At 44.7% G+C, this 144,179-nt stretch overlaps 1 protein-coding gene and 1 long non-coding RNA gene across 2 annotated transcripts; one reads left to right on the top strand and one right to left on the bottom strand.

The window, feature by feature from the left end:
• Positions 1 to 38,028: 38,028 nt before the first annotated feature.
• Rnf152 (ring finger protein 152) lies at positions 38,029 to 105,332 on the top strand. The gene is made up of 2 exons (XM_059280914.1): positions 38,029 to 38,142; positions 104,131 to 105,332. The coding sequence occupies exon 2, from the start codon at positions 104,271 to 104,273 to the stop codon at positions 104,880 to 104,882; it is 612 nt and encodes a 203-aa protein (XP_059136897.1). The 5' UTR covers positions 38,029 to 38,142; positions 104,131 to 104,270; the 3' UTR covers positions 104,883 to 105,332.
• A 21,364-nt stretch (positions 105,333 to 126,696) lies between these two features.
• Positions 126,697 to 132,110, bottom strand: LOC131925088 (uncharacterized). The gene is made up of 2 exons (XR_009383149.1): positions 130,604 to 132,110; positions 126,697 to 127,652 (listed from the first exon to the last, which is right to left on the bottom strand). It is a non-coding gene; the product is annotated as an uncharacterized LOC131925088 (long non-coding RNA).
• Positions 132,111 to 144,179: the final 12,069 nt, after the last annotated feature.

Genomic DNA, 144,179 nt, shown 5'->3' with positions numbered 1-144,179 from the left:
CACGCACACGCGTGTACACACACTGTGCTTTGGTTCCCCTGACCTCCACACTCTCTGCCTTCTCATTCGACTTCAGCTCTCCCATTGGCTATGCACTGGCTATGTCAACGCCTCTTTGTAGCCTCTTGGAAATCCCACTTCTTTGCCCCCAAACTCTCATTGTGGAGAACAGGAAATTAAATTCTCCGTGTCTTTGTGGAGCATGATGGGAAACACACTCTTCTGTTTCAGGTCCCCTCTTCTGAGCCCCACTCTCTATACCTTTGAGTGAGTGAAAAGAAACTCTGAGCCCCCTGGGTCTCCGGAACTGTAGTTTTAGTACTGCGAACAAAATCTTAAATTCACTAAAGAACTAGAGTCTGAGGGAAAGCTTTATGACTTAGTTCTCAACAAGGAACTTAGGCCTTTTTACCTCTTTACAGTTTCATCGTGAGTGCTGTAAGCAAAGTTAGTATGTTATGCTTTAATCGGCCCATGGAAGCCCCCAAGGGAGTGGCTGGCAAGGGAAGATGTGTGGTCTGTGCTTGTTGTACAAATGGATGACTAACTGGACTTGGAGATAGGGGTGGTGGTGACAGGGTGATGGTTATTGATGGCTTTTAGTGGCGCTCTTACCCTGTGAGATAAAGTCATGAAACATGACAGAATCCACTAACAAGGGTTTTATTAAGACAAGGAGAAAGGGGTAGATGTGCTCAGGCCTGCGGGAGGACACTTGTGAGAAGGGGCCGGGGGAACATGGGGCCTGTCTTTTTAAGGGCCAGCTCATGCCTGAGCACACAGGTCCATGTGGCTACTCCATGCATGCACATAGATCACGTGGTCATGCAGCACAATTACGTGACCATGGGTTACACAGGCCCTATGACCCGGAAATGACTAGGCGGAAATAACTAAGTGTCCCACTGGGCATGCATGATCATGGGGGCGTGGTTGGAATTCCTATCAGTTATTCCATCCAGATTGCTGCCTGACATAGGAGACAATTCTGCCATGCATGACTATTTTCCTTGGTTCATCTTTGTACAGTCATTCTGTACCCATTGTCCAGTCCAGGACTTCATGCTGCACAATTTGAGTATTTCCAGTAGCTAGGTAGTCACCATCTGTGAAGCTGGAGTTAGTGCTACCACTTGGCTTTTGTGCACATGCACACATACATATGTGTGTGTGTGCGTGTGTGCGTGGGTGCGTGTGTGCGTGTGTGCTTGTGTGCGTGTGTGTGCGTGTGTGTGTGTGTGTGTGTGTGTGTGTAGGAGTCCATTCTCTCTTTCCATCTTGGTTCTGGGGATTGGACTCAGGATGTTAGACTTGCATGGCAAACACTTTAACTGGCTGAGCCATCTTGCTGTTCCCAGCACAGCTTTTGAGGTATTCATTCTCAGATTTGATTCCAACTTTAACATTTGTTATTTTATTGTTTCTACCAGTTTCCTTAAGATTCTCCCTTTTTTCCAGTTCCAGTGGAGAGAATCACTCGTCATTGCGTCATTGTGAGCATGGACTGGTCCTCCTTAAGGAAACGACAGCTGTGTAATCAATGTTCTTTTGTGGCATATGATCAGCTATGGATGGTCACTGGTATATACGTCACTGTAACCTGTCTTAGAGTGGAGAAACTGTGTGAGCTCTCTGGGACTGTTTTGATAAATAGCCACAGACTGGGTGGCTTAGACAAGAGTGATTATTTGCTCTCAGTTGTGAAGGCTGAAAAGTCCAAGATGTTGTCCCAACCATGGTGACCCTGAGGGCTCTGGGGAATGGTCCTTCCTGGTTTTTATGGTTACCCACAATCCTTACCTTGCAGCTGCATCCCTCCAGTCCCTGCTTCTGCTATACTCTGACCTGCTTTCTCTGGGTGTGTTTAGATGGGAATCTGGAGTCCATCTCTTGGGAGATGACATAGTTCAACCTATGACAGTGACCACAGCCATCTTGGAGTGGTAGAAAGGAGAAATTTTCTCCAGGAACTTGCCCTATGACCATAACTGTGTGAGGCCACTGTCTCATGTCTCAGTTTCCCCATCTGTTTCGCCTGAAAACTCAGGAGACTAGGCAGCATGCTCACTCGGATGTCTTAGCCTTAACATTCAATGACTTCACAGAGCATCTCAAATCCTGAACACATTGACTGTGGCTGCATGTTCCTGTACTTCATCACAGGACAGCTCCCTGACAGCAGCCTTCAAATCCCAAGGGCCCTTTCATGGTGAAATTTGTTCTCTATTTCTCTCTTTCATTCCTAAACTATTGGTATTAAAATATATTTACACCTTTGTAAAGCCTATCATCTCCACTGCATTAAGTGTTTTAGGGTTTCTATTGCTGTGAAGAGACACCATGACCACAGCAACTTTTATAAAGTAAAAAACATTTAGTTGGGGTGGCTTACAGTTTCAGAGGTTTAGTCCATCATCTTCTTGGTGGAACATGGAGGACATTGGTGGTGTTCAGGCAGACATGGTGCTGAAGAAGGAGCTGAGAGTCCTGTATCTTGATCCACAGGCAACAGGAAGTGAACTGAGACACTGGGCATAGCTTGACAATAGGAGACCTTAACGCCCGCCCCCATAGTGACACACTTCCTCCAACAAGACCATATTTAATCTAACAACGACACACCTTCTAATAGTGCCACTCCCTATGAGCTTATGAGGGCTAATTACATTCAAACTATCACATTAAGTAAATTGATTTAGGGTCCAGCTTCATTTCAGGTATATTGTTGACAGCTATGTGTGTGCACATGCATGTAGAGGTCAGAGGTCCATCTAAGACCTTTTAAAAATATGTTTTTAATTGAAACAGAATTATATCACTTTCCCTTCTCCCTTTCCCCTCTTCAGTCATCCTAGCTATGCTCCCTCAAACCCCCCATGGACCCCTGTCATGTTGGTAACACTTGATAAGCCCATTTTATTGGTAATTTATATCTATGGTTTCAAGGCTGACCACTCTGCATTGGACAACCAAGGAGGGTCTCATCCCTGAGAGAAGCTAATTCTCCTCCTCCCAGCAGTCTTTAGTTGCCTAGGGGTGGGATCCCATGAAACTTTCCGCCTTTCAATTAATATGTAATTGATAATTGCCCTTGTTCCAGTTTTGTTTATGCTGCCATGTCTGAGAGAGACTTTCATAGCAGATTTCCTGATAATCTTTCAGTTCCTTCTGAGATGTTCCAGAGCTGTAGATGCAGGAGCTGTGGTGTGCATGTATCCCCTGGGGATGGGCTCCCCCAAATCTGTTAATCTCTGCTTTATGTCCAGCTGTGATTTTTGGTGGTGGTCTCCATATGCTATAAAGAGAGGCTTTTTTGGATGAGGACTGATAGCTACCACAGCACACATACCCCCCCCCCCGCTTTATTCATGCTCATTCAATAATACTAATAATTAAAAAAATGTTTTAAATAGTAAAGGCCCGACTCTGTCAATGAGACCACAGGTATCTGTGTGTCTTATTGGTTAATAATGGATCTAGAGATCTGTATCTTATGTGAACCTAAATCAAGGGGAAAATCTGTTAACCTAGCAAGTATTGTACAAAGAAAAATATCTGTTTTCCACTTACAATGAAATTGAACACATTTTATAGCCTGGCAGAACCTTTAGGGCCTCCCCAGAGTTCTATTGTTAAATAATGTTTAAATCTCAATGCTACTACAGCCTTAGAAGATGCAGTTTTTATTATGAATGATGTCATTACCTAAGAAATAACCTCCAAGATTATATTCTCTATAAGGATTACACTGAACAGACCACAGAAGTGTACAGTATTTTTATATATGTGCATAAAATAATCTAAACTTGCCAAATTGGTCAAACACATTTTGAAAAATAACCAAATCAAAGGACTTTCTTGTAGAAACAGTTTAGCATCTGCACTCTGTATTATAGACCCTTCTGTTGAGGTTTGTATGTGTGGCTGAATCTAACGGTAACAGTCAAATCAGAGAATCAGAATTTCAACTGGGTTCAGTAGAATAAAGGGCTATAGAATCCAACCAGGTATAAAGCTCACAACTGTGCAATTAATTTTTTGATTTGCTAGGAAACGGTTTGCAAAGATGAAATTCTGCATAACTTCTATTAATTTAACACCAATTATGAATTAGTGGCATCTGAACTGGTGAGGTTTTGCTTTTAATTTTTAAGTATATTAAAATTTTCTATGGTGATAACCTACTTCTAGTTTCCTTTCTGTTACTGTGATAAAAACACTCTGACCAAATGCAACTTAGGGGAGAAATGAGTTTATTCCATCTTATTCTTCTAGGTCACATTCCATCATTGAAGGAAGTCAGGGCAGGAACTCAAGGCAGGAACCTGAAGACAGTCCTGCCTGCTATTCCATGCAGCATTACCTCCAACAGGGAACACACTCATATCCTGGGAAGTATATCAGGAATTATGGAGGAAGAGTCCTTCCCAGGTTCATGCTTAGGTAGCTTCCTCATGTAGCTCAGGACAGCCTGCTCAGGGAATGGTGCCACCCATAGTGGGCTGTACTCTCCTACATTAACTAACCCCAAGACAATCCCCAGGGCACATGCCCACAGGCCAGTCTGATCTGGGCAAGCCCTTAATTGAGACTCTTTTTTCTCAAGTGGCTCTAGACTGGGTCAAGCTGATAGTTAAACCTACCTATGACAGTTTTCTCCAATGAACTAAAATGCTTACTTAGTAACCAAAGATAACACTATGAGGATTGTAATATCCTTGCCACTGCCCATCACTCATAATTGACTTATAGAAGATACTTATGGTACAAAGTTGAAATCACCATTGTTTATGCTGGGGTTCCTAGAAGGGGAAAGGAAATGAGCCGCTTTTCATTTTACTGTGAGTAGGTGGTTTGCATAGTTTGCTATTGAAGGATTTTTTTAGGTTTGTGCTAGAAGACTCTCTATATATGATTTTTGTATGTTTCCTGAAACAAAGCTCATAAAATACCCAGGCATTCCACAGGGAGGTAGGGAAGCTTTTTGCTAATCACTGGGAGTGCCTTTCCATGTGACTCCAGACTAGAACTAGAACCAAGCTACCAGATGGCCACAGGTAGCCAGGAAGAGCAAGCTTTTATTAGAAAGTTCTTAGTAGCATCCTCAAGCAAGGGAGAGGGGTTGGAGACTGAATTCAATCATCATGGCCAGTGATTTAACAGTAAGCTTACACAATGAACCCTCTTTTAAAATCATAACAATTCAAAGAGCTTCTGAGCTGACAGACACACCCATATTCAGAGTGGGTGGTGACCCTCAGTGCCCTAGGCTTCTGCCCCTGGGACATTTTCAGATTTTACCCTATGCACCATTTATCTGGCATCTGAATGAGAAAACTCTTTAGGGACTGACCCTTTCAACCTATGGAATTTAGTGGTCACTCTGGGTATCAGTGTAAGAATAAATTGAATTGTTGGACACACAGTTTAGGAAAATCAGAGAATTGGTAAGCTGCCTGTGTCCATTTCTGATAAGTTTTCTGAGCCGTCTTGTCTAGCCATCATCCTGGGAGGTTTCTCTACAGGCTGTGGCACTGAGAGTGGCAGTCTTTTCTAAGTGCTCTTGTCAGATAGGCATTGCAGGGTGCTGGTGGCCTCGATAGGTAACTACAGGTCCAGCACTGCAGGGTGAGAAGCTGGTGGCCTCGATAGTTAACTACAGGTCCAGCATTGCAGGGTGAGAAGCTGGTGGCCTCGATAGGTAACTACAGGTCCAGCACTGCAGGGTGAGAAGCTGGTGGCCTCGATAGGTAACTACAGGTCTAGCATTGCAGGGTGAGAAGCTGATGGCCTCAATGAGCAACTACAGGTCCAGGAGTCAAGAAAATAAGGAGAGTTTGGTTATCCTGACCAAGGGATTCTTGAACTGTCAAAGAGAAACAGATGACCAGAGGTTCCCAGTCTCATGTGTGTTGGGAACATTGTGTAATCTAGACTGAAAATAGTCTCCTACCTCAGGACTTTTTTTTTTCATTCACCAAGAGACCTTTATGATGTAGGTACAATACCACAAATAAAGCTATAAATAAATCTATCACATTTCTACTATTTTGTAACCTCTTGTGATTGGTCTTCTATGGAGCTTCCATGCCCTTAAGCATTGTTGTTTATCCTGAAGTTCATATTTTCAATTTGGACTGCTCTCCTACACACCATTCTGCTGGGTTATGAAGCAAAATTAATTTGTTTGCCTCCTTTTGTGTTGTCCTCTCAGCCCTGTTAAGTTGGATGCTAAAGGACACACGTTAGAACACTCCATAGAACCCATTCCAGCTTGTAGATTGCTTTTGTTTATTTAATTGTGTCTTTCACAGACTATATATTCAGCATATGCCTCTGGGATGTTTTATACATTAACAATTTAAAAACTACTGACCTATAATCATATTAAAATTCCCATTTTTATCTCCAGTTTACCCATAATAGAATCCATTCACATAGGCAGAAGCCTCATGAATAGACAGATAATCTTGCTTCTACAAAACAACTTGCTGCTGTTGATTTATGGGGTGAGTACGGATGGCAGAATCAAATGGTGAACCTTTGGACTATTGCAAATGCTGTCATTATCATCCAAACACAAAACGTTCCAAGTTTCATGGGAGAATTTGTTTGGCATTCTCCTGTCTAGTTCATCGTTTTCATTTGGTCAGGCTTACTGATCCTTCCAATAAAATAAAAGCAGCTTATGGCGACAGAAAATACTTCTGTGGGCTGGGGAGATGGCTCAGTGGGTCAAGTTCTTGCAGCTCAAGAATGAGGACTGTAGCTCAGACCCCTAAGTATTAGTTCCAGGGAGGCAGACAGGCAACCCCAGGAGCAACCTAGACTAGCTGAATCCAGGTTCTGAACCCACGAACTCCAGACTCAGAGATCCTGCTTCAATTTGTAAGCTGTAGAGAGGTCAGGGAAGGTGCTTGATGTCAACCCCAGGCCTCTATACACACAGGCACATGTATAAATGTACACATGCATTCAATACACATGTGAGCATTCATGGGCAGGTGTGCAAGCCACATACACAAGCATATGCAAATAAATAAATAAATAAATGCTTCCAAATTCTGGCCAGGTGAAGAATGGACCTTGGAGGTCCAAGTAATTCAAAATCCAGAGCCCTTTCCATAGTCTCCTGAGAAAGGAGAGAGCATCACAGTCTCCTGAGAGAGGGGAGAGCATCACAGTCTCCTGAGAGAGAGGGGAGAGCATCACAATCTCCTGAGAGAGGGGAGAGCATCATAGTCTCCTGAGAGAGAGGGGAGCATCACAGTCTCCCGAGAGAGAGCGGAGAGCATCACAATCTCCTGAGAGAGGGGGGAGCATCATAGTCTCCTGAGAGAGAGGGGAGAGTATCACAGTCTCTTGAGAGAGGGGGGAGAGCATCACACAGTCTCTTGAGAGAGAGGAGAGAGCATCACAGTCTCCTGAGAGAGGAGAAGAGAGGAGAGAGAGAGAGAGAGAGAGAGAGAGAGAGAGAGAGAGAGAGAGAGAGAGAGAGAGAGGAGAGCATCACATGGTCTCCTGAAAGAGGAAAGAGCATCAAATGGTCTCCTGATAGAGAACATCACATGGTCTTCTGAGAGAGGGGAGAACATCACTCTGGATCTCATTCTTTCAAAAAGGGGTTGGAGTTTGGTACCTCTGAGGGGTTGACTGAAATTTATTTCTCCAGCTAAACTTTGTCCTTAATAATCTTTGAGGTTAGTTGCTTGGCCTGTGTCCCAGTGGAAAACTGAAAGTGTTTATTTAAAACAACAGCAACACATGGACTGTCTGCCAGGTTTTCATTATCCAAACAAGTTGTAATGTCCTGTTAATGACAGCATGAACTCTGCTTTATCATTTAGTTTTATTGAGAGTTATTGTGTGAGAAAGCAGGAAGATAAGTTTCATGCTGCATCTATACAGGGTCATTTGCTCGATATCTGTGTGGCTGTTTAGAGTTTTCAACAGTAATTTCAGTTGACTTTTGCACAGAATTCAGATCACCACGTCACTAAGCCAATTTAGTCATTACTGCGCCTAACAGAGTAGACTACATGGAAGTGCATTTATTTTGGCCATGTAAAAAGAAGTAAGCCTGTGTTTTAAGGATAGGTTGTTATTTATTAAGTAAAATGATCTTACTAGGTACAAACAGCACATGCGGTTGTTCATTTTTCTCTTCCTGGCTTTGTTCCTCTGTCTCCTGACCCAGGATAGCACCCTGGGCAGATCCCATTGCCTTCTAATGGCTTTCAGTTTTAAAGACAGTCCTACTTAGGAAGCTAAAAGTCACTTTCAGAAGCTAAAATGTTTCTTCTCGTCCTGAACAAAACTGTCTTCCATTTGAGGTAGAGCAGCTTCCTCCCATCTCTGGGCTCAACTGAGGCTTAAAGGTACTGTGGAAAGGGCCACGGCTTCCTTTTCTTTTCCTGCTTCCCCCTGACTTCTGGAAACTCCTTTTGCCTTCTAGCCTCTGGAGGTGGGTCAAACAGTGGCTTCCCACTTCTGAGAGAGTGGGGATGGGTTGGGGGTGGGGGAGCCATGCATTGCCAGTCTGTAACTGCCTAACCCACCTATCCTCTCTAATTCTTAATTTACTCTTTCTAATGGCTAGTCTTTGTTGAAGAAGCTAGAGATGAACTCCAGTGAGTTTCCTCTGAGGGCATCTTGATTTCATTAACTAATGTCGAAAGACCTGCCCACTGTGGGTGACACCATTTCCTGAGTTGGGTAATGGGGTCCTGGATGGGGCAGGTAGAGACAGGGAACTCAAATGCAGCACGTGTTCATTGCTCCTTGTTCATGACTGTGGATGTGATGTGACCAACTGCTTCAAACCCCTGGACTTCTCTGTCTTGATGGATGAGGAGCTACGAACCAGGGTAAAATCTTTCTCACTTAAACTATTGATTTCTGGGCACTTTATCACAGCCACAGAGAAGGAAACCGAGACAGAGGAGAATAGGATAGGGTGGCCAGTTGAGGGTTGTAAGTCTATTGTCATTGTTGTCATAAGCATCGTCATCATTAGTGGTGCTGCTGCAGGGGATTGAACCTGGACATCACATGGGGCCTTGCAAGTGCCATGCTAGGCAAGCACTCTACCATTGGGCTACATCTGCAACCAGTTTTATATTTTTTTATTTTGAGACAGATTCTCATAAATTCCCCAGGTTGGTTTTTATGCTTGTACTGTAGCCCAGATAGGCCTTAAACTTGAGATTCTCCTTGCTTCAACCACCAAAGTAGTTACTATGATAGGCTTGCCCAACCTGGCCTGGCTTTCAAGCTTTGAATACTGTTTTTCATGCTAAAGAAGGGAGATTGGAGTGCTGTCTGCCTTGGATACCTGGTGAGGCTGTGCTGATGTCCACATTGATACATACAGTGGGTTCCCATTTACTAGACACCAAAGGAGGCAACATCTGTTTCCTCCTGTACCCATCTTAAGGACCATGTGATCTGAGCAACACGGGCAGGAGTTTTGAGCTTCGTGCTACCTCTGTTTTTAGTTTGTTGATATTTTCATTTAACTACTTTAATGGGAACATTAAATCAATGTGGTTGATTTTTGAAGAATGCAATCTAGAAAATTCAATTATTTAGTGCCTGGAAGGCTTTCAAAGATTAAAATGCTGCATTAAAAAATGTAAGGATTATTAAAATTAAATGCATGTTTCTCCATGCAATTAAATTAAATTGTTAAAAGGGTTTGCGTAACTGCTCAGAACACTCAGTGTTGTTTTTATTTTGTCTTTTCCTAATTTCCCCAGGCAGAATAAGAAACTGTTTCCCTCTGTAGCTTCTTGTGTCTTTATTTTAGCTAGATGGAATTTGATTTGATTTACTTGGAAATAACATTTGTACAGTGTAACTATGTGCTGGGTTGTAGTGCTAAGCGCAGAGGAGCAAAGATTTAAACCAGACTTTCTACCAAGCAGCAGCCTGAGTATACACATGCATATATGTGTGTATATGTGTGTAAATAAAACTGGAGGTCAGAAGTCAACCTCAGGTGTCCTTCCTAAGGACATTTAATTAAAACTACATAGTTTAAATTTTTAACAATTTCATGTTTGTGTGTATATATACATAATGTATGTCTAATGTATTGTGATTATATTTTGATCACATTTATCTCCCCCCAGTCTCCTTCTAACTCCTCCCAGATACATCCTCCTCCCACATTGGAGTCATCCTTTTTCTTTTTCTAAAATCCATTGAGTCTAATTGGTGCTGATAATGAACTTCTGAGTGTGGGACTATCCACTGGAATGTGCTTGACCTACCAGAGGCCATACCCTTAAAGAAGACTATCTTTTCCTTTCCCAGAAACCATCAACGGTTAATAACTTGGGATGGGTGGGAGCTCATGAGCTCCTCACTGCACACCACTGAAATGTTGACTGACTTAGCCTGTGCTGGCAACCATAGCTGCTGTGACTTCGTAAGTGCAACGGACCTGTGATGTCTGGAAGACACAGCTTTACTTGGTCTTCCCAAACCTCTGGCTCTCACAACTCTCTGCCCCTCCTTCCACAAAGGTCCTTAAGCCTTTGAGGAGGTGATAGAGAAGTTGCATTTGTGTCCAAGCACTCTTCTGACACTTATTCTCTGCTCTTAGCTCAGATGTGAGTTTCTGTGTTAATTCCATCTCCTACACAGAGAAATTCTCTGAGATCTGAGAACTGCACTCATCTATGGGTACAGGGAGATGGATTTAGAGGGAAGTCTATAAATTTAGTAGACTGACAGTAGTAAGTTCACCATCAGGGCCTATTAGGTCCTATGTAAGTTCTTCACATTGTTTACAGTACCAGGGATGAGCTTCCTCCTGTGAAGCAAGCCTTATACCCAACCACAAAGTATTCGGTTACACCCCCCCAATAACATTTGTGCTATCATTGTACCCATGGGTATATATCATGCCACTCTGGTCATTATTGCAGTTCACAGAGTTGTAATAATTGCTGACATTTTTTTTTTTTTTTTTTTGGTTTTTCGAGACAGGGTTTCTCTGTGTAGCTTTGTGCCTTGTCTTGGAACTCACTTGGTAGCCCAGGCTGGCCTCGAACTCACAGAGATCCGCCTGGCTCTGCCTCCCGAGTGCTGGGATTAAAGGCGTGTGCCACCACCGCCCGGCCAATTGCTGACATTTTTACCTCCAGAATTCTGTATAGCACCTTCCAATGCCATGAAAGCTAGCCAGCAGAGACAAAACTTCCTGGTCAGTACCAACCTGATTTCTTCATGACCTCTGATCGAAGCATGTGGTATCTGCAGCAAAAGCCTGTATTATTTTGAAGGTCTCTAGGAAATCTAGGACCAAGAATTTGAGGTGAGGTATCTCACATTTGGCGTTGGACTTTTTATTTGGTAACCTGTATCTTATAGGAGTGGCATTATCTGCTGTGTGTTATTCTCTCTCTCTCTCTCTCTCTCTCTCTCTCTCTCTCTCTCTCTCTCTGTGTGTGTGTGTGTGCGTGTGTGTGTGTGTGTGTGTGTGTGTGTGTGTGTGTGTGTGTAGAGACCCACAGAGGTTTCCTAGTGAGAACTTACTCAGGGTCCAAGAATCTAAACTTGCATTACCCAGAAGGGCTGCATAAGGGGATGATTTGACCACAGGCATGGTTACCAGGTATTTGGATGGATTTACACTTGGCTGTGCAGTATGCTTTGATCTAGCAACGGGGAGGTCTTTTGTCCCACTCCTTGGCATTGTTATAAAAAGCCCTTTTGAAGAGGCAGAAGGGACCATTGGTTTTTTATCCAGGTCCTCCCAAAGCTTTCCTGTGTTTTTATCTTTCTCCTCTTTACTATCTTTCTATCTAAAAGTTTCTTATCCCTCTCTCCTCCTCATAGGAACCCTTTTAAAAGGTGGGAGCTGTCCTCCCACAGATGGTGCCAGAACTAGGGACTTGGGTGCAGAGGAAGTAAGTGGGGGAGGAAGCACCACGGAAGCAATTGGACATGCCTGGTTTTGTATTAAGGTTAAGGTGGTGGCATTTTATTCTTCAGGAGCAAAAACTGTACATAGAAAAGTTAGACTGCAGCAAATCTCTCTGTCTATGTTTCTCTTTCTCTCAATTTCTATCTATTAAATTAGGAAAAAAAATATAGGGTTAGGTATATGAATATTGTGTAGAAAGAAACTTAGGGTAAGAGTAGAATTTCCCTAGTGTCGGACCTGAAAACAGCATCCAGGAACAAGCAGCCACTGCGGGCTTAGCAGTCTGAGAAAGAAAAGCTGCTATGGAGCAGGGAAATAATAAGCAGATGTTTGTATATTTGCTTGTAAAAAGTTTCAAAACTAGGGAGTTAAGGTAGAACTGTAACAAGTACAGAGGTTCTTGGAGTTTGTAGAGAAACTGTGTCCTTGGTTTTCCAACTATGGAACTCTGGATGGAGAATCAGAGTCAAAATGCAGCAATATAATGAGGACCATGGGCCAGAAAAAATTCCCATGGAAGCTTTTGGCCTGTGAGCATTAATTCCGGACACCTTAGATCTAAGTCCTGAGTGGCGGGGGGAATTTTCCCTGAAGTGGATACAGTCGGAATAAAAACCTCCACTCTGTAGGAGCTGCCAGTAGATGAGAATGCTTTCACAAAATTGTTCAATCAGGGTTAGTCCCCTCTTGGCCATGAAGCTGAGTTTAAGGAACGGAAGTCTTGGGATGAGGCAAGGGTGGAACTTAAGGGTTAAAAGACATAGTAATTTCTCTTTCCCAAAAATTAGAGGCTCTTCAGGTCTTTCTTTCTCAGAAGGGTACTCATCTTCCTTCTTTAGTGGCAGAATTAGACTCATCTGGGGGGTCAACTATCAGAATGGCAAAGTCACCATAATTGCCCTGGCACAAAAACCTCCTGGACCATGGAAAACTCTCACTGTTAGTCTTGCATCACCCCTTCAAGCCAGTATTAGGGAAGCAGCTAGCAGAGGGAAGAAGTGCAAGGATTTCAAACGTTCCCTGTAACTGAACAGCCAGACACCTAGGGTAAGATAGTGTGAGTGAATGTAAATGGAGCCGGGGGTGGGTGCAGCAGCTGCAACTGGCCAAAGCTGGGTTTCCTCCCAGACCTGGGGAAAGGCTACTTGAGAACTGCAGCTCATAGAAGCTGGGTTTTCTCCTGGAGCAAGGGCTGCTTGGGAGCTGTGGCTCATAGTAGTGGGAAGAAACTTGAGCCCCTGGGGCAAAAGGAAGTTGAGAGTGCTCAGGCCTCAGGACTGGGATTATAAAAGCTGAACAGAGATAACAGGTAAAGCCATGCAGTTTCTGTTTACTGACTGTAAGTCTCTTTGGAAAGAACTCTTCCCAACCAGCTAGCAGCATTTTCCCTGGAGTAGTTTTCACCTAGGGAAAGCTAACTGAAAGTACCTCTATGGCTGAGAGTAAAGCTTCAGAGCTGCTTGTTTGAATTTAGTTAAATTGTTGCATTCAGGGGGACTGCAATGAATTTGGCTAAAGGGACTGCTCCCCGGCTGGTGACCAGCTGCTGCTGGGTGCACGTCCACCGTGGTGGTGTACTGCAACTGTTTCTTTCTTTCTCCTCTTTGCTATCTTTCCAGGATGGTTGGGAGGGCCCAACGGGGAAGGTGACTGGAGGGTGGTGGTGACAAAGCCTGGAGTTTTAGAGTTCACCAATGGCAGCAGCACTTGCCAAATCATGGGGCCGAGGGAGCCAAATACTAAGACTCCAGAGCTGCTGATGAATTAGGCTCTTATTTAAAACTTTCAAGGGAACTTTAAGACTGTTATTAAAACTGACTTTTTGAACTCTGAACTAAAGAAATGAAACAGTTTTGAGTTCACCTACAATTTTAACTGTGGTGACTCACGATTCATCTATCTTCTGTCTTTTTGGAAGAAAAACTATTTACTATTTCTGTTAAGAGATCTCTTTTGAATGTTTGCTGAAGTTTGTAAAGTATAAATAGTTCTATAGAGAGTTTGCTTTTGAATGTAAGTTTGTAAGAATTGTAAATATATATGTAGCCGTATTCATTCTATAATTATGTTAATCTGTTGATATTAATGAACCATAGTCTGGTGAAGCTAAGGGAGTCTAAGTTTGATACAGTTGCATCAGAAGTTTATTGATTTATTTGATGCATTTGCCTCAAGAGTTTATTGATTTTAAAAAAGTGCTTAACACAGCTAAGGCTGTTATAGACATCTTAGACCCATTCAAAAGGGATGTTCCATCTTGGTCATTCTGTACTCCTTTACTGGGTTATGTGGCAGCCCTAGGGATTGCTGTGATTGTTCCAGCTACTTGAAAGCTTTTAGAAGGGACCTGAGACAGAGCTGTACAGAGTTTAACTCTGTACAGAGTTTAACTCTGTACAGAGTTTAACTCTGTACAGAGTTTAACTCTGACAGAGGCTGATAGTCAGAGATGAGTAAAGTTCTTCTTGCTAGTTGCCAACCTAAGACAGAGTATGCTTGATGGAAAATATGTCTCCATAACAGGTAAGGCTGATTAGGGAAGAAGGACTACCTAAGGCAGGCACAGTCTATCTGAGAGGGTCTGAGGGAGCCCTTTAAAATATTAAGAAGGGAGAGTTGTAGAGATCCCATAGAGGTTTCCTAGTGAGAACTTACTCAGGATCCTATGAGAATCTGAGCTTGCTTTACCCAGCAGGGCTGCATAAGGGGATGATTTGACCATGGGCATGGTTACCAGGTGTTTGGAAGGATTTACACTTGTCTGGGTGGTGTACTTTGATCTAGCAAGGGGGAGGGCTTTTGCTCTACCCCTTGATATTGTTATAAAAGGCCATTTTGAAGAAGCCGAAGGGACCAATGGGTTTTGATCCAGGTCCTCCCAAAGCTTTCCTGTATTTCTTTCTCCTCTTCACTATCTTTCTATCTAAAAGTTCCTTATCCCTCTCCTGTCCTCATAGGAGCCCTTTAAAAATGTGGGAGCTGGCCTCCCACATGTGTGTACACATATGAATATAATATAATAAATATAATATAGTAATATGCGTATGTGTTGGAGAGATGTATATCAATTGGAGAGAGGGGTATGTATCTCCATCTGCCACCCATTTTCATACATATATTTACAATATCTATTAGAGTTAACTAGTCAACTATGACTAGACTCTATAGTGTTTCTTTCTCCAATATGCATACCTCACAGGTACTCACCAACCTAAGAAGCTCTTCATTTTCTCACTGCTGGTGTATCTTTGAGGCAGTCCTGGCTCTTACCTGTATGGTGATAGTAATATTTAGAAAGGACAACTACACATATAAGCTCCAGACATGACTACTTAGTTTTTCTTTTGTTCTTGTTCTTCTTTTCTTCTTTGTGGTGTGTGTGTGTGTGTGTGTGTGTGTGTGTGTGTGTGTGTGTATTCATAGTGGGGGAGGCATGTGTGGGTGTGAGTGTGGAGGCCCAAGATTGATATTGCAAATCTTCCTCCATCACTCTTCCACCTTCTCCATGGAGGAATAGTCTCTCAATTAAACTCAAATTCTCTAATACAGCTAGTCTGACTAGCCAGCTTGCTCTGAGGATCTTCCTTCCAAAAGTGGAATTACAGATGGCAATCCCATCTGGCATTTATGTGGAATCTGGGGATATAGATTTCAACAAAGAAAGAGCAGCAGAGCAAGTCTCATGTGAGGCAAAAGTGGGAGCTTGTGTGAGAAGCAGGAAGGGTTCAATGCATTCTAGTCATGTGACCTATTCATGTTTCCTGACTCATTTCCCACTGAAGTGTCTTACTTTAGATGTGGATTATAGGCTGTCCCTAGTACTAGTGTGATCTTTGCTCTTCCATCTCTCATTCTCTTCTCTGAAATGTCCCTTCTCTTCTGTGTATACATGTGTTTCACAGTTTTCTGGAAGACCCATGCCCAATGCCATTATCTCCTTTGGAAACAGTCCTGCTGTCTGTCCCCCTTCCACATGTCTGCCATCTCTCACCTTGAACCCTCACTATACCTTTTTGCACAATTCTAACTCACAGCAGAAGTTCTCCATTGCTGTGTCTGAGTCTGTCTCCATTCTGGCTCTCTTGCTTATGGAATAAGCACTTTAGCTGTGGAGCCATCTCCCCAAGCCCTGGCCCTTGTTTTCCTAAAATTCAAATCTTTAAACATTCTCTGAAATTTCACTCTGGGGAAGGCACCAGAGGCATGAGAACATGAAATAGTTAAGCCCCGGGGTGAATTTCAAAGCACACATCAACTTCTTTGGCTCTGCCTGCAACAGACAGCTTTCTCCCAAGGATATGGGGAGATGGAAGGACAGAGGCTGAGTCTGAGATGTCTTAGTACATACCCCCTTGTGCCACTTTCTTCTCCTGATCCCCTTTGGAGGATGAGGGTAAGGAAGAGAAAGGGCACCCTGACAGGTTTGACCATCTCTGGCTAAGAGAGCAGAAAGCAAGACCAGTTTCTATGAAGCAGTGGGTGGAGGCCTCCTCAATGCTCTGAAACTCCCTTGTTGCTTTTGCTGAGACCAGATGGAACCCAGAGAGGACTGTTTGCAGTTTACGGTTTGCCAGACCTTCCCTGCTCTCCCAGGTGGGGATTCCTAGTTCCTCTTCATCTATATCATGTATTCTGGGGATCTACCTTAAATAGAATTCTTACTAGTGTTGCATAGACTGTTTCCTGTATACTATGTTTGCCCTTATATGACTCCAAATGTTTAATGGTATCAAATGTAATCCAAAGAACTTTCTAATTTATAATTAGTAAGCACAGTGCCTATGTGTTCAACATTTATCTCTCCTGCCCTTCCAAAGCAGAGGTGAGTTGTTACAAAATATCATGGATAGAAATAATGAGTGTCCTCTCTCTTTGAAGTTCAAGGTTCTTCCCATCCAGGGTTCTCATGGTTCTTTCTCACCTGCCTACTCTGAGCACCCCCACCTTCCATGTTTGCTTGACTTCTCCAGACTCTCAGGCTCAGATGTGCAAGCTTTGGCCACTCACAGCCCCTTTGTGCTTGATCAGCTTTTTCTTGTCCCCAGGCATAGAAACCTTGTCAAACAAATCAAATGTTTACTGATAATAAATCATAAGGAAATTTATTTTAAAACGATTCCTTGCTACACATGTGATTTTACCATTTATTAAAGATGAAAGCAAATTTGCATACTAATGAGACATGCTTGTTTATTTTTTACATAATTAATCTTGGCTCCGGGCATAGAGCCTCTTAATGTTTTCAGAGTCAATCGATATTTTGATTTTATAATTGCCATTGCTAAGGACACTATATCACATAAATACATAGTAGAGAGCAGCAGAAGTATATTTCAGGCCAGTTTAGAAGTCATTGGAAGTCTGTACTGATTCTAAGTCAAAATTTATTGAACAATTTTTTATGAAGCTTAAGTCAACAACTTAAATAACAATTTTTAAAATAATATATTCTAACACAATCCAATCCAAAGATTATTGATACATGCTAAGGAATGGTGATAAGAAAACATTGAAAGTCTTTGTTTTTCCATAATTAAACCATTATGTTTCTCTAAGAGCAGGAATGGTTAAAAAAAAAAAAAGAAAGAAAGAAAAAAGAAAACAAAAACAATAACAACTGTAATAAACACGGCAGGGTCCAGGTGTTTCAGGCAATGTTCATTGGTGTGCAGTAATGTATAATCTGGAGTGCACTTGCCATGTGTTTGAAACCAGTCACGTCCAGGGTATGTGCCTGAATCCAAACAACAGTGCTAAGAGGAGCTGTGCCACAGAAGAGAGGGTAAACCGAGGCTCTGAGAAACGATGTGAGACATTCCCTGGGGACCTTCCTGGGTCCAGGTGGAGCAGCTCCCACCTCTCATCTTGTTTTGGCATTTGCTGCATCATGCAACAGCAGCACCTATTGACTTGTCTTTCTTCATTGCTTGAGGATTTTATGCTGTGAATGCTTACTAAGTAAAAAACTATAGCTTTAACTATGTCACAAGTTCGTCAATACTCTTCCCCTTGAAAGGCGGAACCTAGTCCTCCTCACCTTTTAGTGTGGCTACACTCAGTGACACACTACTAGTGAATAAATAAAGAAGGCAATGTGTGGCTTCCTGCACTTGAGCTCACTAGACTGTCATTCCTCAGGTACTGCCCACTTTATTTTTAATGAAATTTATTCATTTATTTTACATCCTGACTGCAGTTTCTCCTCCATCCTCTGCTCCCATTCCCTCCCCTCACTGCCCACTTTGTTTTGAGATAAGGTTTCTCACTGGGCTGGAACTTGCCAGTAGGCTAAGCTGAGTGGCCAGTTAGCACCAGAGATCCACCCACCCCTCTTTACCTCCCCAGCACTGAGATTACAAGCATTGACCATCACATCTGGCTAATTTAAAACAACAACAGCAGTAATGACAACAACAACAACAACTTGGCTTCTGGAGGTTGTTGAACTCAGGTTCTTAGCCTTGCAAAGCAAGCAATTCACTGAGCCATCTCCCCAGCCCAGGTTTCACAAGTTCTGCCTGCCCATTGTCTCTGGTCCCTAGGCCCTTTCCTGTTTAGCAAGCCATGCTACAGCCCAGAAGTGTTTAACCTAGCTGCAAATTAAACACTCTGGTTAGCTTTGCAATCTCCCTTGCCTGGGCATCATTAAGGCCAATTAATTGAGACTATCTGGGATGAATCCTAGGCGCCTCCTGGTTTGAAAGTTCCTCTAACAGCTCTGAAGGAGGGTCAGCTGGAAAAGAAGCAGCCACCCTGCTCTGTGTGGCCCAGTTGTCCTCACCAATTATTCATTCACACTTCGTGAGAATCAATTTGCTATTCTCTGCAATGTGGTCCTTCCCAAAAAGGATTATTACAGGGGCAAAAGGAAGAGTGGTGTGAAAGCATGGTGGATGTGGAGAACAGCTGCTGTTACTGTGGGGCTCACACTCATTGCTACCTGTCTAATTCAAGCCCTAATCACCTTTGTGCGGACTTGAGCTACAGTTTTCAAGATGCGCTGCTTGCCTGCAGCCACTCTGCTCTCCAGTTCATCTTCACACATGCCCTGGTCAGCTTTTCTAAGTCACTCTTTGGCTTGAAAACTGTCCAGCTTTTCATTTCTAAGTTAAGGCCACCGGTCTATACCTTCTAAGTCAAAACCCAAACAGGGAGATGGTGTGCAGAGGTGACACCTGAGAGCGGGAGGAAGAGAAAGAACCAAGTAGCCTTCAGACTTCCAATGGCTGAAGGGGAGAAGGTACTCCGTGCCTGCCACACCCCTGCAGCCTTCAGTGACACCTTGCCCATGCCACTGATCTTTCCAGCAAGGAAACTGTTGGAATGAAAGTGAAGGCTGACTTGATGCATCCTCCTCACTGGAGGGGCCATGTTGACCGTTCCATGGTTGGAGGAGCTGGGCATCATTGCCCTCCATATCAAACTCTAGGACATAATCTGGAGCTGGAAATAAGACCTCTGAACCTGGGGCTAGTCATTTCTCAGAGCAGACTGAGAATCTCACCCCAGGCCCCTAAAACAACACCTGTAAAAACAGGGGTCACAACGCCTGCACAGTGAACAGGAATTCCCAGATTAAGTTCTGTTAATAAGCTGCCTTCATGTAAGTTAAAGAACAACAACAAACCCCAAACTACTTTTATCACTTCATTTTCCATTTCTTAAATCTGGTTCATGTCTTAGCCTGTTACTGTAACAGAATACCCCAGAGCTGGCAAAAAAAAAAAAAAAAAAAAAAAAGGTTTATTCTGGCTGGAAAGTCCAGGATTGGCAACTGCAATCAGATAAGGACTTTATATTGCTTTCAGCGCATGGCTCCAACTGCTCACCCAATTCAGAAGGATAATCAAGGTGCTGTGAGAGTGGCAGGAATCCACAAAAGGATCCAAGCACCTCTTTAAAACTCTGTGTATGACTCCAACACTGGAGACCAGCTTTCAGCATGGATTTTAGAGGGGACCATCTACATCCAACCATAGCCACCTGTGTGCGTCTACTCACCATCCCACTAGTCAGCAGACACTTTGAGAGCATTACACTGAAGCTCTGGGGAGAAAACCGACCAAACAAAACTAGCAATATAAAGGCTGCTAAGGAAGGGAGGGTCAGTCTTCTCCAGGACAAGCCCTGATAGGCTGTCCAATCCAAAGTGATCAGCCCTAGACACATGTACACATAAGCAACACTAAAGAAAAGGTCACACATTTGAGAGGGCATGGGGGGACATGGGAGGAATTGGAGAAGGGAGAGAATTGGGAGAAATGATGTAAATACAGTACATGTGTATGAAGTTCTCAAAAATTAGTAAGTAAATGTTAAGAAAAGATGGACCAGAAATGAACCAAGAAAGTAACTGTCTGGATAGTAAAAAACAAAACAAACCACCCTACTTTTAGTCAGAAATAATTCCCTAAGTGAGCTTTAATTGTCCCATCCTTCTGCCTCTGTTCAAATATATGCATGTACAGCACATATATTGTCTCTTTAGTTCTTGAAAATCCTTAAGAGATGAAAATATGTAATGCTAGTTCCTAATTTTAGAAGGGTCAGAGTTGGCAAAAACATAGTTTAAAAAAGACTCCAATGTTGCTTTAATATTCTGTTTTTGCCGTTGTCTTGAAATCTTAACAACTTTTGGGCAAGAATGCACACTTCATTTTGTATTTGATTCTTCAAAAGGATAGTATAAGATAGCATTTGGTTATTCCTACATTTTTATTGCTTTTTAAGAGGCTTTAGGGCAGAACAAAAGAATGTGTGTAACAAAACCAAGAAGCAACTCATTAATTTATTTTATTTGTTTACTTAAGAAATGGCCTTGTTAAGTAGCCTATTGGCCTTAAACTCTTGAACCTCTTGCCTCAGTCTCCTGAGTAAATGAGATTGTAGGCATGTTCCGTCATACCTGCCCAAACTCCACTTTCAATGAGGCAAAGGAAATACGAGATAGGAAAGTTAAATGGAACTGAGCCTACTACATTAGAAGTACATTAGAATGTCCAATGTACCTTCTTGAAATTATGCACAAATGTGAGCTGAGGCTTTCAAGCAGCCATGATGAGAAGCCAGGGATATACAGGTAAGCGATGTGCATTACCCCATGATCGGCAGCTGAGGGAGAACTGTGTGTCCATAATAAAACACTCAAACATTCATGTTTGAGCACACTCAAATCTTATCTAGTGACATTGTGAGAAATACACATACTGTGCACCCAGCAACTGGTGTCACAAGGCTGTTTTTTTTTTGTTGTTGTTGTATAATTTCATACATGCATATAATATGTCATGGCCCTCTTCCAGGATGACCTTGTGGAGAAGCGGTGTGATACAGCTGTCCCATTTAGAGCTGAGCACTTTAGAGCTGAGCACTGCACAGTCTCTTCCTCTCTTCATGTGACCAGTTGTGGGTCTCGGTGTTAATCAAGGCTTAGTCTTTTTTTTTGTTTTTTGTTTTGATTTTTCAAGACAGGGTTTCTCTGTTTAGCCTTGGCTTTCCTGGAACTCACTTTGTAGACCAGGCTGGCTTTGAACTCAGAAATTCACCTGCCTCTGCCTCCCAAGTGCTGGGATTAAAGGCGTGTGCCACCACCATCTAGCTCAAGGTTTATTCTTTTAAAACTTTTATTAATCACTTTGTGTACAGAATAATGGATTTCATTGTGATATTTTCATACATGTATATCATTAACTTGTTTACATTTGCCTCCGTCCCCTCCCCTGCCCTTTGCTTCACTCTTAACTGATCCCTTCCTTTCTCTAATTAATCCGCCTTCTGCTTCTGTGTGATATATAGTGATCTGCATCTCTAGAGTCCATGTATGAGGGAAATGTGATGCTTTATCTCCATTAATCTGTCATTTGCCTTCTTCTCAAGCCTCCTCCTTCCTCACAGCCTCCCTCCAACTTTCACGTCACATATTTATGTGTGTACATATAATCTTTTTGTGTGTATATGTGGGTATGTTGGGAGGTGGTGTGTGTGCGTGTATATGTGCGTGTATGTGGAGGCCAGAGAACAAACTTGGTTCTTATCCTCAGGTGCCATCCACTTTGTTTTTTGAATCAGGGTATTTTACTTGGCCTAGAATCTGCAAATGAAGCTGGTCTGGCTCACTAGAGAGCCCCAAAGATCTGTCTGTCTCTGCATCCCCAGCACTGGGAATGGAAACATGCAGTGCCATGCCCAACTTTTTATTTTTTTCTTTTTAGTATAGGTTTCTTGGAATCCAACTCAGCTCAGGTTTCCATGCTTGTGTAATGAACACTTTCTTGACTAAACTGTCTTCCCAGGCCTTATACGTACTTACATTTAAATCTAGATTTTTCATGTGAGCAAAAACATGTGATATTTGTCTTACCGAGTCTGGCTTCCACTCATTTTCCTGTGAATGGCACAATGTCATCTGTAGACACAGATGAAGGAGAAATTCCCTCATGTACGTATACCACATCTCCTTTATCCATTTATCTGTTGATGAGCATCCTGGCTGGTTACATTGTGAACAGCCAGCGATAAACATGGTCTCTCTGTGGTCATGTGACTTACATTCCTTCAGATATATACCCAGGAGTCAAACAGCGGGATCTTATGGCACTTCTAGGTTTACTCTTTGAGGAACCTGCAGATTGTGGCTGCCCCAGTTTACACTCCTACCAGCAGTCTGTAAGGGTCCATCTCCCTACACCCTCACCAGCACTTAATATTTTTGTTTTCTTAGTGTTAACCATTCTGCCTGGTGGAGGTGGCGTCTCAATGAACTGTTAATTTGCATTTCTCTGATGGCTAAAATGTTAAACTTTTTAAAAACTATATATATTTGTTGTCCATTTACATTTCCTCTTTTAAGAACTATCTGTTTACTTCATTTGCCTAGTTGTTGCTTAGAAGATTCGAGTTTGGAGGATGTTTGATTTTGGAGTTCGTTATGAACTCCAGATGACAATCCCCTGTCAGATGTACTGTTGGCCGAGACCCCTTCTACCCTGAGCTGTTGTTTCACCCTGCTGCTTTTTCCCTTGTTGTGAAGACACTTTTTAATGTCCTGCACTCCCTTGCCGGTTCTTGGAATTATTTCCTGAGATCCGGTGTTTGTTTTCAGCATGCCCTGGCCAGTGCCTGACTCCCAAAGCCTTCTCTCAGATTCCCTCTAGCAGCTTCAGAGTTTGGGTTTTACGTTCAGGTCTTTGATCCATTTTAAATTGATTTTTTCTACAGTATGAAAACCTCGGCTCCAGTTTCATCCTTTTACATATGGATACCCAGGTTTCCCAGCCTCGTTTATTGAAGAGGTGTTCTTTTTTCTGATGTGTGTTTTTGACACTTTGTTAAAAATATGGTGGCTGTAGCTATGCAGCTTTGTTTCTGAGTCCTTTGTTCTGTTCCACTGGCCTATGAGCCTGTTTTCATTGGGTCAGTTTTTATTTTTTATGTTCCTTAAATAAGTGGCAACACACAATTCAGAACAGTTACTCAGCATAGCCTTGCACATGAGAGGAGGCCTTCACCTATGTGCTGTATACATGCATGCGTGAGTGCTTCAATGAACGAGTCCAGACAGAGGAAGGACACATGTAAGACTTGGTATCCCACTCTGGTGGGCTAACTTACTTCAGAGATAGACTTCAGAGTACTTTGAAGAACTGATGAATTCCATAATTTTTGGAAACCCTCCTTTAAAAAAGTGCTGTTGTCAAGACTGGAGATATGTTTCAGAGGTAAAAAATGCGTTACGGTTCTCATAGAGGACTAGAAATCAGGTCCTAGAACCTACAGCAGGCATCTCACAACCACTGTGACTCCAGCTCCAGGGGATCTCACACCTTCTTCTGGCCTCCACAGACACCCACATATGTGTGGCACACACACATGCAGACACACAAACATACACATAAATAAAAAAAATTTAGTAGAGGAAACAATGCTATTGACCGAGTAAAAACCACTTCACAGAACTGGAGAAAACACGTGTGAATATTATCTGATAAAGGATGAAGCTCAAGACTCTATGAAGAGAAACTAAATCTCACTGAAATCAAAAGCCAGTGAACAACACACTTCAGAAGTGAGCAACCGTTTCCAACAGCTATTTCTTCAGAGAATATATGCAAAGAGTGTGTGAAAAGAAGCTCAGTGTTGCCAGTCTCCAGAAAAAGGCAGATGAAGAGCACAGTGAACTGGTACTTATTGCTTATTGGGATGGCTATAAAGAAGAGGAGGAGGAGGAGGAGGAGGAGGAGGAGGAGGAGGAGGAGGCAGTGGCACACTCACATCCCAGAAAACAAGTGCCCTAAGAATGTGTAGAAACTGAAAGTTGTGTACACTGTGGGTGGGAATGGAGCCTGGTCTTGCGGTATAGAAAATGGTATGGCAGTTTCCAGAGGCTTCAAAAGAGAATTCCCACAATTCCTAACAATTCCACATCTGATGTGTATCTACAAGATTCAAAGCAGAGACTTGAACAGTGCTTGTGCACCATGTTCAGAGCAGCATTAGTCATAAATGCAAAAGATGGTGTCCTGGTCACTGTTCTTCTGCTTAATAAGGGACTGTGACCAAGGCAAAGGACAGAAGAAAGCATTTACTCAGGGTTTACAGTTTTAGCAAGTGAGTCCACGACCATCATGGCAGGAAGGATGGCAGCATGGTGCTGGAGCAGTAGCTGAGAGCTTACATCTGTTCATAGACACAAGATGGAAGGGGAGGAAAAAGAGAGAGAGAGAGAGAGAGAGAGAGAGAGAGGGAGGGGGAGGGAGGGAGGGAGGGAGAGGTAGTTGTTTGTTTTTGCTTTTTTAGGAGGGGCCCGCTACCCAGCTCCCAAATAAATCACACAAGGAGTCTTATTCTTACTTATGAATGCCAGGCCTTAGCTTAGTGCACTTTCTAGTCAGCTTTTCTTAACTAATTATCTCATCTACCTTTTGCCTCAGGGCTTTTACCTTCTTCTATTTCTGTATATCTTTCTTTCTTACTCCATTGCTGGTTGTGTAGATGGGTGCCTGGCCCCTTGTGTTCTCCTCTTCTTGCTCTCTTGCTCCTCCTTCTTTTTCTCCCAGATTTCTCCTTCTATTTATCTTCTCTGCCTGACAGCTCCACCTATCCTTTCTTCTGCCTCACTGTTGACCATTCAGCTCTTTATTAGACCAAGTGTTTTACACAGGCAGAGTAACACAGCTTCACAGAGTTAAACAAATGCAACATAAAAGAATACAACACATCTTTGCATCACTGAAGAACGTGTTCCACAGCATAAACAAAAGTAATACATCTTAAATTAATATTCTACAACAGAGAGAGAGAGAGAGAGAGAGAGAGAGAGAGAGAGAGAGAGAGAGAGAGAGCAAACTGTCAATGGCAAGGACTTCAACAAGGACATACCTCCTAATCGTTGCCAAAAAGTTCCACTAACTGGGGAACAAGTTTTCAAACATATGAGCCTACAGAGACCATCCTCATTCAAACCACGACAGATGGAAAACACTCAAATGTCTGTCCCTCAGTGACAAGTGGATAATAGAGTGTGGTCTATTAATGTCATACCACTTGAGCTTAAAATGGAAGGAGATTCTGACATATGTTCCAAGGCAGATCACTCTAGAAATCACTAGACTCGAGGAAATAAGCCAAATAAAAAAAGATAAGAATATATGGTTCTGCTTACATGATATACTTAACAGAAATTAAATTCACAGAGACAGACAGGTTAGTGGTGGTCACTAAGGTCCAGGGAGACAGAACAGGTACTTCCTATTTAACAGACACAGAATTTCAGAACAGAGTGACAAAAGACTTCTCAAGTTGAGTAGTGGCAATAGGCATACAACTTTGCAGATGTAATTAATACCGGTTGACTTGTGCACTTTAAAAAAATTAAATGGCAAATTTAATGTATATTTTGACATTGTAAAGAAAATAAAGAAATTTGTCTCCTTATTGAGTCTTGAAGTTCTACAGGCCAGTAAATTTGCAGCTACTGGCTTTTCATAATCTATCTAAAAATGGCTCCTATGATAGAGAAATCAAAACGTACTCATAGAAATAGTACCTGAAGATAACTTCAACCCTAAGTAGCTGGAGCAACACAGAATTGTTTGGACTGTAAGAGAGTTATTTTCTTAGTGATAAACAAGGAGGAGGGCACTGTTGGGGTTGGTCTGCTTGTGCAAAGGGGTGCCACCAACCCTTGTTCTTATACCCTCCTTTGCTCCTCAGGGAGACTTCTGCCATTGTCACCTGAGGATTGTTACCATGGTGATATCACATGTAGGTTGTGCAACATCTAGCAACAGGAGAGAAGCTACTGCTTCGTAGCCAACTTTCTAAGGGTGAAGAACCCTTCCATCCAACTTCCTTTCTGGTCACATTGCACACAACCCGATCACATTTTCATTCTTGCATCAACCAGTGACAAGAGAAGTCATTCCATGAACCTGCTAGACTGGTTAGCATGGTCTGCAGCACACAGCAGACATGGGACAGAAGAAAGGATCTTCAATGCAGAAGGACAAAACTGATGGCCAATGGGTTCCTGTTGAGACCTCAGTCTGATTAGAAATAGTGTATCCTGGGAAATTTCCACAAATACCTCTGTGCCTCAGTTTCTACATCCATGAACTGGGTGGCAGGGGGATTGAGACAATGCTTACAGAGTGCCTAGTACTTAATGAATTTATTCATATTATTGCATCAAGCATTATCTTATTACTGACACAAACAGCGAATGGTTCATCACTATTGGATAAATGCACCATTTCTTCATTTCCTATGTTAGTCCACCCATGTAGGTAAACACAGGAAATAAATAGCCCAGATATAATAAGTCCATGTGGGCTGTGGGATCCACTTCTCTTCTTCTATAAGAGTTCTGGGTGGATGAGTCTGCCAGGGCTGCCTTAATCAGTGTCACACACTGGGTGGCTCATACAGAAAATGTGTTTCTGGAGATTAGAAGTCTGAGGTCAAGGACTCTGCGGTGTTGGTCCTTCTGGGGCTGTGAGAAGGATGTGTTCCAATTCCCTCTCCTTGGCTTGCAGATGTCTGTCTACTCCTTGTGTCTCTGCATTATCTTCCCTCCTTAATCATCTGTGTCCAGTTTTCCTTTCCTTTGCTAATATCATTCAATCTGGTTCAGGAATCCCCTCATGTCTCCATTTGATCTCGGCAGTATAGAGACTATTATCTCTAAATAAGCCCACATTCTAAGGGTTTCAACATGTGAGTTTTGAGGGACAATAACCAGCCCAAAAGACAGAGTAAGGACCCCTTGGCTGGGAATTGAATACTGGTGGCAGGTAAGATGGTTCAGTGGGTAAAAGCACCTGTGTGGTGTTTTGAAAAAAAATGGCCCCTAAAGGGATTGGCACTATTAGGAGGTGTGGCTTTGTTGGGGTAGGTGTGGTCTTATTGGAGGAAGTGTGTCACTGTGGGGCGAGCTTTTAAGTCTCCTTTGCTCAAGCCGCTCCCAGTGTCACAGTCCACTTACTGCTGCCTGCAGATCAAGATGCAGCAGCTCCTTCCCCGGCACCATGTCTGCCTGCACACCACCACGTCCCACCATGATGATAATGGACTGAACCTCTGAACTGTAAGCAGGCCACTCCAATTAAATGTTTTCCTTTATAAGAATTGCTGTGGTCAAGATGTCTCTTCACAGCAATAGCAACCCTAACTAAGACAACCTGCAACTAAGCCCAGAGACCCGAGTTCAATCCTGAGACTCACATGTTGGAGAGAACCAACTCCTGTAAATTGTCCTTTGGTCTCCACACATGTGTTGTGGCATACACATGCTCCACCCCTTGATAAACAAATGTAATAAGAGAGTTTTAAGAAAAGAGTTGCTCCTGGGACCCCCTGTTTTCCTACAAAGCCAGAGCAAGGATCCTCATGTCAGTCACAACCCTGTCTCGCTCGTGTTCATTCCCTTCTCCAGCCTTTGCACTTTAAATGAGTTTGGAAACAACTCTAAATCCCACTCTGGCTGACCTGCTGTAACTGGGGGGTAACATTTCAGAGACAGTTCTCTGAGTAGGGCTGGAGGAAGTATGTCCCCAGAAGGGGAAATAGAAATCCCCAGCGGGGCATCTCTACACATGCATGTGTTAAGTACAGTCTGTGTGCAGAGCCTGTGTGCAGAGTCTGTGTACTTCCTTCTGCATGAAGCCATGGAGTGTGTGTGGGTGGGTGGAATGAGGTACAGTGCCAGTCTGTAGGGATCTTCCCATGCTGTAGAGGTGTAAGCTGACAGCTCCAATGTAAAGCAGAACACAGGAAGGGCAGACTTGAAGAAAAAGAGCATCCAAGGCAGACAAAATGAAGCTGGATGGAAAAGCTCAACATTGGCAGAAGAGTAAATGCCTTTGGAAATCTTGCAAGTATCTTCTCTTTGCGTCTTGCCCAGCTGTAAACGGAAGTTAAGTAGCTGCGTAAGGAAAGGGACAAAGAAACATTGAGAGTCAGTTCACGTGAACTGTTAGAGCCCTGCAGCAGGAGGACCCACAGTGTCAGTCACACTCCACCCTTCAGCTGAAGTAGGAGGGGCTTGTAAGGGACTGTGGTACCTATCAGGCCACCACACAGAATTGCCTGAACTCCATGCACTGATTAAGGGAAGTGTTTCATATTTGGCTGATCTGGGGCAACTGCATGTTCACTGTTCACTATCACGACACCTTGTGAATTTGCCCAAGTCCAGGCATTAGCCGCCTCATCTGCAAAGTTGGGGGGGCGTCCCTTTGCCTCTTGGGTTCTGGCATGCATGGAGATACTGCAGGTGATGGTTAGCAACAAATCAGATTCAGAATCAATACACGTACACCAGAAGAGGAGCCCGGGAGCTCTCTCATGTGGGATGTTTCACTTGGGTGGTATCTTGTCTCCTGGTCCTGTAGCCAAATTATTTGTGTCTTCAAAAATAACAAATGAAAGTCAGACATGGTAGTACATGCTTGTGATTCCTGTTCTTGGGAGGTGGAGGAAGGTGCTTATCCTCAGGGACAATGAATTTCAAGCTAGCCTGGGTGTTGGTGGTTAAACAAGAGTGGCCCCATGGGCTGGTATATTTGAATGTCTGGTTTCCAGTTGGTGGATTGTTTAGGATGGATTAGGAGATGTCACCTTGTTGGAGGAGGTGTGTCAATGTGAGTGGGCTTTGAGGTTTCCAAAGCCCAAGCCAGGCCCAATCTCACTTTCTCTCTGCTTCCTGCTTGCAGATAAAATATGAGCTCTCAACTACTGTTCCAGTGCCTGCCTGCCTGCCTGCCTGCCTGTCACCATGCTCTCCACCATGATGGTCATGAACTCACCCTCTGAAACTGTAAGCAACCCCCCAATTAAATGCTTTCTGTTATAAGTTGCCCTGGTCCTGATGTCTTTTCACAGCAATAGAACATTGACTGAGACACTGATCTACATGAGACCCCATCTCAGAAAAACAAATCAGACCAAACAAAAGAACAAAAACAGTGTGGGAACACACTGAACACAAGTGTTATTAAAGATTTCTGGAGACAGAAGGGAAAGGGTTGAGAACCCAGTGAGTAGTCTTGACTGTCTCCTGCCCAGCTCCCTCCACCTGCTGAGAAGGGAAGAAATTAACAGCAGAGGAAAGGCATTTAATCAGCAAAAGGAGAGAAAGCATGTGGGAATTCCTAGTGGGCATTGCCCTGACATGACCTGCAACCTGCCTGACCTGGGGAATTGCGGGGGAGGAGGGATGCCGCCCCCCCTTCTTTCAGAGGGAGCCACTTCTCCTCCTCACCACTAGAGGGCACTCTGACTAGTCCTCTAGACTGGGTGCAAGAGAAACACATTTTGATTCAGTTGGGTTTGAATGATGAGGGAGGTAGAGCTAAAGGCAGAGAAGGTGGGGAGGAGTTGTCTGAAACCTGCTCTGGGCCTGGAGCAGGGACAGGGTGCCAGGCTTACTTAGGCAAGGTACAGGCTATAGAAGATGGGGGTAGGGTGGGTGGGTGGGGGAGTGGGGGGCTGCAGGGAGTTTAGTTAGCATCTGAGACCAAGCAAGTTGGTAGATTCAAACTGGAGTTTTGAAAAATAGGAGTGGAACTGTAACCAGCTTGGCAGATGAAGATATTCCCAAGGGACACTATGTTTCTCAATCTGACTATCAGACTATAGAAACAGTGGACACCAAAGAAATGAAAATTTCCTTAGCAATCTCATGCTGTGAGAAGGAAAAGGTGCCAGCCAGAGAGGGAGCTTGTCTCCTGGAAAGAGATTTCACACAGTTCTAACAGCCTGTCAGACTGCCTTAGGGAATGAGACTGGAGCGCAGACAGGATGGGTCAATGGTGGGCGGGAGCGGGACTGCTTAGATGTGCACATCCTTGGTCTTCTATTTACACTTCACTGTCGCTTCAGGACCAGGAGGCTGTACCTGAGGTGGGGAGTGGGGGAGGCTGCATCTTCTTGTCCTTCTTCCCAGTGTGTCACATTGGATGCCTCTCCTTTTCCTGCACTCCTCTTTCAATTGACTTATTGGGGACAGGTAAGTGGCCCTCAAGTCCAACAACAGGCCGTCTTGGTTCTTTTGTCCCTTCTCTTTCATCTCGGAGCGGGACTGTTTTGCTGTCTGGCTGCTAGAGCAGCAGGATTGGTGGTTCAATGAAGAGCGTGTGAATGCCGGCAACCTGGCAGATGATAGGAGGAAAGACAGGGAAGACAGTAGTTACTCCATGGGTGAACAGAAGGTGGGGGACGTCTGGAGAGAGGGAGGCTAGGACAGACAATGGGGATGAGGGACAACGGGATGAGAGAGAAGCTACACATTTCTACCACACAAGGACATGCCAACCCATTCAGCATTGAGAATGGAAGGAACATAATTTATGATGACATCCCTCTACTATACCTGTATCAAAGATGTCAATTTACTGCTGGAAGTTTGGATCTCATTCAATCCCACATCATGTGAACATAGTAAGAAAATAGTTGATGCCTGCTGCTGTAGAGGGTATCCAGAGGACTTGGACATTCAGCCAGGAAATCATAATGGCCATACTGATGATTGCTTATGGTCAGAACCCAAACTAAGGATTTGCTCATGGCCATGTTAACTTGGCTTTAGAATATGTTTTGTGCATAACAAAGATGTTTCATTCAACCCATTACTGCTTTTAGAAAGCAATCTTAGACACAGTTTCCATGAAAATCTTTTGAGATCCTCAAAATGCTTTAGTATCTTTTTTTTTTTTTTCCCTCGGAGATGAGATGCCATTGCCTTAGGTAGCACTGGGTCTACATAAATAAGACAATGTGTCAAGTACAGAATCTTTCTCCTTCCAAATCCCTTGCCAGAATAATAGGTCTGCTGGGACTGGCTTGAACAGAGGCCTAAGTAACAACCAGTTTTGAAATGTACACTCCACTTAGCATTCATTTTTAGCAAATAATCTTAGGCGACTCATGCCCTAAGAGTCTTCAGATACTTTTTAGAGTATAGATACTTTATGGTAACTAGCACTACATTAGAGAATATAAATTGTAGACGGGTTAGGGAGGAGGCTAGCATGTTTTCTGAGGATGCCTCTTTGTTCTGGCACTGACAGCCTGTGAAAGCTGTCTAGATGTAGCTTTCCACTTTGATGTTTTTAAACAACTTGGTTGTAATTTAACTGTCATTTTTTTTACAGACAGATTTTAAAACACACTTGTTTAAACTGTAGAATGTCTTCCAGTTTATTAAATTGATTGGGTTGGCTGGTGAGATGCCTCAGTGGGTAAGGGAGCTTGTCACCAAGACTGATAACCAGAGTTTGACCCCAGGACCCATGTGGTGGAAGAAGAAAACTGACTTCTACAAGTGGTCCTCTGACTTCCATACACACTGTGGCACACAGCCCACAATAATAAATATGATTTTGTGATTTAGATGACCTGGTTTCAAGATCCACTTTTTAACAGATAAATTCAAACATGTTTGATACAGTTCCCATGCCCACATGCTCAGCACCTGGACATCAGTCCTCAGTCAGTCCTCAGGAAACAGTGTTTGCAGGAAGGAAATGAGTATACTTCAAGAGTTGACATCTGAGAAGATGGGACAATGTTACCTCAGAATCTCACCCTGAGGACTCAGTGGTACAAAGGACTTTTAGAGAAGGAATGGATGAACATAGGATGGCGATCAGGAAAGTAGCATACTAAGCCATCTTGTCATACAGGGTGCGGTCCTGCCATCCGGGACCTGCGGCTCCCTTTTTATCCCTTTCTCTAATGATTGATCTTGACCTCCTGGGGCTGATTACAGGCATATTACACTTCTCCCTAAGTTAAAGAGTGGAGCAGTTTGGGACATAGCTAAGCGGTAGACTGCTTGCATGCCATGCATGAAGCTCTGGATTCAATCCCTGATACTGATAAAAACAAACACAAACAAAGTGTCAGAGCAATGTTCATGTTTCATGTTATCTACAGTGCAGAATTAAAGAATGAGGAGGGATGTTGCACATTCTGATGTTTTCTAAAGGTCACCAGTTGCTCTGGGTTCTATAAATCTGAAGGAAGATGACTTGGCAGTTGACATCTTAGTCATTTAGATGTGGGTTCTCTTTAGGATTTAGGATGCCAGACAAAGGCAGGGGGAGAAAGACCTTACTTTGCAAAGGGCCAGCTACGTGGTGAACAAGAAGCTCACCCTCATCAGTGGGCTGCACTGGGCCTTCAGGAGCGAGAGCACAGAGCAGAGCTGGCCTGTTCCTCCTCTGAGTTCCTCTTTCTTCCTTCTTGACTCCCTGCTGTCACCATCCCTCCTTGTTGCAGTTGCTGATGGTGTAAGTTGAAAGATGATCCTTGCCCTCAAAGACCAGGAAGAGAATCACAAAAGTCATCTACAAGATCATCACATTCTTTTATGCAAGTGTCATCCTGGTAGAGGCTCTGCCTGGCATCAAGTTGATCTTAGCTCCACCCTAGGTTCTCAGAATTTAAGAACTCTGCTCAATAAACATTTATTGAGTATCTCTGCTCCACGCTGGCTGCAGGTACAAAGATAAGAACTTAAGCCCCTGGGCTGGAGAGATGGCTCAGAGGTTAAGACCACTGGCTGCTTCCAAAAAACCTGGGTTCAATTTCCAGCACCCACATGGCAGCTCACAACTGTCCAGAATTCAGGTTCTAGTTTACCCAGCACCCTCACACAGACCTACATGTAGTCAAAACACCAACACACATATAATAAAAAAATAAAGAAATTATTAAAAAAAAAAAAAAGAACTTAAGCCCTGTCCTTTACTTCAACCTTAGGTTGAAGTATCCATCAGTAAGACTCACTGCCCTTCTGGTCATGTGCATACCTTCTCTCTACTCAGAGTAGTTCTTCCTCTTTGCTTGGTATTGTGTGCTCCCCCATGGTCTTTAGATCCCAGTTTCAAAGTAGCTTCTGAGTCATCTGACTAGTGTGTCCCCAGCATGCAGACTTCATCAACTCCCCTCCTACCTTGTTCTCCCTCACCCTCTTCATTGTCTCTCACACAATTCACTTTATTGTGGAATATCTGTTTCTTTTATTAGAAACTGAGTTCTGTGACTGCAGGAAATTAGATGTGTGGTTCCCCACCCCACCCTCACCTCTCATCCTAACCTTCCTGGAACACAGTCCATACTTTATGACTATTGGCTGTTTGAACTCATCAATATTTGAATCATGTGTGTGCAAGTGCAGATATGTGTACAGAGGCCAGAGGTCAACCTCAGGTGCCATCCACCTTGATTTTTAGGAATGTCTCTTCATTGGCTGACTGACAAGCTCGTTGATTCAGCTAGCTTGGCTACCCAGCTAGGCCTGGGGATATGCCTGTCTCCACCTCCCTAGTGTTAGGCTTACAAAGGATTAGACTGCACACCACCACACTGGGCTTTTTATGTGGGTTTTGGGAGATAAAACACAGGTCCTTATGTCTGCACAGGGAGCATTTTACCAACCAACCTCCCTAGACCCGGTATTTGGGTCTTTATCTTGTCTCCAGGTCTGTGCACGCGCCTCTTACCCTGGCTCTTCCAGCCCTCGGGTGCCCACTTATTCTCTCTCACACACACATATGCGCAGTGGGTTGTGAGTGCGATAGCCGCTTCCCCGGCAGGCTGCGGCCGGCTTGCAGCTCTGAACCCGGACTGGTCTCAGCTGCCCTGTTCCTGGCTGTTTCACAGATGAATTTGTTACAACATGTTCTGCCTGTTCTTCCCTTGACTTGGACCATAGCTGCCTGTCCAGATTCACGCCTCCAGTGTGTCTTAGGAACTGTCCCATTGCAGGCTGCCCCAGTTAATTAACCTTCTCTGTGTGACAGCTTTACAAGACTGGACAGAAGGCAGAACACCCATGATGCTCTGTGAATTAAAATCCCGGTCAGTGGAAATGAATAAAGTTGGAGGTGTTTACCTTGCACATGCTGAATCCTTGCATTTCCCACTCCAAAGAATTGTCTAGAAAGCAATTGGGGGGGACATTGAAACATTTTAGAATAATTACTGACTCCTGAAATTACTTTCCTAAAAGCAATCTTGTGAGGCACCCATGCATAATAATATTTCTGGGTTGAGCTCTACTGGTAAAATGTTGGGTGTTATGAATCACCTTTATTCCAAGCCCCTGACCAACATCTGAGTTGTTAATACCTTGCTTAGCTTCTCATCACTGTTTTTTTTTCCAGAGCCACTTGCCTCAGTGACTAACGATTCCTGGCCCTAGCTCAATCTCCTGAGGAAGGAGAGACCTGAAAGTGCAAACTGTCCTCCACACCTGTGCTGGGGCAGGTGCGTGCCCCCATAAACACAATAGGACTAAAAATTAGCTTTTCAAGTAAGCCATAGTGGCTCACACCTGTAAATCCAGCACTGGGAAGGTAAGGCAGCAGGAATGTCAAAAAGGCTCGTCTATGCTGCCCAGTAAATTCCAGGTTAGCCGGGGATACATGTGTAAGACCATCTCCGAAAGACTTTTTTTTAAAATTTTTTTTCTTAGTTTGGTTTTTCAAGACAGGGTTTCTCTGTGTAGCTCTGGCTATCCTAGAATTTCCTCTGTAGAGCAGCTGGCCTCAAACTCACAGTCTGCCTCTGTGTCCCTAGGGCTGAGATTAAAGTCATGCGCCAACATCACCACCTGGCTAGAATTTTTTTTTCTTCTGCATTAAAGTTTAAGATGTTCATACAAAGTAAGCTTAGGTTCCTAAGACATGACTGCTCTAGAGGTTAAAAGAGGAACAATGGGGCAACCCAGCCTGGTGACTGGAGAAAGCGGTACTCTTCCTGAGATCCCAGAGACTGCACATACCCTACAAACTTTATCAGTTTCTTGGATGCAGATTTTTCCCAGTGTACTTAACAGTCTGTTTGGAACACCATCCACACGTTGTAAGTGTGGGGCAAAGCAAGAAGGACCAGCTGCTGACACGGTTTCATTAGGTCACGCGGAACCATCGCGGCTCTAGGGCTTCCAGTACAGCCGCGGTTTTTAACCTGTGGGCCAAGAACCCTGGAGGTCCAAGGACCCTTTCACAGGGGTTGCCCAGGACAATCAGAAAACACAGATATTTACATTACAACTCAACAGTAGCAAATTACAGTTATAAAGTAGCAACGAAAATAATTTTATGGTTGGGGGTCACTACAACGTGAGGCACTGTATTAAAGGGTCGCAGCATGAGGAAGGCTGAGAACCACTGTTACACAGGAAGAAGCATTGGACCCATCCAGGCACTCAGTACCTGCAGCCTAGGAAAGGCCATCTGTTCTGTGCATCAACAGAGGGATCCTTCAGCTGAACCGTGGAGATGGAGACACAGGACTTTTCTCAGGACTCTTCTTGATGGAGTGGATCCCAAAAGGCGCCAGAACTCAAGCGTGGTGTCCCAGACACTTTCCTCCCCCATTTTGCCACTATATGCTAAGCAAAGAAGCAGGAGGAGGAGCCCTTTAGATTTTCTGGGATTACATGACATTCAGATCATGCCCGTAAGGTAGGAGTTAGGCTTTATTTTGGTTTGGGGGTCCTGGGGATAAGCCTGAGCCCTCGTGCATGCCAGGCAAGCACCTTACCACTGAGCCTGAAGTTGTGCTTCAACATGGGCAATCAGGTGAGCTTGGTCGCCCCCCTAGGCTTCCTTATAACCCTTCGCACCTGTTTCCCTATTCTGCCTGCTTTGTTCACTCGAGGTTCAGCTGTGAGGTGTCCCTGTGGCCTCCTCGGGTGCATAGCCCCTTCCACACTGACAGACTCCTGCCCTGGTTGGGCTAGTGAACTTTTGGGGCAGCCAAAAAGAACCCGCGGGAAAGGCAACAGTCTAGACTCCTCCCTCCTTCCCGTGGTACTGAGTCCTGAGCTGCAGCTGGGTCACCACCGCGGCCAGGCCAGCTGCTCTAGCCTGCGGGCGCTCGGGCTCCAGGTCACACCTGATCCCACTCAGGTCCCGTTTCCGCGCGGGGAAAGCAAGACGTCCAGGTGCTGATGGTCTACGGTGGGTCAAGGGCGCGTCCCTGTTTCCCCCTACACCCAGGAGGTTGGCGACTGGGGACAGACAGACAGACAGACACGGACGTGCCGGCCAGGCTGCCGGGTGGGGTGCGGGAGGGGGTGGAGCCGCCTGGGAGGGGCGGTGCCGTGGAGCAGAGCTCAGCCTCCCGCCCCCTTCAGCGCTCGGGTCTTGGGGGTGACACAAAAAGCTCCCGCTCGGTGCCCAACGCCCGGCGGAGGGTGTCCGATCTAGGACGCAGAGGGCGGCGGGGCAGGTGGAAGGCGCCGCCTGAAGCGAAGGGAAGGACCGGCTGGGAGCTGGGCTGCGGGAGGCGCCGCCGCCACTCTGCCCGCGCCGCCCCACAACCCGCGGCGGCAGGAGCAGGCGGCATCCGGCCCTCCGCGCGCGTCTGGCAGAGCGCGGCGGGCAGCGCGGACCCCAGGGATGCTGCCCAGGGTGCTGCGGCCACCGCCAGCATAGCAGAGCCCGAGCCCGCGGCCGAGAGAGGTCAGTGAGTTTCGGTTTGTTTTCCGGCTCTGTATGCTCCCAGGTCCCGGGTGCTGAAGGGGCACGCGGGGAAGGGAAACGGTAACCTGGGATACATTTGGGAGTACCTCTTGGACTGTGATTGGGGTGGCCTGTTTGGGTAAAGGAGTGTGGAGCTGGAGTGGAGTCTCCCGGGGAGGTGGTCCCGGGAGTTGCGTTTCTCTCGGGCATTGCTTGAGTTGGGAGCGCGATGGGGCCGTGGCAGCTGCCTCTGGTTTCGCTGAGTCCTGGGATGCCCCCTGGAGCTCTGGTCCTGGGAGCCTGCCTTGTGCATGCGTTGCGCGCGCCCTTGAGGTGCGAGCGCGCGCGTCCACGCTGTGCCCCCCAGCCTTTCCAAGCCCCAGGTCGTCCACTTCAGTCCTGTCCTGCTTTCCCACTCCCCGAAGCCCTGCTAGAAGTTTCCCCCGAGCCATTCTTGGAAAAAGGGGGCTGAGTGGAGGGCCAGATTCCAGGGGTCTTTTGTGCGGACCCATGGGCCTGGGGCTCTTGCTCCTGGAAGGACAGCGGCAGGACAAAGCCAGCTGGACTTGTAGGGAGCTGCTTGGACAGCGTTGGTCCGGGATCCCGCCTACCCTGGGAGTGTGTTGGGGGGAGCGCTACACAGATTTGGAAACAGTAGGGTAATTGACAAAACAGTGACAGTGACTTGATGAGGTGGTGGCCAGAGCGAAGAAAGGATGCTTGCAGATGCAGCCCTGGTGTGTGTGTCTGGGCGTGTGACTATGCGCCCCGCATTGCCAGCCGCGTGGGTTTAACTAGTGTATTTTGCTAGCATATCTTTGCCCCAAGATGATGGTATTCTCCATCCTGACTCCTGTCTTTCTGAGGAATTACTGTTGCTGGTAACGGCTTTACCGCGGGAGAACTTGGGGGTGGGGGAGACTGCAGAGGAGCTGGGAGGTGGTTATTTACTGAGGAGAGCCCTGATGCCCCCTCCTTGCCCTGACAGCATTCCACCCCTCAGTCTCACCCTCCCGGGACACCCACTCCTGTCCCAGTGGCCTTAGAGGGTGCTTGGATTTTTGTCTGTGCCGCGTGTATCTAACCCTTACTGCATGTATTTCACCGCAGGCTGAACAAAGCTGGGTCCCAATCGCGCTTCCTGCTTGTCAGCCTCTTGCTTCCCAAATGCATATGGTTTCCACTTGATGTCATCACGCAGAAGGGGGTGAAAGGGACGCGTGACAGATTCAGGTAACCCCGATGATCTGGGTAACTGCCTGGGTGTCTCTGGGTGCTGACACAGGGCTGCTTGGGTGGTTTCTGCTTCCACAGCATTCCCATTTGTGAAGGAGTGGGGACTGCCCAACCAAGCAGAGAAAATCTGTCCTACCTTAGAGACTTCATTTGAATGTCTTGTTCCACCAACAAATTGCAAATGACTTCATCCTTTTCTTTTGGAGAGGTCACTGGGGGCAGCTTACATTGGAGTGTATCAGTTCCACTGGATGGTGGGAATTTTGATGTTGTCAGTACACAGACAGCTGTACCTGAATGTGGGCTTGGATATGAGGCAGGCTTTTGTCCACAGTAGGGATGTCATCTAATGATATTGTAGGAAGGCTGATAATTGTGAAGTGCTCATTAAGGCACTGGCCAAGTACAGTGACTGTCTTAGGAGATAGTAAGTACCATTTCTCTCCTACCTTTTATTGTAATAGTATTTGTCAAATAAAGAGCAGGGTGGGCGGCACTAAGTCGCTGGGAGGCGGCAGAGAGGGTTGTTGGGCAGGAGCAGAAAGAGCATGGAGAAGGCAGCTTTACTTAAGTTTCCTTTTCTACAGACACGAACCATTAGACTCTCCTGCATTTTATCTGTAGGCTTTGGTTCTTTCCCTAAAACTCTGGCCTGTTTATCTCTTTCCAAGACTAGTTCTGTTGTGATCAACCTAACCAGATCAGAGATATTTGACAGAGTGCATGGAAACCTCACCTTCAGCTGGACCAGGACACACACCTCTGCACTGGCATACTCTCCGAGAAACCAGCATCCATCCCACACAGGGCTGAACCCAGGTTTTCCTCATAGGAAGTGAGATTGCTGAGGGCCGTAGGCTCCCGGCATCTCTTGCTCCATGACAGCATCAAGGACCATAGTGGATGCTTTTTAGTTTCCCCCTCAAATCCCTTTTAAGATAAAGTTAAAAAACTTGAGACATTTGTCATTCAGGTCTAGAGTAGTTTTGCTTTGAAAGGTGACTTTAAAACCAGGAGTGACACCAGTGTTAGTCCTACTGAAGGCTTGGAAAATCATTAGAAGTGGAGCAGCCACGCCATTCTTGCTGAAACAAAGGCTTTGGAGAGACAAGATTACTGAAATGGTGGTAGGATGGAGGTATTTTGACAAGTGATCTTTCTGTCAGCAGTAATTCAGGGTGTGTCCTGGGTTGCAGCAAGAAGAAAAACCACATGATGGAATAACAGAGAATGTAATAATGCAATAGAACCAAGGGTGTGGCTTTTTTAATAGAAAAAAAGCTCACATACAATTTTCCACATAAGAAAACAGTTGCCTGCACATGTAATTGCATGTCCAAGAACAAAGATAGCCACAGTGTAGTATTAGGTTTTATTGTGATTTTTAATCATGTGCTGCAATAACTCATAATGAAATGTTGCGTTTCATTGGCTTTTTTTTTTCACAAGGAGTCTCTTTCCCCTGGAGTTATGCAGAAGGGGGTCTAGCTCTCGGCTGGCATAGTTGACCTTAGGCTCCAATGCTTTTCTCGGTGCTAACTTGTTCATCCAGCAGATGTTCTTGGGCACTTAATAGATACAGGTCTGTGAGAGGTGCCAAGGGATGAGTGATGGGTAGAGACACAGTCATGAATCACCCTCAGAGAGCTTATAGGAGACAGAGAAATGCAGGCTTAATTGTAAGTGACCGAGATAAGGGAAGAGCCTCTGAGGAGGTGCATGCCGCCTCTACTTGATTGTCTTTTTCTTCAGGGTGTTCTCTATTCCCTAAGTGGCTGGGCTGGGTCAGAGGTAGCCTTTTTTTCCAGACTGAACTCTTTCTTCAGTTGGATTCTTCATGGCTGCTGAGGCTTGACCAATGTGGGGAGGTCATTATGTTTTCACTTCTTCTTGAGTATCCTGCTGTACCTTCTTCTAGGTGCTGTTCATACCCAGCTGTGCATCAAGTTTGAAATAAAGTCCACATTTCTGTGTTGCCTGATTTAGAGAACAATAGAACCAATAGACTTTTGTGGGTTTCTTTTCACTCATTTTTAAACAGCGATGTGTTACAGATTTTGTTGTAGTAAGGAGTGCTCCACATGTCCATGCCCAACAGTTTCTTTCCTGGGCTTGCTGAGTAGAAAGGCCAGGCTCACTGTAGTCACTCAGGCCCTGAACTGAGACAGGCTTGATCAAACTTGGTCCTATAGGACCACCGCACTCAAGAAAGAAAGTGTCAGGTGTCAGGTATCCCATAATCCTGCCCAGAAGCGTGTTACATTGTTCTCGTCCCAAACAAGCTCTCTGACCCTTTTAGCCACAATCCAGTATTTCTTACATGGAAGTGGGAAGAACAGGGAGCTGAGCTGTACTAGTGACTTATACATTTCTTGTCCCATGGGGCCTGGCTCTAGGCTTAGAAGGTAATTGCTGTTCCATGAACAGTTACTGAGTAAATCAATGGTAAATATCTTAAAGACTCTTTTCCATCAGCTGGGGAGATGGCTCAGTGGGTAAAGAGCTTGCTGTGCAAGCCTGGGGACCCGAGTTTGCATTTCCAGGGCCTGAGTAAAGCTGAGTGTAGGAGGACACATCTGTAATCCCAGTGTTCCGACAACAAAGGGGAAGGAGAGGCAGGGGAGTCTCTGGAGCCTTGTGTGACAGCTAGCCTGTGTACGTGGCAGAGAATGACAAAGAGACACCTTCTCAAACAAGGTAGAAGGCAATGACCAACACCCGGTCCTCTGACCTCCACATGCCTGTTGTGACATGTACACACTTAAACACATGCAAATACAGGAAGGTGAATTCATATCATACACACACATATGCATCATGCACACATATGCACACACACATTAAAAATAATAGGTTGGATCTTCTCCAACCTGTTAGTTACTAAAATGTTAGTATATTTCCTTACATGATTATATGCTAGTTATCAAAGAACAATGCAGAATTTTCCTTTATGACTGTTTAGGGTACTGGTTTACTGTGTAGTGATGGGCCAGCAGTTATCTCCAAGGCTGATGCTAGCAGGTCTCATGCCCAGTATTATGTAACACGGAGATGTCCTTTGCAGACTTTCTCTCCCTTACCATCTGCTTCTTGCCTGAGACTTCCTGATTTTGTTTGGAATAGCCCAGGATAGAAAAGGAGTGGCAGGTGGGTCTAGAGTCACCCAGAAGGTGACCTGCTATTGCAAAGACCTTAGAAAAACAGAAAGGATGAGAACAGGTGAGGATGGGCTTAGGATAACTTATGTTATTTTGATGTTTAGAAAAAGCAATTTGGCCAAGAGGCTTTTTCAGGTCAATGGATCCACAGGACACCCAGCGTGTTCTAGGACATTCATGTTCCCATTAACCATGTTGGCTATGAGGTTAGTGAGTTTTAAATCCTGCCTTGCTGTGCTCTCCATACAAAGAACTGAGTGCTGTGGACCAAGCCTTGCAAAGGGAGTGGGCAATCCTAGCTGCTTACAGGAAGACAGTTGCTTTGGAACGAGCTGGCCACTTAAACATCATTGCCCACTTTGAGATAGCTGCATGCACAGATCAGAATTTTTAAGATTTGATATGTACTTTAAAGATAAGCATAGAATTGAATTTAAATAGTAATGCTTTTGTCACCTAGAAGTCATTTTCAAAGATAGCTCTTATACACAGAAGAAACACAGGGAACTGAGTTAGCCTCTGAAGTCACAGGGCCTTAGCTAGCGGTGTGGAGGCCACCCTTCCAGTCCAGCTTCATTGGAGTGAAAAGCTGGGAGGTATGAGGCCAGGAGGAAGTGTAGAGTGAGTTGTTGAGGAGGCAGCTCCAGGGTTAGGCCAAGGGCAAACACAGTCTGAGAGAGAAAGAGAAGAAAACCCCATGAGATTCACGTTGAAGGACATTTAAACAACTGTAAAGTGTATTTCTATATTCTATGTGACCTCTTTAATGCTCTTATGAAGTCAGTTATTCAGGTGGAGGACACTTGTGGCAGAAATGAATGCTCCCTGGTACCTCCTGTCACAAAGACACTGTAGTTGGAAAGGAGAGAGAAGAACATAGGGTGTTCTACCTCTGGTGGCTCTTTTGTTGGGCTGTGGGTCCAAGGAGTCAGCTCTCATGCTTTATACATATTTCAGGATTTTTCTAGGAGGGAACTCATGTTCCCATCTCTCCTTTAGTTTTCTCTGGTTTGACCCCAAAATTCCTTTCCAATCTTCATTTTTGCTCATGTGTGTGTTTATGTGTGTGTACATGTATTAGAAGTCTGGGAACAGCTTGTGTTGTTCTAGCTCAGGTACCACCCACTTTGATTTTTCAGATGGGTTTCTTACTGGCCTAGGGTTCTCTGAGTAAGGCTGGGAGGGGTGGCCAGCAAGTCCCAGGTATCCATCTGCCTCTGCCTCCCTGATCTTGGGATTATAGGTGTGTACCACCATGCCTGATGCCTGGCCTTTCTACATGAGTTCTGGGCATCAAATTCAGGTTCTTATACTCGTGTGGCAAATATTTTACCAACTGTGTTATCTTCTAACACCTCCAATTCTGACTTTAAAACTCTCCGTTAGCTGGGTGGCTAGTCTGTAGTTTTCCCAAAGGCTTTTTGTTACCTTTTTCCTGGTTCTTGTGCATTATACGGCCTCAATGTCCTTTTTTCCTCTTTCCATCCTACTGCTAAAGGCTCACTTCCACTCTCAACTTAAGGCTTAACTGAGTCATTTGATCCCTTAGTGATCCTTCATTATCCCACAGTTCTCTGGAAAAAATTGCCTCTGCTGTTCCATTTCATTCAACCTCTTCGTTCATTCATGTTCATTTGTTCATTTATTCATCGATCATTCATTACAAAGCACACTTGTGCTATCACTTGAAGTGTTTTTCTGTTTAATCGCTGTATCATAGAAAGTTATCAAAGCTAGTTAGCATAAAGGGAGTGCTTGAAAGAGATGGCCCAGGATGTCTTTTGCCATTAAGCCTCATCTACCCAGAGCCCCAGTGCATGAGACCCTTCAGCTATTGCCCTTATGGGTCCTGCCCAAAAGTGAGAGAGAGTAGCCTCTCCAAGGGACCACAGCAACTGCTATCTGCAGGATGTTTTTCTTCAAAAGCTCCTACAATGTGAGGACTGGATGAATGTGTCTCCACTTGGTATTTCCCACCATGAACAAGGAGTGATCCACAAACACCTACTGTTGGTGAATCTTTGACATGGGAACTGCTTTCGATCTACCACAATTAAGGAATTATAGACACTTTTGCCCTATATTCTTAAAGTTAGAAAGAAGCTTATTTCTAAAAGCTTCCCCTGATTACACTAATAATGATTAAATATTGAAATAAATTTGATTACCAGCTGCACTGAGCTTAACACTATGTTTGGGAGGTAAAGATTCTCATTGTGGGTCATCCTAGCAAAATTGGTTTTTTTCAACCTGCATTTGTCCATTACTTAAAAATCAACAACCAACCAATCAATCAGTCTTCTCCTTGGTGACACAAGACCAGGACTGCCCATCTCACTAGACGGCTGTGCAAACCAGTGATGATCGTACGTGATGGGCTGAGTAACAAGGCTGCCCCCTCCTCTCCTTTCATAACTACCTTTGTGTGACCTGGCTTCTTTTGACTCTAGAATTCACATGATTGATCATGGAGGAGAGTGTTATTACCAAGGAGAGAAATACGTTCAGCTTCTGGGAGAAGCTGGGCAGGAATGCATTCATCCACAAACATTCTCAGTTGGAAGGATAGAGAACGGAGCTGGGAGAATTGTCTCAAAGCCAGTCTGCAGTGATGTCCTTCGGCAGTTGCAAACTGGTTTCCTTTGGGTTAACAGTGTGAGATTAAAAATGGTTGGAGAGCTAGACAGGTGGCGCTTGCCTTTAATCTCAGCACTCATTTATTTTACTTTATTTATTGAAATAAAGTCTCTTAGAGTCTACATTGGCCCCAACCTTGATATGTAGCTAAAGATGACCTTGAACTCCTGTTCTTCTTCTCTGCCTTCCAAGTGCTGGGATTACAGGCATGTACCACCTTGCCAAATTTATTTATTTATTTTGTGGTTTGGGCATTGAACCAAGGGAGGTAGAGGCAACAGGATCAGAAGCTCAAGGTCAGTCTAAGTTACTTAGTGAGGAGCCTAGATTGTAAGAAACTCTGTCAAAATAATAACTACCACCACAACAGAAACAAGACAATCAAATCATACCAAACCAAACAACTAAACAAAAAACAATCCAGAATCATATCAGAGAAATCCGTGTCCTTTGGAGGATTTGCCCTTTGTCGCTAGAGGATTGCTGCCTGTTTAGTCAAGTAGCCAAGGCTTACCCATCTAGGCAGGGCCAGCTTTAACTAGACTGAGTGGCCCTCTGTCATCTCCTACCCCATGACACTGATACTTCAAAACCCCCAACGTAGGATCCTAGTGGGATATAACCAGCACTTGAAACATTAAGCACCAGTGAATAAGCCACATATCGGATAAACAATTACATTTATTCAAATAGCGGGTGCTTGTTCTTTACCAGGTATGATTCTAACAAAAATCTCTATTTGTTACAGTTTAATGTAATACGTAACATATATTTTTGCAAATCAAAAGCTAAAGTGGAAGGGAATAAAAGAAATATGTCTGGTGCTGTTCTCCCAATTCTTGATTTCTTACCATGTATTTTACACAGTTCTACTCCAGTGGAGTGGTTTGAAGCATGGAATTTTTAAAGTGTGGTGACATTGAGTTTGACCTTGAATAACTAAGATCTGTCTGGGCATTGGTTTTTCTTCATCTTAAAAGTGAAAGAGAATCAACCTCCTTAAGTTGTTGTGAGAACAAGACAGAGACAGACAGACAGACAGACAGACAGAATGTTGAGAGAGAGGTTATTGAGAGATTACATAACATGATCTACCTGTGGTAAGCACTAAATAAATGGCAGCTATTATTCACTCCTGTTTTATTCAACATCTGCCACCTACCAGTGAGCAAGCCTAGTCTAACCAGTAGGTAAGCTAACCTAGGAGATAACTCCCCCTAAATAATTATAGCCTACAATATTTACAAAAGGGTTCCCTTTGTATTTTATTGTCACTGAGGCCTTAACATTGAAATACTGGAGTATCTTTATGACATTTTTCTTAAAGTGGTTTGTAGTTTCAAAGGAACTACTTCTCAGGAGGAAGCTGGAGCCAGCTAGAAGCAGCTGGAGGCAACAAGTCAGAAGAATATGAGGAAGCCAGAGCTGCTCGAGCTGACTTAGGACACTGGCTCCTTTCTCCAAGCCAAGTGAAAGACACACCAGAGTGATCTTGTTGGAGAGTTGAGTCAGTGCCTGGGCTTACGGCCCTAACAATATAGTCTCTTTTACCATTCTCGGGAGGCCAGTTAAAGAGATAAGCAACAGAGGCCAGAGCAATGGTTCAGCTATTAAGAGCACTTGCTGCTCTTACAGGGGACCCAGATTAGGTTCCCAGCACCCACACCACAGCACTCAACCATTTGTAACTCCAATGCCCTCTGATTTCCATGAGCACCAGGCACATTAGTACATATACATACATGCAGGAGGACACCCATATACATATAAAACAAATAAATCAGATTTTTTTAAAGAGACAAGCAATAGTGAAAAGAGAGAAAAGAGATTTATTTACTGTGGGCACATTGGGAAGAGGGACAGACAAAGAGGTCCAGTGATCCCAAAGTCCATCTTCAGGTGCTGACATGAGGTTTACATTTAAATAGAGGGCAGAGGTGGATACTCAAGCAGTCTTGGTCAAGGTATAGTCCCCTCATCGTTGACCCATCACCATTTCAGCTCCAGCTCTCATGTCATGGGGTCTGACAAGTTGTCGGCACTGTGTAAAGTCTCTTCCTGGGAGACAAGCTCTGCACCCAGGGCCCAGCTTCCTCCTTACCCCGGTGTGAGAATCCTGGGGAACTGCAATGCCTTGGGACTACTGTTTCAGTAGTCTGATAGTCAAAGGGAGGGCCCAAGAGTCTGCAGAATGTCTTCACCCTTGTCAGAAGCTCCTTGGCTTCCTGGGCTCAGGTTGCTTGTGCAGAGGGTTTGCCCAAGTTTGTCCATACAGAGGAACACCTAGGCCACAAAACTCTATTTTAAAGCTAAGTGCTCACAAGAAAACTGGGACAAACTGCCTTTCTATATAGAAGTCCTATTGTGTATTATGATTGTGGTTTGCCATCCTGAAGCAGACAGTGTAGACATTTAACCAGCTCAGGCATGAGGAAGGAGAAGGGGAGGGTTAGGCTGAGAAGAGAGAGGGTAGTCTGATGTTGTTAGTTCCCTGGCTCAGGAACCTACATTTCGGAATGGATCTTTTTTTGCTGTTACTTTTTTTTTTTTTTTTTTTTTAAAAAAGACTTTAATGAAGACAAAGAAACTAGGCAATATAATAAATATATAAATATATACTAGAAATATGAAGCTAATGAACTATTTCAGAAATCACCCTTAACAGTGGCTGCTGCTGAGTTAGTCCAGGCTGTTGTCCAAGGCTAGGAACACGGTAGGCACTCAATGAAGACTTGTTGGAATCAGTCGGTTCTTTAGAAATCACTTAAAGGGCCACACAAGGAAGGAGTAGAGCCTCTTAAACCTGAGGTCCTGGTCAGGCTGTGTTTGCCAGTCACCATCAGTGTTGAACCAGTCCATGCTGAGTCTCTGGTGATTGGAGGGGTTTGTATCTAGATGTACTTTGCTGTTTTGGTGAAGTGGCATCTGGGATATATTTATGTAGGAGTCTGTGTTCGATGTTCTTCTTCTTAGGGAAACCACACAGCCCAAAGGACAATCAAACTGCCTTGTCTTTTGTTTGAAGCAAGGATGTTTCTGGAACTTGCTCAGTGTTGTAAACATGACAGACGTGTGGGCTGGTCTGGGAGCTCTGTACACACAAGACCTAGTGCTTTCTTTCCAAGGATCCCTTAGGGAGTTCCTGAGGCATCTGCCGTAGCACCTGGTGGTAGGAAGTGAACCAGGCCTGGCTCCATGCTCTAGTATCTCTTGGGAGGAAACTGCTAAGACCTTTAGTCCCATAGATTCTCTTAGTATTTACCTGATGTGTTAGATGATAACCCCTGTGTTCTCTGTCTCCTTTGGAGGAATAGCTGTGCATCCAAGGTTACTATGTTGTTTTGAGCAGAGTCTACAGCAGATTGCCAGTAACTGGTCTGTTTGGTTAGGTTGTTGGTTGTTTCTTCTGTAACCCCACGCATGCAGCACAGAAGGTGATTGTAAGGCATGTATACCATTTTTTCCCTATGGAATCATCGTGACTACTAAGACAGCATGTTCACTGTTTTGAGGAGCTGGATTTTTTCATTCCCTGTTACCTCACCGAAGTAAAAGGCAAATAGCTTGCTTGTGCAGGGGAATCTTGGGTGAACAGATTGCATTTAGTGAATAGCCTTTCTAAATGCAAAATACTCAATGCTAGTTTAGTTGGTAGTTTCCTTTTCTTTCTATTAAAATGAATTGCTCATCTACCCTTAGGTTTTATAACAAAATAGTAACTAAGGTATTTCAGAATTACATCCTAAGATAGTTGTCACACTGCCCTACAAGAGGTTTGTTAGTTTGCCACAGAAAATGTCTTCACTAAGAAGAAGAAAAAAAAAAACTATGTTGGGTTTCAGATCCTGCATCACATGATGTTTAGGGCCTACCCGTGGAGGTTTCCAAACCTTCTGTTTTTATTGTATGTACCCCATAGAACGACATTCCTTCATGGCCGAGTCTAGTTTACAATGGAAATTGAAAGAGAGATGCCGTCTAGACAGTGTAGAATTCCTTGTAAATTGGGAGGGCAGCACTAACCAGTTTTGAAGTCTAGACCTGATTTAGGCAGTGCCACTTGCCTCATCTTTTCTTTGATTCCATATGGGGTGACCCCACAAGGTTCTGTTATCTATTTTCCTGAAGGCAAACGTGACTTGATCTAGATTCCAATCTTGCAAAGGAGTTGCCTGCCTGCCATCTAGAACCCCTCTCTCTCTTTCTGTGGAAGCGGTTGTCCTGTGGCCTCTCTGGGCCACTTTCCTTATTTATTTTCCCCTGGTGATTCGGACTTATAAAGAAACAATTTCTTCCTTTTATGAGTTTTTTTTTTATGCTAGGTGTTCTATATAATCTATAGTGCTCAATAGTTAAGTATACTTTATCTCTCCAAAGCTTATCACAGACAGATGATAATGGGAGGGGGAAACGTGAGTACAGCAGAGTGGGGGTAAAGATATTCATAGAAATACAGTAGTTTCAAAGTTCAGTTTTATTCTCAACATCAGAAATCTCTGCTGATTATGTGGTGATTTCGGCTTCATATTACAAGCATCTTACTCAAAGCACGTTAAAGAAGTTGCTCATTGAAAACGTCCACCAAATGACGTGGTAGGCTATCAGATATTTTTCTTCCAAAACATGTAGAGTTATAAAATTTATTTTACAAAATCTAAGAGCTGTTGGGTGGGGGGGGGGGTTAACTACAGCGCAGGTGTGATAGATTGTGTCTGTCCTGTACTTCAAGTAGTCCAAGTTTAAAGTGCTTGAAGACCTGTTTGTCTGGGAGGCTGGAGCTTGGAAATGTCAAGTGACTTAGCCCAGGATACATGGCAGGTTTATGCCAGAGCAGGCTATGGCCCTGGGTGATGTGCTCACATCTGTCCTCTTTTGTGTGTATGTGTGAGCATGTGTATGGACACCAGAGGATGATCTCAAGCATTGTTCTTCAGACGGCGTCCATCTTTGGTTTTTGTTTGTTGTGAATTTTGTTACCAAGTAGACTAGGCTGGCTGGCTAGCAAGACCCAGGGACACACCTACTCCTAGGTCCCCAGCACTGGGCTTACAAGTATACATCACCACACCTGGCTTTTTAATTCAGGTTTTGGCAACTGACTCATTCTTGTTGCTGTGGCAAGTACTTTATCACTTGAGCTATCTCCACGGCTCTTGCCCATCCTCTTAGCCTCACCAATGTGAGCCATACTCAAAATAGGGGTGAGGGATTAGAAAGGGAAATTCATTAAAAGATGCTTCAGTGCCACATAGTTTAGTAAGAGAACCAGAGAACTACATGAGCCTGTCTTTGGGGAAAAGGTGTATGGTTTGGATTTTCTATTTGTCCTAGTCACTCTGCTGTTGACTCAAGGGCCATCTTTGAAAACATTGGTGTCAAATTCTTTCAGGAGATTAGGAGTGGGTTTCATGATTATTTGAACATTGAGCTGTGCTGGGCAGCTTCACTAGGTGAAGTCTGGTGGTGTGAACTGTTTCTGAAAGTCAGTATTTGTCATTGTGTCAGCTGGTCCATCAGATGCCAGGACCTACATCTTTCTTGAATGTGGTACCAAACCCCACGTTTGAACAGAAAAGCATTTTACAACCCTCTTATCCTACTATTACCCTTCATACCAGGAAGTATGATGACTTGTCCTTTGATAACTCTGTTCCTTAATTCATGCAGTTTCCTTGTATGCTGAAGAAGAGCTGCAGGATGTGCCCCAAAAGCTTCATTCCTATCTCACCCATCTATATATCTCCTCCCAATTCCCAAGTCACCTTCCTTCCACTTGTTCTCATTAATCTCACTCTCTTTATGTGGTCACTCTGCATAAGGATGTCAGCCCCATTCTGCTGTGAATTCTTTGACTGTTGGGACCTTGGCTTGGTAAGGAGTTCAGATGAAGGAGGAAGCAGATGAGTGAATGATGCATGTGGCTTTGTGGGGATTGATTAGTAGAAAGCAATGATAGATTTCGGATTTCGGCACAGTCATACACAGACATGTATATGACCGTGACTGAGACTACCCCATTGAAGTCTCAGCATTTTAACAGTGGGATTGGATATTTCTTTGTTGGGGAGGCATCCAGCTGTGCTGTGGGATGTTTAATAGTGTCCCTGGATTCTACCCACTAGTTGCCCCTGTATAACAATCAGAGGAATCTCTAGACATTGGGAGATAAAATTTACTCTGGATTGACAAGCTATATAATAGACCCTCTTTTATGTCTACATAGAAATAGCAATTGCTTATCATCATGGGATATATACAGATATGAGATAAAGCTCAGAGAGGGTTAACTTTTTTTTTTACTCTCCTTCTGACCTACTGATCAGTTGTTGAGGGTCCAGGGAGGTCTCTGGATCTCTAGTATATGATGAATGACAGGTGGAAGAAGCTTGGATCCCCAAATGACCATGGGGAACAGAACCCCTAATATTCAGCTGCTTAGAATGCAAGGCAAAGAAGAGGTAAACCATTTTTGCATGAGGCTACCAGATTTGGGGGTACTTGCTTTGGCCTTCAGTCTACCCTGACTACTTTTTCCTGACACTTGGGGTGAAGGGAACAAACTGAAGTACATGGGCCAGTCTTTCAGGTATGAGGGAAAGTAGAGCTTCCAGCCACCGTGGGACAAGGTCAGAGTGTGTGTGTGTGTTTGCTCTGTGTAGTCTGCTTGCTGTAACTCTTGTAATTAGTGTATTCTGTCCAAACTTAAGATGATGAAGTGAGCCTGCTCTTCCTAGCACTGGAATCATTTGGATGTGAGGGCAGCTGCATGGACTCTGAGGGAAAAGTAAGAAAACATCAAGTTCACCAGCTATTTCCAGCTTGCCCCGTGTATACGAGTCTGCAGCATAAGACAATTGAGGCACTTGTGGCAGCCCGTGTTTAACGTGTCTTAACGTTTTGTGGAGAGAGGAATGACAGATGTTGATGCCCTGCAGTCACAGCTATTAACCACACCATTAATAAACGAATCACTGTATCATTTGAACATCTTTGAAGCAGACTCCTGTATGCTAAGTCCTGCTAAACGACATGGCTTAAAAACCTGGGCACAGAGCTTGCTTATCAGACTAAACTCAGTGTACAGGGCTAGGCTTCTTTTGTAGCCGTTATCTGTGCTTGTGTTTATGTAGAATCATTGGCCAAAGTCTGTAAGTCCGATGGTTTCCTTGGGTGCCCATCTGGATGACAACAAAGGGGTATTTGTAGGAGACAATGGCTGTTTGTACCAGCCTTTTGGTTGTTGAAAGTTTTCTGTTTGACTTGGAGCCTCATGTGACTGCTCCGTTGCACGGAATTCAGTCCATTCTACAGAGGGCCACTCCGTGAATTTCACCGTTCTGTCTGTCACAGCCCTTGCCAGGCTGCAGAGTACGATCAGACATGACACCAAGACAGCGAAGTACTTTTCTAGTAACAATGCTGCTAGACATCTAACCTACCAAATTCCTTTATTCATCCATCAAAAATATTTCCACAACAGTAAAGTGAAAACAGCTGCCGTCAGTGGCACCAGCTGCTTGTGGTGATCTGTGTTTTGTGTCTAAACCTCACGATGGCCCTAGGGAAAGGTAGAAGGTTATGTCAGGGGCTTTGAAGTACAGGTGAGGACAGTCAGGTATAGAGGTTAAATGACTCTCCCATGGTCACAAAGCTGGGATTAGAACCCAAAGACGATGGCTCTAGAGTTGTTGGTCCATGTTGCTGTTGCAGAATGCTGCCTCAGCTTTCTCACTCTGTCCAGAGATTTGTAACTTCATCTCTGTAATGAACTCCTGTGTGTGGCGATGAAAGTGTTCTTGGTATTGCAGCTTCCTGTGTGTGGGTCAGGTAGTTTCCCGACTTGGCTGATGCCTTTTGTGTCATGTAGTCCTTAACATCTCACGTCAGAAGGTCCTAAGTTAGCGAGGTGATGGATTATTTTTATTGAAAGGGGTTACTTTGCAGGAGTAAGAATGTTTGCGCACAGGATGGAAATGCCAGGTGGTACTAGATGAAGTAATAGTGCAGCTTGGGGGAGGGGAGGGAAACTTCCTGTCAGAGGACTTAGAGAGGCTTTGTGAAAAAAGTAGTGTCCACCATCCTTTGAATACTCAGCAGCAACTGTCAGGATATATGGCAGGTGGGGAAGGCCAAAAAAGTAGTGTCCACCATCCTTTGAATACTCAGCAGCAATTGTCAGGATATATGGCAGGTGGGGAAGGCCAAAAAAGTAGTGTCCACCATCCTTTGAATACTCAGCAGCAACTGTCAGGATATATGGCAGGTGGGGAAGGCATTTCTGAGGCAGTAACAAAATCAACAACCACAGGAGGCAGGAGAGGGTGCATCTTATCCTGTGGACAGCAAATTGTGTACATGGCTGGAGCATGGGGGATGCATGGCTGGAGCATGGAGGACACAGTAGAAATATGTGAGAGAGGAGGGAGATGGTTGGTGAGAACAGGGCCTCGATAGTTATTTGGCAAGAAGATACATTTAGCATCAGGAGGAGGAAGTGAGCTGAAGCTGTATTCAGATGCGTTCAGATCCAGCAGCATTTAGCATGAACTGAAGCAGAGGGGAAAAGATGAGGTTATCCTCAGGGTCCACAGAAGATACAGTGAGGAGCCCAAGGGCAGTCAGCAAGAGCGGAAAGGGTAAATGAGTGCCGGGCCCTCAGAGGTGACATTCATAGAATTTTGAGGTGGCCCAATGGTAAGAAGCAGGTAAATGGATTTTTTCAAATCCAAGTTACTTAATGAGCAGTGTTGACAAATTCCAGTAAGGGCCAGACTCGGAGAAATCTGCGTTGATCTTGGAAACGGCACTGAATAGAGGTCAGCAGGACCTGTGGGAGTCTATCTCCAAATGTCCACATGACTCAGGCTAAACCACGTTGTCCACAGTGAGAAGGACTCCTTGGAAAGTTGTCCTTAGAAGGACACAGGTCAAAAAGCTGACGGAACAAAGGAAAAAAATGTTTTTTACAGAGAATATTTGCATGCACTGAAATGAATGGTGTTATGTTAAATCTATAGGGTAGCTTGGTTTATATTTATTGCTACCAAATCGGTTATGATTTAAACTACTTAAAATATTTCCCAGACTGTGCATACATTAGTTCCTGAAGTAGCCTGCTTGGAGCATAGAGAATCTGGTGGAAGGTCCTCTCTCCACACACTGGTTAGTTCTCCAGTCCACAGACAATGCCTGAGCTATGGCTCCTCAGGAATCTTTTGCCTTTACTCTTCTACCTTATGCAAATATGGACTCTTCCTCAGTACTCCCTTAGAGGCTGCCTCTGAATCCCTGCTGAGGTTCAGCTGCCTCCAGCATCCTGCAGGCTTTAGTGTTGCCCCCTGCACACCCAGCTGCTGACCAGGCAGTGAGAGATGTGGGTTCTTTGAAGGCTGGGCCTGGCTGATGTGCACATTCCTGGCCATAGCTGGTTCTTTTTACTATTAAAAAGCATGAAACATTGTATTTCTACCTAGTTTCAAATCTCCTTAAGGACTGTAGTAATACCATGGTTTTTATTTTGTTTGTAACATTCCTCCACACTATTTTAGATATTGTATCTGCTGTGGTGCTGATTGATTGAGTGCTCTATCACCAAGAAACTCTTTTATCTTTATATACACCAATTATAGCATGCTAGCTAGATATGTAGTCAGAATCATAATGGGTTGGTTATTACCACTGACTTAGTGAAATGTGTTTATTACTTATTGACATGTGAGTCTCTCTGTGGTGTGTGTGCGAGTGTGAGTGAGTGAGTGTGTGTGTGTGTGTGTGTGTGTATGTTATAGAAACTGAACCCAGGGCTTTGAGTATGATAGGTTTGCCTTCTATCACTGAACTGCTCCCTTAAAACTAACTTTTGTATAATGAAACCTTACTGTGTAGACTGTAAAAGGAGCAAACAATGCTCTGGGGAGACAGGTCAGTCAGTGAGGTGCTTTGATGTGCAAGCATGAAGACCTTGAGTCCCATCCCTAACATCCCTGCAAGAAGATAGGTGAAGCAGCACACACTTGTAATCACAGCATGGGAAGGTAGATCCCTGGGGCTCATGGGCCAGCCAGCCTAGCTGAGTCTGTGTGTTTCCTGCCAAGAAAAACCCTGTCTCAAAAACAAGGTGGATGGAGTCCTGAGACTTGAATCCTGAGGCTGGCCTATAGTGTCTCCAAATATGCACATCCATGCATGTATACCCGCATGTGCATGCATGTGCATGCACACACACACATGTGCAAATGGCAGTTCCAACCAGATTTTAAATATGAAGATTGCAAGTTTTGAATGAAATATTAAGTAGTTAGTAACTTTGGTATTTGTACCTTTGAAACTTAAAAACTAACTACTAACAGGTACTAAATCCTAAGCATTTTACCAAGCCCTCTAAGTATTTTCCACTTGGATTGTCATAGTAATTTAGAAATAGGTTATATATTTTTAAGTATTTTCATCAATTCTTTGAGAATTTCACACAATGTACTTTGATCGATGTCCACCCCTCCCCCAACTCCTCCCATGTCCACCCTCTCAACTTTCCCCTCTATATCAACTGAACTTTGAACTTTCCTCTTTATTTTCCCCATCAAGGCCAGTTTGTGTTGCCCAACTCCTCCTGGGAGTGGAGCCTGCCCTGGAACATGGCTGACCTACTAGGTCATTAAAGAAAACTGACTTGACCTGTCCCAGAAGCTGCCAAATGCTGATAGGGCATTTCACCTCCCCATCTCACCACCCCTCATACTGGGATTTTGTCTGGCTTGAACTTGCACAGATCTTACGCAACTGCCCTGTTGTATGCAGAAACTATCATTTCCTGGGTGTCATCTACCACCTCTGGCTCTGACAGTCTTTCTGTCCCCTCCTCTGTGAAGACCCTGAGCCTTCTGATGAGGAGTGTGTGCATTCCATTTAGGGCTGAACACTACACAGTCATCTATTCTCTGCACTTTGAGCAGTCAAAGGTCTCTGTGTTAACTGCTGTCTTCTGAGAGGATCAGGTAGAAGGTACAGCAATTGCTCTAATTGTTCTAGAAAGTGGGGAAAAAATGAGGACGGAAGCCCTGAGTCACATCGTTAGTAGCACTGAGAGGCTCTCTGTTGTTATAATACTGCTGTTTTTGTAGTAGTGGGGTTGGGTAGATGGCTCAGTGGGTAGTGTTTGCTGTGCAAGCATGAGGATTTGAGTGTAGAACCCAGCATCCCCCTAAAATGTTGGGTGTGGTGTCACACACCTGTGATCCCAGCACCAGGGAAGCAGACACAAGTGGTCCTGGGGGCTTGTTGGGCAGGCAACCAATCTAGTCAGTTAGTGAGCTCTAAGTTCAGTGAGAAACTCCATCTCAAAAAATGAGTATAGAGAAAAATAGCCATGATGATCTCTGGCCTCTATGTGTGCACACCCATGTACACACATATGCACACCACACACATGTTCAGATGGAACCTCCAACTTATTCCTGCTTGACCAGAAAGCCCTATTCCTCTCTCTCCAAACCCCACCCTCTCAGAGAATCTCTACAAAGAAAAGGCACCAAAAGGCCTGGTTCCGGCAGCTCCTCCCCTGAAGTTGCCAGTAGCCCAAGACCCCACCTAAAGCGGTCAGGTTTTGACCACACTTGGGCATAAACCCAGCTTGTGGTGGACTCATCATCACTCCACTCCCCCCTGCGGCCCCACCTACACTGTGTGTAAGCTCTCTGCTTTAGTTCTGGTACGTGACTTCTCTGGCCCCAGTCTCTGGGACTGGAGGACTCACCCAGGAGTTGCTTTGTTCAAATAAACCTGTTCTTCTACTTTTTCAATTTGGCTTGATCTGGCTACTTTCTAGGCTGAGAAACCTATTATTGATTTACAGAAAGCCTATTAACACACATGCGCATTCATACATACACACAAAGTTTATAGTAGCAGTTATTGAGAAATGCCAATGAGAAAAAGATGCTCTGAGAAACAAAGAAAGCTAACCATGATCTTTACTAATTGTTTATTCATTACAGAGATGCATTAAAAATGCAGTCCTCGGAAGTCTGAGGATTTTCATTCCAGCCACTCTTTGATATAGTAATAATAGAGTTGTAATTAATTATCTTATTGTGGCTATTTTGTTTCTACACCAGAAATTTATCTGGAAATTATAGTGCAACAAATCGCTGCTGGAGTCATGATGGCAGTAATTACATCAATGACATAATTGTGGAAGTAGCAAATGATGAGGTTACGTGGAGGGAAGACTGCTTCAGTAGAGCAGCAAAGGCCTTCTGAATGCAAGGCAAGCCAGGAAGGAAAGAGGCCGAATTAGGAATTTGTAAGATAAGAAGATGGGTGGAGTTTCATGAGTGTTTGGGAAATTAAAAATTGAATTGGCCAGGCTTAACTCGGAGTTCTTTTTCCCCCCTCGCTCTTTTTATCAGACATTACCTATGTCATTAGCACTGACATTGAGTTTTATTCAAATATTGTTGGTCTCTGGAGAGGCTGCATTGACCAAGGTGAGACTTTAACCATCAGCTTTGCTGCTCTTCCTGACTCAGAACTACTTCTGTGAGCCTCATAAAAAGGTTAGCTCTTGCTGAGAACGTGGTGAGAAGTCGGGCTATCCATACTTCCTAAGTACATTGTTTCCATTTACAATAGCTGGGAAAGCCTGAGACGGGAAGGGCTAGCTTGGTAGGTCAAGTACTCCGTAGCCCTGAGGTGAACTTTGAATTGTTTCTCAGAGAACAAGACATTCTGTTCATGGTTCAGGAATCCAGCCTGACCATCTGATGGCTCAGCATCATATGCCACCAGCCAAATCCCCACCATGCAGGCTGGTGGGTGGCATCCTGGATTTTGTCATTAAAGTCTCATTCTTTGGGCTGGGGAGATAGCTCAGTTGGTAAAGCATTTGGGTGTCATACACTTATAATCTCAGCATCAGGGAGATAGAGGCAGGAGGTCAGTGGGCCTCACTAGTCTTCCAACCTGGCCAAAAGCTCCAGATCCCAGTGAGAGACCCTGTCTCAAAAAAACTAGGTGGGTAGCACCTAAGGCTGACCTCTGACCTCCATATACATGCACACATTTATATATACATGTACACACAATTCTCATTCATTGTGTTGTAGAAAAGATAATGTGGATTTTGGTCTTAATGGGTCCAGTGTCTTCTCTGCCTCTCATCAGCCTTGTGGTCCTGGAAAGTTACTCAGCCTTGATGCTGCTGGCAGGGTGAGCCCACCTGGGAGCTCAAAGGGAGGCTAGCACTGATAACGCAGGTGTGGAACATTTTCAAGGGATCTGGGCTGTGTGGTTTAGTTCTCAGAGTAGTAGTCCAAGGTAGGAGGTGGGGGCAGTTCCGGGAATGTAGTGATGATGATGAGGTGGGAGGCTGGTTGGTAGATGTATGAATGGCAGGCACTGGTGCCCATTTCAGTTTCTTTTAGCTTTCTGCCAATGATCCCTGTGTGGAAATAACAGTGCCCCACATGCAGGGTGACCCTCACTTCCGTGGATTGTCGTATCTCTACAGGTGGGCTCCACTATGCTTGGTTAAGGGTGGCGGTGTGGTATGAAAAGCCAGAGGGGCTTCAGAAGGAAACAGGGACACCAAAAGAAGGTCAAAGCTCAGTCATCAGGTGCCCCCATGTTGCCCCCCTGGGCCATTTTGCCTGGGCTACAGCCAGGTCCTTTTTGTTGGGCTTGAAATGAGGTCTACAATGTGTGGTAGAAAAATAAGACTTGGTTTCTTTCTTGGTTAACTTTAAAAGAGCCACTTCCCCTCACCACTCCTTCATATCTTACACCAGGAGAGGAAAAAGTGGCTGAGGCAAAACCTGAAGTGGGCAGAGTGTAGACCAGGACAGGCTTCACTGAATTCAAGGGATTTGGAGGTTTTTCTTAAGGTAGAGACATTTGGGGAGGGGGGGGGGCAGGTTTGGTTCCCTCCTTTCTTTGCTGGGGTGGAAGAAAACCAGAGTAAGCCTGAACTTAGAGTTTAACGAATAAAGAAGGAAATGTGGGCCACAAGACCTGAAATGTCCACGCTGTGCCTGTGTGTATCGACAATAGTGAACTCTGTTCTGGGACACCATGGGCGATAAATGCTGCTTCCCTTTTGAGTGATGGCCACATCACAGCCACAGCAGCAGCTGGCCACCAAAGCTGCCGTGCCACACTCCTAAGAGCAGAATATTGGTGACAAACGTGGATGCAGCAAAAGGTAACATTTCTATATTTTCAAGTGATTTCTTCACAAGAGAGAGTGATGTTTGGAAGACCTGGGAATACCTTCCTAGGCATCATAAGATCCTTGGTGGTGAGTTGGTGGACTAGCTCAAATTTTCCTCCATGGATTGAGTTCTGTAAAAGAACCTAGGGTAGAAGCCTTCATCAGAAAAACAATGAAGGGTCTTGAGAGATGGCTCAGTGGGCAGAGCACAGGCTGCCCTCACGGAGGACTGGAGTTTGGCTCCTAGCTCTCATATGACAACTAACAACTCCTTGTAACTCCAGTTCCAGGAGGCCCAACACCCTCTTCTGGTTTCTGAAGGTACTGAGCACATGCGGTACACAGGCAGATGAGCAGGCATGCATGTACATGTACACACAGACACACAGACATACACACACACACACACACACACAGACCACACACACACACACACACACACACACACACACACACACACACACACACACGCACACGCACACGCACATGCACACGCACACACAAATGTAAATAAAATTAAAGCAAAAAATGAAATCCAAGCAGTTTTAGTCCACTTTAATTGCCCTATTCTCTACGGTATTCTGTCCAAAGCCTGTTAACATGTGAACTCTCACCTTATTTTCATGCCAAGCTACTAGACATGTGCAAGAGGAGGTGGTTGGTGTTTAAGGACTTGTCTGAGCTCCTGGAGGTGATGCTTTCTGATGTGGAGGGGCATGTGTGCATCTATGGGTGCGTAGATGCATGAATGCATGTATGCAGCTGAGAGTTCTTGGGGGCTAAGCTTCCACACCTACTGAAGGTGTGAGCATAAAGTAGAATACTGTAGATTAGTTTATACATTACTGCAAAGCAGTTTTCTTGAGTCCTAGGGATGTCGGGAACATAATTCCACAATTAGTTCCTCCCAGTGACAGAGTCTGGTCAAGCGAGGAGATGTATTGAGTGTCCAAGTGTGTTAGGACTGGTTAAGTCCTAAAAGGGTGAGCAAAATTGGTGTTTTAGCTAGCATATTAGTGTGGTAATATATTGTGTACCCTAATAAAATTTGCCTGAAGATCAGAAAGACAAAGGAATAAGCCACCTCTTGCCTCTAGGACTCCTCAGCCTGAACAGGTTTCCTCAGGTGAAAGACTTTAGTTCCTGTCTCCTCACACCTTATATACCTTTCTCCGCCCACCATATCACTTCCTTTTTAGTCCTGGGATTAAAGGCATGTGACTTCCCAAGCAAAGGCATGAGATCTCAAGTCCTTGGATTAAAGGTGTGTGCCACCACTGTCTGGCTCTGTTTCTCTCCTAGACTGAGTCAGTCTCATATAGTCCAAGGTGGCTTTGAACTCACAGAGATCCAGACATATCTCTCTGCCTCTCGAATGCTAGGATTAAATGTGTGTGCCACCACTCCCTGGCATCTATGTTTAATCGAGTGGCTTGTTCTGTTCTCTGATTTTCAAGCAAATTTTGTTAGGGTACACAATCTATCACTACATATTAGCATAATATTCAATTAATATCATAGTGGAGTTGAGTGATAATTTTAAATGTGTATTTAAACTTCAGTGGAGTCTCTCAAGATTAGCACGCACAGGATATATGTGGTTGTTTGGGGGGAATCTAGAAGCAACATTTTACATTTTGAATGATGACTCTGAACCTCATTGCCATAGCTGCCTCTCCTCCCGAATTGCTGAGGCTATCTGGGCTTCTTTGGTGCCAAGTTCGAGTCAGAATCATGTCTCCAATTGGCAGTACAGGCACCATGGAGTCCAGTCTGCTTTAGACATGGTTCCCCTGTGACTGACAGATGCGTGGAGAGTGGACATGCACCCTCCCTAAAGGGTGAAAAATCACCTTAAGTGAAAAACGTCCTGAATTCTTTGAAATTTTAGGTTTATTTTTAATCTGTATTTGTACATATCTGTGTGAGTGTATGCATGTGTATTTATGCATGTGAGTGTATATGTGTGTATGTGAGTGGATGTGTGTGGGTGTCCATGGAGGCCAGAAGAAAGGATCAGATCCTCTGGAGCTGGAATTACAGCCCTTGTGAGCTGTCTAATGTGGGGGCCAGGAACTGAGCCCGGGCCCTCTACAAGAGCATCAGTTGCCCAGAAATGCTAAGACCCCTCTCCAGCCTCTTAAATTTTTTTAAATGGATCTTTGCTCTATCTTCTCTTCTCTTCATCCCAGGGAGCAACAATGAAACCCAGCTGAAGATGAATTTGTCACCTGTTTACTTTATTATGCATTGGGACTCCTGATTTCCATACTGAAAACTACCCATTTCCATTACCAAACGGGGTGACAGATGGCCTAAAGCTAAAGGCTTGCCCCAAAGCAGCTTGAGTTTGATCTTGGGAGCCCATGTAAAGGTGGAGGAATGAATCGGTTTCACAGAGTTGTCCTCTGGCTTACACACACACACACACACACACACACACACACACACATACACACTGTGATGATGATGATAAATGTACTAAATAAATAAACAAGTCTGAACAGGCTTGCTTGCCCAACCCAGCATTCTTGGAGGTCTAGCCATCTCCTGAGTGGCTGGAGTGGCTGGTGCTTTGACAGAGCCCTCTGAAAGATTCATAAGCTCCTTTTCGTCTCCCACAGCTACTCACAAGGACTTGTCATTTTAGGAAATGCTGCTAAATGTGCGCTGTGGTTTTGCTCTTGCTTCAAGTGCCCCTGATTTGCCAAGGTGCATTCTTAGTGCTAAGGGATGGACTATCTCAGCCAGGCACTAAAAGCAGCAGGTGGGACAGAGGGCAGATGGTAGAGAAGTCAGAGCCACTCTGCCTTGGGGAAGGTCGTACTCGGTGTCACTTACTGTCAGCAGGAAGTAGTGAATAGTGGATAAAAGGATGAAAGGGGGCATTGTAGGAGCACAGTAGGCAGAGAAGGGGTATCTGAGGGGTCCTTGAGCATCTGCAGTGGAGCCCAAGGGACAGCATGGGGCAAGCATGTTGGGAAAGTTGGAGTAGGGTGAGGTAGAGGGAGGGTGAGGGCCTATGGGCCTCCCCCAGTTGGTGATGGGAGCCAGTAACACACCATGGCATGCCATCCTTAGAGGGTTTAGGGCACAGGGAAGTGGGCAGAAGTGTGGGCATGAATCCTGGCTCTCCAGTTGCTTGCTGTGTGCCATAGGCAAGTGTTTTGGCTCTGAAAGGAGCCTGGTATGAAAAGCACTGGGGATGAAGTAACACTCCCTGGGGGCTGTCTGACTCGGCCTCGAGCAGTAGACAAGCTGGCTGGGGTTGGGAAGAACCTGCCGTCAGGACCTGGTGTGCACAGCTTTTGCGGGGATCTGGGTAGAGTTTCCAGGGTGGTGGGTCCCTGAGATCTGGGGAGGAGGGGTCTGTGGTTACTCTGCTGTGAGCCTTGGGGACGGCGTAAGAGAAGAATGGGGAAGTGTTAGGAGGCTTGGTGACATTTCTAAAGTATCTTCAGGTTTGGGAAACATGATTATAATGGTGCCCATTGATCAAATGGGGGGATATGTAATTGAACCCCAGTTGGCCAGTCTTCCCTGCCAATTAAGAGGAAATTGCATTTTCCTAGAGTTTTAGGAAGGCTTTATGTGGGTTTCTTTGGAGATTGTGACAGATAACATGGCAATTTCACCTTGGTCTTAAAACTCCATTAGGCTGTATGTCTAAACTCTCGTGTTTAGAAAAACTCTTTTTTGAACGACAAGTGAGTTAGCCCAGGATGAATGTCTTTCTGGCAATAGAAAGTAAGTACTAAATTCCACAAGGGAATGGAAGCTGTTGGCAGGGGATTATGGGGAACCTAGGCTGTTTGCAAAGCAATTCAACAAAGTATATAGAGGTAATGGTGTTTATGGTCGTGGGGATAGCCCTGTTTTTCTTTTTCTTTTGCCAACCTGGTTTGTCACATGGATTAGTAATTTAGATAGAACAGCGGTGAATCATTGCTTAGAACTTCTCATTTAATTTTATCCTAGAAGACATTTCCTTTCCAATGCTTGAGCTGGAGTTATCATTAATGAATTAAACATTACAAAGCCCAGAGCACGACTAATTCATTTTGAAATAAGTAGACATTTAAATCTGAAAAAGAAACCTTACATTTTTTTCAGTGCTGTTTAATATTTTTAAGCTGACACAATGTGGAGAATGGCCTTGATTTCCCATTATGATTAGGGGTCTCCATGGGGTATGTATGCTGGGAACTCAACTATAGTTTTGAGGGATGATATTGTGACAAGACATGAATATCTGGTGTCCATCCCCAGGACCTGTCACAGAATTCCTAAATCTTTGTGATTTCATGAGCAATTTTCGTTAATGAGAGAGAGAGAAAATATGTATGTGTGTGTTTGTATTGCATGTGCATGTGTGTATGTGTGTGCATGGGTGACCATGCATGTAGAGACCAGGGGTCAACCTCAGGGGTTATTCCTCGTGTGCCACAAACCTTGTTTTTTGAGACAGTGTTTTTCACCTGCCTGGGACTCACCAAGTAGGTTAAGCCGGCTAGCCAGTGAGACCCAGAGATCTGCCTTCTCTTCACCTCCCTAGTGCTGGGATTATATGGGTTTGGGGACCTAACACGTGCTTGTTTGTACAGGAATCAGTTTACTGAGGAAGCCATCTTCCCTGTCTCCAAGAGGATCCTGGTGAAAAGCCTGGCCATTGTATTGGTTCCTAACACTCAGCTTCTGAAACTCTTGGAACATCTTATATGGTAGGGTGAGAAAAGAGCCCTTTGTTACTCCTCTCCACTACACCTGAGCTTTTGCCTGTGAGGTACCTTCAGTGGACTCTCAAGGGCCTTAGAATGGAGGGGATCATCAAAGGAACCACCATGCTGTCTAAACTTAGGGAATCTCAGCTTCACTCTGGACCTGCTGGCCAACTGTGATTCAACCACCCTATATAAAGGAACCTCCACAGACATCACAGTTGGCCTGACTAAAGAGTTTCCAGTTGGTGGATGTGTTGCAAGTGTTGTGAGGGTGATGCTCAGGGAGACTAAGGTGCTGTGTGCCTCTTACCTGCATTCCTTGCCCTGCATGTCTTCTCTATTTGACTAGTCTGCATTGATCCTTTGTAATAATACAGTAGTAATGAAAGTTTCTTGAGCTCTGTGAGCCATTGTCTAGAAAATTACTGAAATTGAGAGGAGAGTTATAGGAACCTTCAGTCAGATGTGCAGGAGGCCTATAACCTTCAACCAACATCTGCAGTGGGGACAGCCTGTGGGTCTGACTCTGCTCTTAACCTACATGGGATATAGAAATGTCAGGTCGTTAGCGTCACAGTTGAATTGAACCATCGATACCCTATCAGTGTCCAGGAAGCTGGAGAATTGGTGTGACCATGTGTAACACGGGTTTGGAACGATCCACTGGCACCTGATGTGTTCTCAAGGGTACACAATTGAAGACAAGGACTGCTCCTCCCACAGGCTCCATCAGTCGCCAGCAGTTCAACAGAGAGAGTGAGGGCCTGTGGGCTCCTTGATCCATGGTTGGCTGTTGATAGGCCCAATGTGTTGTAGGCCTATTGCAGGGACACAGCTGTGTGAGGGCATTTCATTGCCTTTCTCTTTATCTTACGGCTCTTACATTCTTTCTGGCCCCTCTTCCACCATGATTCCTGAGCCTTAGAGGGGGTAGTCTAAACGTGCTGTTTGGGGCTGAGCACTCAACTGTCTCTTGTTCTTGGCACCTTGAGTAGCTATGCATCCCTGCAGTCACTGACATTCACTTGAAAGGGAAGCTTCTCTGGTTAAACCCTTTCTTATGCTCATCCTCTCCAGCTTTTTCCTTGCAGTCCCACTCTGTCCTGGACACCACCAGTGACCCCTGTCAACTTCTTTCTTTGCTCTTTGCTGCTGTTTCCAAATTGGCGTGTTTGTGTGATTCTTCAGTTACATTAATGTCCTAGGCATCTATGAACCACACAGCATAAATGAGTGAAAACAGGCTCTCGTGTACTAGAAGGTGGATGTCCAAGGCTGTGCCCTGCCCAAGCCCACAGAGAAGACTCCTTCCTTGGCTTTGTATCTTCTCACATTGTTAGCAATCCTTGGTGTTCCCCAGCTTGGAGATATTCCACTGCTGGCTGTCTCTATTGTGGGACCATCTCTTGGTTATGACCTTTCTATTGACAAGAACACCCCTCAAGCTGGACGAAGATCCAATCCCACTTTTCATGACTTCATCTTAATTAATTATACCTTTAGCAACCCCACTTCCAAATGAGCCCACATTCTGAGTTACCGGGGACTGTAGGGCTCCAGTATATCCTTTGAGGGACACAACCTCTTCCCACAGTTTGAGATCCATCCACACTTCAGTTCATCTCAAGACAGCATATGGCCGCTTGGATGGCATGCAGCTCTCCCCAGAACTCTGAGCTGAGCCGTTGGCTGTTTTTAATGACTCTGTCATGGTGTCCTGGGAATGGGGTGTGTTAAAATCCTGAAGCACTTTGAGGCAGCTTCGAGTATGCGTTTGTTCAACTCTCCTCTTATGCTCCATTGCTGATTTCACTTAAGCCAGCTGAGCTTGCAGCCCAGAAGCTCAGATGGGGCCAGTGGGGAGTACTGGAGCCCTTCCTGCTTTACTTGAAACAATTGGTTTTATCAGAACCACTGAGATGGGAAGCTGAGCAGATGCATCCTCTGTCCCATTCTGCAAGGTAGAGCGAGCACATGTCTGCAGCTGAACGGCGCCTGTGACTGGTGGGTACCTGAGGGAGCTGCCCACACTTGTCTGTAATATGGAATTGTGCTGGGAGACTCTTCAGAGGGGCCCCCATGGGTTAGGAAATGCCTTTTCTGCTCTCCAGTTGACTTCACCCAGGGCAGAAGAAACCTGGAGTTTCCCCAGGTGTGATTCACACCTCAGGGACAAGCCAGGAGACCCCAGCACTCATCCTGGTTTTGATCTAGTCCTGCCAAAGAACACGTCTTTCTTATTGAAGTGGATCCCAGTTCTCTCATCTCTGTGAAAACGGGAATTTGCTGAGTCATGATGTCTGCGAGGCAGTTAATAGGGTGCTGTGTGGGAGCCTCTGGCAGCTTTCATGGAAACAGTAGAGGTGATCATGAGGACAGCCACTTTAACCTCCTCTGCAGGGGATTGAGAGACCTAGGCTGGGACTGAGGGACCAATTAAGAACAGGTCTTCAGTGCAGAGGGCCCACTGAGGTCTTGACTCTTGGACCGGCTAGACTTAGGAAGGAGTCCTGAAGGTTTGCCCAATGAGAAATTAGCCTGCAGGAGATGGGGGATGTGAGCAAGCTTCAGAGTCATGAATGGCTATGAGAAGTCTAGGGAGGTGAGATGGGAGAATAGTTCCAAAGGAGGCAAATGTCAGGACAGAATCCACGTCTTAGTGTGCATGGATACAAAGCATACAGGTATGGCTTTCTGGGTGGCTTGGGGGCAGAGGGGCTGACAGAACTCTAGTCAGCTTCAGATATAGACAGCTAAGGTGCCAACAAAGGCTTCCTGTGTCCAGCAGACGTGGATAAGAGGTCACAGATGCTCTGTATGTGGGTGGGCCACATACAGATCCCAACTGGAATCTCAGAGAGTGTCCCAGAACTGCATAGCTACCTCTGCTCGTGTGGGGGCTGCTTTTGGAAGTGGCGTCTGAGGCTTGAATAGCGGCTTCTGATTATGTTTCAGGCTGGACCAGCTTGAGTCTTTCTAATCCCCTGAGAGGGTTAACTGGCTTTGTTCATTTTAAAAGACTTAGCACTGACACAGCTACATGTCAGGCTGACTTGCCGACTCCCTCAACACGGGGTGTGGTGTCTGCTGCTGCTGTTTTAATGTCCACTGATTCAGCATCACAGGGCAGATGCACGTCTTGGGAAACCCTTTTTAGGTCGACGTTTAGATGCTTCCAAGACAACCACTTTAAATAACTGTTGATGAAGAAGGATCTTCAACAGGCTGGTACCCGAAACAGCGTGAGCAGAGCCAAACTCCTGCTTTGAATGGCTGGCCAACCCATGGGGGCTATAGAACTGTGGTATGAGATTTCTTTGCTACTTTTGTGCCCTTAGTGACCCTGACAAGACCGTGAAGCAGAAGGGTGGGCCATTTCAAGGTGACACCAGAAGGTCAGAGGAAGCCCTGCAGCAACAGTGGACTGTGGAGCATTCTCCATCCTGTTACTACTTACAGTGAAAATGCCTTTTTTTTTTCTTTTTGTATGTGTGAAAATTTGCTTTGTTTTCCAGGATACAAACCAGAGTGTTCAGAGGCCCCAAGGGCGCAGAAAAATGTGACAGCTTTTAATATAAAAGTTATTTTAGTTTCACCATGAAAATAACATCATGTGGATCCAGTGGGTCACATTCTTGAGGAGAAAGCATTGACAGCCCCAATTAGATGAGGTGACCTTGGGCGAGTCATCTCATGCCCCTAAGTCTTTGTTCTAGTTCCCTTTCTATTACTGTGACAAAACACCCTGAACACACAAGCTTAAAGGGTAGTTTATTTTAGCTCACAATCCCAGGTCATAGACCATCACACCAAGGAAGGCCAGCGGCAGGGCATAGAAGTGTCTGGCACTCGCTCGTGCTCAGCTTGAGTTCTCCACTTCCACACAGGCAGCCCCCTTCCCCAGTGGGCTGCGTCCTCCCACAGTAATTAACTTAGGACAGTTCCCCACCGACATGTCTACAGGCCAATTCCATACAGATAACACCTCATTAGGACCCTTCCCAGGTGATGTGATTCCAGTTTGTGCAGCAACAAAAGTTTATAAAACCACTGTAACTGTAGTTTTATTTTAGTTTTTGAGACAAAGTCTCATATGCCTCAGGATGGCCTTGAATTTGCCCTGTAGCCAAGGATGACCACTAAAGGTGAAAGCCACCATGTCCGGCTTGAGGTCTTAGTTTTCAAAGCTGACACTAAAACAGTTTCTATGCTTTGTTATAATGTTGGGGGCAATCATGACAGGGCTTGAAAGCTGGGGTGTGATAGAACTACTCTGTAGCAGCTGTTTGCTCATGGGGTAGAGGGTCAGGTTCTCTCCCTTCACTGCTGTATCTGTTCTCATTCACCCAAGGCTCTGATTGAAAAATGCCAGATTCCCCTTGTTTTACTACTTAATTAATTGAAAATGTTGTTGCTGTGCTTCTATAAGAGGACAATTAGGAGAGGAAGGGCCGGGCATGAGGGTGTTTGTAAATAACGCTTAGGTGATGCTATTGTGATAATTACGGCTGTTTGAAGATGGCTTTTATGGCGAGTCCTCAATTTTCCTGTCACTTCCCCCTGGGTTCTTCCACTTAAGTAAGCACATTTGTCACTGGCACTAGCCAGTCAGGGGTCTAAGTCCCTGGTGGATTTGGCAGCTCCCTGAATTTATTTTGTTTTTTCTGTGGCTAATTCTCCAGGTCCTCAAGGGTACCAAGGTGGCTCTGCACTGTGTGTGAGGCCATGAAACCAGAAAGCACAACAGAGGGAACATGAACTAAGGCTAAACACCGTGTTTCCAAGTGCAAGCATGGCCATCTGTGTTAGCTTGCTTGTCCCCGTAACCAAATACCTGTTGGAAACAGCTTAAAGGCAGAAAGAGTTTTTAGCTCCTGGCTTCAGGGGGTTTGGACCATGATTGTATGTCCTGTGTGGTTGGGCAGAACCTCATGGTGGTGGGAGCCTGTGGTGAAGAACAGCTTTGCCTTATGGAGAAGAGTGAACAGAGAGTACAGGAAGGGTCCAGCACAAGGTGTAGACTTCATGAACTGGCTTCTTCCAGCCACACCCTACCTCCTAGAGCTTCCACTGCTTCCCAAAATGACCCACCAGTTGGGGACCATGCCTTCAGTACCTGACACTGAGAGGGTTTTCAGATTCAAACCGGAGCCCTGTCTGCAGACCAGTGACCTAGTTGTCTCAGCCAGACATGTTTATGGGCTGAAGGGTCTCAGCCATGACTGTCTGGGACTCACGTCCTGAGCCTGTGCCCCACCTCATCCATTCCTTCTTGGCCTATCCTTGGCTATGGGTGCTGGAGGTGACATGCATGATAAAAACTCTCCTGCAGACAAGCCCACAGGGCCTTGGGAATGATTCTTGGGTCCCCAGTATTTCTACTTTCCCAGGCCGAAGCCCTTGATGTTTCGGCAAGTGTGTTTTCCCAACCTTGGTATTTTCTTCAGCATCTAGTTTTCAAGAGTCTTGATCGCTGGCCCTGCTCTCAACATTTCTGCTCACCATCTCAGAAGCAAATTTCAGAAAGCAGCCAGTGAATTTTGTTAATGAGCCTTTTGGAAGCTTTTAGAATCAGCTCTTGGGAAAGCCCTGAGGAGGTCATCACATCTCTCACTTTAGGGATGCAAACCCTGTTGCCCAGTGAGGTTACATAACTTGTCTGGAGTGGCATACCAAGATGGTGGCATAGCTAGGATTAGAACCCAGGGACCTTTTGGTACCTGAAAGTAGGGAAATATTCACTGGTGTTATTAAAGTGTGAGGAAAAGGGAACACTTTGTTTCCAGTTTAACCAGTGCAGTGGTTGCTTAGACTCCCCCTCCCCCCCCACCTCCCCTCTCCTTCTTTTAGAGATAAAATCAGTCTTTGTAGTCCTGGCTGGTTGACTGGCCTGAAACTCTTGAGAGATCCACCTGCCTCTGCCTCCCACATGCTGGGATTACAAGTGTGTTACATGGTCCTGCCCGTCACTTTAGTTTTGAGGCTGTGATGTTGCCAAACTAATGATATTGTTACATTTTAATAGGTAAATCCTGATAAATCAGAATTCCCGGTGCCATGTCTTGTGCTGGATTTTGTCAGTTTTATACACCAAGAGTCACCTGGGGAGAGGACTTGCCTCTGTCAGACTGACCTGTGGACGTGTCTAGGGAGCATTTCTTAATTGAGTATTGATGCAGGAGGTCCCAGCCCACGGGTGGCAGTGCCACCCCTGGCTGGTGGTCCTGGGTAGCGTAACAAATCAAGCCGAGCAAGCCATGGGAAACAAGTCAGTAAATAGTGTCCCTCCCTGGCTTCTGCTTCAGTTCCTGTGCCCAGATCCCTGGCCTGCCTACCTCAATGATAGACTGTGATTTGGAGGTGTAAGCTGAAATAAACACCATTCTCCTCAAGTTACCTTTAGTCAGTATTTTATCATAGCAACAGAGAAACAAACTAACATACCCTTTTTATGGAAAAACTTTACAAAACTTTACAGTAGCTTACTTTTCTGAGCTAAAGACCAAAGAATCCTTTGGGGTATGAAGGGACTCTTGCTGTACTTAAGAGTCATTCCTCCTTCAGACTATGATCCTGTGGGGTGGCGGTTCAGGAGCCTGGTACTCCAGGCCCAGGAGCTCCGCAGTCCTTTAGCAGTTGCCCACTTCGCCCCCACCGTTAGCTCCTTTAACTTAGCTCCTCACTTGAGTTCCTCCACGTGACCTTCCCGAGCCTTTGTGATGCTGTTTTGCAGACAGCGCCAGTGAGTTCTCTGCAGTCTGAGGAGGTCATGGAGCTTGCTGCTCTGATGCCAGCTGCATTCCGATACAACATTGATCCCCACTATTTTCACATCAGATTGAACACAGACAAAGGCTTGGCAGTGAGATTTGCCTGGCTCTGTTTACTCTCTTCCATTGTTAAAGTGGCTATGATTCAGCACTGGATTCTGATGCGTTAGTGAAGGGGGGAGAGGAAAAGGGCGGAGGAGAGGAAGAAAGAGAGAAATGGCGAGGTAGAGAAATCCCAAATTAGCAGTAACCCTTACAACCTTCTGATGGCCCAGGCTCAAATAACCCTCTACCCCAGAAAATGGCTAGCTGGGAGTAGCAAGTGCCACCCCTAGCCCTCTTTAGAGTCATAGGAAAGAGAGAAAGAAGACATGGGAAGTCACTAAAAGCACAATTTCCTATGATTTTGATGTGATTATGTTCAACACAGAGAAAATGGATGTGACCTGTCATAATCTTTTCCTTGAGACTTTTTGCTGTGAATGTGTGTCTCTCTCAAATCGAGAACTTCCCATTTCCCCATGGACTTTCTCCGAATGGTCAAGTTCAAGTGGCTGTGATGTATTCTATATTGTTATATAGCTCTCTGCCCCAGTGGGGCTTGCTGGTTCTGCTGGACCAAGGGTGGGGACTGGCTGAGGAAGGGGGTCCAGAAAACAGCTAGTTTCCTTTGGGGATGCAATGGCAGAGGAGATAATTGAGTCAGAGTGAAACCCCTTCTTGTTAACAGGATGGTAAATGCTTGGGAAAGAAAATATCACAAATATCACCTTACTGTAGGGTGGCCACTTGAGTGGCAGCGATCAAGTATGTCTCTGCAGTTATGACATTAGGTTTGTCCCTGTTCTGGATATGGGACATGGGTGTATGCCATGCAGCTTTGAGCTTGAGTGTCCTCACCTGAAAGGTGGGTGTCGTCCCTGCTTCCTCTTCTGTTGCTGGGATAAAATGCCTGGACAAGAACAGCTTTCAGGAAGCGTTTACTTGGCTTACAGGTCTAGGTTCCAGCCCTTTACTTTGGGAAAAGTTAAGGCAGGAACTTGAAGCACTTACTTAGCCATAGGCACAGTCAAGAGCAGAGAAGACTGAGCATGCATACTCCCTCTCAGCTCACTTCTCCACTCTTACATATTTCAGGACCGAAGCCCGGGAGTGCCACTCAGTTCAGGGTGGGTCTTCCTGCCTTAATTAAAACAATTAAGAAAAATCCCTCACAGCCATGCCCACAGGCTAACCTGATCTAGGCAATGCCTCATTGAGGAGACTCCCTTCCTGGTGAGTCTATAAAGTGCCAAACTAACCGGCCTGGGCTTTGAGCAGGAGAGGAGGTTCCGTGTGAGCAGGGACAGAGCCCGCCTTCAGCAGACTGTACAGCAGCCCCGAAGATGCTCTTACCTTCATTGAAGAAGCTTACATGGCAAACAGACCTCACAGAAGTGCTCAACCCGAGCTGCTGGAAATGGGAGTTTGTCTCGGGTATCTGAGTGGGCCCAATGCAACCACAGAGTCTCCCTAAGAAGGACAGTTAGAACACATTGCTAGAGGCAAGGGGTGAGAGCAGTTAGGAAGGCCTTGGAGCCTCGGGTACAGAAGCCATTGGAGGCCAAAAAAGGAACAAGAGACAAATCGTCCTGAGCCTTGAGGGAACTGTCTCTGCCAGTCTGTGGCTTGTGTGGTGGATTGCAGGTATGTGATCTCCAGACCAATAGGTAATAAATCAGCAATGTTTAAAGCTTTTAAGTTCGCTGAAATTTGTCACAGCAGCAGCAAGAGTGTACTCCACAGTTCTTATCATGTTAATTGGGACATTTTATCTTCTAAGTTTATAGACTACAGAATGCTGTCTACACAGTGTTACTTTTAAGAGTGATACTTTGTATTCACCCGGAGTTTCAGGTTGGGTGGTAGGTCAGGAAGACCAGGGGACCAGTAGCAAAGGCTTTTAAATTACCCAGTGAGCAGATTGTGTCTCTGAATTTTTAACCCATGCTACTGAGTAATTTTTAGTTGTGAAATGATTTGTGTCCCTTAGCACCTGTGGAGGGAGCAGGACGGGGTGGGTCTTACTTTCTATAGCTGTGCGTCTCAATTTGGGATGTTTGGTGGAGTCACCTGGTGTGCTTTTAAAGTCCCCAGGTATAGTCTGGGGAGACACCTCAATCCACAAAGGACCTGTTTTGCAAGGATGAGGACTAGAGTTCCATCCCCAGCACCTCAGTAAAAAGGAGTCGTGGTTGTTCATACTTGTAATCCCCCGCCCTGGGTGGAGATAGGCAGATTCCCAGGGTTCATTGACTTGCCAGCCTAGTCTAATTGGCAAGTTCCAGGCCAACAAGACATCCTGTTTCAAAAAAACAAGGTGGATGGCACCTGAGGAATGACAGCCCAGGTTGTCCTCTGGCCTGTATATACATGTACAGAGAGAGAGAGAGAGAGAGAGAGAGAGAGAGAGAGAGAGAGAGAGAGAGAGAGAGAGAGGAGAGAGAGAAGAGAGGGAGGGAGGGAGAGAGAGAGAGAGGGAGAGAGAGAGAGAGAGAGAAAGAGAGAGAGAGAAAGAGAGGGGGGAGAGAGAGAGAGAGAGAGAGAGAGAGAGAGAGAGAGAGAGAGAGAGAGAGAGGGAGCTGACGTCCACACTGCAGCCTAGATAATTAAATCAGAGCAAGCAAGCAGCAGAGGCTGGGCGGTAATGATGGTTCTAATGAGACCGACCCACTGCAGACGATCTGCTGAGGGAGGTTGTAGATGGGTCCCTGGGAGGCTGATCATCACGATGGTCTCTTAGTTTGGGGGGAAGCCCCATGGAGGACACTGACTCATCTCCCAGGGATCAGTTTAGGAGCTATGGTGCCATTCCAGCCAGCCGGACAGAAGCATTAGTCAGCACTCCTGAGCATGGGGGCAATCACATTAGTGTCTGCAGACATGTTCATTGCTCAGAGGTGCCAGAGCATAGGGAGACAGAGGGGGCTTTCTTTTTAGATTCTCAAACGTCTCCTGAGAGTTGGTGAATACTGTTTTTGTGTATGTCCTTGTGTTTCCAGTGTGGAGGAGGAGTTTCCTCCTGTGAAGCCACTGTTTCCAGACGATTGTGCTGACAGCCTCTTGGTTCCTTGGGTGTTCTGGGCCGTGATGTGATAGGCTGCCCATCACCTAGTGCTCCCTGGCCTTTGACAGTAGGTGACACTGTCTGCTTTTTGCAGGTGTCACAGGGAAGATGTTGTAGATAAAACTTTTTTTTTCATAAATCATAAGATGTCAGGCAGATGCTGCCATTAGATTTTCAGTGGGATTTCTGGGTCACGGCTGGAAAGATGACAGCCTAGAGAACCAGCTCATTATCTTCAGGCACAAGAACAGATGGGGATCCTGGCTGTGTAAGACTGGGATGGGGAACAAATAGGGACACCTGTTCTAGTGTCATGTGACTTCTTATTGGTCATTTAACTACTTGGGTTTAAATAGAAACTTCTAGGCTTGATTTTATATTGGCCACACTAGTGGACCTGTGTTTTCAGACTGTCTGGTACAGTGTCTCAGTTTAAAGCTGACTCTGACCCTCACTGTCTGAGGGGCTCTGACGGCTTATTTATCTATCGGCAGATAAGATGGCCCGCTATGCTGTTATTAGGATTAGGCAAGGCCTTGTGTTCTGTCCCTGCTCCTGTCCCTCTTGGACTGCGCAGCTCAGTAGACTGGCGGGACACACTTGGGTATGAGTTCTGGGGGCCACCTGGGTGAACCTTCCTCAGCGTGAGCTGGAAGGAGTAGCTGGGGCCAGCTGTAAAATTGCATGCTGCATTTTTAATGTCCCCGTTTCTAGGTACTATTTGCCCGTCCTGATGTGAATATTTATGTTTTTCATAGAAATGGTGCAAAGTGAAATCCTCTTTTCCTGATATTCCCTCAGTACAAATTTTGTATGCTCCAAACAGCTATATGAAGCTCGGGTCTACCTTTCAGTAGCTTGAGTTTTATTGGCAATTAGAGCTGGCCACCAATTTGGTGGAATTATAACAGCCGTTTGAGTTATTTTTAACTGGAGACCTACAGGAGAATTATTTTAAGGATGTGGAGTAATTGTTGAAAGTGCTCAGAGAACTTTTGTTCCTTCTCCAGTTTCACTTAAAACTATTAAAGAAAAATGATGGGATTGGAATCGTGACAGAACCCTGCCAAGTGGCTGTTGTGTGCCAGGCGATACGCTGTGCGTGGGCTTTGCTCGGCTTTCCTCACCTCACCACCCAGGAGTGGTGTAAGGTGGTGCTCAGCGCTTTCAGGAAGGAGGCATGCAGGCACAGCGAGGCAGGTCACTTGACTGAGCCAATGTCTTGTCAGAGGAAGGCTTGCCATTTGAGGCCCGGCGCTTCTGACTTGTAGGCTTTCATCACTGCGGTGTTACTGACTTGGGTAAAACCCACAGTTGGGAGGTGGAAGGAAAGGACCTCTTTTAGAGCCAGCGAGTAGAATGGCTGATGCTCCTCCATGTCTCCCTGACAGTTTGGGCAGAGAAGCATCAGATTTAGTATCCAAACAATACAGATGCTGAGCTCTGAGAAATGTGGAGCGTGGTCCTACATCCCACAGAACTTGCCAGGGCTTCCTCAAAGGGCAAAGTGACTCCTAAAACTCAGTTGATGAGGGAGATCCATCTGTCTGAGGGATGGGAGTGAGAAACTAGAGCATAGCAGTGTCCAGTTTGACTTTCTAAAAGTTCTTTCTACATATTAAAAAAAACCAAACTGCACAGGCTTAGGTTGTGATTCTGGTAGCTACCTTAGGCTACTTCAACTCAGTGGCTCAGACCTCCTTTTTGTGTCTGCAGCAAGGAAGAGGTCCCAATACCTCCTAAAAGTTCTTCTAAAGTATAATAATGTTGCATTTAAGCAAGGACATTGCTTGCTCTTCTTCAGTTGACTTTTAGAGATGTTAGGGAGGATGATTGGTAGCCAAGGAATACTGACTTATTTTTCCCTGGAGCTGTTGAGGTTGAACCAAAAGCTTCACACACATTACTCATGCAGTCTGACACTGAGCTACAGGCCACTCCCAGTTTCTTCTCTCACTGTGTTTGACATACAAGCCAAGAGCATCTCTCTTAGGATATGTAGTCATTCAGACATATGGGGCAATTATTAATGGTTACAGAGATTCTAGGAGCATCGATGCCTCTTGCAAAAGCATTGAACAAGCTAGGAAAGTTTGAATAGTGTTGTGGAATGTGAACAGAGTAGAGTTGGTGAGAGCAGGTCTTCCTACCCCTCACAGGACTTATTAAACGTTGGTTGATGGGAGAGGAGCCCAGGGGCAGCTTTTAATCTTAGAATGTGCTGAGTGCGGAGCAGAACTCCAGATGCTGGGGTCGCAGCAGGAGCAAAGCACACGTGGATCTGATCATCAAGGAGATGGGATGATGCCACACAGCCTGGAACGGGGGGGGGGGGGGGGGGGGGCGGGGCATAGGTTTTAGCATATGTATGTCTCATTTTTTTTTTTAATAGCTAACAAAGAAAATGGAGAAGAGATGCTAGGAGATGTTGCTATTTCTGAAAAGGCCTTATCTTAGTTACTGTTCTATTGCTGTGAGGAGATGGCAACTTATAGAAAAAGCATTTAACTGGGGGCTTGCTTATAGTTTCACAGGGTTAGTTCAGGAACTTCTTGGTGGGGCGCATGGCAGCAGTCAGGCATGGTGCTGGAAAGGTAGCTGAGAGTTCACAGCTGGTCCACAAGTTGCAGACAGAGGTAGACTGGGTCTGGCATGGGCTTTTGAAAATGCAAAGCCCACCCTGAGTGAGTGACACACTTCCTCCAACAAGGCCACACCTCCTAATCCTTCCCAAACAGGACAATGACTTTGGAGACTAGACCTGAAGGAAGTGAAGAGGGAAGACATGTCAGCATGGATCAGGGAGAGGCCTGGCAGAGTAAAAGCGTGTGGAGCAACCCAAAGCTGGCAGGCTAGCTAGCAAGGCTGGGGTTAGGGGAGCTGTAGGGAAGTGTTGGTGTGCCACAGGAGCTGTGGTATGCATTTCTTTTGGACAGGGTAGGTACTGCCATGTTGAGAGAGGGCAGTGAGCTCTGACAGGGGTTGTGACACCAGTACTGTGGTACCTGACACACGAAGGTGAACAGAGATCCATGTTGGGCTGCGTCAAAATCCCCAGTCAGAGGGTGGTAGCTCACAAGAGAGCCTGAGTCAGTGGAGCAGAGAAGAAGGATTGTAAGTGTATTTAAGGTCAAGCCTGTGGGTGAGCCCAAGATGAGGTGAGAGAGAGAGAGAGATATCTTTGACAAGAATGAGGGTTGTTGGGGCTCAGTGGGAGAGTACTTCCTTAGCACATAGGAAGTCCTAGATTTTTAATTCTTAGTACTAAAAAAATTTTTTTAAAAATTGAATACTAAAAAGGTAAAAGTGATGGTGTCAGTCTGAGTCACTAGAAGAATAGGACTGCCATTAGCTGACGGGGAGACTACAGGGAGAGCAGGCTTTCAGGGGACATAGAGAACCAGGAATTCTGCTTTGGACATGTTAACTTTGAGACATCCTTGAAAGACCCCGGTGGCAATCCCAAATGGGTGGCCATCCCTGGTGTTTGAACAGCCATTCTAAGTTAAAGACTTGGAGATGTGCTCTCTTTGAAGCATGCTTTAAGAAAGATAAATGTTTATACCATGGTTGTGGTGATGATTTTGAGAATTCACCTCAGGGGTAAATATGCATTTGTATTCCCATTGATTCAAAGCCACATCAGTATAATGAACAGATTCTGAGATCATTGCTGGCTAATAGGGACTTCTGCCACTTTTACCAGCTCTGTATGTAACTATACTGCCTAGCATGATCCACACAGACACTCACACAGAGGGCCCAGTGTCTCAAGTGTTCTGGTGTTATGCAACAAGGACTTTGAATCAGCCACAGGAGCAGACCTGGCAAGTAGAAAAGGCTTGTTTAGCAGATTGTCTGTTAAACCTATAAAGGGTCTTTACTGCCCTTTTATAAGTTGAATGCTTCTCTTATGCACGTATGTGTGTGTATGTGTTGTATTGTGGTACCAGAGTCTGAAACCACAGCCTGGGCATGCTGGGCAAGTGCTAGACCACTGGACTTTGTTCTCAACTCTATTTCTGCTTTTCATGTTATTCAGATTCTTTTAAATAAATTTTTAAAATATATTTTAATGAGATCTACATGAACAGCCTGGACATGAGTGGGGGTAGTGAAGGGCGAGGGTCGAGGGAAAGAGAGCTTGGGTGAGTGGGAGATCCCAGCTGGATCAATAACAGAGAGGGAGAACAAGGAATAGGAGATCATGGTAAATGAAGACCACATGAGAATAGGAAGAAACAAAGTGCTAGAGAGGCCCACAGAAATCCACAAAGATACCCCCACAACAGACTGCTGGCAATGGTCGAGAGACAGTCCGAACTGACCTACTCTGGTGATGGGATGGCCAAACACCCTAATTGTCGTGCTAGAAACCTCATCCAACTACTGAGGGATCTGGATGCAGAGATCCATGACTAGGCCCCAGGTGGATCTCTGGGAGTCCAATTAGCGAGAATGAGGAGGGTTTATATGATTGAGAATTGTTGAGACCAAGGTCGGATTAAGCACAGAGACAAATAGCCAAACAAACGGAAACACATGAAATATGAACCAATGGCTGAGGGGTCACCAACTGGATCAGGCCCTCTGAATGGGTGAGACAGTTGATTGGCCTGATCTGTTTGGGAGGCATCCAGGCAGTGGCACCGGGTCCTGTGCTCATTGCATGAGTTGGCTGTTTGAAACCTGGGGCCTATGCAGGGTCCCTTGGCTCGGCCTGGGAGGAGGGGACTGGACCTACCTGGACTGAGTCCACCAGGTTGATCTCAGTCTGTGGGGAAGGCTTTGCCCTGGAGGAGATTGGAATGGGGGGCGGGCTGGGGGGAAGGTGAGGGGGCGGGAGGGGGGAGAACAAGGGAATCTGTGGCTGATATGTAGAACTGAATTGTATTGCAAAATAAAAATTTAAAAAAATATATATTTTAAGTGTGTGTGTGTGTGTGTGTGTGAGAGAGAGAGAGAGAGAGAGAGAGAGAGAGAGAGAGAGAGAGACAGACAGACAGACACACACACACACACACACACACAGAGACAGGCAGACATACAGAGAGAAACAGACAGACACAGAGACGGGGAGGGAGGGAGTGAGGGAGAGAGAGGGAGAGAGGGAGAGAAGGAGAGACGGGGGGGGGGAGAGAGAGAGAGAGAGAGAGAGAGAGAGAGAGAGAGAGAGAGAGAGAGAGAGAGCAAACGCACCTGGGCATAGGTCAGAGAACAACTTGGGGAGTCTGTTCTCATCTCCCACCACGAATCCCAGAGACTGGACCAGGTGGTCAGGTGGTCAGGGTATGCAGTCAGTGCACTCACCCACTCACCATGCCACTGTGATGGCCCATCTTTGTTTATTTCTACCTGTTTTATTTGGTTAGTTACCTAGTTTTTTTTTTTCTTTTCCTTTTCTAAAATACAGTGTCTCACATAGCTCAGGTTAGCCTCTAACAGTATGTAGTTGAGGATGATCTTGGACTTCTGACCCTCGTGCCTTTACCTCCTAAGTTGGTAGGCATAGTGGCATGGGTCACCTCCCCTGGCTTACATGGAGATCACACCCAGGGCTTCGTGCATGGTAGGTAAACACTGTGCCACATGAAATATAGTCCCAGTCCATTTCTCTCTGCTTCTTTTTTTCTTTCTGCCCTTATCACAGTTGCTCCCAGCAGAGAAATTGCCCAAGTAGGTGTGGGAGGGCTCCCATGTGTGCTGAGCTGTGCTGACCCCCCCCTGCCCCCCCCCCATCCTCAGACATCCTCAGAATACTGTTTGAAGGTAGTGGGAGACTTAACTTCCGTTGTTCTGAGACAGGGTCTAATGTAGCACAGGCTGGCTGAGGAGGATGAACAATTCAGCTTCTACCTCTAGAGTGGCTGGCTAGAGGTTGCATCACAGGCCTGTGTCTTTACCATCCCAGTTTAGGTGGTGCTGGGGAATTGAACCCAGGGCCTCTGGTTTGCTAAGTGGATACTCTACCTCAGTACATCCTCAGTACCTTTGTGGGAGATTCAAGTCCAAACCGGTGAGTTTCCCAGGGTCTTGATGAGTCAGACCACATTCTGTCTTGGAGCAGTTCAGAGCCTGGAGGAAAGCTTTGTGTGTTCTAGCTTTCTTACCAGGATGAAGAGGAGCTACAGTCATCCTCTCTGTGCCTGGTGCCACTGCACAGACTGCACCCAGTGGTGAGTGCAGTACTGAGGTCGGGGACACCAGCATCCCCGGGGCCAACACTGCACAGGGAGTTACCTGGGAGAAGAGAATAAGGACACCCTGGGCCGAGAGGCTGCCTCTGGAGGTCTGGGAAGGAATGTCCTCATGGGAAGAGCAGAGGCTGCCTCTGGAGGTCTGGGAAGGAATGTCCTCACCGGAGGAGCAGAGGTCTGAGAAGTGAGGGGTCGAGGTAGCGAGGGGACTGAATTAGAGGCTACATGTGTGGCTGTGAGGAAGTGTCCCACTGTTTGGTAATAATGACTTTCATGCCTTTGATTTTCATTCCATGATACCATAGCAGACAGTCTCTGTGTGAGAGGGATAACTTTCACAACTTAGAAAAGAGACAAGAACAAGAGAGCCTGGCTGCACTGAGAATCAGGACGTGTATCTCTTACACACACTAGGCTACTCTAACAGAATTCCTCACAGTTCTGGAAGGTAAAAGCCCATGATCAAGGGAAATCTGGTGTCTGATTTGAGCTCGCTGCCCCCTTCACAGTGGTGACTTCTAGCTGTGTCCTTTGCACAGTGGACGGGGACGATCAGGCTCACTTGGGCTCATGACCTCGTCTCTTCCTCATACCTTTATACTGGGGATCAGGTCACAACATGAGATTGTAGCAATGTGCATTGACTAAGCTTTTAAATGTGCTCCTGGTTAGGCTTTTCAAGGGACCGTGATACCCACCATTCTGGGAGGCCCCAGAAGAGTGGGTTTGCTGGTGTGGTAGAAATAGGAACCTACAGTCTTATTCTGACAGCAGATTGATTTAGCATAAACCCGGCTGTGTCCTAAGACACTTAAAATGAAGTGACAGAGGGATCTTCAGAACCTGCTGTGGAGGAAACAGTTTCTATAACTATAAGCTAAAAACTTCAACATCTTATTGGAAGGGAGCTGGGGTTTTGTTTTGTTTTTATCGTTTGTTTTGTTCTGTTTCTGTAAAGAAGCTTCTGGGTGGCAGGGTCAGCAGATGGCAGCTGACCGGCAGGTGCTGGTGCCAGCTCTGGTTATTTCCCCCTTCACACATGCAAGCTCGCCTCTACATGTGACCATGAACGTCACTTTAGCCCAGCCTGCCTACTGCTGTAAAGACCTCACAGGTCTGGTCGTTGTGTCCACGGACGGCTTTGGGGGAAAGGAAAGGAATAAAGGGAAGGAAGCAGGTCCTGCCACTCGCTCTAAATCATTAATCACTAGATGAGTCGTAAATAAGCAAGGCTATGAGAATATCTAAAGGTCATCAGAGCCTTTCAGAACTAAGTTAAATGCACTTGATAAATTCCCTTGAGAAATCTAGTTCTATTGCCCTCACGGGAGATAAAGGATTTAAACCACATGACCGGGGCATCCATGCTGCTGTTACGTTATTTCATAGGTGGACCTGAGGTGAACGATGCCCTGACCTGTCTGTGGAATCTTACCCTTTAGATGGAAAATGCTCCTGTGGGTATCCTATACGTCAGTACAATGTCAAGGAGCAACAGGGTCAGTATGGATTCCTCCACCGGCCTGAGGTAGTGAAGGGCTTCCTTTTGTTGTGGCAGAGAGTGGCTGCAGGATGTCCTCATGCCTTGCAGTGTCTTCAGCTTGTGCCTTAAATGTATTTTACTTTTTCTTGTGGTTTTCCTGGGTATGTGCCCACAGTGGAATTGCTAAACAAAATGGTAATTCTATATTAAATTTTTTGATAAACTATGGCAAGGTTTTCCAAAGCATCGGTACTGTGGTTTACCACAGGCCTAAGTTACTTCTAGTGAGAGCTGGCTTTTATACAGGGTACATGAGAATTAAAAACAATTGTTTTGTTCTGGATGGCCCAGCAGTCCTGTTTCCTGCAATGCTTTCAGAGCAGATTGGCTAGTGCCTGGCCAGGCCTGTGCTCCAGATGTGAACCCTGGAAGAAACCTGTCCAGCCCACGTCCATTCCACAGCCGCCGGGCTGGGGTGTAAGCAGAAGAAGGACAGGTGGGGCACCTCATGGCTGAACACCTGACCTGCCTCAGAGGAAAGCAGAGGCCAGAGAGCACCTCTGTGGCTCTACACCCCAGGGAATCAAAACCCTTGTGGGGATGGCAGAGTGTGACAGCTGCCAGGTTTGTTAAACAGTGACAGCAGCCTCCTCCAGAAAGGACCTCTGGGAACACGAGTGTGCTCCTATGTCATCTGGTTGTGGTCAGCTGTCAATTAATAGAACAGGACCATGAGTTAGAAAACAAGGCCGCAAAGGGTCTTTCAGGAAATGTTGATTAACATGGAATGACTCTGCCCTCATTGTGTTGGCTCGCAAAGGGAACAATGGCTTGTTCACAGCAAACTGTTTAGGAGGAAAAAAGTGTCATGCATGGTGCTGCTGGTTAAGAGAATAACAAATGAATGTGGTAAACTGCTGGCAGAAATAAACACAGACCTTTAAGGATCCCAGAGCTTGGTTTAGTTTTGGGATTTTTCTATTGTGTTCTTTGTACTCAGGTTTCTTTTATTTTTCCAGTGCTGGGAATTATACTAAAGCCTCACACATGCTGGGCAAGAGAGCTAGCCTTTAGTTCCATCCCCCTGTGCTGGCTTGGGAGAATGCTCTGTGTGCGTGTACGTGTGCACATGTTCGTGCGAAGGCCGGGAGACCTCAGCTGTTGTGCTCTGGGTCCCAATCAGCTTTCTTTTGAGACCGAATTTAGTCAGCTGGCCAGAGTGCCCCAGGAATCCACATGCCTTTCCAGCCGTGGGTTTACAGGTACACACCAGGTTCTCTTTCACCTGTGTTCTGGGGGTGGAATTCAGGTCCTAGTGCTTGTGTGGCGGGCGCCTCACTCACTGAATCATCTCTCCAGCCACTACTTCTGTTTTTGTAAATAAAGTTTTGCTAGAACGTAGTCATGTCCATTTGCCTACGTACTGTCTATGGCTGCTTTCTGCAACCGTGGCTGAGCTGAGTAGTTCTTAGAGACAGACCCACAAAGCCTAAAACATTCCCATCTGTCTTTGAGAAGGTAGTTGAGCTGTGTTCCCTGATGTTGCTGTTCAAAACTCAGCACAGAGCCGTCGTTGGCCCCTGAAAGCTGTCGGGGGTGATGCTTCACTTGCAGCTGCCGAGAGGTTCAGTGGTCAGCCTCCAGGAGATGTGTGCACAAATGTGTGTTTTGTTTTCATCCAGTCTCCTCAGAAGAGGAGTCTGTCACTCTCAGTACTGTCTCAGCATGCTTATGACCCCCCAACCTTGAGAATCACTAGGTTAGAGGGAGCCTTTACTCACCTGAAAGGTCTCTCTTGAGGACATCTACAGACTAGGTATGGATATTTATTTATTATCTTCAAATGCAGCATAGATTTGTGAACTGTGTCATTTTGTAACTATTATAAATGGTCAAGAGACTGCTTCATGGATATTGGTTTCTTGGGCCTTGCTAGTGTCCTATCACACAGCAAGCAAGGGATGTTTGTTACATGCCCCTCTCTCCCCTAAGAAATGGAAGCTGTAATGTCCTGAATATTAGGCCTTTGTGGTAACTTTTTAATGCATATGCAATAGAAATCACTGACAGTATTGTTAAACACCCATCACACCAGGACCCTGGTTGTCATTTCTAAAAGACAGATCTGAATGGGTCAAGTCTGCTCTGCCTGCCCTCCCCTCACATTGCTTTGCCTCTCCAGTGGGGCCTTTCTCTCCCCGCCAGCTCTTGCGGTAGATCTGTGCTTCTGCATTACCCAGAGTCATAGATACTTCTGGAGACAGAAGCTGGGCAGCACAACGAAGGCAGAAAGCCATGTGGTGCTGTTAACATGGGGTTTGGGGTACAGAGAAGGGAGAGAAACGCAGAACTAGTGCAGGAGGGTGGAGCTTTGGGTGGAATGTTCCGGAAACCCACAGAAGTGCTTGTCCCTGTGTTGCATGCATGGCTACCTGACGGTCAGAGAGAACTGTGACTGTCATCAGTGTAGACTTTTCAGTACTGCTATTCAATGGGAGGATTCTCCTGTGGACCGAGTTGGCTCTTGCTGGGTCCTGGGTTCTGGAGACTGAGTTAGAACTCTTTGAGGGATGTGACTTGCCCTTGGGAGCCCAGGAATTCCTGAAGGCTCCCTATGAAGCCACAAATCAGAGCTAAACCCACGGCAGTACAACAGAAATGGCACAGTTGGGTGAAATCAGGCATGTTCGGGGGTTATGGCTATAGCCAAGAGGACACAATCAGCTTATGACCAGCTTCACAGTACGTTCCTGTGCCATCAGATAGAGAAGAGCAGGGCAGCTCTTCTGGGCTGTGTGTGTGTGTGTGTGTGACTGGATGTGTGCGTGTGTGGGTATTTGCGGACGCAGATGCATAGTTTTGTGCAGGCCCACATGCAAAGGCTTGTAGAGGCCAGAAGTTAAGCTCAGGTGTTGTTCTGCAAGGGCCATCCACCTTGTATTTTGAGACAGGATCTTCCATTGACTAGAGAGCCCCACCTGGCTCTGCGAACTCAGAATCCACATGGCCACACCCTGCTTTAAAAATATTTTATCCACTATCTGACAAATTTCATACAATGTTTTTGATTATATTCACTTCCCCGGCTCTTCCTCTTAACTCCTCCCATGTCCCCCCTCATCCCCCCACAACTTCATGTCCTGTTTTAAAAAAATCAACTCCAATTTGTGCTGTTATTTCAGGGTGTGAGGCACACCCTGCTTTTTACGGTGTGCTGGAGATTGAACTTCGGTCCTCATGCTCGCTCCCATGGCTCACCTCCTGAGCTGCCTCCCTGTTTCGTCCCCCTTTAAACTGAAGACACCAATCCCATTCATGATACTCAGCCCAATGTCCCGTCTCCTGAGGACATCACTCTCTGGGATGAGGCTTCAGCTGATGCGTTTGGGAGAACTACAAGCATCTAGAATGGAGTGTCTGCCTAATCTTTTAAGGGGCTCATGGGTCCCATGTATTTCCTGGCCGTGTCCAACAGATCTGGGAGCAGTATACCCAACCACGGTGGCCTATTATCCAAGTTTTAGTTTCCAAATTACATTTGTCATCTTGGAGAAATGGCTGGATCTGGGCCAGGGGCAGAGGAAGTAAAAATCAGCCTGAAATATCTTTTGGTGGAAATGCTCAAAGGATGGCCAGGATGTGTCAAAGGGTGCAGGAGCCAGCTGTGAGTGTTTGTACCGGCCAATCTTGGCACTGTCACAGAATCAAAACATTCAACAGGCAGAGATTAGAACTGGCTGAATAATGTGAAACTTGTAACCTCTGACTAGAAGGAAGGGCTAAAGGAGAATATTCTACCTGTATGAGAATGCGAATGTCAATGCAACAGATGGTGGGGCTGGAAAAAATCATGTTAACTCCCATTGTCAGCATTCATTTAGTCAAGTTCTGAAGGCTGGTAAAACCAGGGAACAAAATTTGATGAGTATGAGGATATTTACACAGCCCAGGGCTTTACTCCACAAAGTGATGAGGAAATATCAGAGAGACACAGGTGACAGAGTAAATATAACAGAATCACCCGGTGGGGTGGATGGGAAACCATGGAGACACTTCCGTAACATCTATAGAAGAAAAGCACAATCAGAGACGTCTCCTGAACACCACCAAATTAAATGACATTCTGTGAAATAACATGCCGGTTTCTCAAACTGTCAAGGTTACAAAAGACAGGGGAAAAGACTAAAGAAATACTATAGGTGACCGTAGACTGGTAGTCTCTCTCATCTGGTTATTGGTAAAGTTAGAATGTGTTGGTAATCTCTCTAGGTCACTTTCTTGATTTTAATGGTTGCACTGCAGTTTTGTAGAAGTACTTGGCATATGCAGAGCTGTTTGGACTCCAGTTTTTAGCCTACCACTGATGGCCCCAGAAAGGGGGAAAGGGAGCTTTTATTTTTTGCAACAAAGTGGGGTCCAGTGGGAAAGTGGAAGTATGTTATATTATAGAAGTAGAAGACGATGTCAGAGGTCAGCTGGGACTGCAGAAGTCGGAGGAGTTTTAGAGTAAATTAGCACCTAATGTCTTCAGCTGAGAAGGTAGATTCCAGCAGAGATAAGAATGAGAGAACACATGGGAGGCAGTCAGTTTAGGATGAAGACGTGCCAGTCTGCAGAAAAAGGGAGCAAATAGAAGTCAGATAATTGAGGTCCCAGAAGAGGCTGGGTAAGACCTTGGCAGGTCTGAATGCAGAGGTGGGTGCTGGACTTGAGTGCCTCGCACAGCAGACATGTTGATCCACGTGAGGCTCCCTTTGCCATGTTCCAGCACCATATCTGTAAAGAGAATTCCTGTCTGGCCCACCCACAAGTATTAGTGCTATCTGGGGACAGTCTGGGGCTGTCTAGAGATGCTCTGGGGTTGATAAGAGGGGGTATCAAGGCCCTTAAAGCATCTTGAAATGTACTCTAGAAGTGTAGTTCACACCACACTGTGGTCTGTTTCATTTACTGTTGGGCTTTCGAGGTTTGTTCGTTTGTAAGTTCTCCTGAGAATCGGGCTGATTCAAAGTGTAAGCTGGGAGGTAGATATGATGATATTTTAATTGTACTGAAATGTGATTTTATTTATATGTTAATAAATAAAGTTGCCTGGGGGTCAGAGCTAATAGCAAGCCATAGCAGAAGCTGGGCGGTGGTGGTGCACGCCTTTAATCCCAGTACTTGGGAGGCAGAGCTAGGCAAATCTCCATGCTGGCTGTGTCCTTGAACATGCACCTTTGATCCTAGCATTCCAGAAATAGAAATCCCTCTGGATCTCTGTGAGTTCAAGGCCACATTGGAAACAGCCAGGCATGGTGACACATGCCTTTAATCCCAAGAAGTGAGCCTTTAATCCCAGGGAGTGATGGCAAAAACAGAAAGATATATAAGGTGTGGAAACCAGAAACTAGAAGCTTTTGGCTAGTTAAGCATTCAGGCTTGCGAGCAGCAGTTCAGCTGAGAGCCATTGGGATGAGGACACAGAAGCTTCCAGTCTGAGGAAACAAGACCAGCTGAGAAACTGGCCAGGTGAGGTTAGCTGTGGCTTGTTCTGTCTCTCTGATTTTCCAGTGTTCACCCCAATACTTGGCTCCGGGTTTGTTTTTATTAATAAGACTCTTTAAGATTCGTGCTACGGGTAGATTCACGTGCCACTGCTCAGTCTGTGGCTTTGCAGCTGCTCTTTAGAGTCATTTGTGGATGCTGCTGTGGTCCTTCGGGCATGACAAAGCAAACAGAAAGCCACAGGATGAGCCTGCAGTGGAATTACATGTTCACTTGTGTTTCTTGTCGACTTGGTTTACCTGAGATCCGAATGGCTAGCATGTGCTTGGATGCTATAGTTCACAGAGATGGTGACCATGTGTTTCCTGCTCTAGAGGAAACAGTGGGGGGTGTAGACATGTGAATGAGCAAGTCATGATGGGGCAAGGGCTCATTTCGATGGGGCTGCTGGAGGGCTCGGGAAGGAGGAAAGGAGTCTCCCCAGCTGTGCAGTGTAGGAGGTAGCCTTTAAGTCAAGAACTATGTGTTTCTTCCAAGAGTGGCTCAGAGGTAAGGAGTCAGAGTTTGAGGATGGCTGGAGCCTCAGACAGACATAGCAGTGGGAGAAGGGGGGCCCAGAGGTGTTGAAACTGGATCCCCAGGGACCTGTGCACCTCCCCCACCAAACCTGCTGGACACAGCACAGTGGCCTCAGGAGCACTGCTAGATTCTGAAGAATGCAGAGTGAATCGGGGACCTTTGTGTCTGTGGGTCCTTACACACCTATGAAAAGGACCATTGGAGTTTTCTAGAAGTGGAAAGGCTTGCAACTTTTTATTTTGAGAAAAACAAATCCAGTTCTGAAGAGAAGTGGAAAATGTGGCACCAAATCACTGGTGTAAATTTCTGCCACATTTGGGATGTCAGGGTGCTCTGACCGAAGTATGCTTCCAGCCTGCATCCCCAGAGTCTACATAGCCACAGTACCATCACACCAAAAAAAGTCACCACTAACTCAGTAAGAGCCCCCAATCCACAGTTCCTAACCAGAAGTGTCTTACTGGGCTGAGAGATAGATTAGCCAGTAATGTGCTTGCCACAAAGGCATGAGGACTTGATTTCGATCCCCAGAAGCCAGCTTTGATGATGTGTGCTTGTAATTCCAGTGCTGGAAAGGCAGAGACTGGCAGATTCCTGCCGTCTACTGGCCAGTTAGCCTAGTATACTTACTGAGCCCCAGGTGCTAGTGACAGACCCTGTCTCAAAACATAAAGTCGGGGCTGTGGAGATGGCTTAGTGGCTAAAGCGCTTCAGCACAGGTATGAGGACTAGAGTTGGGACTGTCAGAAACCATCTAATTGCTGGTAGATATGAGGAGCCACCTGTAACGCTGGCCTTGGGAGGTAAAGACACAGGATCCCCAAGGAAGCTGGCTGTCAAGATTTAATAGGGGAGCTCTAGGTTTGATTAAGAAACCATTCCTGCTTGTATAAGGTAGAAGAACCTTGAGGATGATTTTTTTTTTTTTTTTTTTTTTTTTTTTTGGTTTTTCGAGACAAGGTTTCCCTGTGTAGCTTTGCGCCTTTCCTGGGACTCACTTGGTAGTCCAGGCTGGCCTCGAACTCACAGAGATCCGCCTGGCTCTGCCTCCCAAGTGCTGGGATTAAAGGCGTGCGCCACCACCGCCCAGCTTGAGGATGATTCTTAATGTCAATTGTAGGCATCTACATGTGTGTATACTCATATATACATGCATCCACACACGTGCATGCTATCCCCCATGAAATGGAAGCAACAGGGTGGGCAGCTCCTGAGAATCAGTATCTGAGGTTTACAGCTGGTCTCCACATGCACCAGAACACAAGTGTACCCCTGCACAAACATCCAGACCCACACAAGGTGCATGTCTGTGAGGGAGTTTCTAGAATGAGTTTATTGAGGGGGGAAGACTCATCCTATGGGCTGAGGCCCTGCCTAAGAGAAAACAAAGAAGCCAGCTTAGTACAAGCGCTCATCTCTCTGATTCCCATTGCGCACACTATGTAACCAGCGGACTCTGTGGCACCGCCATGCCTCCCCACTGTAACAGAGTGCGAGCCAAAGCAAACCCTTTCTCAAGTTGCTTTTGTTAGGTACTTAATCAGTAATAATAAGGAGGTTGGTTCAATGAGCGACAGTTTGATGATGTGTGGAGTAGCGGAGTCCGCTAACCATACTCAGAAATCAGGGAGTTGGCATTCCTAGTGTGTTCGATATCATAGTCTATGATCATTCCTATGCAGATGGTCACTAGACTTGGAGAGCTGCCAAAACTGAGAGAGGTTACCTGGATCTGTTCTAGATTTACGGACAGAAGAACCCAGACTTGAGTTGTTTTTGTCTCTTTCTGTGCTTATTACACTTTGGGTTCAGGGTTAGATGATATTTTTAAAATGTATGGCCTTGTTTGGCCTGCTTCCTCATCAGCTAAAGAAGACCAGGCTGGCATCAGCTTCCGAGGAAATCTCGTCTATGTGTGAGCGAGGGCCTGTGTTCTTGATATTCTGCCAGGTGGAAAGCAGAGGTGCCAGCTGATTCAGATGGTCATTTGAAGGGCAGGAGTTCCTGCAGGAAGTGGGCGTGCCTTTGGAGCGCTGGCACCGAGGCTGTGCGCACCACATCACATTCACGTTTCTCTGGGCTTTTGTTCTCTCCTCCTTCCTTTGTATGTAGGTTCAATTTGACCTTGTTTTATTTTAAGTTACTCAATAACTTGAGAGCATTAGGGAATTATTTTCTGAAATACACTAGCTGTCTCAATAAAGCAATTTAATCTGATTCTTGTGACCTACATCAGCTAATGGTTTATGAGAAATCCGTTTTTGTTTAAATCTGCATTTGTTGTTTAACTCCTATTGCGGCTACATCTCTGAGGAGGCTGTCAGAGTCGGCATCACTGTAAGGAGACGATTTGTGTTGGCAAAAGTTGGTGGACTTTAGCAGAAGCCTTGACTCAAAAGCAAAGGGAAGTGTTCTCTCATTGCCTCTGTGCGCATACTTACATGTACGTGCACCCATACACATGTAAATACCCCAGAAGTAGAAACAAGGTGGGCAGCTCCTGAGAAAGAGTATCTGAGGTTGTTGTTTGTCTCACTGTTGTGACAAAGTAACCAACAAAGCCCACACGAGGAGAAGACTTTGTCTTGGCTCACATTGAGTTCGAACTCAGGAAGCAGAGAGTCATGACTCAGGTCCTGCTTAGCAGAGGGCCCTCTTGTGTTTCTGCTGTGGATAAAGTGTCTTGAGTGGTACATACAGATGTGCCATGATGTTCTAGGTGCCCATGACAGGACAGCCAACTGACACAGCCACCTCAGGATCTTTGTGGGTAGCAAGGTCATATTGTGGTATAGTGAGAAGCCAGTTATATTGTTACCAAATTGCTATTTGGTGATTGGAAACACATTCTTGTATCTGGTCAGGCATAAAATAGGTTCTGAATATATAGAAGGGCTCCTAAAATCCCCTCAATGCTATGAACTAACCTGAAATACTATCAAAGTGAGTTTGAGGCTTAGCATTGCCTCTTAATTTCAAGAAAACGAATTGGATTTTATGTAGCCTTTATGTACAGATAAAGATTGCTGTAGATCTTGAGACACATATATACCACACACAGACTAAATTTATTATATTGAGGCCAGTGAGATGACTGAAATGACTCGGTGAGCAAAAGTGATTGCCACCAAGCCTGACAACCTGAGTTTAATTCCTGGGACCCACATGGTGAAAGAAAGAACTGATCACACACACACACACACACACACACACATACACACACACACACACACACATACATGCATATACATACACACAAATATAACATAAAACATATACACAAATACATATACACACAAATACACATGCAAACTTAGCACACACAAGTATACAAACACACACTCGCATATATACACACAAATAGATATACACACACAAACGTATACACTACAAACATAGAGTGATCCTAGGCTCACATTTAATTTTTGCCTCCCTGAATGCTGAGAACTGTCACTGCTAAGATCTGGAGTGAGGGAACGTCAGGCATGCATGTGCACACTGCTGTCATCTGACAAATGAGTGCCAACTCTGCATCATCTCCCAGATGGGCAAGCTGCATTCATGTGTAAAGACAATCTGTTTAAAGTGCTCAGACTAAACCCACAGAAGGGGAAAATACTGGAGTCTAGCTTCTTCTTTTTCCTGCTGTAATCACAGCCCCATACATACAGACAAAGGACTTCTCCAGACTGCAGCTGGCTCTGACTGACACAGTTGTCTTTGGAAATCTGAAGGCAGTACCCAGGAAAGCCTTGCAGCTTCTGAGAGACGGGCAGAAGCAGCATGCTCAAGGCTTAATCACTGTAGATTTAAAATGTCCATGATATAGTCTCTCCCTTTATTACTGTTTATTTTTTCTAAAAGGCTTATTATGAAATGAGCTGCTTCTTGACTGTCTAATAATCTCCTTGGTGAACTCTTCCTTCTACGTAAGGAGAGCAATAGTGTAAAGCCCATTTCCCAGCAGTTGCCTAAATATCACATAGAAGTTAAGGCTTCAGTTAGAAGCTTCAAGACTCGGGGCACAATGTGCATCTCTGCACCTTTCTTGCACTGCTCTGGTCCCTGCTCTTTCCCACACACTGACTGCCTCGCTGTGGGCACTGTGCACACAACTGACCCCTCATCCTTGACATGGAAAGGTTCCTGTTCTTGAAAAATCGTTGTTTCCCTAGATAGACCCAAGTTACCCTTATTCCATTTCTCCAGAGTACTTCCCCATGAAACCCAGGTAACTGTACTGCAGCATCTCCTGCCTGGCATCATTGCCCACACCCCTGCCTGCTATTATTGCCCATCCCCAACATGGGCAGGGGGATCCCCAGATTTTAGAAGATTATCTTCTACTTAAGAATGTCTGGATTAATTGGTTACTACTATTGTGGTTTAATGTGAGAGAGTAGTATTTGTACCCTGTGGTTTGCTGCATGAGATATGAATGTGAAGTTGAGCAAAGACTTTATATACAAAAACATGGTGCTGGGCCATCTACAAATACACACAGTAACTGGCAAGATGCCTTAAGTAGGTAAAGGCACTTGCTGCCAAGCCTGGTGACCTGAGTTTGATCCTTGGGACCTATATGGTAGAAGGAGAAACCAACTCCCCCAAGTTGTCCTCTGACCTCCACATTCAATCTATGACACATACATACCTATACACAGAGACACATGAACACAAAATAAATATAAAATAAATGTATACACATACCTATACACAGAGACACATGAACACAAAATAAATATAAAATAAATGTATACTCAGGGTGGACATGCAGGCAGGAGGATCTTGAGTTATAAGCCAGTTTGGGCTACATAGGGGGATATATCATAAACAAGCAAATACTTACAGTCAGGGTATTGTCATTTTCTCCTAAGCTAGTACTTATGGGCTAGGAGGCAGGAGAGAAGCTGCAGGAAGTGAGGGTGAAGGCAGGTGGATGAGTGAACCTGATGTGGCAGGAGGAAACTTGCAGGTGGTGGCAATATCTCAGGAGGTGTGGTGGTTACAGGCGGAAGCAGTTGTCAGAACCCATCGACCACACACTTTAGATGTGTGTGTCTTATTGTTGATTAACTTTGTTTCAAGCTTGGATTTTAAAATACATCTAAGAAAACAGAAGTGTTTTGAACTTCTTGTTAGGTTGGAAAAGCCAAGCTGATGATGGATGGCATTGCTTTGCACCAGTGTTCACTGTCTACTTTCAGAGTTTGGACTTTTTTCCCCTTCCCTTCTTACTTTGCCTAAGAGGAAAATCAGCCCTCATTGAGTTACTGCAGCCGGAAGGAAGAGAGAGCTGAAGTAATGAGCAAACTGACGCTCATTCCTCCAGGGGCTCAGCTTTAGTGCCAATGCCTCTGGGGAGTCTTTGCAACTCCAGTTTGAGTCACGAGTGCTGAGGGTAGGCAGGGAGACTGCGGCAACACTCTGCTCAAGAGAAGAGTGCGCTGAATGGTTCAAACCAGCTCATTTAAAGAGGGGTCTGAACACCACCAGGCTTATACCTTCCATTCTTTTCAGCTTTGGCACTGAATGTTCCTTGAGTTGTTAGTTTAAAGGAGTTTAAACGTGTGTGTGTGTGTGTGTGTGTGTGTGTGTGTGTGTGTGTGTGTGTATGTGTGTATGTGTGTGTGTATGTGTGGAAGTAAAAGGCTCTTCACAAACAATTGGGGCTGGTTTGTTTTGTAACTCCGAGCGTTCCCCTACTTGCTTCTCCCTCTATCCCCAGTGAGCCTCTTTTTGTCATGAACTGTCCATCCAAGAATGCTTGATGTGTTTGACTATTTGCACACTATCCTCCTGCATTAGAGAGGGTTTTCCAGAAAGACAGGACTAATACGAGACAGATATAGAAAGGGAACAGGATGATGGTGTGGTAGTCCACGCTACCACACTACTGTGTAGAGTTGACTAACGAGGCTGTGTCTATATCCACTCAGCTGCCTATGGCTGCCACTACCATGCAAATGAATTTAGGATTTGTGTCCATATCAAGAGCAATTTATCATTATGTCTTTGTGAAGTTCCATTAAATAAAGAACTTACTTTGATGTGCAGTTATCATGAGTTCCCTATCCCTGCCCACATTGTTCAGTAGTCTGGACTTGTTTTCACTTAAGGTGTTTGTTAGTATTGGGTATGATGGGTAACTATAGGTGTCGGCATGCCTGGGTCACAAGACACCTAGACCTTTGGTAAAGTGGAATGCTAGGTAACCGGGTGTGGTAACTTATCACTTACACCAATGTCCAGCCTTCAGGAAGCTAAAGCAGGCCGATGGTTGCGCGTTCAAGTCCATCTTAGGCTACATAGTAAGGCCCTGACTCCTCACTGCCACCACCAAAGCAGTATGGGTGTCAGAGGATGAAGGAGAACTATGGGATGAGTTAGGTGGGCAAGATTACCTCCGAGTATGGCCAGGAATCCAGTCAGCCAGTAGCCCAGAGAGAATGGATATAGAAGGTGAGTTATTCTCCTTCACTTCCCCGATCCCTTAGAACTAAAGTACACTTGTCCACTGCCATGGAAATGCCCGTGGAAAAGCTGACGCATGCTCTCTAGCCTTCCAACCCTGGGGATGACTCCAGCAGTCCTCAGACCTTTGCAATAGAACCACAAATTTCACCATCAGTTTCCCTACCTTTCTGACCTTAGGACTTGGACTGGGTGGCAATCAGGCATCCCACGGTCCTCAGCCGTGGTGGCCTGTCAGCAGACTTCTCAGCAGTGGTAATCCTGTGGGCCGGTGCCCTCCTCACCTCCCTCTTCTCTACATATTGGTGTCGATCCCTAACAGTCCAGTGGGTCAGGCCAGCGACTGCCGTTGTGAAAGTTCTTGGCTCTGCTCTCAAGATTTCCTGCTGGAATCATTTTCCAGTGTTGTACCTGTAAAACAGTCATGTTGTATCCCGAGCCTTCTGATTTTCAAAATGGAATGCAAAACTACTACAGAAGTACTTTGCATTCTGTAACTGCTACAGAGACCACCTGTTAAGCTGGCTGGGGACAGGTGTCTCCAGAGTTACAGGCTGAATTTAAAGAATGGGGGTAGACTGGTAGGGAATATGGACAGGACTCAGTTCCTCAGTGCCCTTTTTTGTAGGTGCAGTTTTATTGGAGCTGTTGGGGGAGGGGAAAACTTTTCCTATCCTGTCTTAAGAGCAGTGTCAGGGGCCTCTGAATTAAACTGACAAAAGTCAGATTACAAGAGAAAAATATTTGTTTAGACATGCAACTTGTGCTAAGTGATGAATGAGTAACTGGAGGAGTTAGCTAGGATGAGGAATTATATACCTAGTTTAGTAGGGGAAAGGCCATTGGGGAACAATGGGAAAGAAAATGAAGGAATCTTAGGAAAGACAAAGGGGTTTCTAAAAGCATGAATGGGGCAGAATAGTGGGGCAGTGGTGGCTGGGTCCTGAGACTCAGCAGAAGGGATTTATAATTATTTACCCTTCACCTCTATCCTGGGACTGGACCTGCTCTAAAATGGGAATTCATGGCAGGATTTCGCAGAAGTTTTGTTTTTACTTTTAGTCAGATGAGGGGTGTTCCAAGTAGGCTTCATTTTGATGTTGACCCCCAGACACACTCGGCTTGAAAGAACGTTGTACCTGACTTGAGGTTCTGTGCCAGTCACTACAGAGCATAGCTCTCTAGTTCTTATCCATGACTGCTTTCACATCTTGCCGTTGTTGAAACACACTGTTACTGACAATACATTCCAGATGCTGGAACCTGCTGAGAATCAGAACTTAGAAACAAGGATGCCACAGCAAAGCCATTATTTTTCTGATGAATTGAGACAGCACTAAAAGACTTAGGCTTTCAATTTTTCCCTTGGAATTTAAGGTTAGGTAAAAACAATTAGGAGTGTCAGAGTCTGATGGTGTACTTCCTGTAAAGCCGGAACTCAAGAGACAGAGGTAGGGCAACAGAGAGCTCAAGGTCATCCTGAACTACAGAGTGAGACCCCTGTCAATGTCAATACAGCAAAGTTGGGATGGGGGATGTTCACTTTATGAAAGTATAGGTAAGGGAGATACACAGCTCAGTGGTAGTCTAGCATGCAAAAGGCCCTGGATTTGAATCCCAGCATCACAAAAAGTCTATATTTGTGTAGGAATTTGGGGGTCTTTAAAAGTCCTGGGTGGCCTACACATGAAGAGTAGGGATTATCAAAGTCTTTAACTAGAGAGGCCTTTGGTTTCTGGGAGCTTGAGCTTGCCTTTAGACCCATCAGCTCATGCATGACTCCTGTCTGTCAAATTATTGCACCCTTAATCTCCAGCAGTGAGTCCAACTTGGCCTTGGGGCATCTTCAATCCCTGACTTGATACTGCCTTAGAGTCTTCCATCTGCATGGTTTGTGGGCTCAGAGCCTGCCTTGCTTCCCAGGATAACGCTTAATCAAATACAGAAAGCCCCAGTGTCCTCCCCTCCAGCTTGCCTGGCTCTTCACAGTAGCCCCTTAAGGTCCAGTCTTCTTCCTGTCTCCAATGGCCAGTGAGCATTCCTCAGTGGTCCTAGCTAGCCCTTTGTATGGTTAGTTACATGTACATGACAGTGGAGAAAATTCTCCATTCAGTTCTCTGCATGCTCTTCCTCTGTCCTGTGCTTCTCTGGGCATGGCTCTTCCCTTAAGGATGGACATCCAGGCTACAAACAGGCAGGGACGCTTCTTTGCCATGGTGTCCCTAGTGCCTTAAAAGATGCTTGTCATGGTTCTCCATGAACATCTGTTTACTTGTGTGGACTGCCTTGCTCTACGGGTATGCAAACCCTTGATAAGGCTCAGCCTCTCGGTGAACTTCCATCTCGGTGACTTCACCAGTTTGCCAGACTCATCAGTTACTTGATCGAGTGGACTGTTTTTCATTTGTTCGGAAGCTAGCATCTTTTATCATTCCTTTGCTCTGGGAAGCCTGGGCTCCCCTGACAGTCTTTTGTAGCTATTCTTTCCCATCAGCAACTTTTCCTTGGCTGTTACTGGGATATAGAACAAATAAAGACAGTTCAGAGTGATGGGTAATGGGTGAATTACCGAGCAGGGTGATGGGTGAATGCCACATGTAACTGTGGTCTCCTGCAGGAGCCCCATGGCCATGCAGTCTCTTCTTTTTAAGAATGGTTTGAATTACCTGGGTCACAAGTTGGGATGACAGGAATGTCTTCCCTGATCCAGGCACTGGTCAAATATTAAAAGGTTATCGTTGTTTCTGGAAACAAGTGCGTTGTTTCTGAATGAGCATCAACCCTAGCTGGATACATTCTTTGAATGGGCACAAAAGAGTTACTCTTCAATAGTTCCACCACAGTACCCGACAGAAGCGACTTGAAGGAGGAAGGTTTGCTTTGGCTCCAGATCACGAGATCTCAGTCCATGCTTACAGGGAGGGCATGGTGGAGTTCATAGTGGTATCCATGCTACACCAGCTCCTCATAGCGGACCAGACAGCAGACCGAGGCTTGAGTTAGAGGCTGGGCTGTAACTCTGAAAAGCCTTCCCCCAGTGATCTTCTGAGAACCAAGCCCACCTCTGAAAGGCTCCACAGTCCAGCAAGCTCGTGTCACCAGCTGGGAAACAACACTGTATATGTGAGCTCCTGGGGCATCCCAGGTTGAAAGCATAATAACGTCTAATGTAGGCTGCCATAAATAGCTTAGATGCCACTCCTCATGCCACATAAATATGCATTCTTTCAAGGTCACCAACATCATCTTCTTGAATCATTGCTGGGTATAAAAGACATCGAGTGAACAAGCAGTCTGGAGGGCTGCCGTGCTGTTGGAAACCCAGCAGCATGCCATACAGTGCTTTTACTAAAGGTTCTTTAAGGCACCATCCAGTCCAGAGTCAATTTTCCTAAGATAGCTTGTCGTTTTTAAGAGTAGAGTTATATCCAAAATCCGTATCTCCTGTTCCAAATGATATTGATTGTTGGGTAGAGAGTCAAACAAAACCAGTGATCATCATGACTTGTGTGATACTGAATTTGGCTTTAGTGGCTAAATTTCTAGATCGTAGTCACTTTGTAACACTCAGTAACAAACTGTGGCTAGGTCCAATGCATTTTTCTCTTGCTAGCTTGACTTTTACAGAACACATATCAGGTTGAATCAAACCACCTCTAGCAGCCATGGCTGGTTGGCAGGTTAGGTTTCTCAGTGAGAGGATTGTCATGTACTCTTTCAGGGCCCCTGGGCACAGCATGTTCTTGGTTCCATGCCATTTACAGGCATAGAGGGCAACTAGGCTGTGGCCAGACCAGTGACTGTGAGGTGAGCAAGCTTCAGGAAGTGGGGCTTGGCTAGAGGAAGGCCCCTGCGGGCAGTAAGCATCATAGTTGCTCTGTTACTCTTCGTCCTGTTCAACCACTGAAATTCTTCCCCGCCCTCCCTGCCTCTGCTACCCGGTTAATCACCATCACTGTCAGCATCTCCTTCCCCATTTCCATTATCCAAGACTCTTAAAGAATGGTTTTACTCTCTCAACTCTGGGCTTCATCAAGTACAGAAACTCAGAATGCTCCATGAGGGAAATTGTACAAAGATTGGAACTTATGCCAATGGAATCCTCAACTGAACTTTGTCAATATCCAGTACCCACTGCCTCGCTCCATTAAAGCATTGACTGTAGTTGAACCAAGTAGACTGTTGATTACGAAGGGTCCCTTGTCCTGGAAGGATGGCTCCCTGCTGCAAGAAAATTAGAAGTCAAGGACATTACCAGGCCATTTCCATTCTGGACACTAATTGAGACATTGGCTATGATACAGTAGAAGTAAGCAGTCTGGCCAGCTAAAGCACCAGATAAAATGGAATGATATTTTACCTAATCTCATTGCAAATATCTCCCTCAAGCATCAGGTCGCTGGCCTACTTCAGAGATATAAGCTGTTTCAGTAGAAAAAAGAAAAGCAATGTAGTGTGGAGTTTAATCTTTGCTATTTCTTTCAATGCTACCATTAAATTTAGGTCCTTGTGTAGAACATCAATTGTGGTTAGGTACAGATCGGGTTGATGCGGCGACCAGTATCACCCATGGTTCCACAAAGGCTTCCTGATCAGCCTGCGGCCGAGGAGTGCATGGGAATGCCTAACTGAATGGAGTAAGCCAGCCTGGACTGTTTAGTTCATCGCTGTCTACTTTTGCGCTGGTTCATGTGTCTGCATTTATACGAAGTTATTAGAATTGTAAAAGTTCAGTTTTGCAGACCTTTGCTATTTCACTTCCCACTAAATTTATTCAGTTATAAAGATGTACAAATCACATAGTTTCCAAAAGAAATCCTATTTTATAAAAATGTCAATAACATAAAATAGTTCCAGATCCCTGATACCAAAGGTTCTCTAAAGCTATAGTAATCCATACATCATGCAGATATTAGTTAATCTGCATAGTGTACAAAAGCTACTGTATGTGTAACTAGGTACAGTTTTATGAAGACGTGCTTGGAAGTAAGTTCTGTCTTGTGGGCTATAGTGTTCTGGAAACGTCTTGCCTGGCCACTGTTCCTTATTGTGTGCCCTGTTTTTCTCTTTGATCTTTACTTTAGGTTCTTTGAAAAAAAATAAATTGCAGTGACATTTTTAAAAATTGGTCCAATATATTTCAGCCTATACTTGTTCTTGTGCATTCGACCACAGTACTCACTCCCTTTAAAATTTAATGAGTATTTTATTTGAGTATCTCATCTTGCTCTCAAAGAAGGCAATGCCAAACACAGATTCCCAAGGCAATTGCTGGTGTGCATGTTTGTATAACACACTTGACAAGAGCTTTGAACGTCTCCAGCCTGAGTGGACAGAGCTCTTGTTTCCTCTCTTGGATGTGGATTTACTTCTTTTGAGTTCATGATGAAAGAAGAAAAGAGTGATTCATCATTAGCTTCAGGCCACAGCCTCATACATTTTCTTCTTTCTACCTAACTAATCACCTTCATTACTAATTATGCTCCAGAAAACAAACTGTAATGTCATACAGACTGGCTGAGTATAGAAAGAAAGCAGGGTATAAATTAGAGACGCCACTGTCAAAAAGGCTTTCAGGGTTATAGCATCAAAAACAAGAACTGTGTTCCCACTCTGCCTCTGTGGGACTTACTTGGATGGAGTTGGAAATTGAGTAGCATAATCTAATTTTAAGGGAACTTAACACAAATTAAGTGAACATTTCTCTAAGCATAAATTCATGAATCAAATTGCATGTTGGCTTTATTGAAAAAGTGATGGTGCTGCAGGCCTTGGAGCAGAGCCAGGAGGAATGCTTGCATCCTCTACAACATGCTGTTCAAAACAGCAGTGTTCTGATAACCAGGAAAGTGGCCCTGGGCATTTTCCCTGGGCAAATCACATACTGCTATGCTCTGAGCAGAGAGGTGAACTCACTTGACCTTCAGCCAAGATGCCACCATCTCTGCTTGGCTAATGAGGTCACAGGATCAGAGAAGTTAAATGATGTTCCCTGGTGTCATAGTCAGAGGTGCTAAGAGATAGAGAAGATTTTTATCTGGTTTATCTGGGGGGGGGGGAGGGAGGGAGGGAGGGAGAGAGAGAGAGAGAGAGAGAGAGAGAGAGAGAGAGAGCACAAGAGCACAAGTCTACCTTTTTTGCACTTATTAAACTGTTCCCCATGCTATTACTTAGTACATGAGCTAAATAATAATGGAAAGAAGATTAATTAGTAGATTGACAACTTTGATATTGATGCCATGAAACATTTATCTCCAGATGTATTTACAGCGAGAGTGTTTTCTTGTTGTTAAGGAAAGATCTCTCATAAAACATCAGGATTCTGACATTTTAATACTTTTCTGTGATTTTTTTCTGCTACCATAGCTCAAAGTAGTCAGTCCTTCCCTATGTGGACATTCACATCAATGGGTCATGCTATGGTTTGATCTCTGTCAGTGAGTTTAACACTAAGAGCGGCTAAGAGTGTGATTCATCAACACACCTCGGGGAGTTTTTGTTTTGCTTTCTTTATGAAAAATACATTATTTCTGAGTACAACATTAGAAGGAATGTCCCTGGATCTGCATCTAGCTGCTCACCAATCACAAGCTCAGTAGACAGAGGTTTGGGAAGGAAGGGAGTCAGTTTTATTAAGTGTCAGGCATCCTGAGAAGATAGGAAGGCTGTGTCTTCAAAGCTTCATCATAGGTAGCTGGGTGCTGGAAGGGTTTTTTTAGAGAGGGGGAAAAAAGAGCAAGACAAGTTGCAAGAAGGCTAGAAGAGCCCTCGGTCTTCCTTGTTAAGGGCGTGTGTCTTCCTCTTCTGTTTGTGCTTCTGTCAGCCTGACCCCCGAGGACTTGTTCCTGTAGTTCCTTAAGCAAACATGACTTTTTGCAAAGTCAACTTCACAGCAGTTGATACACGTTGTATCAGTTGAGGGGTAGATTACAGAATAAGGACAGTGTCCTGCTCTGATGTAATTTGAAACTCACCATGTTATGGGTTTTATAAATTTACAGAAAGATTATTCACCAGTTACCACCGTAATAATTTAGGCGTGGCTTCTCTTTAGACAGTGAGCCATAGGAAGGGTAAGTAACCTTGCACAGGGCAAAGGGAAGACTACCCACAAAGGAGTGGCCATCTCTTCAGGACTCTGCATTTCTCTGTTCTGGATTTTCCACAGCAGCAATACACCTACTTTCTTCTTTCTAATTTCTACATAACTTTCCTGAGCCCGTAGCTCACATTCCTGATTGTTCAGTCTCTTCTGCCTAGCATTGACTTTCCCTGTGTGGTTTAAGTACCTTCCTGGAACTTGCAGTGGAGTATGTCCTAAACAAACGCGTTGCATGTCATCTCTACTTGTCTCAGTGACACTGTGTTCCTATCAAGGCTTTGTTTTGATGTCTTCACACTTGTGACCTCTTCATTGCAGTAATTGCCTCACTCTATGTGAATGAGATCTCCTAAAAAGAAGCCCTGTCTGTAAAAGCTGATTGACTGATGAGGACTCTAGTGCTGTGGAGAGGGTGGTCATCTGCAGGCCATCCGGAGGCTGACGGCCTTGTCTTAGGTTAGCTTTAGCCCTGAAGTAAATTCCTTTCCCTCTTCTGCCAGAGCTAATGTCCTGTAACTATCTAATGATAGAGAGGTCATTACAGCAAGATGAGGGAAGCTTTGCTATTGGCTTAAGACGCTATCTGATGACATTCTTAGCTTTTGGACTGGGGCGAACTAGTGGTCTGCTGTACCTGTCTCTCTGATGTACCTACCAATGTATTTTAAACTTGCCTCCATTTATGACTTTCTTTGTTCTGTAAACCTAAGAAACTGTTTCCACATTGAGACATGGAATTTGGGGTAACCTAAATCTTTGTTCCTGGGCCACGGTCACTCAAAATAGCTCCAGAATAAACTTCCTCTTATTCCCTTTAAGATGAGAGCTGCAGTTTTTATGTCAACATCCATAAGACTTCTTTACACTTTCCACCTCATCTTGTTCGCCCAGGCCACGGCTCCTCTTTGTCTAACGTGATAGTCTGCTCGTGGGCCTTTCCAACCTGACCCAGATGATCAATCTTACTCTCAAACTTTTTAGTGTTTTTCCATTGCCTGCTATAAAGCCCCATGCCTGGCACTTGATGCTGGCCACATTCCTCAGTCTATAGCTGGTGCTGTCTTCCTTCCCTGTGGGATCTGCTGCCCTGGCCTGTGGAAGAGTACTAGAGCACAGGCTTTCCGAGAAGTAACTTGTTTATTTAATCTTTGCCATACAGGGGATAACGTGGGGCTTCACTCTGTTACTGTGCTATTTCCCCAGCCCTTCATCCATCTGTTGATGGTCCTAGGCACTGAATCCAGGGCCCAGACTTGCTGGGAAGCATTCTAGTGCTGAGTCACTGTTTCTTTCTTTCAAAGTGTCTTTGTCAAAGACCAAGAATAAGGAGAGCAACAGCTGTAAAACTTTGAGAAGACACCTGTAAGTCTCTCTAGTATTAGATACAACCGTCCACCTAACTGGGAGGTGGAAGAATAACCAGATAATGGCTACTCTGTTTCCTTCACTCACTGCTTTCCTAACCTGAAAACAGACCATCTAGCCTCTTGCTCTGCATGCCGGATTCTCTTCTATGGTTCAGATTTTTTTATTAGACATCCCCGACTCCTCCAGCCTTTGTGAAGCAGTATAACAAAGCATAAGTAGTTGGAACTCCCAGCTCTAATTTGAGACTCTCTGTAGGCAGACCCTAAGTCTTAGCTACAAAGACTGTTCTAAAGAGCTGGGCAGAGTGGCAGGCACTTGTAATCCCAGCAATGAACAATCGGAGGTGAAGGGCAGAGGGCCCCCAGCAGCTGGAGGACAGGAGGGCTCGCTGGCCAGCTTAGTCTAGACTGTTGGGGAAATTCCAGGCCAATAAGAGATACTGTCTCACAGCAAAAAGGGGGAGGTGACTGAAGACTGACACTTGAGGTTGTCCTGTGACTTCCATCTGCATGTGAGCACACATGAATGCATGTGCACACATATATGTGTATATACCATATGCTAGACACATATCTACCTTGTACATGACTGACCACTCAGATTACTTATTAGAGATATAGTTGATTCTGAAACGGACTTTCTGAATGATGTATTATTAATTTTAGTTTTAATAAAATATTGAAGTGGGTGCTTTTTACACACAGAAGTATGTTTCTCTTTTAATCATTTAATTTTGTCAGTGATTAACGTAACTTTTGTATTGCATGTCTATGGCAGCCGTCTTTCATAGGGCTCCTCCCGTCTTGTTTGAGGCAAGGTCTCTCGAGTTTCTGTTATTGTGTTGTGTACTCTGCACTAGCTGGCCAATGAGCTGCCCGCTTCCAACTGTGCTTACCATTTCACTACAGTTTGGAATGCCGGTATTACAGATGTGGGCTGCCGGTTCCGCTTCTGAGAGTTTCATGGGCTTGGGGATCTGAAGTGAGGTTGCCAGGCTGGCAAGCGCCTTACCCTCCCTGCCATCTCTTTAGTACATAATATACTGTTGTTCTTCAAATTGTGTTGCTTCTTCGAGAATTTAAATTTTTTATTTTAACCATGTGTGTATCAAAGAGGGTCATTTTTTTTAATTTTACAAAGGAAATTAAATTAAAAATATAAAAAATTCATGGCGAAAGTTCTTTCCAGACACACAAAGAGGAAGAATAGAGATGCTTTAGGCAGGAAACAGACCTGGGCAGCCTTTGTTGCAAACCCGAAGGGCAAAGGGGGCCCTCAAACCTCATTTCAATTTGAATAAGTGTCTACCTCTCTGCTTGATACCAAGGAGGTATATGTACCCTCTCCCCAACCATATATAGTCAAATATATATGTATGTGTGCACGTATATGTGCACACACACACACACACACACACACACACACACACACACACACACAGAATCTTCCTGTTAGGTCTTCACTAACAATTGTGATCAGTGAGTTAAGGGTATTTGCTTTTAGGAGCTGGGTGGTATAACTTCAGGGTAGAGCACATTCCTAATGTGTGAAGTCGTGGGTTCATTCCCCACCACTGCCAAAAGTCTCATAAAGCATAAGCTTTCAGTCAGGCAAGCCTAAATCATGAAACTGGAAGACCTGACCAGTGATTTCTCCCTGGGCCTGGCCTCTTGCCTGCAGCACTTCCAGGGCCGTAGGCTGCTCTGCTTTTGTTGGGCGCTTGTCCTTTTGTTCTTTTGGTCTCGTGTAAAGCTGATTGATAAGAATTATCTCACTGAAGGTGTTTGGAGGAAGAGATAAAAAGATGGGCTTTGAGTGCTTCTGCCTGTGGGGCTATTTCAATCACCTCCGAGAAAGGAGACATTTGTCTGCCTGTCTGCATCTGTCACAATGAAACCCCTTCCTTTGTGAGTCCACATAAGCTAGGATAAAGGCAATGATGCTGACAGATGAATTACTTGCCAGGCAAACACTAGGACCAGAGTCTGGGTCCCTAACACCCAGGTAAATGCCCGGTGGGTGTGGTGGCTTCCTGTAAACTGGGCTCTCGGGACAGAGACAGGGAAGCCCTGGGTAAGCAAGCTCACTAGGCTGGTGGATGGGCAAGCTGTGTGTTCACCTGGGAGACCCTGCCTCAATGATTAGTTTGGACAGAAGATAAGAAAAACTCCTGACATTAGCCTTGAGCTTACATGTGTATGTACATATAAATAGCAACAGACAATGACCAAAAGAAAAAAAAAAAAGAAAAGAAAAGAAAAATCAACAGTAAATGTCCAGGTAATAGGATATGTTAATTACCCTAATTTGATCATCACACACTGTGAGCATGTATTGAAACATCATATTGTGTCCCACACACTTGTGGGAGCGTTATGGGATAATGTAAAATAACAAAATGTAAAGGTATAATTAAAGAAAGGAATGGTCATAAAACAAGTAAACTACGCATACACAAAGCACCTGGTCTATAAAGTTCCCTGTATCTGGCTGTGAATGCTTACAGTGAGGTAAATAAAGGCAAGAAACTGATTTCCCACTGGGCATTACAAAAAGCCTACAGTCTCAGCTGTGAGGCATTTTCTTAAGTTTAACCCAGGGTCAATACTTTTGAGCTATGGTATGTTTTAACTAATGCACATTGCAGTTTCTTTTAATGGATTAATTAGTTTCATTTGCATTATCTTTCTCCCTCAGAAATTATCACATGTATGAACGATAGACGCCTGTGAGCCTGCTGATTCCCTAGCGACCCTGAGAAGACTGACTCGGAGTGGTCTTTGAGAACCAGCTCTTTGACCTTCCTGTTGGCCCTGCCCTTCGGCTCTTGGTCCACGATGGAGACACTCTCCCAGGATTCCCTGCTGGAATGTCAGATCTGTTTTAATTATTATAGCCCGCGACGAAGGCCCAAGTTGCTGGATTGCAAGCACACCTGCTGTTCGGTGTGCCTCCAGCAGATGAGGACCAGCCAGAAGGATGTAAGGTGCCCGTGGTGCCGTGGCGTCACCAAGCTGCCCCCAGGCTTCTCTGTATCACAGCTGCCCGATGACCCCGAGGTCCTGGCAGTCATCGCCATCCCGCACACTTCCGAGCACACCCCAGTCTTTATCAAACTTCCTAGCAATGGGTGCTACATGCTGCCCCTGCCCATCTCTAAGGAGCGCACTCTCCTGCCAGGAGACATGGGCTGCCGTCTGCTGCCAGGGAACCAGCAGAAGTCCCTCACCGTGGTGACCATCCCTGCAGAACAGCAGCCCCTGCAGGGTGGAGCTCCCCAAGAGGCCGTGGAGGAGGAGCCCGACAGACGGGGTGTGGTGAAGAGTTCCACATGGTCTGGTGTGTGCACTGTCATCTTGGTGGCCTGTGTTTTGGTCTTCCTCTTGGGCATCGTGCTACACAACATGTCCTGCATCTCCAAGCGCTTCACTGTGATATCCTGTGGTTGAACCCTGTCACAGGGATGCCTTCTGTGGGTGCCAACTTAGGGGGTAAGCAGGTGTTGGCGATGGGGTCCCTGTGATGGGGGTGACACTGACCATTTGGTGCAAGCGCTGGCCTCCGATTGGCCACTTGATTCACCTGAAGCCAAGAGCAGAGGGTGAGGTCTCAGCAAGCTCCCAGGAGAACTGTTTGGAGATGGTGACAGCCGTGAAGATGTGTGCATGCTTCCTCATAATTGTGTATTCAATGGGCTGTAATTTATGATTTTCCAAAATCGTCTTCCCAAGTTAGGCTTTTCTACTTAGACATGAAACTGTACATGTGGGTGCAATGACCTCTCTCAATACGGTAGATTGTAGGTTAAAACAGATGCTGTGCGTGCAAGTAGAATTAAACCTCAAATCCATGCTAAAAGAAAAAAAACCTAGTGAAGACACAGAGCTGGTGTGTGTGTGTGTGTGTGTGTGTGTGCGCGCGCGCACGCACACGCGTGTGTGTGTCTGCAGCCTGGTCTTCATGACCTTTTTATACATTTTGAATGACACCCAAATCAAAATAAAACAGAGCTTTTGGTTGTTTGAAGAAGGTATTTGAACAGGTGTCTCCAGCGTCTTGTGTATTGTCGTGTTCCTTCATTCCTCCTCATCTGTGATTAGAGCTTGCTACGTGTTTGTTAAGCTGGAAGCCCAGTAGGTGAATGATGAACTGGGAAACAATGGGAAATGCCTAATTCCCCAGGAAACCTATATGCCAATATTTCTCAAGCCATCCCACGAAGTAAGAATTTAAAATGTAAATATTGTGAATCTGTGTGTGTATTTTGTGTGTGTAAACTGATTTACCTCAGATGTTTAAGTTTTTCCTGAAGAATCCTGGGAGGAAGACTTTGCAGGCATGTGCAAGCCTCATGTCTGAAACACTGACCTCCTCGTCAGTGCCTGGATCTTGCCCTTCGAGAGTCCCCCCCCCCCACGTCTCCTGCAATACCCACTGGCTGCTCTGCTGTGTGAGATCCTGTGTCAGTAAGACACGGGTGGGGAATGTCAGGAGAACTTGTCACTTCCCCCAAGTTTGGAGATCATTGTGTGAAATTCACAAATGTTGCTTACTGATGGCACACCTAGATGGGCATTTTCATAGACAGTCCGTGATCGTTTTTCAAGATGTTCCTGTAAGAATTAACCTGTTTAGAATTGCAATTTCATCTTGTTGGAATCAGCAAGAAAATGTGTTATGTTTCAAAATGTTTCTACTGATGAAAGTAGCATGGCAAAGAAAAACTGGTGTTCCCTGTGTAAGTGGACCAGTTTCTCCTGAGTGCTCAACTGTTTTGAAATGTGAATTCATGAAGAAAGGTTAGTTAGGCTGAAAGGATCAGTCTCTGTCCCAGGCTGTGTGTGCATTCCGAAGTAACCGTCAGCTCGATAGTCCTCTTTGAACTCCTTTTGTGATATTGTCAAGGAATCCACTCTTGGCTGTTCTTTTGAATCCCTGAAATGGTAGGAAGGATGGAAAAGCAACGGAAAGATCAGCAGTGACTGGCGGACTCTATGAAGCAAAGACAGAAGCAGTTCTGTAAGGTGGAGGTAGCGTGTTGGCATGCTAGCCTTCATCTTCATGCAGCACAGCAGATGTGTACTGAAGGGATGGCTTTGCTGTGGGAAAAAAACCCCAAAGAGTAATAGCTAGAACACAAAGCTGACAATTGGCATGAAAATTCAACATCAAATTATGAGCTCTAGTTTTTTAAATCTTTCAAATTTGTAAGGCCTTTAGAAAAAACTGTATTTGACGGCTCAAACTAGAAATGAGGTTAAAATACCATTTTATCTTGTAAGCTATTGGGCATTATACAACAAATAATCTAGGATTTATTTGGTATTAATAATTTAGGTATCATATTATCTGAATACTATCCTCTATTATGTAACATAATATACTGTTGGGTTAGTATCAATTTCTCAAACTCCCAGGCTGCTATAATGCATGTCTGACCTAATTTCTATCTCACTTGGAGGGGAAAATATACATAGACAGAAATGTTGCATTAAGAATGGTACGTTTCCAATGGACTTTACCCTAGCAATTTTAAGACAGGCCACATTTAAATTAATTTGTGAGAGCTATCTACATACCTTTCTACACAGTAGAAAAAAAAATGACTGATCCTATAGTGCAATGTGTGATAGGGTTCTAGCTGTTTAGGAGGCTATTTATAGACACTAATGTATGTGTTAATATGGTGTCCTGTGTTTTTTATTGCAAAGTTGTATAGTAAAAATGTCCACAGACCTGTTACTTAACAACAGCTCATGCTAGAGCTGCAGTTAAGCAAAATCAGTTGCTCCCTGGTAGATTCTTGACCTTACAACCTGACAGTCAGAGCCCCAGTCAGAGCTTCTGTGTGTGGGCTTGATCTAAGAAACATTATTTAACACTGTTGAACTAGATTCTGCCTATAGTTTGCATATGTGCTTGTTAGGATGTGTGTATGTGTGTCGGGGGGCGGGAGGGGGGAGGAGAGAGAGAGAGAGAGAGAGAGAGAGAGAGAGAGAGCTGCCAATTTCTATATACTCAATGTTTCAGCTTCTTCTGGAATTTACCTGCAATGCTAAAAACCTGTCTACCCATGTGACACAAGCAACCAGGGCTGAGAGTCACACATCAGTGGCAAACACAGAAGTTCCAGCTGAAAGGAGCCTCTAGTGCTTCATCTTGTAGATGAGCTCATGGTGGAGGAGGCGGGTAGGAGTGGAGAGGAGTGTACAGCTGGTAACTCTGTGGCTAGAGGATAAGACCTGTGTACTGCTGTGCCCTGTTACCCCCCCTTGCATGCCACCTTCTCTGTCAGGCTATGATTCTTTACAGGGTCTATGAATACCCTTTGCTATGTCAGCTCTCACTTAAAGGGTTCTTTCAGAGATTAATTTCTTTTTAGGTAGTGTCCTCTCTGGGAAGAAAAGAAGGGTTGATTTAGGGATGAATATAGCTATTGAAAGAAAGCTTCCAAACCATATGGTTTGAATATGTAGATGTGTGAAACATTGTCCAGGACCCTTTCCCCCGTATGTCAAGGACAATGAGTGTTGTGTAAATAGTAACTTATAAGAAGCATGAATTTCCTCTTTATTAATGATCTTGACGTAAGCAAGAGAATGCTTACCATGCTGAGTGGAGCCAAGTGTGCCGCCTCATATGCTGTCTCTAGAAAATTTTTGTGTAATGCCCTGGGACATAAATTGTGATGACGTAGGCAAACTGGCTCTGAGTTTCAATTTAAGGTATTTTCTTTAGACATATAACTCAATCTCACCCCCTGCATGGCTGCAGAGTGGGCCTGGTGGAGTGTCAGCTGTGTGTTGGTACAGTTCTTGGAATTTTCTAGGTCAGTGCTGTTGGATAAGTGGAAACTGTTCTGTAATCTGTGCTACTAGTCACACGGTTGTTGGGCAATTAAGTGGGGGACGACTGCAGAAGTGGCATTTAAATGGTAGTTAATTTTAAGTAATTTGAAGTTCAACATTCCCATGTGGCTTGTGGCTACCACATTGGTCATAATGACATCAAGAGGTTCACAAAGTAACAGCAAGGCCAAGAGAGTTTGCAGGCTAGTAACAATTTCCCAAAGGAGATTCCTTTCTAGGCTTAAAGAAGTTTATGAGCTTGGGGGTGGGAGGTGATAATAAATCTCATCCACTGTCCTTTGGGGTTATTATTTAGATACTTTGGACAAAGGTATGAACAGTAAAATTTAGAGAGAGCTTTATTAAGCCCCTCTTCTGGGGCCATTAACTGCATGTGAATCTGTTGTCCAAAGCTCATAGCTAGATAGTAGCTGTAAAATTTTGACTTGCAAGCTGTGCATGACCTGTGCTGTGAAACTGTGTTTAGGGTCTTGTGGCCAAAAAGAGTCAATGTTACAGAAAATCAAATAAATAAGAGTCTGATGAAATCCCCGCTCACTTCTGATCTCTTTCCCGACTTCATCACTGTATCAGTGAGGGGAGAAATCCAAGAGCACGCTGCTTCCTGGTGTTCTTTCCTGACTTCATCACTGCATCAGTGAGGGGAGAAATCCAAGAGCACGCTGCTTCCTGGTGTTCGGAGTGCTTGTGTTTGCCCTTGAAGTCAGCCAGCTTGTCATTGTATTTGGTGTGGACATATGTGGGTGTAATTTTCTGGATGCCAAGCTAAAACAGAGGCACTATTTTTAGAGTGAGATGTGACATTGTTTTAGTGTCTCTCTTTTTAAGTTTAGTTATCATTAAAAGGTTTGAAACTTTGCACAAAGGCACTTTTACATTTTTCATAGTTTTAAAAAAAAAGCAAAACATGGCCCAGTAGAACTTAGAAAATGGAAGGTTATTGCAACTACTCTGTAGAATTGCTTTTCAGTAAGTAAAGGGAAGCAGAAAATTCAGCTTGAGATTCATTTTTTTATATAAAGATCAGACTGTTGCTGATAGTGTGGCATTTAGTCGTGCTTAGATTTGGGTTTAAAGTGCTCCTGTTCCTTCATCTGAAAATCTCTGCTGTGTCAAAATTGCTTAGCCTGCCTCTCCATTGCTCTCAGTGTAACAGCAACCAAGCGTGTTTGCTTTAATGGAGCAGAATTGGGCTGGGTTTCCAGTTCTGCAGGTTCAGTAGGGAAGACCACTCCTTGGGGCCTGCTTTTAACTTGTATCTATATGTTGGCCGAATGTTATTTTCTTATGTCTTTTAGTTAGGAGGGCAAAGGTTATTCATATGCTATGGGTTGTACCCACATGACTGCAGCTCCTCTTTCCTAGAACAATGATGCCATGGACCAGGCAGCATTTTATAACCACACTAGAAGTTGACCAACTCTCACCGGTGACCTAGATGGAAAAGTTGCTTTTTGACATTTCCACCATACTCAGTAAAACATCACCTGCAAGATGACCCTCACCCAGACAGAAACTCTAGGCAACACTCAAGATAATTTACTCATGGTATCTATTCGAAGGAGACAGTTGTTGGATCTTTTTCAACCTGAAACTCTTGAAAAATAAGTGGAAATTAAAGCCATTTTTTTTTCTGACACAATTGACTTACTATACTATACTATACTACACACACACACACACACACACACACACACACACACACACACACACACTTTAGCTGTAATTGGAGATAAAGTAGAAAAGATTATCAACACTTTTTCTTCATTCATGGATCACAAAATGTGGAATTTATATGTTAATTTTTAAGCAGCTGCTATGATCTCCATATACTGTGTCAAACCAACTACCTTGGGGAATGTCTTAAACTCTTAAGACTCATCTCCATATGTAAAGAGGTGGGTAATCCTATACAACACCATCTCCATATGTAAAGAGGTGGGTAATCCTATACAACATCATCTCCATATGTAAAGAGGTGGGTAATCCTATACAACATCATCTCCATATGTAAAGAGGTGGGTAATCCTATACAACACCATCTCCATATGTAAAGAGGTGGGTAATCCTATACAACACCATCTCCATATGTAAAGAGGTGGGTAATCCTATACAACATCATCTCCATATGTAAAGAGGTGGATAATCCTATACAACACCATCTCCATATGTAAAGAGGTGGGTAATCCTGTACAACATCATCTCCACATGTAAAGAAGTGGGTAATCCTATATAACATCATCGGAAAGCCAATGATTGCTGAGGCACTGAGCAGATGGTACATTTAATTTCTGACTTCTGAATAGCTTTTCTTTTTTTCTTTTTTGGTCCCTGTTATGTGTCAAGATTGTAAACCACTATCCTCAAACTCCTCCAATGTGACTCAGTTTCTCTGCACACTTCCTTACCTTGCTTGCTCTGTCAATGGTCTTTTGATTTTTCCCTATTCACTGCCTGGGGTATCCACATGTGTGGCTCTCATGCTGTAGCGGTGCTTGAAAAATGCTCATTTCATTATCTGGATTTTAATGTAAAAAAGAATTTTTAATACTATTCATATTATGTTTTTAGGGACAATCAGCCATTAGAACAAAAATACTGAGGGGCCGCCTGAGAGTCTCAACAGTGGGGTTTTTCGCTCTTTACAGAATCATAGCTGTATCTTTCCCTGTTTTCCCGGATCACTGTTCTGAATGCATCAATAGATGGAAGGCTGTAGCCCACAGGACAGTCTCCTGTAATCTTCCTGCCCAATGAGTTACTGCGTTATTCTAACAGGAGCTTTCCAATGGGACTAGTCGGTCTTTAATTAGACATTTACTTTTTGATAATCCCGTATGGTTGGGTGTGTTGGTGGCAAGGAAATGGGGAGTAGAAAGAGAAAGAAACAGATGTGCCAAGTATGTCCTTCAGGGGACAAACGGATATCTATGTGGTCTCCGCACAGGGAGAGAAGGCTGGGGTGGTTGTCTCCTACTGGGCTGGCTAACTGGGCTCAAAACCAACCCACTGCCAAGGAGCCCCGCCTGAGGGAAAAGTGGAGACAAATTCCTGGGCTCTGAACAGATAGGACGATATGCCTGGAAAAGGAGAAACTATTTTTAAAAAGAGAGGGAAATCTGTGATGAGATTATGGCTTCAAAAGAAGACCCGGCACTATATGTCAGCCATGGGAGAAGCCAGTTGAAGGCAGTGACATGTGATCTGGGCTGACTTCATCAAGCCCGCCCATTCCATCATGGACCACCCAATTCAGTTCAGCATGCTCAAGTTGAAGACACAAAGGGAAAGCGCTTGGCCCAGGGGGAAGTTCCTAAGGAGTTCTTATCTTTCCTGCCATCCTCTCTGATGTTCTTGGGTTATCAAGGCTGTAGAAAATTCCAGGGCCTGCTGTGGAGTTGGACATAGAGTTGGTCATACCAAGTGAACCCTGTTTGCTGTGGAAAACTCATAATGCAATGAGTCTACTGTGACTTGAGCACTACTGTGGGAAAAATAAGCTGAAGAATATTATGGTTGTATTCTGGCTGCTGCCATTTATTATATGCCTGTATTTCACCACGTGTTTGTGTGTCCTCATTTGATGGTTATGGTATGGAAATTGCTTTCAGCTTGGGAAATTGGCCACAAACTCCCAACAGAAGACATACATAACCACCCTCTTGCTTCCTTCCATTCTTCAAGCTCCACACATGGGCTTCCTAGTCTAGGATAAGTGCAGTCAAAGGGTGAGGTCAGTGCTGCTCTGAGGCTGTAAATTTCAGTTCCTGACATGTTTCATTTATAATCATGGAGACTATTTATTTGGGGAGCTTTTCTTTTAAAGGGCCAAATTGCCCTACAGATAAATGAGCTGCAGGGCAGTGTAGAAATTCTTGTCCAAATGTTGCCAAATACTGACTTCATAATGGGATCTCAAGCTGCTGTTTATTCATCCGAATGTCTAAAAGCATCCCTGCTTGCTCTCTCTGTTATAGATGGTGTCTTAGCCAGTCTGAGTTTTTTCAATGAACTGATTTTAATATATGGTATTTTTGTATGCCAAACTGGTGTCTTGTCCTTTGTATATGTGCTAATGTTCATTTTATGACTACTGTTAAAACACATTTGCTATGATTAAAATTCAAAATGATTTCAAGTAGACTCAGGCATTGGGCTTTTTTTTCCCCCTCCCTACCCCACAAAAGAAAAAAAAAAAACAATGACTGGGACTTTTATCATCCTGGAAAATTTTAATAGGTGGGTATTAAAGCAAGAGAGCGCTCCTAGGTGGAGGGTTGTGAGCAGAGGTGACTTTTGAGAAGCTGAAGGATGGGTTTGCAGTGAGGAAGCCGGAGGCTGCTTCTCCAGGTGAGTTCTCGGGGCTTGTGGGGACTTCACCTGTCCTCACTAAGAAGTGACACTACATACTGAGGCTCTGGGGGTGAGGAAGTCACAGCAGACGGCATACAGAGCACCTTCCCGGGCCCCTGCCTTTGCCTGCTGGCTCTGGGTCTGGAAAGGTGGCTTCAGATGACTGCTCTTGTTGATGCCAGCAGTGCTGGTGGAGCACTCCTGGGTGGAAAGCATCCTGGCTTCCCATCTCTGATCACATTAAGGAAAGCCAACTCATTTTAGCACAGTCTCATCCTAATTAGGGCGTTATCAGTGATCTGATCTGCAGGGATGCCAGCCAGTATGAGCACGCTTTGTGTCTGTCAGCTTTTAAATTCTTCCTCATAGTTTAGTAAGTGAGGATGATGACCTGGTGACGGCACAAAGCTCCGCTTTAGGAAGCCTAGGTTCTTGACAGTGTGGAACTTGCTTTTCTTCTTTTACAAATCCCTAGTGCATTGTTCCCTGGTCTACAGTGTGGGAGTCGGACAGACATCCCTTTGCTAGTATCACCTGTTCAGACTTGAACTTTGCCATCAGCCGAGAACTCAGCAGCAAGAGGGCAGAGGGTCATGTAAACAAGTTCCTTGACTCCTCCTGGGCTTGGCTTCCATGCCTGTGTTGGGTGAAGATGGTATCTTTGTAGAGTGATGGAGACAGGGTGGAGCAGAGGAGTTCATTGAAAGCCCTTCAGGTGCCTCTTTTCTATCACGTTGTTGGCTGGTTTAGATTCTCTGTGTTGTGTGGCCGGGAGTCTGTTTCTATTAATTCCAGGTAGAAAGGGCAACGACAGACCAAAGAAATGGTTCCACACAAGTCACACAAGTCGGGCTTGGTGAGCCAGCGGTTTGATTGGGATGACGTGTGGAAGCATGGGAAGCTACGTCACGGAAATGGAGGCTCCCTCTAACATTTTATCCTCGGGGAGGAGAGAAGTCTCACAAGCTTTCCCCACCATGTTAATGAGCTCAACCCGTGACAGTTTTACCCCAGTAATCACAGCCACCGTGACTTCAAAAGTGCAAATGACATACGGCTGGAGGGAGGAGGAGGCTGCCAGTTCCAGAGACCTTGCCATCCTAGTCTGTCCCTACAGAGGAAGAATGTGTGATAGTCAAGGTCTGGAGGAGTGGATATCACCAGGCCCACACTCACTCATGCAACCCTCTCCCTCAGTCATCACACACACACACCCACACACACACACACACACACACAGAGACAGACAGAGACAGAGAGACAGAGACAGGCAGAGAGACACAGAGAAAGAGACAGAGAGAGAGGAGAGGAGCACTCCTCACCCTAGGGCAGGGCAATTGCCTCAGTTTCCACACTCAATTTTGTGTTTGGCACTGGTCCGGGGAGGAGACTGCCGCCCTCCCTGGTGCACACAGTGCGGTGTTGGCTGGGCTGGTCAGGTGCGGGGAAGACCCTCTTTGTTGTGCACAGAGCGGTGTTAAGTTGTTCAGGCCAGGTGAGGGAAGCAGCTAGCTCTAGGATTAAGGCCGAGCCCCTGCTGGTCTTTTTATAGGTTTGAAAACTTTTGTGCAATCCACTTGACCCAGAAAACAGTACGGCTGTAATTGGATGCAGATTCTCTTCCTTACCTGACTCCCCTCACCTCTCTCTTCACACTATTGTGTGTGATTACTTTTTTTTTTCTATCATCTTTATTTGAAAGAGTAAGAGACTGTCTGGATGTATGACTTGTCATTTGTGCACATGTTTGTGGTATATCTGCAGAGTGTGTGTGTGTGTGTGTGTGTGTGTGTGTGTGAGTTTGCATGCATGTGTGTATATACACGCTCAGAAGCATTTCATAGGCTCTTAGTACTAATTTTTTAAGGTTCATAGGGTAGAACTCTGAAGATATCAGAGTAGAGGAAACACTTTTATTTGTCTGTGAAGACTGTTTATACAGATCATCAGCACAATTAGAACCATTCTTTTTCTCAGAGCTCCCACTCCGCTTGGGTCCAGGGGTGCACAGGACCTGCTTTATTCAGGATGGAAATGATCCCTCTACACTGAGAGAGAAAAAGTGTAAACCTCTCCTCACTCACAGCAAGGGTCGAGGCTGAAGCTCCTATTAAGGAGAGAAATTGAGGGGAAAGAGCATAACAGATGTGATTTAGCACGACTCTTGACTGACACAGGAAGCTTCATAAACAGCCGCTGTGGGTTGAGCATTGGTAGAGTGTGCAATCAACATGTGCAAATCTCTGAATTTGCACATCACCATTCATGTACACACACACACACACACACACACACACACACACACACACACCCTAATGTATTAAGAACCCCATGGACAAGTGACTGAAGACAATGAATTCGAGGAGCTGGAGGCAATGAACTGGAGAGACAACAATGGCTGTTTGTCCGGATTCCTCTTGGAGTCCCTGTACATGGACTTTTTTCTCTTCAGGCACAGGAAGGACACCTGTCATATGACAGTCTTCAGGGCACAATGAAGAGAAGTCAGACTTACCTTTGCAGGTCCCATTGCCTCCTTCAGGCATGGAAAGGTTGAGGGAATCCTGCTCTGTGCTAGACGGGAGAGTGTCGGAGAGCCTGAGCACCCTGCTTCCTCAGTTCCCCTGGCTTCCTTGACCTTGGAACATTCAGGAAGCCAGGACTATATTCTGACACATTTTATTGTAAACTCGAGTGTGCATACAGATCTTACAGTGTTTTAGCAAATCCAAGCAGTGATTCTAATAAATGACACTGTAGCCCAGGATATCTGGTTCGTGTTTTTCCAAGAAAGACAGTAGGCTTGCCTGTTTTGGTAGGAGATATGGTCATAGCTTCTAGAGAAGGGACAATCCAAAGGAAAGGAGACCTTGTTATGTCCCTTGTCATGCTCCTGCCACTTGGGCATTGTCTCATGCTCATTATGCTGAGAGATGGCATTCTGTACACCTGTACTGTCCCTTGATATATGTGACGATGGTCTCAACATCGTGTCTGCTCTGAATTCATTTGTTCAAATCCTTTGGGAGAGGTGATGGTGATTAGTTCATAAGAGAAAAGCCATAGTGCATGGGATTAATTCCCTCATAAAAAGAGACCCACTTTGCTTTCCTAAAAGGATTAACCAAGGGAGAAGGCATGCCCTGAATGAGGGCAACACCAGTACATGGTGTGAGCCAGGATGGGGTAAAAGGGGAATGGGGAGAAAGCCAGAAGTTCGGGCAATTTCTTTGATTTCCTCTGCCTTGGTGGGTGCTTTTCTGCCAAGCCACACCCTCCTTCCATGAAGGGCTGGACCTTTGAAACCAAGAGCCAAAGGAGAGGGCAGGGGAGAGGGTAGGAGGGAGAGGGAAAGGAGAGCGGGAAACATTGCCTTGCATTCTTTTGCTATGTGGAAGAAGTTAGGTGGTACCATCGAAGAACCTAGAAATCCATCCTTACAGACAGACACCGAATCTGCCAGCACCTTGAAACTAGACTTCTCAATTTCCAAGGCTGAGGGAATAAATTGTGTTTATAAGCCACCAGGTGTATGGTAGTTTATTATAGCAACCTAAACAGACTAAGAAACACAGCTACAGAAACACAGACATGGGTCTATTTCACAGGTGGGTGCTGCTTTTTCCTAAATGATGCAACACAGTGGACATTTTTTTTACCTCATTGTGCTCAGACAAGCAGTTATATTCTTCTATGACTTGTGCAGAAGAAAATAATGTGTGCAGTCTTTTCTTCCAACACTTGTGCAATTCTTTCTGACATAAAGCAGAGTTCAGCACTGCTGGCACAGGCTCCGGAGAGCCAGCGACGGTCCAGTCAGCAGCAGGCATGCACTTCCTAAGCTACGCTTCAGGACAACGTGTTTGACAGAAGAAAGATTTGCACTTGAGCAAACTGGGAGAATACTAGGTTAAACAGTTTTTAATTTTTAATTATAGACCTTTTCAGAGTCTTTGGTTTGCTCATTAGTTGTGGTTGTCTCAAGAAACAATAGGATGCATGTATGTGTAGAAAAAGGGACAGAAACAGAGCGGAAGAGAGAGTAGTAGACAGAGTTAGAAAGAGATTTTTTTGGACCTGCTCCATGAAATATGGAAGCTGGCAAGTTCAAAAGCTCCAGGGAGGTCAATAGGCTCAAGACCGAAAAGAGGCACGGTGTTGCAGCTGGATTCAGAGGCAGTCTGCTGGCAGAACGGCCTCTTCCTCTAGGGAGGGCAGCTTTTTGTTGTGGTTGTTTGAAGTGAATTAGACAAGGCCCCTCCACAGCACATGAGTGTCTCCTTGACTCAGTCACCTGGTATAAATGTGAAGCACAGCAAATAACCCTCAGGCACACGTTCCACACTGATATTTGGATGTCATGGCCTAGACAAGCTGACATATGAAAGGAACAATTATAAGATGTTGTGGATGTAGCTTAGTGGTAGGATGTTGACCCTGGGTTTGACCTTCATCATCATAAGATGATTACTGTAATCATCTGTCATGATAGCTGTCATGACAACTTCCTCAGTATGCCGAAGCACCCAATGGATCTCCAAAAGGAGGATGCAGTGTTTACCTCCTCCCAGTCACTTAAATAAAGACTCTATCATTGCAGAGCATGTGTTAATGACTGCAGAGCCATAGCCAGATGGATATGGAACTCTTTATCTTTATATATGTGTGCATGTGTTCATATAGGGGTGAATGCATAGCAAGGTCCTGGAGCACATGTGTGTGGCATGTGAGGGGGCAGTCAGAGGACAACCTTGGGTGTCTGTCATTAGGTGTCTTCTATTTTACATCATTTACCTGGCACTTTGCCATGTAGGAAAGACTTTTTGCTCTACCTGCCTCCAGAGATACTCCATCTTGGATTAGGGGCTTGTGCCACCATGTTAAGCTTTTCAAGTAGGTTCTAGGGGAATTCAAATGCAGGTCGTCACATGTGTGAGGTAAACCTCTAATCTGAACCATCTCCTGAGTCCCATATTGACTTTAATTTTTACTTACCAATGCATTTCTGCATTGAAGTGACCATCAAAGCCTTGCCACAAACTAAACAAAAGGTGGACCTTAAATATTCACTTCCATGCAATACAATGAAAACATTAGCTTGCTTACTTTAAAGTATACGTATGTGTATATATGTGTGTGTATTCACACATAGAATGTATACAAGTGTTTTGTCTCAGTGTATGTGTAGCATATGTCTTCCTGGTGCCCTTGGAGGTTAGAAGAAGGCATTGGATTTCCTGGAACTAGAGCTGTAGATGGCTGTGAGCCACCATGGGGTTGCTGGGAACCTGGGTCCCCTGGAGGAGCATCCAGTGCTCTTAACCACTGAGCCATCTCTCCAGCTTCTTTTTTAAAAATTTTAAGATAATATCATGTAGACATGAAATAATACAATAATTGCATTAGATTTGTCTTGCTGATAATTAAGTAATTAACCCATTAAAACCATGTATCACACACACACTGCCAATGGAATGCTCTCCCATGAGAAAATTATGGGGAGAAATAAGTATACATCTGCTTCAGTAAGAGGGCTGTGATGACTCAGACTTGAATGCACTACATACATATCAGAGTCTAGTTTGAAAAATTATAGCCTAAAGAAGTCATAACTAGTCATTACTACGTATTGTGGGGTTTAAAAAAAAAACATAACAAACTAAGTTGCTAATGAAGAGCAAACCCAACAATTATCTACTCTTAAGAAGCAAGGGAAGCAGCAATTAAATAGCAGGATCAATTTGGGAAGTACTGATAATGAGTATCTTTGCCTCAGATTGTAGGAATCTCACCCAGCAGCACATGGGATATGCACTAGAGACACTGAAGTGTTAATAAGACACCAAATTAGTAAAATCCTGAACTGCAATGATCTCTCCCTTCTATAAGCTATAAAACCCAGTGATTTCAGCTTAAAAATACCTGGTTTAGCAAAGCACAGAGGCAGTTTTTCATAAGGGGATCTCTTCTAGGCCTGGGAGAAGTTTTGGGTTTGGTGGGCAACCCTTAAGACAACTTTTCAGCAGAGGGCCATCCCCCGAGAACCACAGCTCACAGGATTAGGACTTATGAACATGGACAAAACACACAAGCAATTTTCCAATTTTCTTTTTAATAGAAATAGAATGTTGTTTTAACAGAAATACAAATGTCATGGAATGAAATTGACACTTACAATATTTACATTCAAACATGCTCTGTAAGGTAAGCATGGTGACCACACCTGCAGTCCCGGCACTGAGAGGCAGAGGCGGAAGGATCAAGAGTTCAAGGCCAGCCTGGTCTACAAATGTGTTTCAGGACAGCAAGAGCTACACAGTGAGACCCTGTCTAACAACAAACAAACTAATTAAAATGTGCTTGGTGTCTATGCCATAGAAAGGATATTTGTCTTTCCATGAATGTCTTGATTTGTATATACTCTAAGCACATGATCCCGCTGCCCCATATACTGGTTAAGCTCCTTCTTGTATATGTCCCATGTCATTTAGAACTATTCATAACTCCCTCCTAGATTCATGTCAATCAATAAAGGACCTTGATTTTATTCTGTACTGTTCTTCCTCATCCCTTTTCATTGGGCAACTAAAGCCCATCTCAAGGTAAAATGTACGTCCTTCCTAAGGATCCAGCCCAATTCCTGTGGCCCTTGTGATAAGATGTTTGGTTGTTTTCATTTGTGTAGAAATGGCTATTGCACTAGTTACTTTTCTTGTGGTTATGACAATATATCTGACTTATTTTGCTTTACAGTTTGAGAGATTTTAGCTCATAGTCCTTAGCTCTATTGATTCTGGGCTCATGTTGAGGATGTGTAGGGAAAAGGGTCTAAGGTACCAGCATCCTCCCTATAAAAGCTTTCCCCTCTCTGTAGCATGAATCTTAAAGAGTCTTATTAATAAAATCAAACCTGAGGCCAGTTATTGTGGTGAATGCTGGAAGATCAGAGAAGCAGAACAAGTCACAGCCACCTCACCTCGCCAATTCCTCAGCTGATCCTGTTTCCTCAGACTGGAAGCCTCTGAGTCCTCATCCAGGATGGGTCTCAGCTGAACTGTGCTGCTCGAAAGCCTGAATGCTTAACCAGCCAAAAGCTTCTAGTTTCTGGTCTTCACGCCTTATATATCTTTTTGTTTTTGCCATCACTCCCTGGGATTAAAGGCTCACTTCTTGGGATTAAAGGTGTGTGTCACCATGCCTGGCCGTTTCCAATGTGGCCTTGAACTCACAGAGATCCAGAGGGATTTCTACCTCTGGAATGCTAGGATTAAAGGTGTGAGTACCATCATTTTCTAGCCTTTTTATCTAGTGGCTGTTCTGTCTCTGACCCCAGATAAGTTTATTAGGGTACACAATATTTTGGGGAACACAATACCACCACACCTCTCCCCAACCCTCTGCTGCCTCTGTTCCTGGACAGAGGCAGCTACCATTCTGTGTCTCTCCCTAAGTTCATTGCATGATGTGACTTTGTGGTATTCCTTGGCTCCAAATTGCCAAGATGCTCTTGTGCAGGAAACCCCTTTACGTTGGTTTCATGTCTCAGACGGACTCTCCCCGTGCCTGGTCTCCCTCTTGGTGTTTAAGCCACACAGGGACACTATCCCTCATCTCCAGTCCATCCACAACAGACTCACCTTTCAGATCGCTTGGGAACCTGTCCATCAGTAATAATTTGCTTAAGTTTCCCCTTCAGTCAATGTAAACACTTCCCTGCATCTAAGGAAGTGACTATTGAGCGTCTGGCACACCTCTGGTACCTTTGGAGATGGCGATGCCCTCAGACACAGTATTTATAGCTATGGCTGGCCCTCTTCATCTCTCCCCACTCCCACCTGCCAACCTCAGAGCCTCAATCCTGCAGCTTCCCTAGGCCCAACTGGGCTTTTGTGACCCCTTTCTCCTGCCGTCCTTTTCTGCCCCCTCTCCCAGAGCAGCCTGTAGTCCTACAGCTTCTCTGTGCCCTCATGGTTTTTAGGATACTATGTGACTCTATTTCCACCCCTTTTCCCATGGATGAAACCTCATTCCTGAGCTTGATGTTTTGTTACCTTCTTGCAAGACCTCATGCCTCATCAAAAAATCTAGTTCCACAGGTGGTTAGATGTCAGGGCTCAGTGTTGGGGCTCAGCCCAGACCTATCGAAGGGTCTCTTGAAGTGGGGAGTAAGGAACTGAGAAATGCTAGATAGAAAATATAGAAATAGATGAAGAAAAAAGATAGAGATACAGGATAGTTTCAGGAGGGCCCTGGGTCAATACTCAGCAGCCTTAAGGTTTATTTCTAATGGGCTTTTTATACACTAGCAAGGGGAGGGGCAAAAGAGCTCCCCTTTTCAAGATCAAAGCACAAACAAGTGTAGACCCTTCAGAACACGTGGTAGCTATGCCCCATGGCAAAGCATCTTGTGTTTAGGCCTTGAAGTATAAGACACCTGGTAACCATGCCTTTGCACCCTATTGTGTAGTCTTGGAGAGCAACATAAATTCTGACTCTCTGACCTTGAGTCAAACCACAAGTTGGAATCTTTGTGGACTCCCACAATTATCCCTGACCTCTGTTGAGTGTGGTGATGGCCCACTAAACAGCTTGGTCTTCATTTAATCCTTATTGAGTCCTGGGGACACTCTTCACACACACACACACACACACACACACACACACACACACACACACACGCCGCATCCATGCTCTATGATTCTCCCTTAGGATACCTCTTAGAAAACCTCCAGCCTCTCCACCTGTCACCTGACCTGAAAGGCCCCAAATTTATTTGCTTTTGCAATCAAATTTGGCCTCAATATCCTTAGGTAACTAATCCAAATGGCTGCCTAATGGCGCCCTAGATCCCAATACTATTTAGGACCTTTATAAATACTTTGAGCAATCAGGGAAATGCAAAGAGATTCCTCATGTCCAAGTTTTCTCTTATTTCTGATCCAAACCCTCTGTGTGTTTTTCCTGTCCCCCAACCCATTTCCTCCTAGCTACGAAGCCTCAACCAGATGACTCCTCAACCAGATGACTCCTCAACCAGATGACTCCTCCACCAGATGACTCCTCAACCAGATGACTCCTCAACCAGGTGACTCCTCAACCAGATGACTCCTCAACCAGATGACTCCTCAACCAGATGACTCCTCAACCAGATGACTCCTCAACCAGATGACTCCTCCACTACCTTTTATCCAGTATTGAGCCTTCACCCTGCTGGCCTCAACCCACATCTCCTTTTCCTCCTCTGGTCTTTCTCATCTTCCCGCCCCTCTCCAATGATAGGTCACCCTAATCAAACCTTTCTGGTGCCCACTTTTAGTCACTAACTAAAAGTCCTGCTACTTGTTCCTGCTCCACCATAAGACCCCCTCTACCTCCCCCTACCTGGTATAATCCAACCACAGTTCTCCCTTTGCAGAAAGTCACCAGGGTGGATGGCTTGGTCAGGGTACATGTCCCCTGCTCACTAAATGAACTCTCACAAATAGAAAAAAGATAGGGCCCCTATACTGCGATTTCCTCCACCCTTATTAAAAATTTACAATGTATTACCTACTCTCACAACCTCACCTTCCGTGACATTTATATGATTCACACCAACAACCTTCTCCCTGAGGAATGCAAATGAGCCTGGGAGCAGACTAAGGTGCATGCAGATGAAGTCCACCAAACTAATGCTGCCCAGCTAGTTGGAGCTGAGGCAATCCCTAACTGAGATTCCTAATGAGATACCCCAGGGGGCATTTTAGCTAGAGATCAATTTATAACATGCCTTCTGGCCAGTCTCTCCAAGGCTGACCTAAAAGTGGTAAATCATGAAAAGTCCAAGAAGTCATCCAGGACAAACATAAAAATGTATCCCAATTCCTAGATTGCCTTACAAAGGCCCTCCTACAATATACCAATCTGGATCCTGAGACCCCACATTAGAAACAACTCCTTATGACCTAATTTTTCTTCCAAAGTTTTCCTGATGTTAGAGCCAAACTCAAATGCCTAGAGAGGGGACCCTGACTCCACGTGCAGAAGTCTTAGTAGTGATCTTCAAGGTGGGAGAGAAGAGAAAATTTCAAAACAAAAATACATGATGCTGGCTAAGGCCTTTCAGCTGACCATAGCAACTGCCTGGTATCTCTCACCTCCTAAAGCCTGAGAACCTCTGGGTCCCTGCTTCAAATGTGGCCAGGATGGTCACTGGGCCTGGGCCTTCATGAGTCCTTGTAACCACCTCGACCATGATCAAGGTGCTATCAAAAAGGATATTGGGCTGTAGATTGCCCCCATGTCCTTTGTGGCATGGGGATGTCAGGCCCAGATTACACTCTAGCCAATCTTTTAGGCCTGGCCATGGGTGACTGAGGGTGCCTGGGCTCCATTGGCCTGACCACCACCATCTCTGACAGGGAGCCCCAGGTAGTCATTATGGTACCAGGGCAACTTACCTCCTTCCTTTTGGACACTGGTCCTAATTGAGTTTTGGAGACCCACCTTCCATTCTCATTTCCCTGTTGTTGGGGTAGAGGACAGCCTCACCAACCTTACCAAACCCCAGCACTTAGTTGTATCTTTAGGGGTATTCCCCTTACCCACCCCTTCCTAGTGGTACCAACTTGCCCCATCCCTTTGTTGGGGAGGGACCTCATGGCCAAAGTGGGAGCCTCTACTTCCTTCACTCCCCCCATCTGCTTGGACCCTAGGCTCCATGACTATTCTCCTTCTTCTCTTCCAAATCACATAATACCTTTTCCTTGCTGGCCTCTCATGTTTATCCCTGAGTATGGGACACCCCAAATCCCTCTATAGCCAAACATAATCCCCTTTTCATCACCCAACTACAAACCATTTCACTCCCTTCCAGGACAAAAAGTGAGATGTTGTCTGCCTGCCTGGTTCTGGTTGTTTGGAAGGTTTTGTCTATGAGGATGAGTCTGTTTTCTGGTGTGTCCGTAAGTCTTGTGTCAAACATAGGAACCCACAGTTGAATGTGTGAATGATGGTGGCCACCACATGTTTTGTTTCTGACTGGTCTCCTTTGAGTGTGTGAGCTTTCTGTCCTCTGTGTTTATTGGTTTCATTTTTGTTTTCTCTGCCACTGCCAGCTGTTGGCCACCACATTAATGCCACTTGCCATGACTACTTTGATGGCCGGGGCTCAGAATTTATCTTTGAGCTTTCTGGCCACTGGATTCAGTTTAGCAGGGATTCAAATGTCTTTTGAATGGGGATAATATTAAAGTTGATTTTTGTTGTTCCTCTGGCTCTGGCTCTGGAGTTGGGTTATGGCTCTCTTCCTCTAGACCAAAGCATGTTTGTTTAAAGGTTTCTTCTAAAGTCTCTGTCCTATGCCAGGCAGGTTAACTGACAATGACAGAGAAACGAGAGCAAGACAAAGGGATGGAAAGGGGCTTGCTTTGCAACGACTTTCAGTAATAACTGCTGTGTCTCTGGTAAGTGGTTAAGGGAAAATGTGAACGCTTACATAAGTTCTGAGGGTTGACGGAAGTGCCTGAGGATGTAAACGCTGATGTTTTAAGCTATGCAAATACAGGTTGTAAAGATATAAAATCTAAGGTAATGAAAAATGTTTCCAATTTCTTTCTACCTCTATTTTGATGGTTCAGAGTTTCCATATTGATCAATAGGGTTCTGATAAGCTGATAAAGCACTGGCTACTGTTAGCAGTCACAAGCTCAAGATTTTATGTTTCCTTTTATTGTCTTCTGAGTAAGGACTTAAAGGTGCTTCTCACCTTGCTAAAAACTCCCTGTTTAATCCAAATCTATATGTAAGGTTCTCTGGATAGAGGAAAAATGTTCATACTTTTTAACCCAAAGATTTTACTATGACTCAAAGGTGTGACGGTTAGCTGCTTTTTCTACAATGTGAATTTCAAACAGTGAAAATGCTAATATATCTAAAACTTTTATTTCTCCTTGTAAACAAAAAAATCATGGAAGCTTTAGGGAGTCAAGGGAGTCATAAGACTTGGTTCCACTTCTCACAGGTCAAATAGGCTCCAGATAAGTACAGCCTAAATTTCCCCACCTGCCTATTCCTGAGAGTGAGATCTCTCTCCGCTTGTCTTACGACCCCACCCCCCCAACCCCCCCAACCCCACCCCTGACTACCAGGACTATAGCATTGAAAGTTCCAAATGTATGATTTTCCTCAAAGTTCCTAAACTTTAACTTCTGTCCCTACTCTGTGTATGTTTCAGCAAATTTCCACTTGGCTGATAGATACCACCCAGCTATGAGTCCTGGACTTGCTGAAAGCTGATGTAAACCAGTCTGGCCAATGTGATACTCCCTATCTGTTTAGCTGAGCCAGCAAACCAGATTCTTCTTATCAATTCTCCGTTGCCTGACCCCCTCCCAGCCTTTCATTACCATTCCAGGCTTCTTGTGCCCTGACGGTGACAGCCTAATTTCAGCATGAATTAGTTACAGAAGAGAATATATCACCCCTTATCCTCTAAAAAGGCTAGAATGTTAGGTCAAAAGGAAACTCCCCAGCATAGGGGACAACATGGCTACTTCCAGTGCCTATTGGCATACCAAGGAAGGTCCTTGTTAAAACCAAACAGATCCAAATCTATCAACAGGTAGATTCATTAGCTGCAATGGTTCTACAGTTTGATGGGGCACTTGACCTGCTTTATCCAGGACAAGGAAGTTATTGTGTGCCTTTAAGAAGAAAATCTTATTTCTACGTAAATCTTCTGAAAACCATTAGATAAAACTGGTGAGGATTAGATCTACTAACAATGGAGAAGAGTGGCCTTTGTCTCTTCCTCAAGGAGGAATGTTGCTTCTATGTCAACCAATCAGATACAGTAAAAGATGTGATCTGACAACTCCAGACAGATCTCCAAAAATGTAAGTAACAGCTTGATGCCTCTGGCTAGTGGATCATTGACAGTCCGATATGGAATTGGACACTGCCTTTCTTAAACTCCCTTCTCCTCCTTTTCCTAATCCTACTTGCACCCTGTCTTATAAACTCCTTATCTAGATTTCTTCAACAACAAACTCAAAAGATTTCTAACCGGACCATTAATCATTTGTTATTTCAGGATTATCAGGCCCTGTCTGCAGAACCAGGGGCCTTTGATTCCTAACTATACCCAGATGGTGAAGAGCAAGCTTGCCCCAGGGACTTCGATGCCTCCTTACAACAGGAAGTAGTTAATGATAATGCCATCCTGTTTCTGACCCCTGATTAGTTATTAATAGTAAACAAAAAGGAGGAATGTAGGGGAAAAGGGCCAAGGAAAGAACATCCTGACCTTTATTTGACCCCCAAGCTTGAGAACACCCTGCTCCTGGCTTGACCTGAAGCTCTTGGCAACTTAGAAATTCCTGCCCTCGTGACTTATCGTTAATAAACAAACAGTACTTCTAGCTGTGCTGTTCCACTAGCTCATTGTGCATGCTCCAAAAACCCTATAAAAGCCCTCCCCTCCATCCAACCCTCTGTTGTCTCTGTTCCTGGTCAGAGGCAGCCACCATTCTGTGTTTCTCCCCAATAAATCTCTTGTGTGAAGCTTGTTGCATGATGTGAGTTTGGGGTATTCCTTGGCTCCCAATTGCCATGATGCCCTTGTGCCAGAAAAACCCTTTCAGGATGCAATGGCAGTTGTGTGGAGGAGACTGCTTACTTCACGGTAGACAGGAAGTGAGGAAGAAACTGAGACATGGTACAGCCTCCAAAGGCACAACCCCACTGATTTTCCTCTAGGCTACACTTCTTAATGTAAAACAGTGTTACTAACTGGGGACCATGCTTTCTACACATAGGCCTATGGGGAACAGTTCATAATCAGATTATATCAGCTACTAATTTAAGAATGATTTGTAATTAAATACAACAGAAGGTGGTAGGCCAGTGAGATGGCTCAGGAGGTAAAGGCATCTACTGCCAAAACTAATGACCAAAGTTTAGACCTGGGACCCACATGGTGGAAAGACAGAACTGATCTCCACAGTTCTCCATCCTTTACATGTGCACTGTGACACACATACAAAATAAATAAATAAATAAATACAGTACAACATTTTAATTAAATAAATGACAGATGTTTTGTTTAAAGAAAAAAAAAAGACTGGCTATATAAATTTATACAGACTGGCTATATAAATTCTGAAGAGCAGTAGAGTCAATGAACAATGGTTAGATTTGGAAGAGTTTTTTACAGGAGCCGGGTCAGGGCCCTCACCAGAGCAGAGGTGGAGGTGGTATTGCTTCTGCCTGGGATTTATTTCTGATACATTGTCCCACTGTGTGCTTGCCAGGGACCCCCAGCATGCACATCTGTGAACACTTCCGGGAAGAACGAGTCTGAGTTGTCTTCTCACTGAGATCATTCAGGCACCTTGAGTGTTGGGTAAGCTGACAGTTCTGGAAGACATGGGTGGTAGGAATTCGGAGCTTTGCAGATCTCATCATTTTCTGCACTTAGATTCTTGCTGTGCTGTGGGAAATAGCTCACTCTCTCCTTCCTGCCCATCAAAGTCATTTTAATGAGCTGTTCCTGTACAGCTGTCTCCCTGCAATAAAGTCGTATCTTCTTGCTCAAAATATTCATGTTCAAGGCTGACTGGCTGGGCAAGTCTACTTGTTCCAAAGAATTAATGAATGCCAAGATCCACAGCCCCCCTGGGCCCCCAGCTTTGACCTCCTACAGATGCTGAGTATTTCCCCGTAGTCTGCTAATTTGAATACGTTATCGTTCTGTTCTGGTCTACTCAGTTTCTGGAAGGATCTAGACTAGGGTGTTCAGGTGACTGGGATGGAACCTTACATTGATGCTCAGGGGGTAAGCACCCTCTTTCTTCATGCTGGTGCCAGCTCTGCAAAGGGGCCTAGAAGGGTGTGAGTAAGACTGAGTCGTGCAACTGTGTCAAATTACACACATAGTATATGCTCAGTAAGTGCCTCTTATGCCGAAATAGATAACAATTTGAATTACAACGTGGTATTTTAAATTCCCCTAGACACCTAAAAAGGAAAAATATGATTTAGGTAAACTTGAATATATAAACTTCTTTAGGTACATAGGTCAAATATACACTTTAAATATAGTTCACAGTAATTGTGTAGCATGTTTTGAAGTTTAGGTTATTTCTCATTACTTGCTTTTTAAAATACACACTTCTAACAGACGATGTTCTCATTACTTCCTGTTGTGGTGATAGAGCACTGACCAAAACCATCCTGAGTGAAGAAAGGAATTGATTTACAAGTTCCCATCATAGTCCATCATTATGGAAGTCACGGCAGAAAACAGGGGTTCTGCTTACAGGTTAGTTTCCCATGGCTTGCTTAGCCTGCTTTTCTATACAGCCCAGGACCACCTGCCCCTGTGGGCTGGGCCTCCACATTAATCAAGAAAACAACTACCATGTAAACTTGCCTCCACACCAGTCTAATGGAGGCCATTCCACAGTTGAAGTTCCCTGTCCTCAAATGTCCAAATCTTGTGTTAAGTCAACAAAAATTAATCAGCACAGATGACCTCTATACCTGAGCACCATTAATGTTACTGTGAGGACCACTGTAATGTAAATAAAGTAGGTGAGGCTTAAGGTAGATTAGGAGTTTAGCATACACAAGGCCCTGGGTTCAACCTCTGACACCAAAATAAATAGGCAAAGACTTAGGACAGTACTGGGAAGGTAGCTTGGTTGATAAAGTACTTGCCTAGAGTGCATGAGACCCTGGGTTTAATCCAACAAAGCAAATATGAATAAATGAGTGAGTAGAGAAATAAATAAATGAACTTAGGCAATGCCTGGAATGCTGTGAGATTCAAGAAGTATTTCTACATCTACCTGGTGTGCAAGTACATGCAGTGTGTGTGTGTGTGTGTGTGTGTGTGTGTGTGTGTGTGTTTGCACATTTCCAGCCCATGTGTCTGTAAGTCAAATAGAACTTTGTTTAAAGTAATAAGTTGTTGCTGGCTCTGGTTGAAAAGATCCACATTCACCCCTGAACAGAGTCCAGAGACAGGCTGACTGGAGGCTCTGGAAGGGGCAGTGAGAAGACAAAGCCTCAGAAATAACAGAGCCACTTCTCCGTGCAGACATGGCTCTCTTTCTTGAAATTTTCATGTTTTTTGGATGAGTTTTCCTACCTCCTCTTACACTTCCTCAAGTGAAAAGCTATTTATCATTTCATTCCCATCTCTACTTCTCTCTCCCAAACCAAGTGGTTTTAGAAATGTCTAATTCCCCTGGATTTATTTGTGACACTCAGGAACTAATTTATATATTCCATTTATTTTTTTCGGCATACCCATTACCCAGGGATTCTGGGCATGTATAAATGATATGTTTGGGATTGGCAAAAAGGAGGTAGTTATGGATGGGGAGCAAGAAAAGTCTGAAAACATTAGTCAAGTGACTTTTTCTTCTAGAAAGGCCCAGCTAAATAGGTGGCTGATGCAATTTTGTGCATTTGGGTTCACTTTTCTCATCTTTTTATTGATATATTTAATAAGTAAAGCAGGGTTGAGCAATGCTTCGGGGAACCCTAAAGGGAAGGTGAAGGGAGATGACGGGCAGCTGGTTCAGGACTTGGCAAAGGCCTTTACTCTTCCCCTCCATCAAGGGCAGTTATGATGACCCAGCATGTGGGAGGGGGTGGTAGGAAGATTAAACATTCAAGGGAATCCTTGGGTACATAGTGAGTTCTGGGCAAGCCTGGGCAAAATGAGACTCACACATTTATAAGACTTGACTCAAACTGGGATTGTCTGAGAAGAGGTTACCTCACCCAAGGTGTGGTGATATATTGTGTACCCTAATAAACTTGCCTGAGGATCAGAGGACAGAGCCAACCACTGGATTAGATATAGAGTTCAGGCAGTGGTGGCTGGCATATACCTATAATGTGAATCTTAAATGGTCTTATTAAATAAAAAAACTCAGGGCCAGATATTGGGGTGATAGCTGAGAGATCAGAGAGACAGAACAAGCCACAGCTAACCTCACCTCCCCAACTTCTCATCGGATCATGTTTCCTCAAACTGGAAGCCTCTGAGTCCTCACCCAAATGAATCTCTGCTGAACTACTGCTAAAAGCTTAAAAGCCCAAAAGTTTAAAAGCCTAAAAGCTTCTAGTTCCTGGTTCTCACGCCTTATATACCTTTCTGCTTCCTGCCATCTCTTCGTGGGATTAAAGGCATGTGTCTTTCCTAAGCAAGACATGAGATCTCAAGTCCTGGAATTAAAAATGTCTGCCATCATGCCTGGTTCTGTTTTCAGTGTGGCCTTGAACTCACAGAGAGCTGGATGGATCTCTGACTCCAGAATGCTAGAATTAAAGGCATGTGCTACTACTGCTTAACCTCTATGTTGAATATAGTGGCTATTCTGTTCTCTGGCCCCCAGATAAGTTTATTGGGGTGCACAATAGATCAACCACATTTCCCCTTTTTTTTGTTTAAAACAAAAAAATTATAACTAGTATAAGAAAAAGTATGTACAATAAGTATATACAATATATACAGTCAAGAATTACACTAATAATGTCTAGTCCATTAACATTTGACAGATTCAGACAAAAAGCTCCATTATATACATTAACAATGTCTAGTCCATTAACATTTGACAAATTCAGAGAAAACATTTTATTACTTATCCTATTTAAAACAAGTAGTTCCTTTTTAAAAGTAGATTCAATGATCTACCTTTTTATCTTATCATATCCTTATTCTCTCTTTTTTTCTTTTCAGAGTAGATTCAATAATCTACCTCTTATCTATTTCTTCTTTCTTCTTTTTCTTTTCCAAACAAGAACCTTAAATCTAATCTTCTTTGTTTAGTCTTTTTCCTGACCATTAACAATAACAACTTGTAACCAACCATCCTAGACATTAACAATATTCATAACAACCAAAAATTAAACATTTTTGGTCAAATTTAACAACCAAAAACCATCCACCTCACCTCTTGGGAATGAGGGCATCATGTCCTTAAAATTGCTTCCTGCTGTTTGTGGGTGAAAGCATCTTTGGGGAATCCTGAAAAGAAAAATTTTGGGTTAATAGTCAAGTCCTGGGAGAGGTAGCTGTATCATTTGTTGTCCAGTCTCTGCATAATGCGAAAGTGCAGGGCTTATCTCAAGTCCTCACTTAAAAGCTTCTAGTTCCTGGTCCTCATGCATTATACATCCTTAATCCTATCACTTGGGAGGCAGAGATCCATCTGGATCTCTGTGAGTTCAAGGCCACACTGGAAACAGATCAGGCAGTGATGACATACACCTTTAATCCCAGTACTGGAAACACATGTGCCTTAATCCCAGGAAGTGATGTTTGGGCAGAGAAAGGTATACAAGGTGTGACGAATCAGGATCAGCTGAGTAGTTGGCAAGGTGAGGTTGGCTGTGGCCTGCTCTGCTTCTCTGATCTTTCAGCTTCCACCCTGACAGTTGGCTCTGGGTGATATTTTATTAAAAGACCATCTAAGATTCAAACAACACCAAGGAATTCTCTCAATTGGATTGGCCTATGGGAATCTGTGGGGAAATTTTCTTGATTAATGATTGATGTGGAAGAGCCCAGTCTACCATGGAAGGTGCCACCCTGGCAGATGGTTTCATATATGTGAGTGTGGTGAGGGTAGCACTTGGATAGCCCAAGGTTTGATGAAGGTATCTCCTTGAAAGGCTTCTCTAACAGTTACATAATAACTCTACCAGGACTTTTGAGGGCAAATGAGAAGCTGATCAGTCCCTGTGGTGGTTTGAATGGGTATGGCCTCCACAGACTTATGTGTTTGAATGCTTGACCTATAGGGAGTGGTACTATTAGGAGGTGTAGCCTTGTTGGAGGAGTGGCTTTGCTGGAGGAGGTGTGTCACTGTGGGGGTGGGCTTTGAGGTCTCATTCTCAAGATATGCCTAGTGTGGGACTCAGTTCACTTCCTGCTGCCTGTGGATCAAGATGTAGAACTCTTAGCACCTCTTCACCACCACGTCTGCCTACATGCTGCCTAGCTTCCCGCCGTGATGATTATGACCTAAACATCTGAAGCTGTAAGCTGTCCCCATTTAAATGTTTTCCTTTATAAGAGTTGCCATGGACATGGTATCTCTTCACAGCAATAGAAACTCTAACTAAGATAGTCCCCAATATGTGAGAGCTTTGAGAAGGAGTTAACCAGAAGAATTAGAACTGAAGGTCTTCCAAGGACTCCTGTTCAGGGAAAGCACAAACACTCACAGAATCAAAAGAATCAAAATGTTACTCCTTTTAAATCCTTCTTTTAATGGAATTGTTAGGGTCAGAGCCTACACCTTGCACTTCTAACAAGCTGGGCTCAACCACTGATAGGCCAATTAGTAAAGAGATAAATGCTAATGAAAAGCAGAGAAAGGAGATAATTGATAGTAGCCACATTAGGAAGAGGAATAAAAGGATTCAATGACCTCTCAACTCAATCTTTGGAGTCCTGACATGAAGTTTAGGTTTAAACAGACAGCAAGAGATGTGCATAGCTAAGCAGCACTGGTCAAAGTGTGGTCCTGCCTATCACTGACCCATCACTGTCTCAGCCCCAGTCTCTCTGGCAATGAGGCCTGACAAGTTGTCAGAACTATGTGAAATCTCTGCCTGGGAGGCAGGTTCTTCCTCTGGCTGCTCTGGGCTTCAGCCCTTTCCTTCCCTGAGCTTGAGATCCCTATGGAAATTCTAGTTTCTTGCAGATCATTGTTTCAATAGTCTGATAGCCAAAAGGAGGGACACAGTGTCTTTCTTTAGAATACCTTTGCTCCTGGTAGGATGGTTACACCTGAACCAGATATGTGTTTTAGGAGGTCTCTCTCCTAGCAGTTTGCAAGAAATTGCCAGCCACCCTTCTCTAAGCTTATTCCCTCTACCATGCGGAACCAGAAACTGTGCTTTGTCCTTACAAAGTTCAACGAGATAGAGTGGCCAAAAGCCTGCATCAGAACAGTGTAGCTTCATATCCCTAAGTGCTTTGCAAATGGAAAGTATTACAGCAGGACTAATCTCTTTACTGCAGTAAGACACAGCCCATCATGTGTATACAGTGGTGGCATCAGCCAGATTTAACTCTGAATGGAAGGTTTTGGAACAAATTGTTCTCAGGGCAACAAATAAATGATGTATTAACATGAGGAGGAAAACCTGCCTGACCTTGGCTGTTCAGAAGGTCCTCATGCTTGGCATGCAGGAGAGCCAAGGTACCAAACAATGTTAGTATGTATCAGTGGGCAGAAGGGCAGTTTGTCCCTTGGCTCCTACATCCAGCAGAGAAACCCTAAGGCAATTTAGGCCTAACTAGGTCATCAAATTGTTCTTTGATTGTGTGTTTGTGTGATGTAGATGACCATTATGGTGTGGTCAGCCTTTTCATCTGATGTAAAGATTTTATTCAGGCAGCAGAGAGAAGGTAAAAACATCCTGTCAGGCATCCCATAATTCTGCCCACCCCATGTGCCATTTTGTGTGTATGCAGAAGTGGGTTCACTGTATTTCACAACAATTGGGACACAGTCCTGTTCCTTCTACCAGCCAAACCACTGTATCCAGATCAACAACTTGGAGACTTCTGTAGTCTGCTGAAAGTCAGCCTTGTTAGAAAAAAAGTTTCGTTTTTTTTGGTTTTGGGTTTTGTTTGTTTGTTGTTTGTTTTTCTGAGCCAGGGTCTCATATAGCCCAGGCTAGCTTTATGGGCATCTGATCTTTCTGCTTCTGCTCCCGAGTGCTGGGATTACGGAGTGGTGGGTATTGGACCCAGTGCCCTTTGCATGCTGGAAGAGCTCTCTATCAGCTGAGCCGTACACCCACAGTCCTCTTTGAAACTTTTACTTCCAGACCTGGTGGACTGCTGTGAAGCCAGGTTGCATTCCTTGGGATGCAACAATAGAAAGACTGTTTTGGGCTGCTGATGCTGTGACATGGGTGTGGGAGGGTCATCTGGACGAGTTACTTCTGATCCATCGTACTTCCAACATCTCCAGGCTACTTTTTAAGTTGAGATAGGGTCTCATGTAGTTCAGGCTGCCCTTGGACTCACGGTGTAGCTGGGATGATCTTAAACTTCTGATCTGCTTTCATCTCGTAAATGCTGAGATTATAGGCATGCATCACCAGGCCTGGTTTGTGTAGTGCTGAGGGTCAAACCCAGGGCTCTGTGTCTGCCAAGTAAGCACTCTAGCAACTGAGCTATATCCATAGCCTAGTGTAGCACGAATCTTAAAGAGTTCTTATTAATAAAATCAAACCTGAGCCAGGTACTGGGGTGAACTGGAAGATCAGAGAACCAGAACAAGCCACAGCTACCTCACCTCACTGGATCCTCAGCTGGTCTTGTTTCCTCAGACTGGAGGTCTCTGAGTCCTCATCCAGAATGGGTCTCAGCTGAATTGCTGCTAGAAGCCTGAAAGCTTAACCAAGCCAAATGCTTCTAGCTTCTGGTCCTCACGACTTATATACCTTTCTGCTTTCTACCATCACTCCCTGGGATTAAAGGCTCGCTTTCTGGGATTAAAGGCGTGTGTGACCATGCCTGGCTGTTTCCAATGTGGCCTTGAACTCACAGAGATCCAGAGGGATTTCTACCTCTGGAGTGCTAGGATTAAAGGTGTGAGTGCCACCATTTTCTAGCCTTTGTATCTAGTGGCTGTCTGTTCTCTGACCCCAGATAAATTTATTAGGGTACACAATATTTTGGGGAACACAATACCACCACAGCCTAGCCTGTCTACAAGCTTATGTGATGTCAGAAGATTTGAGCTGTCCCTGAGTGCGTTTGTCTACACACTATGGCTCACCCTGTCTGTCTAGTCTGACTGCAAAGCTTCTACTTAATTTTCAACATCCAGTGCAGCTATCACACCCACCAGGAAGCTTTCCTGACTCTAAGAGAGTGCTCACTCATCTCTCTCTGCAGAGCCCTGGTGTTTTATGGACTTCCATTCCTCTGTTTATCCCTTTCCCTGGCTCTGTCCCCCACTAGTCTCCTATCTGCCTGAAGAAAGGGGGGGGGGCTTCCCTTCCACCCAGACCTCCTGACATGATGCTACAGCAAAAGCATGTACTCCCGGGGCTGAGTCAGGAGAGTCAGGACTTCTGCAGCTGCATCAAATGACTCCTGGTGACCTCCCTGGGGTTGTCCTTTGTTTTTCTCTCCTCCCATCTTTACTTTTTCCTTCCAATGGTTTCTGTGAGTTTTCCCACTGAGGTTGTGACTGTGATTCTGTTGTGTAGCTCATTCTTAGCTTCCCATCTTCAGGTAGAGGGCAAGGCAACTGCACACCTTACAGAGAAATGTCCCCGGGGCATGGCAGCTCATCGCTTACCTTTTCGCACCTGTCAGCTCCTGGTGAATAAATAGTACAGATTTCACAACAAGGACTTCAATTATTTAGATCACTTAAATGTACTTATATTTAACTAGACAGTCTTTCATCACATAAATAGTCCCTGAAGTGAAATAAAATGACTTCAGCCTTTTTGAATAAATGGATATGACTGTGATGTCTATGCATGTCATATGAAACACTGGATATTAAGACTCCTAAGGATTACCATTATCTTAGCATAGAAAGGGGAATCACTTTCTTAGGACCAAGCAGGTTGTTCATGCTGATGCTAGTTTCAAGTTCAAACAGTCTGAAAATCATATGTTTGGATAAATCAGAGCCCTTTTAAGAGAATTGGAGCTTTGAATGATGTATAATTAGGCAGTTTTTGTGCTAAAAATATGACTGCCTTTCTATATATTTTCAGTTAAAGTGGAGAAAGGGTGAAAGGGATAACAATAAGAAGATAAGCAGATTACATGCTATGGGATGGATGACCTTGAAGACATCACGCTGAGTGAAAGAGGCTAGACATGAAAGGGCTGGACTACTGCAATTGCACTCACGTGAGATATCTGTAAGTAGCACATTCATGAAGAGTAAAAAGTGCTTGGACTCAAAAACAGGCCTTCATGCGTACTAGACAAGTGCTCTACTGACTGAGCTACATGCCCAGGCCACTGTATCTCTAGATCCAAGTATGTCAGAAAGATTTTGAACTATTCCTTGGTGCCACCGTTCATGCAAAATGATCCCTACCCCCCTATTTACCTCACTAGTCGGACTGTGAAAGCTCCTGTTCAATTTACAAGGCTGACACTGTGACACATGCCTGAATCCTCAACTGGGGAGCTGAGGCAGGAGGATTGTTTCACTAGGTCACCAGACTTAGCTACAGAGTGAGACCTGTCTCAGAACAAATAAGAGAAGATAGCAAAGTAAGATCTGTTTCCAGGAGCCAGGGAGAAAGGAAGAAGGGAGTTAATGGGCAATGGTTTCTATCTGGAATGGTGAAAGTTCTGGAAATAGATGGTGGTGGTGGTTGTACAACACAGTGATTGCATTTAATGCCAGTGAATTGTAGGCTTAGAACAGTTCAAATGGAAAATACAGACACGTTTTTGTGATAAACCATGTGATAAAGTAAATGTTACCAGCGAGGAATGGTTTTCCAGAGTAACAGTTTTGCAAACTCAGACCAGAGATTCCCCAGAGGTGCCTGAAAAGGCATGGGTTGTGATTGAGAGCTCTGCCATTTGCTCTCAGCAAACAGTTTAATTAATCAAGGCCAGCCCTCTTCAAGCAGTTCATCCTAGCCTGCCAGAGGCTGGGCCCAATTGCTGTTGACAGAGCCAGATCATTCAGGGTCGGAGAAGGAAACAAATATCTTAAACTTCCTCTTCCAAATTCAGGAATTATGCAAAGTAAATGTACTATATCTAATATCAATTTTACTCAGCATAAAGATACTCCATGTGCAGAAAAATAGAGTCATTTGAAATGCAAAAGGTTAGGTGAAAGAGAAAAAGAAAGAATTTCGTTCAAGCTTTGGAGCCCTGGGTCAGAGCTTACAGAGGTCATTCGCCTCAGCAGCTGCTGCTGCCACCTGACCCTCAGTTGTCTGTCTAAGTGGCCGATATTGAGAACTGGCTGATTTCCATGAATATCGGTATTTCCAGCTTAAACAAAACAAAGCAAAATGAAACCAGAAAATCAACGTAACAGTAACAGGTCCCTCACTTCTGTGCCACAGATAGGCCATGGCTGCCACTTCTATGCTTAGCATGTGGAATTAGTAATGTTCTGTTTAAGTTTGTCACAGAGACTAGAGTCACCTTGGAAGAAGGAACCCACTTGAATTGCCTCTAGTAGACTGGCCTGTGGGCACATCTGCTGGGGTATTTTCCTGAATTTCATTAGACTGATGTGGAATGACCCATCCCACTGTGGGCAATGCTGCTCTTGGGCAAGTGGTACTGGATGCTAATAGGAAGCAGCCCGAGCAAGCCAGTAAGCAACACTCCGCCATGGTCTTGCCTTCAGTTCCTGACTTGAGTTCATGCCTCGGCTCCCCTCGGTAATGGAATGTAAACTGTAAGCTCAGCAAGTCCTTTCTTTTCCAAGTTGGTCTTGCTCAGTGTTTTATCACAATAACAGAAAAATTGATGAGAACAGGATTAGTATCGGGAACATGGTGAACCTAACTGTGTGGTTTCGGAAAAGAACTGTGGAAAGATTTTGGAGCTTTGGTCTAGAAAAGGTTGTTGAGTTTTCTGCACTTAACAGCTTTTGTAGAAACTTAGAAGATAGGAATGTGGAGACAAAAGGCAAATGGCAGAAGCCTGGTTTGTGAAGTTTCAGAGAAAACGCTCTATCAGGGCTGTTCATGTAGTGTTTTGCATTAAAAACAAAACTGTGGAGTGTTTTGCTGTATCGAAACAATGGACACTGGTGAGCTGGAGCTAGAAAATCAGCTCTGATTAGTAAGAGACCAGCATCATTGAGTTAATACCCTTCTGTAAAGTATTTCCTTGGGGTCAGCACACAGAAGCTGTGGTCCAAGCAGCAGCCAAGGCTGCACATCAATGGGCAGCCATGCTTGGCAATGTGTCTTCCACAGGCATAAAGGGGTTACAGGGAGCAGATGAAGCTCAGCACTGTGCTGCAGGATTGGAGTTTTCCTGAAGAGAGGTTAGGAGAGGCCGTGTGTGAAAGAGCAGCCTCAGTAGCAGTGGAAACTCCAGCTTCTTGGAGATGCCAGGACCATGGTTTCCTAACGAGGGCAGTCAGAACTGTGGAGTGGAGCGGACCCCAGCCTACCAGACATGCTGTGTGTGTGCTACACATGGTAAAGCCAGGGAGTGAAGCTGCCCAAGCCCTTTAGGGCCCAGAAAATTGTATGTGTGTCCCAGATTCCCGACACTGGCCTACAGGATGTAATTTACATAGATGGATATTGATTTTGCTTTGTTTTTAATTTTTAACTGTGCCCTGGTTCTCTGCTCATAGAGTAAGAATATATTTAACTTATTTTTATTTTACAAGAGCCCACTTGGGGCTTTGAGGGACATGGGTCTTTGAAAGAGATGTTGGATATTTTAAAAAGACTGAATTTTTAAGTGATTAAATTTTGTTTGTTTGTTTGTTTTTGTTTTTTGAGACAGGGTTTCTCAGGGTAGTCTTGGCTGTCTGTAAACCAGGCTGGCCTCAAACTCAGAGATCCGCCTGCCTCTGCCTCCCGAATGATGGAGTGCACCATCACCACCCATCTAAGTGACTGAATTTTTTAAAGGCTGTGAGTCTTTTCAATGTATAGTATATTTTATAGTATTGTGTTATTAACATGAATCCTGGGGTGGGACAATGAAGGAAACATTATGGTTTAATATCTATGTATTTGTGTGTCGAGTAAAGTCAACTATGCTGGTTAGTTTTTGTCAATGTGACATAAATTAGAGTCCCCTGGAAAGAAAGAACCTCAAAGTAGGAATGTTTGTAGGGCATTTTCTTGATTAATCAGTGATGTAGGAGGACCCAACCCATTTTGGCCAGTGCCACCTCTGGGAAGGTAGTCCTGGATGGTATAAAAAAGCAAGCTTTGTAAACTATGGGAAGCTAGCCGTTAGTAAGCAGTGTTACCCCACAGTCTCTGCTTCAGTTCTTGCCTTGAGCTCCTGCCCTTGGTCCTCTCAGTGAGGACGGTTACCTGAAAGTGTAAGCTAAGATAAACGCCTTTCTCCTCAGGTTGCTTTTGTTCATAGTGATTGTCGTAGCAACAGGAAGTTGACTAGGAAACTGTCCATTGTTTAGTCATACTCAGTGGTGTTCTGATTGGTCTTTGTGGATATTTGGATTCCCTAGGTCATATGCCATCTACTTTTCCTCTCTTTCCACCCACCACAACCTTATGCAGCTAGTGATGGCCTTGAACTCCTGTTCCTTCTTCCTTTGCCTCCTGAGTGCTGGGACTGTAAGTACACACCACCATGCTCAGTTTTACGTGGTGCTGGGCATTGAACACAGTGCTCTGTGTATGCTGGGCAAGCATTCGAACAAGTGAGCTACATCTCTAGCCCTTAATGTCACTTTCTCTCACCTCCTCAAGGTCACTTTCTCAAGAGTCCCCTCCTCCCCATCAGCTGTTCATTTCCTGTGATAGTTACTGTCCCTATACCTTTGTTGGTCCTCATTTCACATTAACTTTTAGAAAATAATATAGGCATGATAGAAAGGTCCAGATGTTTCTGAAACAGAAAGTTCTGCGTTCTCTTTATTTCAGACCTAGCTACTAAATAGGTCAGTCTTATGCCCCAGCTGACACGTAAGAACCTCAGATGCATAGATTGCCCCTCAAAACATTTGTTGTTCTTATGTCAAGCATGGTTGCATTGGTGTCAGTAATGAATTTGGAGAGGTCTTTATGAACAAGATAACTCATGGGTCCAGATGGTTGGAACATCATGTTATACAGGAGGGCCTCCCTATAGGTGGTCACAGGCCATGCCTGACCTTCTGGACATATATTTCTGTGTTTAGAGGATAGAGTATGGTGTACTTGTGGAAACTCACTCCTTTGCATTAGGGAGGCATTCATGGCTTCTGGTGGCTTGATCCCTGACACTGACCCTAAGGTGATAAAGACATTTTTTCCAACTTCTAAGTCTGAGTCGAGTCAAAATATGACCTTACGAGTAACAAATAAATCATCAGGACTTGAATCAAAAGCAAGTAATAATTATTATTGTTGTTGTTGTTGTTGTTGTTATTTTCTAGAAGAAAACCTCAAAGAACAAAACAAACAAACAAAACTACAATACTCTTTGGAAAGGTCAAATATAGGCAGTCCTTGGTTTACACAGTTCTGTGTTCATAGGAACACATGTGGATTGGAATCACGATACGACTTTGTATGGTTGTCATTTGCATAGGTTTTGTAAACAATGTACCACCCAAAAAGTAGTGCAGTTTGTCTATTTCGGTAAAGGATGGCAGATTCCCTCATCATGAAAGAAGTCAGCGGAGATAGGAGGTCATGTCATGATCATTGCAAATAAACTAATGAGTACTCACAGTGACTGACTTGTCATTTCAGGTACACAGGCTGTTTTGCATTGATAAGATTTGTTTGGAAATGTCAAACCTTCCCTGTCTTCCTTCTGCTTTTCATAATATCCACCAAAATGCAGTTTGTACTACTCAGGATGACTAGACTGTGTTGCAGTACTAAACAAGCCCTGAATCTCATGGCTGGGCACCATGTTTATTTCTCACTCTTCCAAAGCTGCTTGCAGGTCTAGGTGACTGGGTCTCAGTCAACTAGTTTCCATGAAGCATCCCATGATCCAGGTGAGGGCAAGCTGTTTCTCAGACTGACCATTAAAAGGTTTGGTCAAGAAGGGACATGGTCTTCCTCTGTCCTGGTCAATGACTAACTGCAGGGAAACTCAGAGCTATCACCCTCTTATATGCCCGGAAGGTAAGGCTGAAACAAACAAAAACAAACAACAGAAAGGAAGGAAGGGAGAGAGGGAGGGAGGGAGAAGGAAAGGAAGAGAGAGACAGAGAGAGAGAGAGAGAGAGAGAGAGAGAGAGAGAGAGAGAGAGAGAGAGAGAGAGAGAGGAACCTAGCTAAACAGCAGATACAGCTACTACACATTTCTGATCACATTCTCAGTTTCTTCCACCAATAACTACACAGCACAGTTTTCTGGTATTTCACTTGTCCTCTGTAAACCTCACTTTGAGGAGCAGGCCATGATGGTATTTTTCTAGAGATTACAGTGGTCTGAGTGTATTCTCCAAATTCATGTATTGAAACTTAACTGCCAGTGTGATAGTACTAAAATGTAGAGCCTTTAAGACGTGATTAGGAGGGATTAATACCATTATAAGGCAAGTCTCAAGCAAAGAGACATATAAATCAGTCCTTTTCGCTCTCTGGCCTCTGCTATGTGAGGTTGCAGCAATAAGGTGTCATTCTGAAGGCAGAGTGTGGGCCTCATTAGACACAGGTCATGCCTGTACCTTCAGCTTGGGCTTTACACTTTCAGAACTTGAAATATATTAGTTTTTATTATTTATAAATTACCTAGTATTTATTTTTTTACATTAGCCTAAATGGACTAAAACAGAGATAAAATTCAAGGGTGGAAAAGAGATGTCTCCATTCATTTATCTATCTTCCATCCATCCATCCACCTACTCATTCAATAGTTGTCCACTACCCGTTATGTATAAAGCATTCGTTTAAGTGCTGGAAGTTCACTATAATTGAAATGTACAGAAGAATCCCCATTTTCTTGAATGTGTGTTTTAGTGGGCAAACAAACTATTAAACACATCACAACATGCATGTATTGCCATTACAGATTATAGTTAAGTATCACAGGAAATAAGGCCTGGGAAAGAGACTTAGGGATCATTCTAGATAGATTGCTCAGGGAAAGTAAGGGGAGTTTGATTTTTAATAAAAGTCTGTTTTTGTTTTTCATGTAAAGTGTTTTTGAGAAATTAAGAGATGGCTCAGTGGTTAAGAGCACTGGCTATTTTCCCAGAAAACCCAGGTTTGGTTCATGGTGCCCCACGGTAGCTTTCAGTTATCTGTAACTCTGGTTCCGAAGGATCCAATGCCCTTTTCTGATTCTGCAGGCACCAGACACTTACAGTCATGTACATACATGCAGGAAAAACTCACATAGGCATAGAACAAAAATAAATGAAACTTTAAAAAATTTTAAGTGTTCTGCATATGAATAGTTGGAAGGTGCTATGGGGAGTGATAGAAATTCTGTCCTCCAAAAGATTTTACAACAGAAAAAGGTGCTGGAAAATATGCAAAATGAATACAAGTCAAATATGATTTTTAAAAGTAATTCAATTCCAACCATTAACTATGTAGCAGGCTTATCATACACCATGATTTAACTTCCAAAAACCAATGGACATCTTATTTTTCTCAAGCAAACATAAGCTTTGACTCAGAAAGGCTAAGGGATTTATCTGAGGTAACACAGCAAGGAAGCTACAGAGCTGCATCCCAGCTCCAGCTCTCTCCAAAGCTGTGCCCTGTTCACATTCATTTTGTTATTTCCTTGTCACTTGTATTTATTATGTCACTACAAAGTTGTCACTGAAAGCTAGTCTGCTTCTTCCAAGAGAAGAAACAAAGCAGGTCTTGTTGGAGAAGGTAGCATTTGAATTTGGCTTAGGTAGATGGTGCATTTGAAAAGTCTCTAATATAATCAACCAGGTTTAGAGTGTGTTTGGAGAGGCCAAGAATAAGTTTGGCTAGAATTAGTGGGTAGAAAAATGAGAATAAACTTGTCAAAACAAAACAAAAAACCAAAACCCAAAATTTTAGGTCAGATCCCAAGGTCTTAGGTGTTGACTGAGGAGTTTGACTTTTTTGAATGAAGCTATGGCCATTGCTGTAACTTCTGAGCAGAACAGAGTGAGGTAAGGATCTGTCTTCTCACAAAGAAACTGGCCTGCCATGTGAAGGGCAGACTGGATAGGGACAGTCTGCTCAGAAAGAACAATTAGGAGCCCTGGAGAGGGCAAAGGCGGTGAGTTGAAAACACAGGAAATTTGGGGACGTTTCCAAAGTAGAATGGACAGCAGTTGTGGAAGAATGGGTGAGGAGGGTGCCGGAAGACAGGAGGAGGAATAAAAAATACGTCACCACGTGAAACTATAGACAACTCTTTATACTCGTACAATTTCCACTCTGTTTCTGCTTTAACGTTTTTATCTTTGATGCCCAGACAGGAGTCAAATGGGAGTTTTACTGCAGGCTCTTTGTGAGAGCCTGTGAATGCCAATGGAACAAAGCTCTTTAAATGATGAGCTGAAAGGCCCCGGATCTCTTCACCCAATGAAAATCTCATTAGTGTACCATTTGAAAAGCAGCACACTCGAATCTGACTTTGTTTGGCTTGTATAGTTTGATCCCTTTAAAGTGATAGTTTCTCAGGAGAATGGCCAGACACGTGAGAGTTCAATTACACAAGCCAGAGGTTTGCCTGCTGGAGGGAGGAGGTGTTACCCTCTGTTGCTAGGTGATGGTCTCCAAAGCAATAGTTCAGTCTTAAAGGACCACAGCACTTTCTAAATTCCTTTTCTTTTGAAAACAAACATGGGCTTAAGACTAACCCCAAATTCCCTGCCTGTGTCCTAGCAAAGGGGTCCTGGGGTAGATTGTTTGCAGAGACAGCCACAATTCTTCCCTCTGCCCCCTGGAAGTCCCTTCTCACTTAGCCTGAGAATTGCTTTCACCAATGAGACCAGCAGGGTTGGGGATGTGACTTGGTGGTGAGTGACTGCCTCATGTGCATGGGGCCCCAGGTTCAATCCCCAGAACCCCAGCAAATGAACAGTGGGATGATTGCAAATGCAGCTGAATCTGAGACTTGGAAAATAGTTGGCATTGGGATTCATATTCTCTTTCTTCTTCTTGGAACCCCAAACTACAACTCAGGTTGGCCTTCGAAACATGGGAGACCAGTCAGAGCAGACAGGGTCCACTCCAGTGGAAAGCATTGGCCAATTCATGTGCCAGTTCGTAGAATTAGTCATGGGAAAGAAGACCATCTACCAGGGATCACATAAACCCTACCTGAAGGAAATCTCCACAGATGGAAAGAACTGTGAAATAAATTGAATGGTGAGTGTTTTTTTTGTTTTGTTTTGTTTTGTTTTGGTTTTTTGGTTTTTTGAGACAGGGTTTCTCTGTGTAGCTTTGCGCCTCTCCTGGAACTCACTTGGTAGCCCAGGCTGGCCTCGAACTCACAGAGATCCACCTGGCTCTGCCTCCCGAGTGCTGGGATTAAAGGCGTGCGCCACCACCGCCCAGCCGAACGGTGAGTGTTTTAAGCTATTTGATTTAAGGGAGATTTGTTATAGAGCAGATGCTAACTGGTAGCTTCAGTGCCTTCCACGAATTAAAGATCCCACTTCTGCCTAATAGATGTCTAAAATAAACAGGCTGTCTTTCAACTTAAATAGACACAGCACACCTTTCATAAGCTGGTAACCTTATGAAAGGAATTCCATTTCACTTTCTTGACTTATCTAATCAATTGTGTACACTTTAATATTTTTACCGCTTGTAGCTCATCAACCAATATCAAAATTTTTCCAAAGTCAATGTTCCGCAATTAATTGATCAGCATTTAATTAATCATTAATTAATCAA

This window comes from Peromyscus eremicus, chromosome 15, assembly GCF_949786415.1.
Source record: "Peromyscus eremicus chromosome 15, PerEre_H2_v1, whole genome shotgun sequence".
NCBI classification, from domain to species: domain Eukaryota; kingdom Metazoa; phylum Chordata; class Mammalia; order Rodentia; family Cricetidae; genus Peromyscus; species Peromyscus eremicus.
The sequence above is the reverse complement of the archived record's forward strand: the minus strand, read 5'-3'. Positions and strand labels throughout refer to the sequence as shown.

Bases quoted from the DNA above. Each gene is read 5' to 3' on its own strand.
- Rnf152 (XM_059280914.1), top strand. From the start codon at position 104,271: ATGGAGACACTCTCCCAGGATTCCCTGCTGGAATGTCAGATCTGTTTT.